Consider the following 104,861-nt stretch of genomic DNA (forward strand, 5'->3'; position numbering starts at 1 on the left):
AAGTATGTTATATCTGTATATATGTGTATAAGTATGTTATATCTGTATATGTGTGTAAGTATTTTATATCTGTACATTTGTGTAAGTATGTTATATCTGTATATGTATGTAAGTATGTTATATCTGTATATGTGTGTAAGTATGTGATATCTGTATATGTGTGTAAGTATGTTATATCTGTATATATGTGTATAAGTATGTTTTATCTGTACATTTGTGTCAGTATGTTATATCTGTATATGTATGTAAGTATGTTATATCTGTATATGTATGTAAGTATGTTATATCTGTATATGTGTTTAAGTATGTTATATCTGTATATGTGTGTAAATATGTTATATCTGTATATGTGTGTAAGTATGTTATATCTGTATATGTGTGTTAGTATGTTATATCTGTATATGTGTATCAGTTTGTTATATCTGTATATGTTTTTAAGTATGTTATATCTGTCTTCATGTGTAAGTATGTTATATCTGTATATGTGTGTAAGTATGTTATATCTGTATATGTGTATAAGTATATTATATTCGTATATTTTGTGTAACTATGTTATATCTGTATATGTGTGTAAGTAGTTATATCTGTATATTTGTGTAAGTATGTTATATCTGTATATGTGTATCGGTATGTTATAATTGTATATGTGTGTAAGTATGTTATATCTGTATATATGTTATATCTGTATATATGTATAAGTTTGTTATATCTGTATATGTGTGTCAGTATGTTATATCTGTATATGTGTATAAGTATGCTATATCTTTATATTTCTGTAAGTATGTTATGTCTGTATATGTGTGTAAGTATATTATATCTGTATATGTGTGTAAGTATGTTATATCTGTATATATGTTATATCCGTATATATGTATAAGTTTGTTATATCTGTTTATGTGTGTCAGTATGTTATATCTGTATATGTGTATAAGGATGCTATATCTGTATATGTGTGTAAGTATGTTTTAATGTATATTTGTGTAAGTATGTTATATCTGTGTATGTGAGTACGTATGTTATATCTGTATAAGTGTGTAAGTATGTTATATCTGTATATGTATGTAAATATGTTATATCTGTATATGAATGTAAATATGTTATATCTGTATAAGTATGTAAATATGTTATATCTGTATATGTGTATAAGTATGTTATATCTGTATATGTGTGTAAGTATGTTTTAATGTATATTTGTGTAAGTATGTTATATCTGTATATGTGTGTAAGTATGTTATAATTGTATATGTGTGTAAGTATGTTATATCTGTATATAAGTTATATCTTTATATTTCTGTAAGTATGTTATGTCTGTATATGTGTGTAAGTATATTATATCTTTATATGTGTATAAGTATGTTATATCTGTATATATGTATAAGTATGTTATATCTGTATATGTGTGTAAGTATGTTTTAATGTATATTTGTGTAAGTATGTTATATCTGTATATAAGTTATATCTGTATATGTGTGTAAGTATGTTTTAATGTATATTTGTGTAAGTATGTTATATCTGTATATGCATGTAAATATGTTATATCTGTATATGTATGTAAATATGTTATATCTGTGTAAGTATGTAAATATGTTATATCTTTATATGTGTGTAAGTATATGATCTATATATGTGTTTAAGTATATAATCTATATATGTGTTTAAGTATATAATCTATATATGTGTTTAAGTATATAATCTATGTATGTTTTTAAGTATATAATCTATATATGTGTGTAAGTGTACAATCTATATATGTGTTTAAGTATATAATCTATATATGTGTTTAAGTATATAATCTATATATGTGTGTAAGTATGTTCTATCTGTATATGTGTGTAAGTATGCTATATCTATATATGTGTTGAGGTATATAATCTATATATGTGTTTAAGTATATAATCTATATATGTGTGTAAGTATATAATCTATATATGTGTTTATGTATAGTATTCTGTATATGTGTGAACATCTTTTATCCTGTGTATTTTTATAAGTATGTTAGTATTATGTATATATGCAATGTGCTAATCTAATAGTGTTTGAAATTATTTTGTATGCATTAGTTAGTTTCTGTTTGTCTGAATTCTTAACTCTTTGGCCTTCGTTATGATTGCTTTTGTCACTTGATAATAGATTATGTTATTGAATTGTTTTCTTGTTCTGTATTGTGTTTAAAATTTATTGTTCTATTGTGCTCTATTTAATTGTACCGTGTTGTATAGTATTGATGCGTATCGTTGCTATGTTGTATTGTATTATTATGTATTGGGCTCTATTTAATTGTACCGTGTTGTATACTATTGATGCGTATCGCTGCTATGTTGTATTGTATTTTTATCTATTGTGCTATATTTAATTATAATGTATTGTTTTGTATTGTACCGTGTTGTATAGTATTGATGCGTATCGTTGTATTATATTGGGTTGCTTTGTTGTATTGTATTATTATGTATTGTGCTCTATTTCATTGTTCTGTATTGTACTGTATCATATGGTTTTGTACTGTCTTGTATTGTATTGATGCGTTTTATTGTACTGAATTGTAATTTATTGTATTCTATTGTGTTGTACTGTATTTTACTATATGTTATTGTATTATATTTAACTGTATTGTATTTAATGTTTTGCTAGGTAATATTGTTTCGTACTGTATTGTATTGTGTTGTGTTATATTGAATTGTTTTTGCAGTATATTGTTTTGTACGTATTGTGTTATATTGTATTGTTTTGTACGATATTGTGTTGAAGGATATTGTTTTGTACCGTACTGTGTGATATGATATTATTTTGTACGGTATTGTGTTTTATGATATTGTTTTGTACTGTATTCTGTTGTATGATATTGTTTTGTGCTGTATTCTGTTGTATTATAATGTTTTGTACGGTATTGTATTATTTTGTACGGTATTGTGTTTTATGATATAGTTTTGTACCGTATTGTGTTGTATTAGTTTGTTTTGTACGGTATTTTGTTGTATGATATTGTTTTGTACGGTATTGTGTTGTATGATATTAACTTGTACGGTATTGTGATGTATGATATTGTTTTGTATGGTATTGTGTTGTGTTGTATTGTTTTTTACGGTATTGTGTTGTATTGTTTTGTTTTGTACTGTACTGTGTTGTATTGTTTTGTTTTGTACGGTATTGGGTTGTATGATATTGTTTTGTACGGTATTGTGTTGTATGATGGGTTTTTTTCGGTAATGTGTTGTATGATATTGTTTCGTACGGTATTGTGTTGTATTGTATTGTTTTGTACGGTATTGTGTTGTATGATATTGTTTTGTACGGTATTGTGTTGTATTATGTTGTTTTTTTACGGAATTGTGTTGTATGATATTGTTTTGTACGGTATTATGTTGTATTATATTGTTTTGTACGGTATTGTATTGTATGATATTGTTTTGTACGGTATTGTGTGGTATGATATTGTTTTGTACGAAATTGTGCTGTATTGTATTCTTTTGTACGGTATTGTTTTTTATGATATTGTTTTGTACGCTATTGTGTTGTATGATATTAACTTGTACGGTATTGTATTGTATGATATTGTTTTGTATGGTATTGTGTTGTGTTGTATTGTTTTTTACGGTATTGTGTTGTATTGTTTTGTTTTGTACGGTATTGTGTTGTATGATATTGTTTTGTACGGTATTGTGTTGTATGATATTGTTTTGTACGGTATTGTGTTGTATTATGTTGTTTTTTTACGGAATTGTGTTGTATGATATTGTTTTGTACGGTATTATGTTGTATTATATTGTTTTGTACGGTATTGTATTGTATCATATTGTTTTGTACGGTATTGTATTGTATTATATTGTATTGTTCGGTATTGTGTTGAATGATTTTGTTTTGTACTGTATTGTGTTGTATTATGTTGTTTTTTTACGGAATTGTGTTGTATGATATTGTTTTCTACGGTTTTATGTTGTATGATATTGTTTTGTACGGTATTGTGTTGTATTATGTTGTTTTTTTACGGAATTGTGTTGTATGATATTGTTTTGTACGGTATTATGTTGTATTATATTGTTTTGTACGGTATTGTATTGTATCATATTGTTTTGTACGGTATTGTGTGGTATGATATTGTTTTGTACGGTATTGTGTAGTATGATATTGTTTTGTACGAAATTGTGCTGTATTGCATTCTTTTGTACGGTATTGTGTTGAATGATATTGTTTCGTACGGTATTGTGTGGTATTATATAGTTTTGTACGGTATTGTGTTGAATGATATTGTTTTGTACAGTATTGTGTTGTATTATATTGTTTTGTATGGTATTGTGTTGTATTATATAGTTTTGTACGGTATTGTATTGAATGATATTGTTTCGTACGGTATTGTGTTGTATTGTATTGTTTTGTACGGTATTGTGTTGTATGATATTGTTTTGTACGGTATTGTGTTGTATGATATTGTTTTGTACGGTATTGTGTTGTATGATATTGTTTTGTACGGTATTGTGTTGTATGATATTGTTTTGTACGGTATTGTGTTGTATGATATTGTTTTGTACGGTATTGTGTTGTATTATATTGTTTTGTACGGTATTGTGTTGTATGATATTGTTTTTTACGGTATTGTGTTGTATTATATTGTTTTGTACGGTATTGTGAAGTATGATATTAACTTGTACGGTATTGTGTTGTATTATTTTGTTTTGTACGGTATTGTGTTGTATTATTTTGTTTTGTACGGTATTGTGTTGTATGATATTGTTTTGTACGGTATTGTGTTGTATGATATTGTTTTGTACGGTATTGTGTTGTATGATATTGTTTTTTACGGTATTGTGTTGTATTATATTGTTTTTTACGGTATTGTGAAGTATGATATTAACTTGTACGGTATTGTGTTGTATTATTTTGTTTTGTACGGTATTGTGTTGTATTATTTTGTTTTGTACGGTATTGTGTTGTATGATATTGTTTTGTACGGTATTGTGTTGTATGATGGCTTTTTTTCGGTAATGCATTGTATGATATTGTTTTGTACGGTATTGTGTTGTATGATATTGTTTTGTACGGTATTGTGTTGTATTATGTTGTTTTTTTACGGAATTGTGTTGTATGATATTGTTTTGTACGGTATTATGTTGTATTATATTGTTTTGTACGGTATTGTATTGTATGATATTGTTTTGTACGGTATTGTGTGGTATGATATTGTTTTGTACGGTATTGTGTAGTATGATATTGTTTTGTACGAAATTGTGCTGTATTGCATTCTTTTGTACGGTATTGTTTTGTATGATATTGTTTTGTACGGTATTGTGTTGTATGATATTAACTTGTACGGTATTGTGTTGTATGGTATTGTGTTGTGTTGTATTGTTTTTTACGGTATTGTGTTGTATTGTTTTGTTTTGTACGGTATTGTGATGTATGATATTGTTTTGTACTGTATTGTGTTGTATTATATTGTTTTGTACGGTATTGTGATGTATGATATTGTTTCGTACGGTATTGTGTTGTATTGCATTGTTTTGTACGGTATTGTGTTATATGATATTGTTATGTACTGTATTGTGTTGTATTATATTGTTTTGTACGGTATTGTGATGTATGATATTGTTTCGTACGGTATTGTGTTGTATTGCATTGTTTTGTACGGTATTGTGTTATATGATATTGTTATGTACTGTATTGTGTTGTATTATATTGTTTTGTACGGTATTGTGATGTATGATATTGTTTTGTACTGTATTGTGTTGTATTATATTGTTTTGTACGGTATTGTGATGTATGATATTGTTTTGTACGGTATTGTGTTGTATTATATTGTTTTGTACGGTATTGTGATGTATGATATTGTTTTGTACTGTATTGTGTTGTATTATATTGTTTTGTACGGTATTGTGATGTATGATATTGTTTTGTACGGTATTGTGTTGTATTATATTGTTTTGTACGGTATTGTGTTGAATGATATTGTTTTGTACGGTATTTTGTTGTATTATATTGTTTTGTACGGTATTGTGTTGTATGATATTGTTTTGTACGGTATTGTGTTGTATGATATTGTTTTGTACGGTATTGTGTTGTATTATTTTGTTTTGTACGGTACTGTGTTTAATGTATTGTTTTGTTTGGTACTGTGTAGTATTATTTTTGTTTTGTACGGTATTGTGTTGTATTATTTTGTTTTGTAAAGTATTTTAATGTTTTGTACCGTATTGTGTTGTGTTATTTTGTTTTGTACCGTATTGTGTTGTATTATTTTGCTTTGTACGGTATTGTGTTTTATGATATTGTATTGTACGGTATTGTGATTTATGATATTGTTTTGTTTGGTACTGTGTTGTATTATTTTGTTTTGTACGGTATTGTGTTGTATGATTTTGTTTTGTACGGTATTGCATTGTTTTGTACAGTATTGTGTTGTATTATAATGTTTTGTACGGTATTGTGTTGTATTATTTTGCTTTGTACGGTATTGTGTTTTATGATATTGTATTGTACGGTATCGTGTTGTATGATATTGTTTTGTACAGTATTTTATTGTTTTGTACCGTATTGTGTTGTATTATTTTATTTTGTACGGTATTGTGTTGTATGATATTGCTTTGTACGGTATTTTGTTGTATGATATTGATTTGTACGGTATTGTGTTGTATTATGTTGTTTTTTTACGGTATTGTGTTGTATGATATTGTTTTGTACGGTATTTTGCTGTATGATATTGTTTTGTACGGTATTGTGTTGTATTATGTTGTTTTTTTACGGTATCGTGTTGTATGATATTGTTTTGCACGGTATTGTGTTGTATGATATTGTTTTGTACGGTATTGTGTTGTATTATATTGTTTTGTACGGTATTGTGTTGTATTATATTGTTTTGTACGGTATTTTATTGTATGATATTGTTTTGTATGGTATTGGGTTGTATTATAATGTTTTTTACGGTTTTGTGTTGTATTGTTTTATTTTGTACGGTATTGTGTTGTATGATATTGTTTTGTACGGTACTGTATTGTATTATATTGTTTTGTACGGTATTGTGTTGTATGATATTGTTTTGTACGGTATTGTGTTGTATTATGTTGTTTTTTTACGGAATTGTGTTGTATGATATTGTTTTGTACGGTATTATGTTGTATTATATTGTTTTGTACGGTATTGTATTGTATCATATTGTTTTGTACGGTATTGTATTGTATTATATTGTATTGTTCGGTATTGTGTTGAATGATTTTGTTTTGTACTGTATTGTGTTGTATTATGTTGTTTTTTTACGGAATTGTGTTGTATGATATTGTTTTGTACGGTATTGTGTTGTATGATGGCTTTTTTTCGGTAATGCATTGTATGATATTGTTTTGTACGGTATTGTGTTGTATGATATTGTTTTTTACGGTATTTTGTTGTATTATATTGTTTTGTACGGTATTGTGAAGTATGATATTAACTTGTACGGTATTGTGTTGTATTATTTTGTTCTGTACGGTATTGTGTTGTATTATTTTGTTTTGTACGGTATTGTGTTGTATGATATTGTTTTTTACGGTATTTTGTTGTATTATATTGTTTTGTACGGTATTGTGAAGTATGATATTAACTTGTACGGTATTGTGTTGTATTATTTTGTTCTGTACGGTATTGTGTTGTATTATTTTGTTTTGTACGGTATTGTGTTGTATGATATTGTTTTGTACGGTATTATGTTGTATTATATTGTTTTGTTCGGTATTGTATTGTATCATATTGTTTTTTACGGTATTGTGTGGTATGATATTGTTTTGTACGAAATTGTGCTGTATTGTATTCTTTTGTACGGTATTGTTTTTTATGATATTGTTTTGTACGGTATTGTGTTGTATGATATTGTTTTTTACGGTATTTTGTTGTATTATATTGTTTTGTACGGTATTGTGAAGTATGATATTAACTTGTACGGTATTGTGTTGTATTATTTTGTTCTGTACGGTATTGTGTTGTATTATTTTGTTTTGTACGGTATTGTGTTGTATTATTTTGTTTTGTACTGTATTGTGTTGTATTGTATTGTTTTGTACGGTATTGTGTTATATGATATTGTTTTGTACTGTATTGTGTTGTATGATATTGTTTTGTACGGTATTGTGTTGTATGATGGCTTTTTTTCGGTAATGCATTGTATGATATTGTTTTGTACGGTATTGTGTTGTATGATATTGTTTTGTACGGTATTGTGTTGTATTATTTTGTTTTGTACTGTATTGTGTTGTATTGTATTGTTTTGTACGGTATTGTGTTATATGATATTGTTTTGTACTGTATTGTGTTGTATTATATTGTTTTGTACGGTATTGTATTGTATGATATTGTTTTGTACAGTATTGTGTTGTATGATATTGTTTTGTACGGATATTGTTTTGTACGAAATTGTGCTGTATTGCATTGTTTTGTACGGTATTGTTTTGTATCATATTGTTTTGTACGGTATTGTGTTGTATGATATTAACTTGTACGGTATTTTGTTGTATGGTATTGTGTTGTGTTGTATTGTTTTTTACGGTATTGTGTTGTATTGTTTTGTTTTGTACGGTATTGTGATGTATCATATTGTTTTGTACGGTATTGTATTGTATTGTATTGTTTTTTAAGGTATTGTGTGGTATGATATTGTTTTGTACGGTATTGTGTAGTATGATATTGTTTTGTACGAAATTGTGCTGTATTGCATTCTTTTGTACGGTATTGTGTTGAATGATATTGTTTTGTACAGTATTGTGTTGTATTATAATGTTTTGTACGTATTGTTTTGTACAGTATTGTGTTGTATTATAATGTTTTGTACGTATTGTTTTGTACAGTATTGTGTTGTATTATATTGTTTTGTATGGTATTGTGTTGTATTATATAGTTTTGTACGGTATTGTATTGAATGATATTGTTTCGTACGGTATTTTGTTGTATTGTATTGTTTTGTACGGTATTGTGTTGTATGATATTAACTTGTACGGTATTGTGTTGTATTATTTTGTTTTGAACGGTATTGTGTTGTATTATTTTGTTTTGTACGGTATTGTGTTGGATTATTTTGTTTTGTACGGTATTGTGTTGTATTATTTTGTTTTGTACGGTATTGTGTTGTATGATTTTAACTTGTACGGTATTGTGTTGTATGGTATTGTGTTGTGTTTTATTGTTTTTTACGGTATTGTGTTGTATTGTTTTGTTTTGTACGGTATTGTTATGTATCATATTGTTTTGTACGGTATTGTATTGTATTGTATTGTTTTTTTAGGTATTGTGTGGTATGATATTGTTTTGTACGTGTTGTATGATATTGTTTTGTACGGTATTGTGTTGTATGATGGGTTTTTTTCGGTAATGTGTTGTATGATATTGTTTTGTACGGTATTGTGTTGTATGATATTGTTTTGTACGGTATTGTGTTGTATTATGTTGTTTTTTTACGGAATTGTGTTGTATGATATTGTTTTGTACGGTATTTTGTTGTATTATATTGTTTTGTACGGTATTGTGATGTATGTTATTGTTTCGTACGGTATTGTGTTGTATTGCATTGTTTTGTACGGTATTGTGTTATATGATATTGTTTTGTACTGTATTGTGTTGTATGATATTGTTTTGTACGGTATTCTGTTGTATGATGGCTTTTTTTCGGTAATGCATTGTATGATATTGTTTTGTACGGTATTGTGTTGTATGATGGGTTTTTTTCGGTAATGTGTTGTATGATATTGTTTTGTACGGTATTGTTTTGTATGATATTGTTTTGTACGGTATTGTGTTGTATGATGGGGTTTTTTCGGTAATGTGTTGTATGATATTGTTTTGTACGGTATTGTGTTGTATGATATTAACTTGTACGGTATTGTGTTGTATGGTATTGTGTTGTGTTGTATTGTTTTTTACGGTATTGTGTTGTATTGTTTTGTTTTGTACGGTATTGTGATGTATGATATTGTTTTGTACTGTATTGTGTTGTATTATATTGTTTTGTACGGTATTGTGTTGAATGATATTGTTTTGTACGGTATTTTGTTGTATTATATTGTTTTGTACGGTATTGTGTTGTATGATATTGTTTTGTACGGTATTGTGTTGTATGATATTGTTTTGTACGGTATTGTGTTGTATTATTTTGTTTTGTACGGTACTGTGTTTAATGTATTGTTTTGTTTGGTACTGTGTAGTATTATTTTTGTTTTGTACGGTATTGTGTTGTATTATTTTGTTTTGTAAAGTATTTTAATGTTTTGTACCGTATTGTGTTGTGTTATTTTGTTTTGTACCGTATTGTGTTGTATTATTTTGCTTTGTACGGTATTGTGTTTTATGATATTGTATTGTACGGTATTGTGATTTATGATATTGTTTTGTTTGGTACTGTGTTGTATTATTTTGTTTTGTACGGTATTGTGTTGTATGATTTTGTTTTGTACGGTATTGCATTGTTTTGTACAGTATTGTGTTGTATTATAATGTTTTGTACGGTATTGTGTTGTATTATTTTGCTTTGTACGGTATTGTGTTTTATGATATTGTATTGTACGGTATCGTGTTGTATGATATTGTTTTGTACAGTATTTTATTGTTTTGTACCGTATTGTGTTGTATTATTTTATTTTGTACGGTATTGTGTTGTATGATATTGCTTTGTACGGTATTTTGTTGTATGATATTGATTTGTACGGTATTGTGTTGTATTATGTTGTTTTTTTACGGTATTGTGTTGTATGATATTGTTTTGTACGGTATTTTGCTGTATGATATTGTTTTGTACGGTATTGTGTTGTATTATGTTGTTTTTTTACGGTATCGTGTTGTATGATATTGTTTTGCACGGTATTGTGTTGTATGATATTGTTTTGTACGGTATTGTGTTGTATTATATTGTTTTGTACGGTATTTTATTGTATGATATTGTTTTGTATGGTATTGGGTTGTATTATAATGTTTTTTACGGTTTTGTGTTGTATTGTTTTATTTTGTACGGTATTGTGTTGTATGATATTGTTTTGTACGGTACTGTGTTGTATTGTTTTCTTTTTTACGGTATTGTGTTGTATGATATTGTTTTGGACGGTGTTGTGTTGTATTGTTTTGTTTTTTACGGTATTGTGTTGTATTGTTTTGTTTTGTACAGTATTTTATTGTATGATATTGTTTTGTACGGTATTGTGTTGGATTATATTGTTTTGTACGGTATTGTGTTGTATTATATTGTTTTGTTCAGTATTTTATTGTATGCCATTGTTTTGTACGGTACTCTGTTGTATTATATTGTTTTGTACGGTATTGTGTTGTATGATATTGTTTTGTACGGTATTGTGTTGAATGATATTGTTTTGTACGGTACTGTTTTGTATTGTTTTGTTTTGTACGGTATTTTGTTGTATTATATTGTTTTGTACGGTATTTTGTTGTATTGTTTTGTTTTTTTACGGTATTGTGTTGTATGATATTGTTTTTACAGTATTGTGTTGTATGATATTGTTTTGTACGGTATTGTATTGTATGATATTGTTTTGTACAGTATTGTGTTGTATGATATTGTTTTGTACGGTATTGAATTGTATGATCTTGTTTTGTACAGTATTGTGTTTATGATATTGTTTTGAACGGTATTGAGTTGTATTATATTGTTTTGTATGGTATCGTGTTGTATTGTATTTTTTGTACGGTATTGTGTTGTATGATATTGTTTTGAACGGTATTGAGTTGTATTATATTGTTTTGTATGGTATCGTGTTGTATTGTATTTTTTGTACGGTATTGTGTTGTATGATATTGTTTTGAACGGTATTGAGTTGTATTATATTGTTTTGTATGGTATCGTGTTGTATTGTATTTTTTGTACGGTATTGTGTTGTATGATATTGTTTTGAACGGTATTGAGTTGTATTATATTGTTTTGTATGGTATCGTGTTGTATTGTATTTTTTGTACGGTATTGTGTTGTATGATATTGTTTTGAACGGTATTGAGTTGTATTATATTGTTTTGTATGGTATCGTGTTGTATTGTATTTTTTGTACGGTATTGTGTTGTATGATATTGTTTTGTACGGTATTGAGTTGTACTTTATTGTTTTTTACGGTATTGTGTTGTATTGTATTGTTTTGTACGGTATTGTGTTGTTTTATATTGATGTGTTTTGTTGTGGTATATTGTGCTGGTATTGTTTTGTAATGAGGCACTATATTTTATCATTGTAATTTATTGTTATATTGTTTTATCGTATTGTGTGGTATTATATTATTTTGTACCGTATTGTGTTGTATGGTATTGTATTGTCCGGTATTGTGTTGTATTATATTGTTTTGTATGGTATCGTGTTGTTTTATATTGATGCGTTTTGTTGTGGTATATTGTGCTGGTATCGTGTTGTAATGAGGCACTTTATTTTGTTATTGTAATTTATTGTTATATTGTTTTGTCGTATTGTGTGGTATTATATTATTTTGTAGTGTTGTTTAGTTTAGTGAAAGTATTTTGTGTTCTTGTCTTTGTATTGTAATATGTTATGTATTATTGTCTATCCGTATATATGTGTTCCATTCTAGACTATGCAGACAACTGTGTTTCCAAAATAACAACATGAATATGTAGCAGATATTGATGTAAATATTGTATTTTGTATTGATGTAAATGTTGTATGTTGTATTGATGTAAATGTTGTTTGTTGTATTGATGTAAATGCTGTATTTTGTATTGATGTAAATGTTGTATTTTGTATTGATGCAATGTTGTATTTTGTATTGATGTAAATATTGTATTTTGTATTGATGTAAATGTTGGATTTTGTATTGATGCAAATGTATTTTGTATTGATGTAAATGTTATATTGATGTAAATGTTGGATTTGTACTGATGTAAATATTGTATTTTGTATCGATGTAAATGTTGGATTTTGTATTGATGTAAATGTTATATTGATTGAAATGTTGTATTTGTATGGATGTAAATATTGTATTTTTTATTGATGTAAATGTATTTTGTATTGATGTAAATATTGTATGTTGTGTTGATGTAAATGTTGTGTGCTGTATTGATATAAATGTTGTATTTTGTATTGATATAAAATTGTATTTTGTGTTGATGTAAATGTTGATGAATGTATATTAATTGTATGAGAGTTTAATATTTTAGTGACGTTTCATTAACTATTATTATATGCACGTTTAGGGGTGTTTGCTGTTTCCCTGACCTACCTGACCCGTTTGTTTTATGTCACATAGGCAACCTTAGTTGACCACACTAAAAGTTCCTTTTAAATTCTCTCACAACGAGAATAAGGAATGCCTTAAAGAAAACTGTCAATATGTCCATCTTCCAAAGTCTTTAAATATTAAGACATTACGCGTACCGGAAGTCATCGAAAGTTGTCACAGTCGACCGGAGCGGAACTGTGATATCCCTGAGCATGCGCTCCGAATCCACATTGATATAGCCTAATTTTGAGTACAGGGGTTGACACACTTCATCAACTGTAGCCACTAAATCCATCGGTACGTCTTTTCTCCAAGCCTCTGCTTGCGCAGTGGAATTTGATTTCCGCGCACAGAGTTGTCCACAATTTTTTGGAACATCCTCTGACGTCATCGAATGTATTTCCGATTCTATTTTGGTTGTGTACGCCATATCTGTAAAGTTGTACACAATATTGGTATAAGATTTTGGGTCTTTGGCGATCTCTTCATAAAATATTCGCAAAGTCCTTCCCGGAAAAGATGTCTGAAAACGCTCAGCCGTGACAACGTCCTGGTACACGCGGTTACAAAACCGAGTGACGTATTGTCGGAAATGAGCCGCTGGGATGACGCCGAGCGCACGTTGTGACATAATGGTGGCCCGAGGGTCGCGTATGAGGTGTAAAATACGTAACTTTGGAATCGACGTCATCAAAGGTTCCAAGAGGTCCATTGGAATCCGGATTATTTTCAAGGCGGAGTGGCTCGAGTTAAGACAAGCCATCTTGGTTTCATTCACACAGGCGTGGCGTTCCGCTAGCGTTCTTGCTTTGCTCACACAAAAACGCATGCCCTTTGCTTTTTTACTAAACGTTAAGAATCCGTTCAGCCACATTTTAATTGGGATGATATCCATGTTACAAGTGGTAAGGCCCTCTATAGTAAGTTTAGCGATATCCAGGAAATTGTCATACTTCCTGCAAAAGCCAAGATGAACTTATTGAAATTTGAACATTTTGAACAAAATATACCCAGATGCTTCCTACAAAGAAACTGTATACCAGGAACGTTTTTTGCTGCAGTTTAATTATCGTCTTTTTCGCCGGCCATATAAGGGTCAAATTTATCATTACAGCGAACGTAAGTTAATAACATTCCAGGCATAGAAATTAAACGTGAAGGCGAAATAAGCACTAAGCGAAAATTGGTTTCAAGGGCGAAGGGCGAAAGCTTGACTGGGCGAAAAGTTCTCCGTATACAGTATCATTCAGAAAGTTTGTTAGCTTAGGGTAACATTGGTATAGATAAATGGGTTCCCTTAGATTTCGTGAACAGAGCCAAACTCCTTACATGTTACCTATATACAATAGGCTTGAATATAAAAGATTTTTTTGATTGTTTTTGTCACAAGATTAATCTAACTAAAATGAAATAACAAATTTTGAGTCAATTACAAAATTGAACAGATTTAGAACAATGCGGGTTTGGACGCTGGTTGCCAAATCAAATTGATTGATCTCTTTATCGATGATGTTAAACATATTATTGGTTCATTGGCGTTGACATGCGCATTAACTACTTCTAAACAATGTAGCAGTCCCGCAGTTAAAATGAAAGGGAGTTTTGTTTCCGTCAAAGGTCAACAGAACATGACCCTCAACCAGAAAATATCAAATCACGCTTGCGCGGAAGTAGGACTACTACGTCATACTCTGTTGATGGGCTATTATATTACCTTGATGTTCCGTTAAGGAAATAGAATGTTTCCTGGCTCCTAACAGCGAACTGGATTGCGTGTAAAGGCTCGAACAGGTAATATACATCCGGGTTAGCTTGGAGTACGTTACCAAGGAATGAGGACCCACTACGCATGTACGTCAACAGAACTACGGGTATTGGTTCTACAGAAAAGAAAAATTAACGTTTAAAGATGGTTTCCAATAGAAATGACGTACAAGTACTTATTGAAAATATAATATAATTAGATCCAATTTAATTAATATCTTACCTTGGTCCTTAATCGGGACGTCCTTTTTATGAGAGGTCTGTTGCGCGTGTTCAAAAGTTTTGATAGTGTCGATGTCCTTGATCCTCTGTAACCATGGGAGGCTCCCTAAAATAGAACATGGCTGTAAGACATGTGACAGTTTTTAAATATCTTGGTGCAGGGGAGATAACCGTCTTTTTGAATAATTCCTTTATTTAATTATGTCTGTTACAATTTTTCAGAATGATACAAACTAGCGGACATGATATTGCATATATCGTTTCGTCTAAAGCTGGACACCAAAATTGTCTACACTCTCGAGAAAAAGCTACTGCAGTGCATATCAATAGTTTTACTAGTTTATCAATATTTAATATCTGTATACAGGTAAAATCAGCAAACTTGTTTTGATATATTTTCGTCTTAAGCTGGACACCAAAATTGTTTACACCCCTACGATCAGGCAAAATCAGCATTTTTTTCTCGCAGAAGCGACCCCTGTTTTCAACTTGGGTGAGAGCCGCGGTGAGAAAACATAGAAGTATTCGACAGTTCGATATATTTCTATCGTCCCAAATAAAGGTAATTGAAATAAAAAAAATACCCACTGACCCCATGCGCTAACATCCGGGCAACAAGGAGTGATTAACATCACACATACCGATTTACCTCAATTTATTAAAATCTTTTAACGGTTGTCCTGGGGAAACTATTATCAATTATATAATATTTTCACAAATACGTGAATTACGTACGCTCTCGCTCCATGAGTTTGACAAGCAGAATGACCGAAATGAGAAGACCAATGAAATACTTGACAGGCCGCCGGAATGAGATTTTGACAATCATCCTGATTGAATGGTGGATATATCACTTCCGGGACAGGGAACAGAAGTCGTATTGATGCTAAGTGTATTACTATAGCTAACTTAAATATGTTCCTTTATTTTACGAAAGTTCAAAGGTCACCACTTGAACGCAATAACGTCACATCCGGTTGTTAAATCTTTTTGAGAGATTTTCCAATTTTAATGTTATCCAATTGTTCGAGAAGTGTGTACAATAAAATTGCACAGGCGTAAACTAACGCTGAAAAATTAATCCCGGGATTTTATGCAGAAAAAAAGACACAAAATCAAAAAACCTTGACAAAAGGCACACTTCCGGTATATTCAACCCCCTAATCAAACATTAGTTTTCCATCAAGGTAATCTCACTGTGAATACAAATCCAAATATCGAAGTAAAGCACAATCGTCTTTATCTGTAGATATTGTGTTTGCTCCACGTGATCCCGTGTTCCGTATTGGCAGACTTGTGTAAAATTTAAAACTCCTTGAAAAGGTAGTTGGTCTCAATTTCACATGAAAAAAAAAATTCTGTTCACTTATTTGTAAATTTGTGAATATTAAAATCCCAGGTGATCCCTTTGTTTAAACAACTATTTCCGTGATGGCTCTCCAATCGTTCATAGTGTCGTTGAGATCATATACGAACTTGCACAATTGAACGTTTTCTTTTCCGTTGAACGTGTCTGAAATGGTGTCCTTACATGAACCAAATTAAAGGTCTGAAAATGATTAGAATTTGGAAAAGAAATGTTGATTTTCAGATTTTTCGACCCACACGTTGTGAAAAATAAATCGGCACTATTTTAAAGTAAACAGCCCTGCCGTCTTACCGCGCGATGAGTACATTTTAAGTTTTATTTCACAAGGATCTCGTATCGGAACCTATTCATGGCAACCATCTGGTACAAATACAATACATTGATGGCGGGAAGAAGATTATACTAACAATTAATGGCATGGAGAGTATCGATCGATATTTTATTGTTAATTTACGGCCGCTGCGTTGCATTCTGTGAGACAGTGTTTATGTGTAACTCTGAAGATATTGAAGACGAAAACCATTTTTTGTTCATTTGTCCATTTTATCAAGTTTTAAGAGAAAGACGTATAAAATTGTACTACTGGAAAAAAGCATCTGTTTTCAAGCTGATTCAATTATTAAGCACAACGAACGTTAAAGAATTAACTATGTTAAGTAAATATATATATGATGCCACCCAGTTGAGGAATAGCATGATATAATGTTAAAATATATGTAACTACATGCATTTTTTGTCCATTCTCCACTGCGTTATTGCAGTGTCTGCCACTGGATGAGCTGTAAAGCTCAAAGTCAATAAATGAATTTGAATTTGAATGTGGATAAGCTTAGAGCGCGCCGCTGTCGACGCTGTCCGAGGATTATGAACGGAGGATTATTGTAATCATAATCTCTTTATTGATCGTTAACTTTATAGATACAACATTATTGTAGTTTGTAAATGCATTCTTAGGATACCTTTATCAATTATTAGCTAAAACACAGCACGTTTACAACACGCGCATATATCATATAAATATGTTGTATTTTCCGATGATAATAATTGCAAAAATTTGAAACATAGGGACAACTTTGATAGCAGGACAATGTATTTGATTCTCAGCTCGTTTTGATATCGGGCATTTGAAAAAAAAGCATTGATGTCCGTCCTTGATATTATAAGGCAACTGGCAAAAAATTGGCGGTAAATATTTCTGTTTTCTCCATTCTAGAAGCATTACAATAAATGCAGCTTTATCAAAGTTGTTATATACCTAGTTATGGATTTAATTCATGATCGATTCGTTTAAACGTGACGTGAGGTACATGTAAAATCTCTCGGAGAAGTTTGGCGACGAAGCGAAAATCTTCTCACATTCCTGTTTGAGACCGTCAAGTAACTGTACGATAACAATATAAACAAAATTATTTGTATCTGTAGTATTTTGATGAAAACGAAAAATTCAGCAATACATAATAAATCATTTTTGCTGTTTTTAAAAAAATGTCCTGCTCAAATTTTACGATTCGGGTTTGTCTTACACATGCGAGGCTCACTGTCTGAAGTAAGAGTTAGCATAATCGCTACAGTGGGACTTATTTCACACGTAAGTGTTAGCAGCTAAAACCGCTACAGTGAGACTTACTTCACACATAAGTGTAAGCAAAAACCGCTACGGAGAATACTTCACACGTAAGAGTTAGCTTAATCGCTACAGTGAGACTTATTTTAAACCTAAGGGATAGCTAAAACCGCTACAGAGAAGACTTACTTCACACGTAAGAGTTAGCAAAAACCGCTACGGAGAAGACTTACTTCACACGTAAGAGTTTCCTAAACTGCTACGGTGAGAATTATTTCAAACCTTAGAATTAGCAAAAACCGCTACAGAGAAGATTTACTTCACACGTAAGAGTTAGCTAAAACCGCTACAGTGAGACTTACTTCACACGTAAGAGTTAGCTAAATCGCTACAGTGAGCCTTACTTCAGACGTAAGAGTTAGCTAAATCGCTACAGAGAAGACTTACTTCACACGTAAGAGTTATCTAAATCGCTACAGTGAGACTTATATCAGACGTAAGAGTTAGCTAAATCGCTACAGAGAAGACTTACTTTACACGTAAGAGTTAGCTAAACCGCTACAGGGGGGACATGCTTCACACGTAAGAGTTAGCTAAAACTGCTAGAGGAGCCGATTATATCAGACATGAGAGTTGGCTTAAACTGCTAGAGGAGCCGATTACATCAGACATGAGAGTTAGCTACGGCTGCTACAAAGGAAAATTCAGAAATGGCTCATTCATTCTAACGATTTGTGGTCGAGGACAGATATTGAAGGCAATAAAACTGTCGCCATGCCGTATCCCTCGGATACAATTGAATCTCATTCGTATGTATCGGTGTTAACGCATGGTGACATATGCTGGTATGTGTCTTCACTGGGCTCTGAGCTTTGTTATCTTACAATATGTTACTAATACAATTTTTCAATAGATAAGTAAAAAAGAACGGAGCTGTGGATTTAAAATCTGAAGAAGTACGTACACACGTCCGACAAGTAAATAATGTTAATAGAGTTTTATTTTTCTCTAAATGAAAAATATGTCATACTACCGGTAGATAATTCTTTTCTCATAATCTAAATTTAAAACATTAAACACACATAATTTAATATTATTTCGTTGCGATTATTGTCTTAATAAAGGTTAGATTATCAAGTATTTCATTTTCTTGTATAAACTCATCATGGGTATCTTTAAGACATCGAGGAAAGCAATTTTTATGTAGGTTGATTTGTGTATTTTCAATGTTATGTAACAGAAAAGTATCATTTATGCTTGTCATCAAATCTATATTGGTTTATAGATAAGAAGTTTTTATCTACACAATGAAAACGAATATCATTTGTTTTTAAACACAAAGACCGGGTGATCAACATGAATTAAAACAATGATTGTAACACCTCGGTAGTTATCTGTGTTTTGATTGGTTCGCAATAACCAATAGGACGCAGTGTTGCATTTTCCAAAACAATAACAAATGGATGGAAATATTGTCCTACAACATTAACCAGACTTTGTAATGTCTTGTTGTTATAAAATTTATTAGAATTACGACTAATGGTGAAGTTGATTTAATGTGTCGAGGAAACAAATATCGAGGTTCCCTGTCCCAATCCACTGTGTTTTCCCCCTCTACACAGTAACTTCCCCTTAACTTTCTTAAGGATCCCTGTCCCACTACACTGTGTTTTCCCCTCTCTGCACAGTAACCTCCCCTTAACTTTCTTAAGGATCCCTGTCCCAATCCACTGTGTTTTTTCCCCTCTACACAGTAACCTCCCCTTAACTTTGTTAAGGATCCCTGTCCCACTACACTGTGTTTTCCCCCCTCTACACAGTAACCTCCCCTCAACTTCCTTAAGGATCCCTGTCCCACTAGACGGTGTTTTTTTCCTCTACACAGTAACCTCCACTTAACTTCCTTAAGGATCCCTGTCCCATTGCACTGTGGTTTTTCCTATATACAGTAACCTCCCCTTAACTTCCTTAAGGATCCCTGTCCCACTGCACTGTGGTTTTTCCTATATACAGTAACCTCCCCTTAACTTCCGTTTGGAAATTACTGTAAGACAGTTGGGCCAGGACACTTCTCGATCTGATGTTCGGGTAGCTCAATCGGTTAGAGCGATAGTATATCAATCTGCGGTCCTGGGTTCGAATTCCGGTCTAGTCAAGCTGATTTTTCTTTTACAATCAAAACACTGTTATTGATAATATTTTGTTATTTCGGCTTTATCATTGTTCTCATGAAACGTATATGTTTCATTTTAGAAATTATTTATCAAAACTATAGTCATGCCAAAGACACACTTTCCAACACTTCGTTACATTTTTGGTAGTGGTACGGGGACCCTTAAGCTTGACGATAATACTAGAGACGAAGATGTGTGGTTTTCCTTATCTCTTTTGTTTATTATCTGTTTTTAATTGATTTTTATTATGTTCACCCTTACTACAACAGAGGAGCCCGAAATGGACGAATTAAAAATTCCGTCTTTGCATATTGCAGAGTTATCTTCTCTTGAGAGCAGGTATTGATTGTTAAGTCATTTGTTTGTGAGAGTAACGTCATCAATGTTTGAGAAAACGACGTAATTTCCTCACACGAACCAATGACGTAACAATCAATACCTGGTCTCAAGAGAAGATAACTCTGCAATACGCAAAGACGGAATATGATGCAGTAAAAAAATGTTGCTATGATTTCTGCATCGATATTCTAAACTTTTAAATTTGTGTTTTCTTCTTTCTATTTCTAGTAATTATTTCAAAACACTTGAGCAGATATGAACTTTGCAGGCGACAATATCGACACATATTTCACTTTCGTCCACAGTGTTGTTCGTTCGTGTGAGATACGTATTTCAACACGAAATATATATATACATCGTCCTTCAGAATTAGACAGAGACGTTATTCATTAATACAATCTGACCAGCAGTAACGGTGAGAAGTCCTTGGCACTCGGGGCTATACATGGTTCGGCCGAGATGAACAGGTAAAACTTTAAGGTCGATAATTGATTTCTAGATTACTATCTAACGGTAAATGATGTCCATTTCACGGTATTGATTTTAAAAGTACTTACGCGAGGTAGCTGATTTCGCGATAGCTATCTAAACGTAAATATTGTCCATATCAAATTTCAAGATAGTTAAATGTCCGGAGGCAATTTCAGAAGAGTCACTTTCAAACACCAGCGGTCTTTAATATGTACAGTATTAGCAAATCATTCATTTCAATGCAATGCCGTGAACTTCACAGTTTGGGACTAATATGATAATATACACACAACAAAACAATCGAAAGTCAATATTGTAATATATAATAATTTAATCTTGCTTGTAACAAGCATTTTCATAGGCTTAAAAATATATGTTATCAGCCCATAACGTAAAAAAAATGACGTCGCCGTTTTTAACGTCGCTTTTAATTGGCTGATACAGCGGCGCAATAATCTCTAAAAGAAAAGAGTCCATCAATAAAAGTGGATTTCCACAGGGATTGTGTATAGTTGATTAAATTATAAGGATTAACTTGAATATATGTTTCATGTTATGGAGCTGTAACACACCAAAAAACGGAGTGTACTCTCATCATAAACCGCTTCGCGATTTATTTAGAGTACACTCCGGTTTTTTGTGTTATAGCTCCTAAAAATATATTCAAGTTAATCCTTAAATATCTTAGGAACAGGATGTTTACTCACTTTTTGTCTTCTTAGAGGTAGATGTTCACAGTCAATCCTGTTTGGTGCTTGAGGTCAAGGCTGAGTGTCAAGATGGAATATCAAGGCCAGTCGTTCAGGTCAAAGTTCAATATTGATTTTTTTCTAAATGATGCCGGCAGCTGTTGTAGATATGCTGTAAATGTTAGCTGAAGAAAGATTTTCGTGTTAGATTTATTTCATTTTCTCACTATCTTAATTCTTTTTAAATGTCATATATTGATAGAAATATACGAAATCAATAATAACTGTACATAAAAGTCACACTTATATATCGACACAGAATAAAAAAATCTGTAAAATTTCGCAAACTTACCCATATATATTAATTCATATTAATTGATATTTAATAAATAATGTGCACGTCAGAGCTTATTTTCGAATGACTTAATCATAAAATGACAAGTGCGATTATAAATATTGTACGTGTTGCAGTGCTTTATACAGTTTTTATCCACATGAACATGAAATAAAAAGCTAACAAAATTTCTGAAATATCTATTGATAGTGTTTTCTGACATTCCATCTATATATACACGGTGATAAAATAGTAAAATTGTATACCTGCTTTTATCGCCAGACAAGTACATGGACACCCCATTTTTTTCTTGGCTGGCGAAAACCAACACTCCTCGCCGGTACCAATGTGGGGTGTGAATAGCTGTTGGTGGTACGTCTGAATATCTATCTAACTTTATAAAGACACATCTTTATAATTATACCATCATCACCTTTTCTGCACACTGATTGGTCAGATACATTTGAATTGAATTTAAATATACCCCTGGCTGTTTTTAATTGATTTAATCATAACCTTTGAACCGAACTGTATCTGCCCTCTGGCGGTAGTTGATAACGGGATCGTACAAGTGAGTATACAGGGAATACGCGTATATACGCTTTTATGTTGTTGAAGTAATTGAGACGAGTTCTCTTGCAGATAAGAACAATATTGTATTTATATGGTGTACCGTTAATGGTCGGGAACCATCAGAAAGTGCCCGCATGTATCTACCTGTCTGAACTATACCAACACGACACCATTACACCATCATGTTACGGATCAAAGCAATGATTTTAATGCATATAAGAATAGCTTTAATGGACTCTCTAAGTATCTCCTCAACGATTCGTCGCCGTAGGAAACTCTTTGATAACAATGAATTGTTAATGAAATTTGACTCTTGCTTCGAATATATTTATATAAGACAGGTATACTATTATGCGAATTGTAAATAATATTTGTATTCCGAAAGTTGTTGATTGAATTTTGAATTTAATGAATATATGGAATGGAATATCTGAAAAAGGGTATAAATAAAGTATTTCCTTTTATCTATATTTTTTATCATCAAATACTAAATATGGAGTCAAACAAAACACTTTAAAATACATTTAACATTAATTAAGTTTGGACAGCTCACTGAAAAAAAACCTCGCCTTATTATATAAAGCACATGGATAACCAACTCGTGTTGCCTAACCTTTTGATGCGGTGAGATCAAACACGAATAAATTAATCTTTCATAAAACTTTACGGTTATTTTTAAAAGTACATAATGTAATTTAAATGTGAAGTTGATGATAAATTAGAGTTTGACAGAAGATTCAGATTCTTTATTAGCCGAAAGCCATTTGACTCATAGGCGCAACAGTAATGCAAATACATATAGCATACAAGTATACAAGTATGAAACACAGAAGAAGATTGTCGCTCTGAGTATAAGCCTGGGTCCCTACTCATGAAACCGTACGTTCTTATTCCGTCTTTGCGTATTGTAGAGTTATCTTCTCTTGGGAGCAGGTATTGATTGTTATGTCACTTGTTTGTGAGAGTAACGTCATCAATTTTTGAGAAAACGACGTAATTTTCTCACACAAACCAATGATGTAACAATCACCCCCTGCTCCCAAGAGAAGATAACTCTGCAATATGCAAAGACGGAATACTCAATCTCAGATTCTGTACTCAAGCCCTATATCTTGTTTTGGCGATAAATTAGGAACAAAACGCATTTTGTTACGAATTTGGAAAAAAGGGGGTTTAAACTGAATATTATTTTAAACGGCTACACAGGACTTTTTGACTTTTTAACATGACTTAAGTGCATTGAAAGAAAGTTCATCTAAATATAAAATTGAATACAGTAGATTTAAGATCTAAGTGATTATACACACATCATTGTGGCAATTGTCAATTGGTGTTTTATCATAGGAGTGGAAACTTATGTAAGTATTTGTCTATATCTGGTTAGGTATAGCATTTCATATATAGATAAATATTTTTGGATGAGACCAAATGTAATTAAGTTCTATGAATTAATGAATACTAATAATATAAAAACACTGAAGAAACTTTGTACTTTTATCAGAATAATTAATAACAATATTTGACCACCTTGATACAAACGTGCATTTATTATGAAACAGTACTGTGTACTACCGACTACGAACACTACAATTATTATATATTATATTGTAAATATGTTTCTCTTTACATTGTATTGTGAATTGAATATATCCAAAATATTTCGTTAATAATATTGAATGGAGTATTAGTTTAACACTAGAAATCACAAAACACACGGAACAGACGTTAAAAGTCTTCTTTTTTTATTAGAGTGTCATGTATCACAAATCAATAATATATATACAGATATTAAATTCACTTGCCCTCACGTATTCAAGATGAATTATTTACCATTATTAGCCTTCGGTTACAAGGTAACTGAGGGGATATGCAATTACAACAGCATATCTTATATAAGTAACTTCTGTTTGTTTTTGTTTTTCTATTGTATTATTATTTCATGGTGAATGGTTTTTTTCTCTGTTTTATGTTATGATAAGTACATTTTCATGTTCCTGTCTTGATAATAGAGCAGATCGCCCTGAAAATTTGACAAATTTCTTGGTTTAAACAATATTTATTTCACATATCATAATATATAATAAGTACGCAGGTTAATAGGAATATGAATAGGATCTAGCGACAGATCTTAAATCTTATATAAAGCCATTTCCCTTGAAATGTAAATACATTAGACAATACTACAACATGCATTTCACAAACACCCAAACATTGTTTAGATTAACAGTTTGTGAAAATACTGACCATTTTATGTGATGAATCAAAAATTAAAAAATAATACATAGGTAGGTATGATAGCAGAATGGAAACAGTAATGAAGAGAGCATGAAAAGATCTCTACTAGTTTCTATGTCTGCACTGTCGTTATTCCGTCTTTGCGTATTGCAGTGTTATCTTCTCCTGAGAGCAGGTATTGATTGGTACGTCATTTGTTTGTGAGAGTAACGTCATCAATTTTTGAGAAAACGACGTAATTTTCTCACACAGACCAATGACGTAACAATCAATACCTGCTCTCAAGAGAAGTTAACTCTGCAATACGCAAAGACGGAATATGTACTTTTAAATAGTAATATGCATCCAACCAAGATGTGTTTGTTCGGATCCAGTGCCAATATTGGATCATACTGTCGTTTTTAGTTATAAGACCTAGATGTGTTTTTTAATAAACAGTTACGGGACAAAAAAGCATTACCACATCGTTCAATCAATTGTAGACTTTTGACTAAAACCAATATATCTTTGTTTTAAATAAAATTATTCCAAACTTTAATAATAATAATAATAATAATAATAATATACAACATTTATATAGCGCCCTATTTAATTTATAAAATTACTCTAAGGCGCTTTACAACATATGGATAATAGTAATGGTTATAATTTTGAAAACAAACAACAAAGGCTTGCAATCACTTTCATACATTGTACATTTAACAAGCAATGTGGACATAATTGAACAAATAAAAGGATGCTATGAAAAGATAGGATATTTTCGGGAATAACCTTATTTACAATCAAAAGTTTAAGGATAAAATATCTGACGACGTCAAAAATTGTAAATATGTCAGGTGAATCATTGTTTTATCGGTACTTTTTCATATGATTCGGAATACTTTAAACATTAACTATTCATTATTTTGACTTCAGTACTACCTTTCACCACTGTAGGTCAAAATGGACTCATCCAGATCAATGCATGGTAGAGTCTACTAAAGTTATATAGGAGTGAAAGGGTAAAATGATAATAAATTGGCAAATTACATTCTATTTCTGTAGCACGTATCATAATTGATATAAAATTATGAAAAAGACATAATGTACATGCACAATTAAGGATATGCTGTTATGAGGTTTAAGTCACGTTCAAATCTCGTCTTTGATCTAGTGAAACAGGATTTTATTTGATTTAACAAATTATGGTCAATTTTAAAAGCAATTATGCATCTGAAGATCTTATCAAAAAGCTAGATACCCAATATTTGCAGAACCTTTTTAACCATATTTGTATGACCAATTCGACTCCCCACGCTCCGTCAAACTTTCCCCCTTTTCGACACTACATTAATTACTGATATCGTGTTGCAATTTTGATTGTAGCAAGATGATTGTCGTTGTACAAGTTTATAATGCTCAATAATGTAAAATATAATCTGTCATTAAGTGGGAAATTGTACAATATATTTGTACTCTATTACTCTTTTAGATCAACTGAATCCCTTGTTTTTATCCCGCAAAAGTTGAAAATATAAATGGGCATATGACGCGGTGAAATGTCTACTTTTTCCGCCTTTCTGAATTACACGTAAAACGGGCCTCCACAATACTGTACACAAACTTAATGCATAATGATTATAAGTACACTCTGTGATATTGTTGAAATGAGTTAATTTAATCTAGAAATATCTTGATCTGCTTATAGTTTAAATGTTATGTTGTATATAATTGCAATACATGTATTACGTAGTATTGTGATTGTGGTGTCTCATAGGTCAGCACTGGCCGGACAGTACTTGATATAAACTTTATTTCATTCCAAATTAGGTTCCATTACATCACATAACATACAAAGTACAGAGGAATGGGATCCGGAAACAAGTTGAAATAACTTATATAAATCCGTTTCCGAGAATTTATCTCATTAATTTAAGTACTTATACATAGTTCTTAAACATAGTAAAAAGTATTTTATGATACAGGCCTATATTGAAATGTGTGACACGTTAATAAAATATTCATTGTTATTATATATCAAAGTTGTATTTGATTCCCTAAAGTTCAGTATAAAGGCAATTCACAGTTTATCAGTCGGGCTGAACTACAATTTATTAAGGTCTATTTATGAATTATAATTCTTTAACAACAAAAAGGTGATTACTTTGCTTAGTAAATGCAAAATATAATATTTTTTAAAGGAAATATATCATTCAACACGAAAAGAATGCATGAATCTCTCGGCTGCTTTTGTCGTATAATTTATTAAAAGAATTAATGGGACAAATTCCAGCAAAATGACCTTTGGTACGTTTATAATAGTTTTTTTTCGGAAACGCTTAAGTCTTTCTAATTTCTTATTTGGTAATAAAGGGAAAAATTACCTTTTTTCTTGGTAAAAATTGTGATAGTCAATTTCACAAGGGGAACTCTTATAACGCAATATGGTAATCTCAAGATGATATTTTTTTGTGTCAAATTCATGTCATATACATATGTATATATGCTAAAATGCTAATTTATTTAGTGATTTGAGCCATTTTGTCAGCACAATTATTGCTGTAATTCTACCCCTAATCAACCCACATCCTCCAACCCAATCTTTAAAACGGGCCCTTAAAAATACCACCTTAACCATCAACAGTTGTATAATTTGTTATGGAATATTTTCAGTATCCAAATTTCATAGAATCAACATGCGGAGTATAAAAAAGGGCTTTGTAGAAGACTATTCTTGTTAATGTTTTTATTACGGAAATAATATATTAATGACCCTGGGATATTGTTATCACACGTGGATAGTCTGGAGATGCTAGGCCGCCAGCTACAATCCACAATACTGAAAGTTACCATCTTTGTTCCAAACTACCGTCATGCAAAACAAAACCTTTCTCCGGAGCCTTGTTTCAGTTTTCGGCAGTGGTACGGGGATCCTTTGAGTTATTTTAAACGTTAATTGTACTTTCGTGTTTAACATTGTAGGGTTAACGAGCGTACTAATACGTAAGCTTCCACGTTGGAGTATTTATAATTATAAAAAAAAAAATGACTTGTCTTGTTCCTAGAAGGACGGACTGTGTTTTCCCAGGAAGTGTGACGTGGCTGGCCTCCAAGTTGATTTGTGAAATATATTTCCCTTTTTAAGTCTGTCCACTGGCTCATAGGCGCCCGGCCCCTATCGAAACACCGGCGTAGTTGTCATTTCATCCTGTTGATCGACGTTCGGTACCTCCTGCTGATGGACCTTCGGTACCTCCTGCTGATGGACCGTCGGTACCTCCTGCTGATGGACCTTCGGTACCTCCTGCTGATGGACGTTCGGTATGGAATCCTCATGTAGTTTTTGGGGTAATAGCTTTTCGATTGTAGTTAATTTTGCTGTTTCATGGACGATTTGAGTGTAACGTTCCTGTTGAATCTTTTCAATTTGTCGACAGTAACTCCAGACGAACAGCGCTCCCGCAATAATTAACAACAGAACAATCATCCTCGAACGGCCGTGCGTCATTTTGCCTGAAAAAATCTAAAGGAATTTAAGCAATTAATTCACGAATCAGTCAATTTAAGAATTATTGTAAGATGTTGAAATTATGTTTTAATAAACAAATATCAAACTCAATAAGTTATTTTTTCAGTCTTTAACTTGCTGTATACTATCACCTGACAGTTAAACAGTTTACCCATTGAACGGTCAAACGTTTTGATTTTTCTGTCATTTTTTTACCGTTACGTGACCGCGTGATTCTTTTCATGTACATCAAAGGATCGAACTAGTCTTCTTGTCTCATCAACAAGGTGGCGCACAATGAGCCTTCATTTTTGCTATGACATATTCCAGGGATGTAGAAAGAGAAAGTGAGCGTAACCCCGGATATCGAGGATGATGGACATTTTGTGACTGTAGAACATTAATCACAGTCTTTAGAATTTATGAAATATAATCAATATAATGAGCAGAAAAACATACCATTGGCGACCTTACATTCCCAATAAATATGAATATTCTTTCGTAATAATAAGGAAGGGAAGATACTCACACAAAATGTCAAAGGTTGTCTTCTTTCTGTAAGCTAATATATTTGACGTAGTTTCTCTATACTTTGTATCGTAGCGAGAATGAAATGAAATGAATTGAGAGAATCAATTTCCTTTTGTCCACAGATGCCTTTGGGGCTTTGGAGTCTCGAGACGTGCCACGAGTCTGTAAAATGATATGAAATATAAGTGTAAGGTAATTATTATTACTAAGAATGTGTCCTGCATATGTTGAACAATACAAAATGTCCATTGAAATGTTTAAATTGCATACCAGGTATATAGCTATTGAATTCATCCTTATATTTAAAAAACGAGACTAACAATTTTATAATAATTTTTATTTTTATAAAAATGAAATTAATGAATCTCACTTACCGTGTACAGTTAAAATATATTTCACCATTGAGTGATTTTTTAAGATTTTATACTGATAACAACAAAGTTGTATAAATAATGTTCTATGCATGCAAAATGCTCCCTATTTCTTACTTGTGTTTCGTGTGCGCAATCAACAGCTGTAAAGACAAGAACACATGTTGTGTAAACCTGTTTCCTACCTTCGTTATATAACATGAACAATTGATTAAAACGGTGAACAGTACGAGAACAAAAATAACTGAAATGAATAATGTTGATTTAAAATTGAAGTCACTCACCTAGATAGTTGCCGAGAATACCCAAGCATCCGATTTCGCTGTTTGCCCCGTTAAGTTGTTGGAAATACACTACAGTGGGCAGTGGACACGCGTACATTACAATCCTACCTGATACACAAGTGTGTACGTGTCTCCCCCATGTGATTAGTTGTAGTACATTTACATGCACTATCTTATGGAAACAATACTTCCGCTACTGCATTCGTGGCAAATATTGGACAGTAATTAAAATTTAAAAAAACCCATCGAAATGTTAATTATACCTTGAACCATAGGAAATAGAACGGTAAACGACCGTAGAATATTATTTAATCCACGTGTCTTTTAATTATAATACTTTATTATAACCTAACAATTGATATAAGGTAATATTGTTGCAATGACATGGAATGTATAAATGGGAATATTTACCAGTAATTCCTGAAAAAAATTCACTTTCGCATGAATGTCCCGTTGTTTTGCCAGTACTTTAATCGTTACCTTTTTGTTTCTTCGCTCCAAAATACACACAGGTGATTGTACCTTATATATTTACTATTATTAATTTTTCATATTATTTCCGACAAGTGATTGGCCAGAAGTGAATCACGTGTCCACCGATAAAAAAAACCCCGATATTGACTTGGAGCTAACAATATAATTATGACGTGTCTCCAAACAAACGCATCGTTTAGCTTCCGTAGCATTTTACTGTGTTTTTGTTCCAGATTGCTAACATTACTCTTGTGAAAATAATAAAACAATTGTAGCCTTTGACTACTTACGCCGACTTGATTGGGAAAATCACACACGCGATCTCAAGTAAACTCTCCGAATACATATTTAAAAACTATACGTTGGTGTCCCTAATCCTATCATTACCTCTTTTGCTGTTATCCATCTTTAACATCTTATATATATATATACATATATGAATTTGTATTAGGTTATTACGTGACTCATTAATTTTGTATATATATTTTCTGTTACGGAAAGGACGTAAGTAAGTTGCAATAACTTTTGTCCAATCCATTTGTCTTTTGTTGCAATAAAATTGATTTAAACTAAACTTCGGTCGATACCTGGATTTATCGACCCGACTGCGTCCTCTGTTAATATGTCTTTTCTCGGGTTGATAAATCCAGGTATCGACCTCAGCCAAAGGCTACAATTGTTTTATTTTTTTCAAAACAGTAATGTTAGCAATCGAATTAATTGAATATTAGTTAAAGTATGCCAAAAATGAATTCTATTGCATTTTACAGATGTTTCGTCTAGGACTCATCGCGACCGGTGACGCTGGGGGCTAAAAGGAAATCCAAAAAATTATAAACTACTGTTTTAAAACAGAAAGGGGGGGGGGGGGGGGGAATAGCAATGTCCTTGCCAAACGCAAGACTTTCTTTCGTATACTTTTCGTATGTTTTATCTTGATTAATGATTAAAACATGTTTTAGCATCTGATGTAACAACTTAATAGTTAGTACGCTGTTATACCGCGACAAAGTCAATATCTCTTTCTCAGGTCCATTTAACAACATAATCACCCCAACAAAAAGTCGATATATTGTTTCTACTAGACGTGATATCTGGATTTTTACATGTATAAAGGGATACAAATGAATATCCAACCAATTTTAATGTAACAATAACGGCAAGTAGAAGATATTGATTTATCAGGTAAATATTTCTAGGTATGTTATTTTTAACCTAACAACTGTCAATTTATTTCGTTGGATTTTGTATTTGTTTCACCAATGAGCGCTATCTCATAAACGTTTGCACAATATACAGTGGCAAGTATTGAGCGATGGAACAATAACGCACGTGACAGTCGAAAACATTGATAATAACAAGGGAAAGCGATTCCGTAAAAGTTAAAATTTTCGCGAGTGGAAATATTCGCGTTGTGCCCCTTTAAACTGATCACGATGTGGACATTTTCTTCTTGGAACTAGTTTTAAAATCTATACCTTATTTATCTATAAACTTTATAATCTATGAATAAGTAGTCGCGTGTAGATATTTTCGCGCTGATTTTTTAACGCGAAAATTTCAACACCGTGAAATTTCCTCTTTGACAGTAATTAGATACTGTTGGAGAGGAAATTCTTATGTGCGGAAATGTTTACGCTGGGATGCAATGTAGACAGTTTTGTGTCGGCAATCTCTCTAAAACCCATACATTCTATAAATCTTCATATAATATCTCGGTACATATTCTTGTGAGGGTAGTTAAGTTCTGACTTGCTCAACGCGAAAAACGCGCACAGTTCCTCACCTGAGAATTTTCATTTTACAGTATGTTACAATCAAGAGCTATATCAACTGGGTGTTTTTGTTCTTTCTATTTAACTAATTAATGCTAATTCAATATATTTTTTCCAGGTTTTAGAAAACTTCAGGAACAAGCCAAAATAAAGTATTCGGAACTCGATCAAAAGTATATTGATCAAGAAATATTCAGCCCTATTAATTCGCTTTTACTTTTACAATTTTCAAACTTTTTGACCATACATCAACTAACTAATGCCTGATGTCTTATAAATGCGATTAATATTTGGGGGGAATTTCATAGAGAAAAGTTTATCGACCAGTATACCGAAAAGACGATAAGTAGACTTTTAATTCTCTATATTTCGGGGCGAGATTTATTAATTTGCTTTAATCGTTCGTCTGCTTTTGTGCTCAATCCGGACAGTCAGGACACATTCATCATGCGACGTTACTCTACAATAACCAAGTATTTTTTAAATGTTGCATTTGTTTTGTAGATGGTTAATTAAACAAATATTTTTGTTTTTACCATTCTCTTTTTTATTGGATTTTTCATACCATGGACAAATATATCTGTGTCTTTTGAAGATCCCTGTACCACTGTGAAAATCTGTCCATGTAAGTGTTGAAACTGTTTTTACGGCATGACTCTAGTTTTGATAGATGATTTCTGAAAATAAAGCCCTGCGGGACTTTTTATGGGAAATAATAAAGTTGAAATAAACAAAATATAACCAATAAGAGTGTTTTGAGATTAAAAATAATTCAGTGGGTCTAGACCAGGATTCGAACTAACACTTCAAGTTGTTTTACTGTCCCTTTAACCGATTAATCTACCTGGTCATCGGGAGTGTTGGTCTACTGTTACATCTAAACGGAAAGAGGTGTAGCAAATATTTTTTCGGAGTGTATGCTTTCACAGCTGGAAACGAATTCCCCTTAGCTCTAAACGCAATCTCCCGTGTTCTAGGAACTCCTTTATGTCTTGAGTATTAACAAGTAAAAGTTTTACTTGCTAATGATAAGACTAAAAGCCCCTTAATCGATTATATGAGAACAACACGGTATAATGTTCCGTCGGACTAAGATTTTTTTATATTTCTTTCCCTTTTTATGGTTGTTGCAGACGGTCATTATTACTCATAAAAAAAAAATCAATGAAATATATGATTAAAAAAAATGATGAAATTTTATTGTATGCTTGAGCATACAAGCATACATATATGCTACGCCACTGGGAAACAATATAGTGCATAGGGACAGGATTCATCCACAAAGGTTTGACAATTGTTTGTACAATTATGATTCTTGTGAATTTGGACATACATCAGATTTAGCCTCGGTATGGAGGGGCGGGCATTGATTAAAGAAAATTGAGATTTGTCGACGAACATGATGTTCTAATTCTTCAATTATTCAGCATGATTAAACATAATAAGATGAAACAATATAACTATTTTGTCATGACAAGAGCTTAAAGGCTATATTGTGGAGGGGCCGGTCAAGTGGTCAAGGCGTCTGACATTCTGCTACCACTAGCCCTTCACCATTGAGACCTACGTGGTGCAGTCGCCAGGTACTGACCGCAGGTCGATGGTTTTTCTCCAGGAACTCCGGCTTTCCTCCACCACCAAATCATGGCACGTCATTAAATGACCATAGCTGTTAACAGAACGTAAAACACAAACAAACTAAACTTAGACTATATGTGTTTAGATTCCGAAAAGAGACGAGGTTTAATTCTCAGGTATTGGTCCCCTGCCCGATCACGTTGGTTTTTCTCCTGGTACTCCAGTTGTCACCCACATCGAGACTTACTGCGCGTTACCAATCAGGGCCAATAACAGTGATTAATATAAGTTGGAAGATACCCGTTTCATTCCTGTAGTTAACTAAGGTTGAGGATGGTATGCTAACTTATAACTAGGGTTTTCAACGGTTAACCAGGTACTAAAATTCGTCCAGTTTGACAAGCATACTTATATCATATCTATTAAATGCATGTTTAATGAATTGGGTAGAAAACGAGAACTTTTCTAACGATTGCCATTACATCTCGTGTACAAGTTTTGTCCAATTCCCAATACCAACATCCTCGATATCCAGGGGTTACGCTCACTTTCGCTCTCTACACCCCTGGAATATGTCATAGCAAAATTGAAGGAGACAAGAAGACTAGTTCGATCACTTGATGTACATCAAACGAATCTCGCGGTCACGTAACGTTAATAATTGACAGGCTTTAAAGTTGGGCGTCTCTTCTTTGTAATCTTCAAAGGAAAGGTATCAGCTTAGCGATTGGTCAGTTTTTTTCAACCCGAGACTAATTAACCAAACAGCTATCTTCGTGCCTTCAGTTTTGCTATGACATATTCCAGGGGTGCACTGAACGAAAGTGAGCGTAACCCCTCATATTGAGGATGCAATGCCTAGTATCGAATACTTTTGAGCCAATATAAGGATGTTTAAAAATGCTCAATCAACTATTGACATTGCGGACGTTAAATTGTGCAAACAAAGGGTGCATTTTGTTGGTTTCAGACGCCATAGTTTTTTTTATTGTTTTGATAGGATTTTCAGAGCGGCTTAGCTAAAAAGGGCAAATAAAGCCAGGACATTTTATAAATATGACATTCATTAGCAGATGACAGTGAATATTGTCAACCCGAGAAAACCATTGTCACCCGAGGGTTGACAATATTCACTGTCACCTGCTAATGAATGTCATATCTATTTGGTTACACCAAAAGTCTTTGTAGCTCAGAAACGGCAGCAAACCTCGATCATGTTGATAGTCTGCTGTTTACAATCGCTATCGCACCGGCGCTTCATAAAATTGGCTGTTGCTGTAAAACGTTCTTGTGACCATCACGGTGGGGAAACGAAGCGGTGGACGCACATTTTTCGCGCATGTGATATTTTCACTGTCTCATGTCAATATCACCCGCGCCCCTTAAAACCAATGTATTTTCGGAGGGTGACAGAATTTTTTGTTTAATTTTCTCCCAACCAATCAAATAGCTAGAAATTCACTTGAGGTGTAACAATGTATATCATGTCATAACCAGAGATCCCAGAGGGATCTTGGCGTCCACCTTTGTACCATCTTCATTAGATCTTTGTCAGTTCGATCTTTTCTCTTCTTTCCTCTTATCTGTTTGATCGAGTCATGTTAACAGTAAACGCACATTGAGGTAACTTGTGATCTAAACGTAATACTGATGTGTTTGAAAGCCAACCTTCAAAGTGAGTTTGTCATTTCACATATTTACTAGTACAGTACTTAATGTGAAAGAAATAGAATCGATCATTGCAATATGAGAAAGATCTGTTAAGTTCTTCCTTTAGCCACTTTGCTTTTATGATTAGTCTCAAAATATAACATGCATAATGAGGGATCAAGGATAACCTACATATCAAATTTGAGAAAGATCCCTCAAGTTGTTTCTGAGAAATAGTACTAACAAACCTTAAATGTCAAAAATCGAAGATGGCTGTCGGTAGGGCATTTTGTTTAACTGATCAGTTTCAAAAGTAAACATGAACAATAAAGGACAGTGGGGAACCTACATATAGAATTTGAAAAAGAACCCTCCAGTACTTCCTTGGAAATAGCACTATCAAAGATTTGTTTATTCGATCAGTCTCAGAAGAAAATATGCATACCAACGGGAACCTACATAAAAAAAAAAGAAACATAACAAACCTTTACTGTCAAAATCCAAGATGTCTGCCTGTCTGTCAATCTGTTTATCTGATCAGTCGCAAAAGTTAATATACACAACTATAGACCAAGGGAAACCTTCATATAAAATTTGAGATAGATATCTCCAGTACTTCCTGAGAAATAGCGATAACAAACCTTCAATGTCAAAATTCAAGATGGCTGCCTGTCGGCCATGTTGTTTATCGAATCAGTCACAAAAGTAAACCTGCACAACTTAGGACCAAGGGAAACCTACATATAAAATTTGAGAAAGATCCCTCTGGTACTTCCAGAGATATAGCAATAATAAACGTTCACTTTCAAAATCCAAGATGACTGCCTGTCGGCCATGTTAATTATCCAATCAGTCTCAAAAGTTGCCCTGCACAGCTAAGGACCAAGGGGAACCTACATAAAAATTTTGAGAAAGATCCCTCTGGTTCTTCTTGAGAAATACCAATAACAAGAATTGTTTAAGGAAGGACCACGGACGGACCACAGACCACGGAGGCAGGGTGATTTGAATAGCCCAACATCAGATGATGGTGGGCTAAAAGTGATAACCGATATTTTTGTTAACATGGATTGACGTGAATGTACCATTTATAACAAGTTTTGAACCTTGGTCTGTTATGACTTCTGGTATAAAACATGAATACTATACGTTAGAGGATGACAGTCCCCAAGATCACACTTCAATACAGCTAGATTTATTTTTGCTCCACCTCCTTCCATTGAAATGCATTGAGAAGGCAAGTGTTGTTGTGAGACTATTCCGCCCTATTTGTATTGCAGAGTGATCTGCTCTTGCTTGTGAGCAGGTATTGATTGTTACGTCATTAGTTTGTGTAAGAAAATTACGTCGTTTCTCAAAGAATTATGACGTTACTCTCACAAACAAATGACGTAACAATCAATACCTGCTCACAAAAAGACAGAATAACAACGTTTGCTATTGTAACGTCATCAACCTCTATTGTGACGTCATCAATTTCATTGTTGTAAAGACCTAATTTGCTGTTCACAGCAAGCAAGCACATCTGTGGTCATATGATGGGATCTTTAAACTGTTTCCAAGTTATGACTAATGACCTTAGTCCCCTGGGATCGGCAAGGCACTTGGGAATCTTGGTATTAAGAGAGTATTTGTTTCTTCTCACCAGCATAGTACATGCAGTTAAAGAGCTTGAGTGAATCAATCCTCAAAGCATGGCTTTGGTAGTCTCTCTATGCCCAGCGATTGTATATATGGTTATTGATGGAGTCATGATGGTGTTGATATTATGATACAAGGAGCTAGTCCGAATGGGCTGGACCCTGGAGCCAAATACTGGTAGCAGGACTGTGTTCATCTCTTTATACCAAGTAAGCATATATGTGGTCTCCCGGCAGGGAAGCAACACCCCGTGTCCTGGGAAAGTAGGTAAAGTTATATATATATATCCATGTATAAGACAACTTCATAGCACTCCCTTCTAGATACCCGCTGTTTAAGTATCACAATTTTGGGCCTAAAGGAACATAAAAATAAGATATTTAAAGATTTAAGCCTAATTTAGTACATATCAAAATTTGACCCAAGTCTGCACTCAAAGTTGACCTTTGACCTTCACACAACATATATCATAAATACATGAATTATTCATAACATACTAAATATGTCAGATTTGCACTGCTGGTTTAAACAACATATCCATGTTTCGTGGCTTCTTCCAAAAGTTTTTAACATATTTGACCCCTATTACCTACGAAATAGGTCAAGGTCATTGATATGATGAAACTTCATTCCAACCCATTTTAGGTAACTAATGACTAAATATGGTCCTGGGCCTCGTGGGACTTAACCCTTTCACCCCTAGGTAACTTTAGTAGACTCTACCATACATTTAACTGGATGAGTCCATTATGGTTTACAGTGGTGAAAGGGTTAAGAAGAATATTCTTAAACTTTAAACTCACTATTTGATCCCTGCCAGCAGGATACGGGAAGTTTAATTCCTCTAGACCATGTGCATAATAACACAATATTTGGTTTGTAAATCACTCATATTTTAGAGAGATATTTATTTTCACAAAAACTCAAAAAGTTAAATTATGTCTTGATTGCAACTTTAAATATATATCACAAACATTTTATTAAGAAACAAATGAACACAGCGTATATAGTTGTTATTGTTTTTTGTCATGAAATCAAAACTTCACTAGTAAGTACACAGAACAACACAGTCTTGGAACTAACCCTTTCACCCCTATGTAACTTTAGTAAACTCTTCCATGTATTGATTTGGATGAGTCCATTATGGTCTACAGTGGTGAAAGGGTTAAATAATATTTCACTGTCAATAAACCTATAGGAGTGGTGTGCAGTGGAAAACATAATCACATCAATGTTTAATATGTAATGTTAATACCTTCTACAGAGACATCTCAGGGACAACATTGCGATGTTGTGAATTTGCGTTCAGGGCAAAAATTGGTGGCATTCTCCCGAGATTTTCACACAAATTTGCAAATTCACCTCGATGGCAAAAACGGTGGCATTCTCCCGAGATTTCCACACAAATTTGCAAATTCACCCAAAGGGCAAAAATGGTGGCATTTTCTAGAGAGTTTCACACAAATTTGCAAATTCCCCTCAAAATGGTGACGTTTCTTGAAGACTTTTCAATTCTAGTCACTCAGATAAGGGTTGTTTTTATTGATCCAGTGAACATAGAATGAAAAGGATTTTTGAAGACATTCCCATTGTGTCTGTTTTTTCTGAAATATGCTTCAGGTTTTATGTACAGGCTTGTCACACACAATATGAACTCATTTAAAAACAACTTTTTTTTTACACAGATATTGTTAATAAAAATGTATTAAATAAGGAAAATGTCTAACGTCGGGGACTTCTTCTCAGATCTCATCTATACCTCCACACACAGAAGAGTTCCGGCACAAAATGGGGCTCCAAATGGGTTTTTTCCAACACTGCAGTAATCATGAATGATATCAAATTGATGAGCAATGATATTAAAAAGCGTTAAAATTGGAGAAAACTACTACACAATAATAATATCAGCTGAACTCCTGGCTGTATTTAGATATCCCAACGTGTTTTTTAGGCTTCCCAGTAGGTGGCACCACCGGTTTGGAACGCGCTGGTGAAACGTTTGTACTACCCACAGTGGCACGACGGAAAATAGCATTGGAGAGGGCAACTACAGGAGCAAACACCTTCAGAGGAAACGCGCTGAAAAAGAAAAAAGGCATAGTTTTAAATATTAACCAAAATTGATCTGCTATTATAATTGTGAAAGACGAAATAACTGTTTGTGTGCACGTTAGGACCCCTTGGAATTATTCTGATTTGATTTTTTTTTACGCTATCAATGGTTTGAAATCTTTATATTCTATAAATCTTTATTCTATATGATAAATAAATAAGCCTTTGCATGAAAAACGCAAGTATTTTCCACAACACGAAATTTTGTCCACTTTCACGTAATATAAAATAACTCGGCTTAATATCTGATCTGCGCTAAGGGAACATATGCTGGTATTTTTTGAATGTCTATCTTTGAATAGGTTTTGGCAACTACACTTATTGCATTAGATTGCCATTGCAATGAATACTGTGTAAATATTGTTCGACATCACAAACATTGTACGTGTATAACGGGTTCTTTACGGAGGCTTATATTTTTCGCGATTTTCATCACAAATTAGGAAATCACGTTAACGAGGATGATAATTTCGCTATCTTCGTTAGAGAAGGAACTAAATTTTCCTGGTGTTTTGGCGAACAGATTATACACTCCGCATATCAAATGTCAAATAATCAAATGAATATGCATTATGACAGCATTGTTATTGTTAAGCAAATCATCACATCTATTTCATGATGACATATAACAGTTTTTAAGTTTATTTTCGCAGCTCATTTCAACGCCTGTCATATCATTCTGCAGATCGTTTTTTCGCAAACATAGTATTGACCCCCAAAATCGCAAAATACCCTCGGGTACCTTGCTATGTTGTTTAAATCAGTTCTGGTTTAGAAAAGTAACACCCATCCTCGATATCCAGGGGTTACGCTCTTTACGTTCTCTACACCCCTGGAATATGTCATAGCAAAATTGAAGGCTCAGTGTGCGCCACCTTGTCGAGACAAGAAGACTAGTTCATTCCTTTGATGTACATAAAAAGAATCTCACGGTCCATAACGGTAGAAATTGATTAACTTTGAAGTCGGGTGTTGCCCCTTTGTAATCTTTAAAGGACAGGTATCAGCCTAGCGATTGGTCAGGATTCCTTTTACCCGAGACCAATAAAACAGCTATCTTTGTGCCTTCAATTTTGCTATGCCATATTCAAAGGGTGCAGAGAGCGTATGTAAGCGTAACCCCTGGATATCGAGGATGAGTAACACTGTGGGATTACCTATCTCAGAGTAGTGACGAAAGCACCAACCAATGAAAACTTACACCCTGATTGTTTTTGAACCAAGTGCACTGAATAATTTGTAGACAAAATACTGTACATCTATATGTGATTAAGATATCTTCAAATCGACCCTTTTGTTTTTGGAACAAATTTACTGGGTATAAATTCCAGGCTACACCTTTAAAATTCAACAGTTGTAAAATCTGTGATGCCTCTTAGTGGTCTTTTGTTCCAACTCAGATGATTGGAATAAAACAAAAATACTCTTTCATGACTTGGAGTAGGATAGGGATAGTCCACATCCAGGATTTTAAAATTGGATGTAAAACCTCGTCAGGCTTAGGGATTAAACTCATTTGAAAACCTCTTTGGGTGGAATTTCCCTATTTTACACCAATGGGCATAAAACAGACGGACATTCCTACAAATTGTAGACTTAATAAAATATTACTCACCATGTCCTTGTGGGTTCACTAGCCTCATTAGCACTAATGATGAACACAGGAAAGAGAATGGAAAATATGCATCCACTGAAACACAGAATGGGAAATATACATCCACTGAAACATAGAATGGGAAATATACATCCACTGAAACATAGAATGGGAAATATACATTCACTGAAACAGAGAATGGGAAATATACATCCACTGAAAGACAGAATGGGAAATATACATCTACTGAAACACAGAATGGGAAATATACATCCACTGAAACACTGAATGGGAAATATACCTCAACTGAAACATAGAACGGGAAATATACATCCACACTGAAACATAGAAGGGGAAATATACATTCACTGAATCAGAGAATGGGAAATATACATCCAATGAAACACAGAATGGGAAATATACATCCACTGAAACACAGAATGGAAAATATACATCTACTGAAACACAGAATGGGAAATATACATCTACTGAAACACAGAATGGGAAATATACATCCACTGAAACATAGAATGGGAAATATACATCCACTGAAACACAGAATGGGAAATATACATCGACTGAAACATAGAATGGGAAATATACATCCACTGAAACATAGAATGGGAAATAAACATCCACAGAAACACAGAATGGGAAATATACATCCACTGAAACACAGAATGGGATATATACATCTACTGAAACATAGAATGGGAAATATACATCCACACTGAAACATAGAATGGGAAATATACATCCACTGAAACATAGAATGGGAAATATACATCTACTGAAACAAAGAATGGGAAATAAACATCCACTGAAACACAGAGGGGGAAATATACATTCACTGAAACACAGAATGGTAAATATACATTCACTGAAACACAGAATGGGAAATATACATCCACTGAAACAAAGAATGGGAAATATACATCCACTGAAACATAGAATGGGAAATATACATCCACTGAAACACAGAATGGGAAATATACATCCACTAAAAAACAGAATGGGAAATATACATCCACTCAAACACAGAATGGGAAATATACATCTACTGAAACATAGAATGGGAAATATACATCTACTGAAACACAGAATGGGAAATATACATCCACTGAAACATAGAATGGGAAATAAACATACACAGAAACACAGAATGGGAAATATACATCCACTGAAACTCAGAATGGGAAATATACATCTACTGAAACATAGAATGTGAAATATACATTCACTGAAACACAGAATGGAAAATATACATCCACTGAAACACAGAATGGGAAATATAAATCCACTGAAACACAGAATGGGAAATATACATCAATATACATCCACTGAAACACAGAATGGGAAATATAAATCCACTGAAACACAGAATGGGAAATATACATCAATATACATCCACTGAAACACAGAATGGGAAATATAAATCCACTGAAACACAGAATGGGAAATATACATCGACTGAAAGATAGAATGGGAAATATACATCCACTGAAACATAGAGTGGGAAATATACATCCACTGAAACACAGAATGGGATATATACATCTACTGAAACATAGAATGGGAAATATACATCCACTGAAACATAGAATGGGAAATATACATCTACTGAAACGTAGAATGGGAAATATACATCCACTGAAACACAGAATGGGATATATACATCTACTGAAACATAGAATGGGAAATATACATCCACTGAAACACAGAATGAGAAATATACATCCACTGAAACACAGAATGGAAAATATACATCCACTGAAACACAGAATGTACATCCACTGAAACACAGAATGGGAAATATACATCAATATACATCCACTGAAACACAGAATGGGAAATATACATCAATATACATCCACTGAAACACAGAATGGGAAATATAAATCCACTGAAACACAGAATGGGAAATATACATCAATATACATCCACTGAAACACAGAATGGGAAATATAAATCCACTGAAACACAGAATGGGAAATATACATCAATATACATCCACTGAAACACAGAATGGGAAATATAAATCCACTGAAACACAGAATGGGAAATATACATCGACTGAAAGATAGAATGGGAAATATACATCCACTGAAACATAGAATGGGAAATAAACATACACAGAAACACAGAATGGGAAATATACATCCACTGAAACATATAATGGGAAATATACATCCCCTGAAACACAGAATGGGAAATATACATCCACTGAAACAAAGAATGGGAAATATACATCAACTGAAACATAGAATGGGAAATATACATCCACTGAAGCACAGAATGGGAAATATACATCTACTGAAACATAGAATGGAAAATATACATCCACTGAAACACAGAATGGGAAATATAAATCCACTGAAACACAGAATGGGAAATATACATCGACTGAAACATAGAATGGGAAATATACATCCACTGAAACATAGAATGGGAAATAAACATACACAGAAACACAGAATGGGAAATATACATCCACTGAAACATAGAATGGGAAATAAACATACACAGAAACACAGAATGGGAAATATACATCCACTGAAACATAGAATGGGAAATAAACATACACAGAAACACAGAATGGGAAATATACATCCACTGAAACATAGAATGGGAAATAAACATACACAGAAACACAGAATGGGAAATATACATCCACTGAAAAATGGTAAATATACATTCACTGAAACACAGAATGGGAAATATACACCCTAAACTTTCATACAAGGGAGACAACTTGATAATTAAAACATACCTGATGACAACAGAGGGATGAAGGGAGGTCATGACAGCCATGGGCAGACCAAACCCTAAGAAATACGGCCAGTAGCTCTCAATGTGACTTAATCGCTTGTGAACCTCCCATATACATCTACTGAAACATCGAATGGGAAATATACATTCACTGAAACACAGAATGGGAAATATACACCATAAACTTTCATACAAGGGAGACAACTTGATAATTAAAACATACCTGATGACAACAGAGGGATGAAGGGAGGTCATGACAGCCATGGGCAGACCAAACCCTAAGAAATACGGCCAGTAGCTCTCAATGTGACTTAATCGCTTGTGAACCTCCCAACCTGGAAAGTTGAGAAACATTTTGATGAAACTGCAAAAACATTTATGGTGATAAATCTCCAAAGGGGAATATACCTGTAAATCTTAGAATGTTACGCATTAAAATTTTCCGGCTACTTTCCTTCAAGAGTTGCAGGTATTAGGAAAAAGTGATTCTACACCATTTTTCCAGAATTCGACTGATGAAGGGCAGAAGCAAAAATTACAGTTGTAACTAGTGTGTTTTTTGTAGTCTAGTAACATGCACTACTTTCTGTTGTAATAAATTCACTATTCTGGAATAATCTATATGAAGACAGGTGAGTTCTTAAGCAGATCATTTTTTAGGTGTGTTAAATTCCATGAAAACAACACTCCCACTGACTTCGAATTCCCTGTAAAACCTTCATGACAACGAAAATTCCACACAATTTTCAATGGTACGTCATGTTTTATTAAACAAGCTGCAACAAGTTTCATCAAACTTTAAAGTCCAGTAAACGAAATAGAAGCAATTCTGAGAATCTAGTACCACATATAAAATTATCAGGATCACCAATACCCCGAAAATTGACGTATTTTGTCATATAATCTAAAGTAAGCCTAAAATACCATAAACTTTTGCATTTTTGACAAGCCATAACGTTGGCAGGTAGAAAATTCAACCAAACAGCATCCAGAACCTTTATGAGTTATAAATTAATCAATTGTTTGAAATTAAAAAATAATAATACACAAACATGTTCTTAAATATATTTAACTCACAATTAATATTTGATTATTTATGAATAATAATTAATTAATTCATTAAATTTTTAATAAGAATGATATTTTTTTATTTTTTTTTTTAACATCATTTTTACCAATTTAAGACACTGAAAACTGTATTATGAAACAGAGAGAGTACAGAAAATTACTCCGGCTTATCATGACAGTTTTTCAGGGGTTCAGAGAGTTGAGTAGAGCCAAACCTCTGGATGTACCTACCCATATTCAGCCACTTGTACTCGAACGCGTACAGGGAGTACAGAAGGGCCATATGGATATGGCCGATAATTTGACCCACAGCAGGAATAGGCAGGAACATAAACAGCGTACCCTGTGTGTGGATAAAAACTCACATTTACAAGTGTCATCAACTTTTCAAATATATGCTTCAATGATGTTGAGCTTATTTCTGATCATCCTCGATAACCCAGGGTTACGTTCACTTTCGCTCTCTGCACCCCTGGAATATGGCATAGCAAAATTGAGGGCACAAAGAAAGCTGTTTGATTGGTCTCGGGTAAAAAAAACCCAGACCAATTGCTAAGCTGATACCTGTCCTTTGAAAGTTACAAAGGGGTGACACCTGACTTCAAAGTTAGTCAATTTTTTACTGTTATGTGACCTCGAGATTCTTTTGATGTACATCAAAGGATCGAACTAGTCTTCTTGTCTCCTTCAGTTTTGCTATGAAATATTCCAGGAGTGCAGAGAGCATAAGTGAGCGTAACCCTGGATTATCGAGGATGATTTCTGATATCTGATACTGTATCATTTGTCATAACCCAAAAAAATCACCACAAAAAATGTTGTTCGTAATCATTTTTAAAAGTAAGTAAGTAAAACTTTGTTATACTGCCGCTGTTTGTCCAAAGAAATGTTGGTATTATAAAAGGGTTTGGCGTTATATTAAGGGAAATTTATTAATAATTCTCAAGAAAATGAGAAAAGGGGACATCAAAATATGTTGGAGGTAAACAAGGTGGCAAATGAAACGAATAATACTAATTTGAGGTTCTTATTTATACCGCTTTATCACAACCTAGTTCGTAGGTCGTCTCAAAGCGGTTCACAAATTATTATCTGTGGTTATAGGGTCTTTGCAACCAGCCAATACCTTTCTCAACTCCCTGAGGAGCATACATTTCGGCACTAACAGCTAGCATTCTACAATTCTAGCACTGCCCAACCACGTACTCATTTACAGCTGAGTAGACTGGAACAAGCGGAATAAAGTATCTTGCTCAAAGATAAACACAGTGCCGTGCCGTGACTCGAACACGCAACCCTTAGGTCACGAGTCCGGCGTCCTACCACTAGACTACCATGCCTCCTGAAGGTCAATGCATCAAAGTTTTACTGTACATACTGTAGCGATGTTTTAATTTTAGCCATTTATATCTTATGCAAATTAATCAATGTGCTGATCTGTTAAAATTTGATAATATGCTTAAATTTGAGTCCACAAACATGATTATTTTTACAGTGTAGAATGATGGATCATTTCTAACAACCTTATATAGCTTTCTGGTGAGCCTTAACGAGCAATAAAGATTGCTGCATTTTAGGGAGGACAAACCAAACATTATGCATAAATCAAAACGACCCTGATAAAAATTGATACACACCAAATATGAAAAATCATATTTTTTTCTTTTTGGGGATTACCTAACCATCTTCGCAACATGTGCATTTTATGGAATATTACTTCTGAAAAGAATTTGTGAGCAAATGTTTTGCAATAGTGATAATAGTAATAATATAATATATACAGGGAACATTTTGCCCAGTAAAATATTTTCCTTTCACAGGTAAAATCAATTAAGAACGTGCCAGGTTTGGGTGGTGGTGGAATGTCGGAGTTCCCGGAGAAAAACCATGGTCAGTACCTGGCGACTGCCTCACGTAAGCCTGGAACTCGCCACCAAGTGGCAGAGGGCTAGCGGTAGCAGAATGTCAGGCACCGCATCCACTTGGCCACGTGCACCGCGGCCATATATATAAACAGGTTTAATTGAATACACAACTGCTATAAGCATCTTTAATGGCGGGCTCCAGGCACTTTTACAAACATGTGTAGTATAAACCGGAACCATGCAGAAAACGTTAGGGGGTGACTACATTCAGGATAATAATCCGGATATAGGCTAGTCTCTATACATAACAGTTATCGTGTTAATAGGACTTAAAACACAAACAAAAACCAAACCAAATCATGCTTTACCTGTATAAGAAATAAGGCCTGGAGAAGCATGCTGAAGCTAATGTCGGCTATAAGGCTGCTGATGTTGAACTGTTTGGGTTTCCCTCTGTACTGGAAATAGGCTGCATCAGCTATATCCTGGCAAACCAAACCACAGTAATGTCAATTACCTCTAAACAGAAAGTCCAATTATCTCTAAACAGTAATGTTAATTACCTCTAAACAGTAATGTCAATTAGCTCTAAACAGTAATGTCAATTACTTCTAAACAGTAATGTCAATTACCTCTAAACAGAAAGTCCAATTATCTCTAAACAGTAGTGTCAATTACCTCTAAACAGTAATGTTAATTACCTCTAAACAGTGATGTCAATTACCGCTAAACAGTAATGTTAATTACCTCTAAACAGTAATGTCAATTACCTCTTAACGGTAATGTTAATTACCTCTAAACAGTAATGTCAATTACCTCTAAACGGTAATGTGAATTACCTCTTAACAGTAATGTCAATTACCTCTAAACAGTAATGTCAATTACTTCTAAACAGTAATGTCAATTACCTCTAAAAAGTAATGTCAATTACCTCTAAACAGTAATGTCAATTACCTCTAAACAGAAAGTCCTACATGTAGGTTTAGCTATTATGGTGGATCTTATAAGGCCAGACAAACAAATATGTATGTTTCCTGTAACACATTTGTTGGAAAAATTTAGGGTCATTAGGACAGGTGTAGGTAACAAGTTTTATTTTTAAAACTATTTTTATGTGGTTTATTTAGGAGAGTGTTCTTGACTTTAATGGTGATTCTATGAAAATTGCCTTAAACAAATTTGGGTAGGCACAAAAAATTAGGGTGGGTAAGTTTACTGGAAACACCAAATGTATTTTGTTTGGCTAAGTGGCGAGCTTTTAAAGATTATATTCACAACATTTTAGCAAATTGCCCAGAACAGTTCTGTTGGTTACTTCACTGCCTAGTTTACCCTGGTAACGGTTGCTAGGGGTGGTTATGTTTTTCAAAAGTGTGACACTGCCACGTAAGAGCCTGTCGTATACGCCAGGCAGGTGATACAGTAGACAGCTCTGAATTGGCACAGGTCTATTTTTGCGTGTTTGTCAGGTAATTAATATTTTTGCTAGGGCTGCAATGATATATTGTGAGGCGACTACATATAGCAATATTTTGAAGACGGTACAATACACAATCTTTCTTATGAGGTTACCAGAATTTTGTCGTTTCTGAATTTAGTCTACTCTAATAGGATCCAACATGGGGAGTGAAAACTCCAGCTCGGCATGCACCTCATGACAGGTGTGAAACTCTCAAGTCATGCCCATTTTGGACCAAGTCTTTTTCCAGTTGTAATATTGCCATTAAAAATTTGAAACATATCTTTTTTATTTGCTTCTACTGTTACTTATATGTATAGTGATACATATCGTATCATGACCACAATATCATATCATGACCACAATATCGTATCATGACCACAGTATCGTATCATGACCACAGTATCGTATCATGTCCACAGTATCGTATCATGACCACAGTATCGTGATAGGCATTGTATCATGACCACAGTATCGTGATAGGCATTGTATCGTGACCACAGTATCATGATACGTATCGTATCGTGACCACAGTATTGTATCATGACCACAGTATCGTGTTACGTATCGTATCGTGACCACAGTATCATGATACGTATCGTGACCACAGTATCGTATCATGACCACAGTATCGTATTATGACCACAGTATCGTATCATGACCACAGTATCGTGAAAGGCATTGTATCCTGACCACAGTATCGTGATAGGCATTGTATCGTGACCACAGTATCGTATCATGACCACAGTATCGTGACCACAGTATCGTATCTTCACCACAGTATCGTATCGTGACCACAGTATCGTGATACGTATCGTATCGTGACCACAGTATCGTGATACGTATCGTATCGTGACCACAGTATTGTGATACGTATCGTATCGTGACCACAGTATCGTGATACGTATTGCATCCTCATGTTTTAAATGTATTGTTGCAGCCCTGATGTTTACAGTGTAGAATTACGAGGAGAAGAGGTCAGTTCATGATATTTTAACACAGTGAAATGTTTTTCCTATTTAGTTCTTCTTATTCATTCAGTAATCCTATCACAGTGGTATTCTTTTATACATTAAAAGACAGCTGCAGTATTTTAAAACGATGAAATATTTTAATGTGTTTTATCCATTTTAACAGCAAATTGAGAATATGATATGAACGCAATTTAAATTGTCTGTAACCATTTAATTCATAAGGATACTTGTCAACAAAGCAAAACATGTTGTATTTTATATTCACAGTTTGTCTTTAGTTTCATCTATATCTACCGGTATATACGTGGTACATCCAAGGCCATCCCTAAAAAAAAAGTTTTTTGCAGTTTTCCTAACACACCATTTTTTGTAGTGGGTAGGAAGGGAATTTTTGTTTACCTCTAGAAATGTTGAATTTCTTTAAGAAATCATTTATCAGAAGAAAAAAAAAAGAAAAAAAAAGGGTTGGAATTGTTGTCATTTTTTCAGTGAGACGGTCGGGAAGCGGCAAATTCTGTATGTGCATATGTATCGTTTATCTACCTGAAACCAAAGACTGTTGACGACCTTGCTGAGGACAAATATCGGAAGGATCCAAAGAGCACTAAATGTCCAGGAGAGAATAGGTCCAATCCATCCCCAGACAGTGTTCTCCGATCTACCTACAAAACACAGCAAATCATAAATACGGGACAAGTTAGGGTATACCTATCGTGTTCAAGATACAACACAGTGCCATAACATGATACGAACCTGCCACCCTTCGGTCCGAGCCCGGCGTCCTACCACTAGACTACCGTGCGAGTCCGAGAGAGCATTAAAAACAATGTAAATTTACAATATATAATATCCTGATATTTCTTTACAATATCTTAAAAGCAAATTAACTGGAAAGCATTTGCTTTAACCCCTAAGCAACTTAAGTAGACTCTACCATGCATTAATCTGGATGAGTCCATTATGGTCTTCAGTGGTGAAAGGGTTAACATATATTTATATAAGAAATTAAGGATCCATGTCCCACTGCAGGCAATGCAACATACTAGAGAATTCCATTGAAGATTTTCTATACAAGAGTAATCTCCCCTTTATTTCATTTTCAATACAAGAGCAACCTCCCCTTTATTTCATTTACAATACAAGAGTAACCTCCCCTTTATTTCATTAACAATACAAGAGTAACCTCCCCTTTAATTCATTTTCAATACAAGAGTAAATTCCCCTTAATTTCATTTATCAATACAAGGGTTATCTCCTCTTAATTTCATTTTTGAATGTAACTGTAGTTGTTGTCTTGGCCAGGGAACTATGGCTACTCATTTTATTAGATCAACTGAATTTGTGATTAAATGTCCAGCATTCAAATCCCGATCACAGGCTTCAGCTGCTGCATTTTATCTCTCAGCACTGTTGACTTTTTTGAAAATTGTTTCATCTTCATTATTTTTCATAAAATTTCTGCAAAAGACTTAAAAGTATGGGTTTCTTTCAGATCTATTTTTATAAAGCCATAATGCCATGTTGGCCAAGCAAATTTCATAATTACAGTTTTTGGCAATGGTATGGGGATCCTTAACCCTTTCACCACTGTAGACCATAATGGACTCATCCAGATAAAAGCATGGAAGAGTTTACTAAAGTTACATAGGGGTGGAAGGGTTAAATTAAATGTGGTGCCAATTTTACACACAATTGCTGCTAATAGTTTATAAATCTGTATAAAAACTACTAAAGCCTTAATTACCAAAGATTCCAGCTATGATCAGCTGAACAATGGGTAACAGTTTATTAACCCTTTCAACACTGTAGACCATAATGGACTTGCCCAGATCAATACATGAATGAGCCCACTAAAGTTATAAAGGAGTGGAAGAGTAAATCTTTATAGAACTACTAAAACCTTACCAAGGATTTCCAATTATTATCAAATGAACAATGAGTTATAGTTTATAAATCTTTTCATCACATAATTTACGGTGGTGTTATCCAGTGAATATTGTACACATGGCATATTTTTTGGCGCATTAACCAATGTAATATGACCTATCAGCCCTGTGATTGGTTGTAAGTTTCCATTGTGACGTCACGCCTAGGACAACTACATGACGTCACAGACTTATGCACCAGAGTCAAAATGGCGTCTTTTTACATTTCAAGGTTGTATGAAAATTGTCGCTTTACACAAATAAATGCCCCAAATCTTGATTATGTGATCAAAAGGATCTTACACTCGTTTTCATTTCATATGAAATTTATGAAACAAGACTAAGATTTTTTCAATTTAGCGAACCTCTGGCAAGCTCAAATGAAAAATTTGTGATGAGTTTCATAAATCTCATATGAAATGGAAACTCATGTAAGATCCTATATATAGAACTACTAAAACCTTACCAAAGATTCCAGCAATGAGTAACTGAACAATGGGTAGTAGCATGTGATTGAATAGGAAGATGCTCATCTGAAAAATAAAAACATCAAAACTACATTCATAAGAGGACATTTGATTGTTGATGATCTCAAATTCCTGTTCGGATATCTGTACGACACTGGAAGTCTTGTGATTGGTACAAAAGTTTCCACTTCATATATAAAATATTAACTTTATCTATTTTACAATGTAATTATGAAACAAGTTTTTACAACTTATACTTATCATATATACGTACCCTGGTATAAATAAAACAAAATAGGAAGACTATAATTGGCTAGCGCTTTCGCCTAACTTCGAGCTCTTCAGGAGTTTTCCATTTCCATTTACAAGTCTTCGTCCCGTATCACATGTATTATTTAAACAATAACTGTTTGTCTGGATGTAATTATTGTTGATATAGTTACAAGTGGCTTCTGCCAAATTCCATAAAACCCGCTATGGTAGATTTGCCAGAGGCCACTTGTAATTATATCAACAATAATTACATCCAGACAACCAGATATTTTTTATATTTACATATTTTTCTTTTTTAAGACACATTCCTACAAAAACCATTTGCCCTGCTTCAAAATACATTTCAGGCGGCCATTTTGTTTGTTTACATATTCCTACACCTGAAACAGGCAGTTGTAATTATAGTTGAGCAGTTGTAATTAGAGCCTATATAATTACACTTGCCCTCTAACACTGTTGTAATGGGACGGCGCGGGGGCAAATGTAAATATATAGCAATAAATAGTTTTAAATGTCCATGTGACGGTAAAAATATAAATAAAATAAAACATGAAGACTATAATTGGCTAGTGCTTTCGCCCATCTTGGGGCTCTTCGTGTTTTGTGTTATTTATATGTTTACAGTCACATGGACATTTAAAACTATTGATCGCTATATCCTAGGTAGCAGTGTACAGTAGAGGGTTGTGGCCATGGGTGATATTTTTGTTAAATGGCTAACCCCTGTATAATGATATGTAAAAAAATTATAAAAATAAAAACTGTACTAAAATTGGTATAAGCATGATGAAGTGGGCTATGTGAGCTTCACATTTGTACAAAAGAAAGAAGATTTCTTTGGTTCGAGAATAAAATTTTGGCCATAATCCGAAAGGGTCCGTACACATGAAAAGCTAGCTTTACAGGAGGTAAAATTTTGACAACAGCACACGACGCAAAATTATTTTAGTGCACTCGAAGTTAATATATGAACAAATCGAATTAGCGCATCGATTAATTGGCCACCCACAATACATGTACATGAATATGCAATATAGAGAACAATGTATATCCAAAATTCAGTTGGCACAATCATTATTAAGCAATATTTTGGATTTGAAATCTGCTAAAATAGTATGTTTACAGTATTTGTCTCTCGTATAGAATCACGTTTTTTAACACTAAATGTGGGAAATAATATAGAGAAAAGAGATACAATTCCGTATGAAAGCAAAAGGCTTTCAAAAAATGGAAGATGTCATGTATATGTTTTAAACTTTCAACGAATTCTGGAAGGAAAGTTTAAAAACAAAAATATTTTTCAACAAAACAAAAGATTTTGAGAAAAAAAATCAAAATTTTTTTCTGACCAGAGAGATGTATAAATAATCTTCATTTGGTAAATCGGTATCTTGATTATTTTATTTTGTGCCATAGTCATGTTACATCTCAGGAAATGAAGGAGTTGTTGTGGACTGTGGATTAAGAACTACATAAATATAAGAATCGGTGAAGTAAATGTAAGATTCTTTTCTAATTCCCATACGTGTGTGATAGATCAGTCCAGGGGCCAGGGGAGTAAGAAATTGTTATCGTACATCCCAATTTATGTACCGGTATATGATGTCAAAAAAATGGGGAAAAAATCTGATGACATGAAATTGATAATTACAATAATGCATAATATGTATCTAGGTCAGCCCACAGGATCTGGATAACTTTTCTGCATAAACAAATTTAAAGTTTGGCAAAATGGGGAACGCTACCCAGGTTAGTCACCCTAAAAGATATGTTCTTGTTAAAAAAAAATGGTAACCATTAATATAATTAAACATATTTTCGCAGATTTCTGAGCTTATTCTGCTAATTTCCCTAACGTGCAGTACATACCAAGAATATGCCACCGTTCCAAGCACAGCACATTATTATTCTCTGTATGATCTTCGGTTCTCTGAAATATTCAGTCATCCATGATTTTTTTATCAATATCCTACTCATTTGCTTTCCAACTAGAAATAAACATCATCTTAATTAATAATTTAAGATCATATTACCTAAAATAAATCAACATGCAATGAAATTCAAAAATTGATTTATCATATTTTTCCGATTAAAATAATATTTTTGATTAAAAAAGTCACTCATGATCCCCAACAACTTTGGACACAGTTAACATTTGTTAATTATGGAAGAAACTGGAATCTGATAAATGACAAAACTATTTACATCCTAGGTTCGGGTATACATTTTCCAAGCGTATTCCCAATACTTGAAACAAGGGTTAATTGGCAAGCATACAAATTTTGCATTAGGCAATTTAGAAAGAGCAATGTAATTGCGATGGTATTCCCGGGATCCTCTAGCTGAACTTTAGACGAACGTCCTACAAATTGAGCTACCGATAATCAACCCTGTCTAGTTCCGCTACACTAACAAATCCCGAGATCAATAAACCGAAAAACAAATTCAACATTTCACTTTTCTTTATTTTGGACCGAGCAGTTTTTTAAACTGTGCAGTTTAGACAAATATAACGTTTCACCTTTCTTTGATTTGAACCGTTTCTTTGTCTTTATTTCGCTCGGCTCTACGTCTTGCCAAGGTTGTCATCGGCTCTTGATCCTTCTTTACCTCCTCGCTCTCAGCTTTTCCTAGTTTTGGAATCTTCAGTGTTCCTAATATTCCATCTTGTAAACCATGTACAATTTCATAAAGGATGTCTTGAAAGTTATCAGCCATCTTTTTGTTTCACTGTCACCAAATTATTTTATATAAATTCAGTTATTTTTGCATCGTGTTATTTTTTTCACATTTTGAAATATTTTCTCTTATCAGATGAATGGTTTTTACATTCCTCAGAACACAATCATTTTTCTTCCATTGTTAAGCTGCATTTGCAAAGTTTGTGATGAGTCTGGTTTCTGTAAAGGAAACAAAATGTAAGAAATAGATTATAAATTTATATCATAAAATGTATAATTTTCTCTTTTTGTTTTCTAAAAATCCCTGATTATTTTCCATGTTTTTGTTGTCCCATTAAAACATTACTCACTCATGATCAACAGCCTTAATGCTTTGATATAATTTCTTTTTCCCAAAATTAATCGGTCTTTAGAACTGGCAATTAAAGTTCCAAATTAAAACAATTCTTGATAAAATTTCTATAAGCCTCTTAAATTTTTTCAAAAATTTCAAATTTTCCATGACCAAATTATGTAATAAAATTTGTGAGAAAAATGCCTAAATTGTTTGCAAATTTCTTGTCAAAATAAAGGACAACAATTTTTGTTTTTTTCTCCAAAGTAATGACGATTGCCCAGGGACACATTTCCCCTTGAAATCCAGTTCTTTTGCAATACAAACACACATTGTTTATGCCTTGGTTACATAGCTATATAGGCTTACAGGTTTTACTATGTCTGTATATTCACACATATTTCAGTAACAGGAGAAAGAGAAATGCAATGAACAGATCCAGATCCAAGCCAAGAATCTCTATACCAATGTTCTAACCATCCTCGATATGTTCACTTTTGCTCTCAAGGGGTTACGCTTACTTTCGCTCTCTAAACCCCTGGAATATGTCATAGAAAAATTGAAGGCTAAGTGTGCAGCACCTTGAAGATGAGACAAGAAGACTAGTTTGATCCTTTGATGTACATCAAAAGAATTTTGCGGTCATATAACAGTAAAAATTAACGGGCTTTGAAGTTGGGCGTCTCTCCTTTGTAATCTTCAAAGGACAGGTATCAGCCTAGCGATTGGTCAGTTTTGTTTACCTGTGACCAATCAAACAGCTATCTCCGTGCCTTCAATTTTGTCATGACATATTCCACTAAGTGCAGAGAGCGAAAGTGAGCGTAACCCCTAGATATTGAGGATGTGTTCTAACCGATTGAACTAACTAGTCACCGGCAATTGAATCAGTTCAGTTCCTCCTTCCTTTTACCCTGATGACACACATGACTCTATATTATACCACCTTCTGTGTGTTTACTTTGGTTGGGTACCAAATTTAACGGGAGAAAAGCAACAGCAGCACTGGGATTCGAACCCAGGACCCTCAAAACTCTTAGACGGACGCCCTAACCAACTGTATGAGCTACCTGGTCACCTGCAATTGACCCAATACAGTTATGCTGCATTTCTCATAATTAACTTATGTTTATTTCTAGTACAGGGTTAGACAATCTTCTTCACCGGAATCAATTTTTTTCCAATACATAGTACATGGCAACAAGAGTGATTATAAATTACATAGTATAAATTGTTTAGTTTAGTTTCTAATGTATATAACATGTTTAATTCTGGCAAAATCATGTGTCACAAATTTAAAATGTTACACCATATTTGTCATGACTTAATAACCAGGGTGACATTAGTAACATTTTAGTACATGTTTCTATGAAATCTACGACATAAATGTTGGTCGTAACATTAGTAAATCATTGCGAAAGTGAAAGTAGCAAGCATAACCTGATTGTCATATCCACATTACCAAATCACAGGGGATGACAGATCCGTATGTTGATCTATTTGATTATTCAAGAAATGTACACGTTTTGCTGATGTCATAAGTTTTGCGAGAGGAAGATATATTAATAAGTGTGCTGGCGTCATAAAATAGAAAATACTAAATATAATAGAAAATTGTATGACAGACATGAATGTATGTTTCTACAAAAGAACAGTGTCATTTTCAATGTAACTGGTTGTTGTGAATGTCTGTGATGTTCCAGTTTTTAAGCAACAATCTAATAAATCTGCCAAATTTGCGTACATAAAGAAAGAGACGCAATAAATATCCACTACACTTTGGACTTACGTCATTTTTCTCCATTGAAATTGGTTTTTCCTGCGCGCTTTTACTGCCCATATCGCTTATCTCTTTAAAAAAATAATGTATGTAAGATTGAGCATTTTAGAGAAAAACCAACTGAAATGTTTTCATTTGATTAGTTGCAAATTTTACGCGTTTCTGATGGAAAAGGAATTATAATGCAACAAAACACACAAAATATGTATTGTCAATGATTTAAACGATAACGGAAGTTCGGCGCTTTGCATGCTGGTTAAGGCCTCTTTCTCACATGTGCTCTCATCAAAATGGTTGGTAATTTCTAGACGAGTTATTTTAACAAAATTTAGTTAATTAAACTGATTTTCTGACGCATACATAGACAGATACAATAATCTCAATATATTTTGTTATAGTGTCGCATTAATGCGCCTGCTTTACAACCAAAACGAGTTTAATATGGTAATGCAAATGCGGAAAATATTCACACGTGTTGTATCCAGATCTCCGCACATGAACATAACTTCCTTAAGTCCACTTCACTTTTGAGTTAATTTGAACTGTCATTTGTTATTAATTGAACTCTATATCGTACGCCGTAATTTCACATCTGGTGGAACTTATAACCTTCCAATGGGATGAATTGGAATTCATGTATATACCTAGTCACTAGCCCTAGTTTCCTTAGGCCCTCCAGACTTGGACATTTTGACATATAATTATCTGGTGTGAGGCCAGAGCGCACTGCAATATAAACACGTGTAATTTTCCGACACCGTTTGGTATCTGAGATTTATGAGGTGCCGACAAAAAAAATCTACTACAGTCTGCACGAAAACTTCTAAAGCCACAGGCGCTTCGGGGCTGAAAGAATTCAGAATACAAGTGGCCCCAACTAATTTTCACTGGCCCAAATAAATGTACAAAATATTGAAAGAAAATAAAAAACAACTTAAATGGTTTGTAAATATTTTAAATTACATAGGGTTTTTATCATAATGTCGGTCCCTGCAAAATTACTGTTCCCGATGGAAAATGAACCGATGTCCTCTTGATCCCATCAAATTCGCAAAACATGATCTCTTTACTGTCATTGTATTTTAACCATGGCTGCTCTGTTTTCCATGTCGTTAAAACTTTTCTTACCCTCTTGGCTTCATAAAGCTTCTGCACATTGATTCCATTCAAAGATGCTCTCCCGACACTTCGAAACCGAAAGCGGAGGTAGTGCGACATCTAGCGGTTAAAGCAAAAATTTTACTGTTAGACTTGTTCGTCTTGGTACGCAACATTTTAACAGGATTAGGAAATCAAAATTAAACAACTTCTCAATAACCAAACAGCCCTGGATGATAATATTTGGCCAGGAGCATGCTGGGATAAAGGGCTACCAAGTTTGTTCAAACAAATGACCTTTACCCATTTTCAAGGTCACAGGGGTCAAAAATGTTGAAAACCTTTTAACAACTTCTTCTCAATAACTATAAGGCCTAGGGTGATGATATTTGGCCAGTATCATGCTTGGATGAAGGGCTACCAAGTTTGTTCAAATGATTGACCTTCACCTATTTTCAAGGCCACAGGGGTCAAACATTAAAAACCTTTAAACAACTTCTCTTCAATAACTAATAGGCCAGAGAATATTCAAAAGGTCCAGGGTAATGATATTTGGCCAGACGCATGCTGGTACGGAATGCTATAAACTCTGTTCAACTTAATGTCCTTGTTTAACTTTCAAGGTCATGGGTGTCGTATGTTTAAATCATTTAATAGATTCTAATGAATCGAACAGATATTTTACCTCTAGCTGTATATATTAGTCCACTTTTAAGATTACAAAGTGTGAGATTAATACCAGGTGAGCAATTCAAGCCCATCGGGCCTCTCGTTCATAAATGTAATTTATATTTCCAATTTTTTTACATCATTATTTTCCAAAAAGAATGCTTATATTTAATGTCTTTTGTTATCTCCCTAATGACAAAATCTTCTTTTAAAAGCAACTGTTTTCATTTTCCTTAAAAAAGAAAATCACATGATATTTCAGATAGGTCTTTAGAGCTACATAGCTCAATCGGCAGAGTGTACTACTACTGGGCCTGTTAGAAGCATTGGGTATATGTTAAGTGTCATTCCATGGATTCCTGTATAGAGCTAAACACAATTAAAAAAAATAATCCTGAATCTGTATTCTTATGATTTGAAATATCTTCCAGAAACGTGTTTCATGTGTATTGAAGGATGTTTTGTTTCCATTTCATTTCATCTTTACAGAGGCCCATATCTAAAATATATTTGTTTCCTTTCAATCTGACTGAATCTGTTGTGAACACCGACTAGTTATTAATGCATACGCCATCAAGTTCTTCAAGCTACTATAGCAAAGTCATTTGCTAAGCATACCATCCAAATATCCAGGATTGAGAAACCCCCATATCCCATAATTCGGTAATATGCAGGAAATTTAAGTCGACAGATTATCCGAGTCTGAATTTCAATTTCCATCAGACATGTTTTTACTTAAAGATGAAAGGCATTTGAATATAAAATCTACCATGCAGTAAAATTGTTTTGTGCAGGGAGCCAAGAAGCCGGACCCTAAAGCAGGTGCCAAGGGCAAAGCCCCAGTCAAGAAGAAGGAAGGGGGAGGTGGCGGCAAGGCCAAGAAGAAGGTTTGTTTGATAAATTGTGTGAAATGAGGACAATACTGTAGGGAAGTAACTAACATAGATGCATAGCAGAAATCTCTGTTACATGGAAACAAAAAGAAATTGTTGCAGAAAAGTGTGGAAACGATGTTCAGAAGCCTCACCTTAAAATCTTGGTTGTATTTTTGCCTAAAAGCATAACCTGATTTTATTCTACAATGATAATTACCTGCGTAATGAATGGCATTTAAAGCTTTCAGAGAGTTATATTGTTTTTTTGTCACGAGCAGGAATGTTTTATAGTTTGTTAAAATCAACTGATCAATATTATTACAATCTACAAGTAAAGTCTAGCGAAATTGTACATGCCTGATCTGTTCTTTTTACACTTGAGAGTGAACTCATTCACCCCTGACGACACATTTGAACTCTTTCAATTCAAAGGTTGGCATAGTTCATTATGAATTTTAGGGGTGAATGAGTTCAAAAAGATGCTATTCCATTGGTGTAGACTTTTCTTAAACCGTGTATTGTTTGTTCTACATTATAGAAGTGGTCCAAGGGAAAAGTCAGGGACAAGTTGAACAATCTGATTCTGTTTGACAAGGCAACATACGACAAATTCAAGACCGAGGTGCCCAACTACAAACTTATCACTCCTTCAGTAGTGTCTGAGAGGATGAAGATCCGTGGCTCCCTGGCCAAGGCTGCCCTTCGTGAGCTTCACAAGGATGGTAGGTGTTACGCCAGACACTGCTGTTTGTTGGAAACCAGTTGAATTGTATTCCTCAGTAACCATATGACAAAGGCTGTCTCAATCAAAAATCAAACAAATCCCCTGGATTCCATATAACTTCTATCTGTCATAGGTTACTGTTTTAATGTAAATTCTTGTTAAATACTGTGAAGGTTACACTCCCCACCAACCCCCATCTCCAAACAAAACGTGGTAGTCATAGATGTTTTACTGGTTGTTTCCTTTGTCCTTCATATACCTGAACTTGTCAATCAGAAACAAATTAATTTTGTTTGTGTACAACTTGTAAAAAAATACCAATAGCCTTTCGTTGTCCTTAATGTGCCTAAGTTTTAATGATTTTGTAGAGATTTTGTTTGCCTGTTAAGGACAAAGCAATTATTGTTTCTGCTTTCCCAGTTAGTACAAGGTTTTTAGAACTTCTTTGGCCAATTCTAGCTGAGAAATGCGAGTGTGAAACATTGCCAAGCTATGTATAGGAAAATATACAGCAAAATGAGAAGTTGAGCACACCTACCTACCCATGTAATTGGAAAATCCGGCAATATTGTTTGTCGAGAATTACATTAAGTGTAGAACAGTATTTAGATACTTTCATCAAAAAGCATTGTGAACAGATTTTCCCACATATTTCAAATTTTACTGCAAGAAATGTACTGTATGATTAAATATATTTCACTCGCCGATCTTACTTGTCATGGTGATTGTGATTATATGAAAGTACACTAATTTAAGATTATTTGCCTTCATTTTTGATACAAAAATTATTTTACTGCATTAATATTGAACAAGTTGTAAATACTCAAATAGAAAAGTAAAAAGTAAAAACAGTTGTTGTAAATGTCCTGATTTATGATGAAAGTGATATCATTTATATGGTCCTCTTGATTCCATTAAAAGTGGAATATTTACCAACAAATTTTAAAAGTTTTGCTTGCTTTATTACATAAAGAACAATGTCGTTTAGAATCTTATACCAAGAACTTTCTGTTGTAAAAAAATCTTACATTTAGAATTTTGATTCATTTTAGATGGTCTAAAACCCAGAAATGGAACTATGAATTGACTATAGAAGAGTTAAAATATCTCTCATATTTGCAAAACTTTTAAAGATTATTTTTGTGTGTTTATTTTTTTAAACAAAAAATGGAAGTACTGTATGATTAAATAGTTTCACTCGCCGATCTTACACTTCATGGTGATCGTGATTATATGACAGTACTTTAGCATCTAATTATCTCCCTTTAATCATTGGCAACTGAGGCTGGGCTTGATAATGCCTGTATAGCTTTGGTCTATTATCTGCTCCAGTCCCTGTGTACATTCTGATATAATTTGATTACACTAGTCATCTTAGCATGGGAATATCATCCTTTTTTTGACCGTTTAATGTTTTTAAAAATTCAATATTAGTTGCCTAGATTGTCCTTTCAAAGGGGTAATACAATTCTCTAAAGTTCAATGTGAGTTCAAATATAATCACTTAGTAGCAGGGATTTCAGTAGGTCTTTCATCATATGGGTTTGACTCCCCAAAGTGAGCATTTACTCTCTGGTTTATAAGGAAATGTCTATTTTGGCGCAAGTTTTGACCCTAAAGATTTCTGGGGAAATGTGATTTTGACTTCTGTGTTTTCTAAATGTCAAGTGTCATTTCTTTGTTTGTAGTTTTAAAGTCATATTATGTATATTTCTTGGGCATAATAACCTTCCCAATCTGATCTTTGGAATTACTTGGTACTGTATGATTAAATAATTTCACTCGCCGATCTTACACATCATGGTGATTGTGACTATATGACAGTACTTCTAACACCCCCCGATTATCTCCCTTTAATCACGATGGCATGCAGCTTAGACTGATATTTCCTGTATTACTATTATAATTTTGGTTTACTTTCTCATCAAATTCTTAAGTTTTTTCAACACTTTGAGAGGTCAAATTTTAATCGCACGAAGAGTCGATCACTAGAATATATATGTTGTTGACAATAATATTTTGAGAGGTCAAATTGTCGGTAAACAGATAACGGATACTGCCTGATCATGTGGGCTTTCTGGGGGTACTCTGATTTCTTCCCATATAAATATCCACTGCATCATTACATCTGTTCCAAAAAAAGTGGGGAAAAAATGCGTAGAATGAATGAAAAATATATTTCCTACCTATCAAGATATTCCCCAAACATCCTATTAATACCTAAAGTGTCAAGTGTTAAGATGACTTGGTACTGTATGATTAAATAATTTCACTCGCCGATCTTACACTTCATGGTGATCGTGATTATATGACAGAACCACACTGATTATCTGCCCTTGGTTTTTGGGTGTATAAACCTTGATAAAAGACTTCACATATATGGTTTTAGAATTCATTCCCAGCAGTTTCTTATCTTTTTGCAATCATTCTTGTTTTTAAAAAAAGTGGTTAAGACCTGGGAAAGAAGGAATTTCCCTGAAGCACAAGCACAGTAGGCTTTCTGCATACCATATTATATATTTTTTAAATAGTCTGAATTTGCACCCTGATTATATGCTATTTTTGAAAATTTGTTTCTGCAGTAAATAATTTTAGAGTCCAATATAACTTGGTGGTACTGTATGATTAAATAAATTCACTCGCCGATCTTACACTTCATGGTGATCGTGATTATATGACGGTACTTTTTATTTTACAAGACTTACACTTTTGTAATAAGTATTTATAAACTGTAGTATGCATTTCTTTAATTGTTGAAACCACAACTTTTGTTTGCTTACAGAAATATCTTTTCATCCCAAAATTCAATGGTTTATTGATATAGTTCAGTTTAAACCATTATTTTTTATGGAGTAAAGGTTATAAATTCCAGATATAATGCGATTAATTAATGCCAGGCATGTATATACGTATGATCTGTAAGGTAACTAGGATCCTGATTTATTCATGAAACATTCAAGATGGTTAAATTAGTACTGTGTGATTAAATAGTTTCACTCGCCGATCTTACACTTCATGGTGACCGTGATTATATGATGGTACTGCCTAAACACCAGATTATATCTATAATGATTTGCCTTTGTTTTGAGGATGTATTTTATAATTGTAATCTTTGAAGATTTTTTATTTATTTCCATCAAACATTATTAATAACTCATTCACCCCTAAAGATATATTTGAGCTCTTCCAATTGAAAGGATGGAATAGTTCATTATGAAATTACAGGGGTGAACACTCGGTTAAAGAAATGAGGATTTTTTTTCGTGACAGCATTGAGATCTAATTTGAGAATAATGTTATTAGGTTGAACCTTTTACATGACCAAGGCAATTACTGTGTGATTAAATAGTTTCACTCGCCGATCTTACACTTCATGGTGACCGTGATTATATGACAGTATTGCCTAAACTCCCGATTATCTGCCCTTGTTTCGAGGATGTTTAAACCAGTAAGATTTTTTATTTGTTTCCATCAAACATTATTGACAGATTAAAAAAAAATATTGGGGTTTTGTATCTTAAGAAATTAATTTCAATAACATTGAGTTCTAAGTTGAGAATAATGAAATGTAGGTTAAGTTGAACTTTTAAATACCAAGGCAATTACTGTGTGATTAAATAGTTTCACTCGCCGATCTTACACTTCATGGTGACCGTGATTATATGACGGTATTGCCTTAACAATAAACACCTGATTATTTTTAAAATTTTAATCTCGAAAGATTCACGATTTTATTTATAATTTCCATCAGGCATTATTGAAGAAGTTGAAGGAGGATAAAAGTTTGGTTTCTGTCTGAAGAAATTTATTTGATGCATCTGAGTCGAGTATTATGAAATGTTATTCAGTTGAACCTTTAAAATGACAAGGCAATTACTGTGTGATTAAATAGTTTCACTCGCCGATCTTACACTTCATGGTGATCGTGATTATATGACAGTTTTGCCTAAACACCAGATTATCTCCCCTTGCGATGTACATAGATCTCTAATTTGTATACCGAAAATCAAATGCTGCACTTCAGATATGAAGATAAATATTAAATCCTTTCTTAGGGTTGCATAATTTCAACTGCCTGACACCTGGACAGGATTTGTCACTAGCAGCTGCCCAAATCCTTCAGACTATTCAGCAAGGACAAGTGAATCGCCTTACAGGTCCTTTAATTTGGACTTGTGAAAAAAATATGCCAAGTACTGCATATACTTCTGAAAACTGCGTAAAATACAAATATCTAGTATAGTTATTTGCAGGATTTTCCTAAAACATCACCATATCTAATATCTTTGTGACAGTAGTTATTTTTGTCCCCAACAGTTGGTTATTTTTGAAGTTTTGTGATGGAGATTTTTCCTTTAGGAAATCTTTGACTTGTAACTTTGAATTGGGACTAGCGAATAATCTAATCAATTGTCCTTTGAAAGTTTTCAGTACATAACATGTACTTACTACGAAAATATATTTTAGATTAGTAGTAGTGTCCAAATTTGTCGGAGGAAATTGAATGCCTCTGATTTCGTTTAATGGATCCAATTTGAAGTCGAAAATATTAAAATTTACTTCAGCATATGCACCGAGATGTACTGTATGATTAAATGTCAATAACCTTACACATCGTGATGACTATCGTGTACAGAATATGACAGTACAAAATGAAAACCTGTATATGAAAGTCATTTGAATACAAACAGAAGGTAGTTTGACAACAGATCTTGATCTAAAACTCTCTGAATGCATTCAAAGATATACATGCTCATTGAATTTCATCTACTCATTCACCCATAAGATACATTTGAACTCTTCCAATTCAAAGGTTGGAATTTTGCATTATGACATTTCAGGGGTGAATAAGTTAATTTATACTGAATATTTCTTTTGCCTTGGGCTGCTTATGGTTTGACCCCAGCCCTAGACCTGGTCAATATTTGCATATGTTGTAAAAATGTATCGCATTTTGTCTTTGCAGGGATGATCCGACTGATCTCGAAGCATCACTCCCAGCTCATCTACACGAGGAATACGACCGACGAGTGAAGCCTGTACAAAATAATAAATAAACGGTGGCAGCACTACTCATACTCTTCTTGTTTTTGTTTTCGAGGGGAAGGTGAAGGAGACCTGCTTTATAAACCCTCTACAAGTGTGAAAATATTCCGTGAAAGATAACTAACTGCACAAATTAATTCATAGACATTTCTAAGTAGAGTTACACATGTACATGTATTAAAGAAAAAAATTTGAAAACATAAAACATGTTCAACGTATTAACAGCTTTTAATGCAAATGTCATTTAAAGATTAGAGGAACTCCAAAAGATCTTCATCAATGAAAACATATATTTAGAAATAATTTTGTTAACTTGACTTGCTTATTATAGTGCTGGGAATCTCAAATATTCCAGATCGATAATCAGAAATCCATAACCAATCAATTTTCAGTTTCAATGACCTATTCTTGCAACATAAGAGGTCGGCCGAGTTATCTGATGTAATTGTGCCGACTGATGAAAATATACTCGTTTACGAAATCTAGGCGGAAGGAAGGGTTCAGTTATATCTCTGTTTTGACTCGAAACTTGATGACCTCACAGTTTAGGTATTAATTACCCCCATTTGAATGCTCCAATCACTATAACATAGCATATTAATTATAATTTATCACGAAAAACACTCTGCTGGCCTCATTTTACTAGCTTTCAAATATGGCGGTTTCGGTTGATACAAAATGCAGATGTATGTATTAAACGAAACAAATACAAGTGACACAACGAAAAGCAATTCCGCTTTTGTACCACAAACAATTCCGTTTTTATATTAACCACCAAATTTATAATGTCGATGCAGATGTTGCTTCTGCTTCAAGTTAGAAGAGGTTTACAATACAATTGAACATAATCGATCTTTCATCAGCAAAATCGATTATTGGATCGGACTCGATTTAATCAATGTTTCCGATTATCAGTACACCACTATAGCTTAATACAGCCATTTTATACCTGCAGGAAATGGTTTGTAACTGTTGGAAACAATATATATTTCGGATTGACGAGCTAGGTTATCTGGCGGTGTTGGAATTTTGGGGAAGGTTTTTTATATCGGTACTGAAAATACCAATTTGTTGAGGGACATGTTTAGGACTGAAAATAGCTTGCATTTACACAACTCAACAAATTAAGTAACGAAGAACATGCCAATCTGGAATCGTTTCCAACACCAAGTTAGCTGATCAAGTTATACTTGGTCACATAGATGTTTTATTTGTAGGCTAGTAAGATATCCTGTTTTCAAAGTGTACAAACCGTCTTGAAAGATAGTTCTTAAATGGCAGCAAGCTAAAGCTGTAGTTAAAATGGGGTTTCTTGGCCGCATATATACACAACATGCCGACATCTTCATTTGTATATCAAAGGGATTGAATGATAACAGCAGAACCGGTTGATGGCTGAATTAGAGGTTGCAGGCTAGTCCAGACATCTTATTTTCTTATTGGATGCACCTCAATGGAGATGATGTTAGCAAAGGTAAAGACTAATGGATACAAGCTAGGAAGTTTACAGCAAAGGTAAAGACTAATGGATACAAGCTAGGAAGTTTACAGCAAAGGTAAAGACTCATGGAGGCAAGCTAGGAAGTTTACAGCAAAGGTAAAGACTAATGGATACAAGCTAGGAAGTTTACAGCAAAGGTAAAGACTAATGGATGCAACCTAGGAAGCTTACAGCAAAGGTAAAGACTAATGGATGCAAGCTAGGCAGTTTACAGCAAAGGTAAAGACTAATGGATACAAGATAGGAAGTTTACAGCAAAGGTAAAGACTAATGGATACAAGATAGGAAGTTTACAGCAAAGGTAAAGACTAATGGATGCAGGCTAGGAAGTTTACAGCAAAGGTAAAGACTAATTGATACAAGCTAGGAAGTTTACAGCAAAGGTAAAGACTAATGGATGCAGGCTAGGAAGTTTACAGCAAAGGTAAAGACTAATGGATTCAACCTAGGAAGTTTACAGCAAAGGTAAAGACTAATGGATGCAACCTAGGAAGTTTACAGCAAAGGTATAGACTAATGGATGCAAGCTAGGACGTTTACAGCAAAGGTAAAGACTAATGGATGCAACCTAGGAAGCTTACAGCAAAGGTAAAGACTAATGGATACAAGCTAGGTAGTTTACAGCAAAGGTAAAGACTAATGGATACAAGCTAGGTAGTTTACAGCAAAGGTAAAGACTAATGGATACAAGATAGGAAGTTTACAGCAAAGGTAAAGACAAATTGATACAAGCTAGGAAGTTTACAGCAAAGGTAAAGACTCATGGAGGCAAGCTAGGAAGTTTACAGCAAAGGCAAAGACTAATGGATACAAGCTAGGAAGTTTACAGCAAAGGTAAAGACAAATTGATACAAGCTAGGAAGTTTACAGCAAAGGTAAAGACTAATGGATACAAGCTAAGAAGTTTACAGCAAAGCAACATCAAAATAATTGTGTTGTGCTGTCGATCCTTGCTGCACTCATGATCACTTGAACTTTACTAAATTTTACTTTAGTCTTTCCTTCTGGTGGTACAGTATTGAAAATCACTTAAGTGTGACTAATCCTTCGGGTGTGCTGGCATGCTTAAGCTGAAATTCTTCAAAACTGCGATTACATCAAAATGCTGAAATGTGTCGGACCAACAGTCTGAACACTACATGTTCTTAAAACCAAATGAAGTATTTCTTGATGGTTTGTAAATTTGCTACTAATGCAACGATGAGAGAAATGCTGCTTTCTCCCTGTTCTGTATATGAAGAATGTAAGGTATTATATCAAACATGCACTTTTGAGATGTCTAAAAAAAGATTTCGGTAACTACTACCAGAAAGAGTAAATATAGGGGACTGTTACCAAAAGGCCAGTCACCCTTCATCTCTTGTCTGTATTGCCTGTTATTGGAGAAACACATTTGTATATCTGTGACATATAAAATGGGTCAAGGTCAAATTTACAACAAACTCGATACATGTAGCAAACAACCTTTACTAAATGCCAAATATCATTTTACACTTTTATTTTTCTTAGAAAAGTTAGTCGATTGAAATTTTTTTGGGCAAACTTATTGAAACATTTGTCCAGCAAGTCATGTGTAGAGCTGTCACACATTTGACCCCTGTAACCTTGAAAGTCGGTCAAGGTCATTTATTTTAACAAACCTAATGGGCCTTTATCCCAGCATGTTATAGGTCGATAATCGGGACCCGGATGGGCATTTCCACACATCCAAAGGAAGGACCAAAGTGAGCTAAGACTTCAGAACCACTAATCCCAACCATATAAATGCTTGGCATGAACAGACGAACCGATATGTTCTGGGAAATAGCACTTGCAAACTTTTAACTCTCGAATTAGAGATGGCTACCCGTCGACCATCTTGGTTTTGTGATCAGTCCCAAAATATGATATGCATAACTAGGGGCGATGGGGAACCTATGTTAAATTTGAGAAATATCCCTCCAAATATTTTATGAGAAATGGCACTAACAAACTTTCATTCTCAAATTCAAGATGGCTGGCTGACAAAGTCTCAAGTGACCTATTGCGATCGCCTTTTGTCTGGCGTGCATCCGTAAACAATTTACATTTTCGACTTCTTCTCCAAAACCCCTGAACCAATCTCAATGAAATTTTGCAGAAACCTTCCATGGCCAACGGTCAACTAAAATTGTGAATTATATGGTCCCCAGCCCCCAGGGGCCTGAGGGGCAGGGCCAAAAAGGGTAAAATTGACTAAAATTTCAAAAATCTTTTTCTCAAGACCCAGATATGGTAGAATCAAATACTCTTCATAGATGGAAGGGTCTAAAGGTGCTTTACCAAAATTGTGAATTTCATGACCCTGGGGTCTCGCGTTTCCACTTGGGGAAGGAGCAAAATTTGTTATGGTTTATAATGGCAAATGATACTTTGAATATTACATGTTGATAACTTGATTGGAATTATAACCCTAAGTTGACAGTTTGATACTTTATAAATTTTGAGCCATCCCTACCCCCAAGGGCTGTAGGGTGGGGCCCAATGGAGTCTGTGTGCTAAAATAAAATTTCTTCATTTTCCTTATTTAGAATCAGAGGTGCTAGTTTCAAATACTTTTCAGTCTTAAATCTGCATGCTAGATATTGAATAAGGTGGTTTTATTGTTTTTTGTCACTTTGAATAATATTTCTGTTCATGTTAAAAACAAAAATCAACTCTGTATAAATATATCAGGTGACCGTTAAGGCCCATGGGTCTCTTGTTTTAATCGTCCTTTGAGAAGCTTTTTGTATATTTAAAACAACGCAACAACTGTTCAGCATGTTAAGTTTTTATTACATAGAGATACTCTTACAGAACCTGTTCCACTATTTCTCCAAGCGCAATCCCCATAGGGGGACCCAGAAATGAAAATGGTTCAAATCATTCTTAAATAACTTCTAATTAACAAAAAGGGATAAAAATTACACTCTCTCACTCTCAAATTCACTCAATAATGTAAATGTTTGAACACACCAGCATTTAGACTTGTCATTCACCAACATCTGACATTTCACACCTGAAAGTGTGTACATTACTCCAGCAACCAGATTGTACAAGTCACCACAGTAACACTTCTTTATACCTTCCATACACTGTCATCCCCTCTTTATAATGCCAAGGTTCAGATGAAGAAATGGCCAAGAAGCCAGTAAAACAAACCTGTCAAATGACCAGATTTAACTTCCATAAATTGAACTTCGAAGATTTGATTTTCCCAATGTGTTGGACTTACGACAAATATTTCAAGAAATGCAAGTATTTTTTACTAACCCTTATTCGTATGTAATCATTTTGAATCAAAGGATATACATTATTTCAATTTTAGTTAAAATGTTATCTGATGACATCTGATTCACCCCTGAAATTTCTTTATCAACTATTCCAACCTTTGAATTGGATGAGTTCAAATGTGTCTTCAGGGGTGAACGAATTAAGCTAATATAAGGATACGGCAGAGATGTAAACTTGAACCTTCCTCCAGAACTTGGGTAAAACTTGAACACCAGGTATATGTGATATTTTCCATGTGAACATTCATATCCTCGGTTTCAAAAGACAGCTTAATATGAACAAAACAATATTTATTTGACTGTTAGCAAAAAACGTATAAAAAAATTGACTTGTGCTGCATGCATTACCAACAACCAGCTTGAATTCCAGTTACCCGGTATATGATGCAGAAGATAAACACAGAGTATCTCCCTTAATTGTCCAAATCAAAAGTATATAGGAACACATTTGTATTTCACTTGTTCCAGTTACCCGGTATATGACGCAGAAGATAAACACAGAGTATCTCCCTTAATTGTCCAAATCAAAAGTATATAGGAACACATTTGTATTTCACTTGTTCCAGTTACCAGGTAGTTACCTTTTTTGTTCTTCGTCTTTTTATATTTGTGACATTTTGATTAACTTTTATGTTCGACTGTGGCGATGAAAAGCTTTTAAAATTATTTCCAATGAATTCTACTTGAACATTATGCAATCCAAATATTCAATAAAAGGTTCTTCATGAACATTCTGTCAGGTATTTATTAACCCTTTCACTCCTATGTAACTTTAGTAGACTCTACCATCCATTGATCTGGAAAAGTCCATTACGGTCTACAGTGGTGAAAGTTGTGTTAAAAATAAAGATACCAAAAGCTAACACAGTCTTTAAATGTGCAAGTTTTGTAAATCCACCATAAGCCAGCTGTGGGTATACCCCATCGCCCGCCAAGGTCGGGAGTGTTCACTGTAGGTTATACCATCTGATCAAGCACAAGTTGCTATATATATATATAGTCACACACCGACACATTTAGGACTCTTTCGCCACCAGAACTCCTCCAGATTTTACCTCCTGGTCTGGTTTCTCAATCTCTTTGGACTCCTCTCCTTTTATCTTCAGATTGTGTTGTTCTCTGTATTTGTTGATTTCCGTACCTTTTGACTCTAGCTTTTCTGTCAATGTTTCAACAATTTTACCCATCTGGAAAAGGAAACACATGACTTATTTCTGATACGATGTTACATTATTACATTATTTCATATAAACTCATAAACAGTAAACTTTAACTATGGATAAGTGAACATGAGTAGAGTTGGACGATTTGACGTCAAATTGTACCGGTGCAGTGATTTGTCTATGGTGTGGAATATATATATATATACACATATACGTCTTTTTTGCGATACAAGTTCCCTGAATAAAGGTCATGTGCATCGACAGTCACATGGTATATTAAGGGGGCATGCAAACTTCTGTTGTAAAAGTAAATCAGTAGCAAACACACTTCGTCAGAGTAAAACATTGGTAAATTTGGACAAAAATGGGTAAAATTTCAAATTCTTCACGAACATAATATCTGCTGTTTAGTACCCTGTTAGTGTTAGACATGCAGTTTGGAACTGCATTTCAGGGTCTTTTGCATCTTGTTTTGTGAAACTCTCCCATCTTGGGTGTATATCGGAGTACACATGCCCCCACTATCAAGTGACATGTGTGTCTAAAACCTGTTTGAATCCTGGGAGGAAAAGAGGAGACGACCAATTGTGTGTGAGCTGGGTGACACTCATTGTAACCTAAATAAACTGTGATAACTTTACTTATCCATGTTTGGTAATTATATATAATAAGCTCACTAATAGCTATTTCAGTTCAGGAGAATTGTCAACAAACATTTTATCTTGTCCTGTACTACTGCGGTCCCCTACTGTGAAGGGAGACTACTGTATAACATGAAATGTTCGTGGTGTATAAATAGTTTATCTTGTCCTGTACTACGGCGGTCCCCTACTGTGAAGGTAACGTAGATACTGTATAACATGAAATGTTCGTGGTGTATAAATATTTGTGGTTTTCGTGTTTGCTGTTGAACCATGAAAATAAATACAACAAATTTGAACGACATACGTGTCAGCTGTTTGTTAATATAGAACATCCACCAAAGTTTGTTCGACAAAATGATTTAAATGGCTTCAAACTAATAAGGAAAATACCCACGAAAATTTCATGTTATACAGTGTGTGTAAACGTTGGCCCCTCATGGACTGAATTTATAAGGTATATAGTACATACATACTAGTCAAGATTTTGACGTAATCACAAATTGCACTGCACACTGATGTATAATAAACGACAAATCTCACGAAAAAACACAACATTTTCCTATTGATATCAAACAGTATTGACCTGTTCTCTGTTGCTGATGAGGGCAGGTAGAACGTCTTTGACAGTCCTCTCTACCAAGACACCGCCGACCATCCGGAAACACTTCCTGTCGTCCTCAACTTCCTTCAGTGTCTCAATGACCAACCTAAATCAACAAAATAAGGATAGGGTAAACTAGTTGTAATTAAGAATCTATAACAAAACAAGAGTTTTTATCAGTTAAATTTGTCATTTCACACATGTATATTTACATATATCTCCATTCTTCAGCATACTTAAGTCTGACTGCATACAGGTAAGTGTATATGTACGCAGTGAAAAACTGCTCAGTGGATTGATGACTTTTGATGTTGGTTTTATATATGGCTGCGTATACTACCAGCAAGATAATTAAACCCTTTCACCCCTATGTAACTTTAGTAGACTCTTCCATGCATTGATCTGGGCGAGTTGATTATGGTCTACAGTGGTGAAAGGGTTAACAGTCCAATAACTGCCATTGCTTAATAATGAGTGGTTCAACAACATCTAGAAACACGGAACATATTTGTAATTCATTTTTTTTTAATTATACAACCAAGAGTTAATGTAAAACTTCTTATTCTATATGGATGCACATTGAAACTTCTGTGACAGTAAAGTAAACACTGGCAGCTTTGTTCTGGAATATTCGACCATGTCGCTACCAGAGCAGTGTGATGTGCATGCATAATGACTGATATAGATGAAACAAGAATTCCACAGGAGTTGATGTGTCCCTGCGCAACAGATTTTCTATTTATAGAAACGGTGACCTTGACCTTTGACCTTCTGATCTGAGAAGCAATCCCAAGCAAGCACTGTTGGTAAGGAAGCACTGTATGAAGTCTGAGCTTGATCAACCTATAGCAAAAGAAACTCAAGTTATCGCACGGAAACAGATTTTCTATTTATAGTAACAGTGACCTTGACCTTTAGCCTTCGGACCTGAAAAGCAATCCCAAGCAAGCACTATTGGTAAGAAAGCACTGTATGAAGTCTGAGCTTGATCGACCTAAAGAAACTGAAGTTATCGCACGGAAACAGATTTTCTATTTACAGTTACGGTGACCCTGACCTTTGGACCTGAACAGCAATCCCAAGCAAGCACTTTTAGGAAGGAAGCACTGTATGAAGTTCGCGTTAAATAAACCCAATGGAACTCAAACGACGGCGCTTAAAAAGTAATAGCTATACCCTCTTAATTACTAATTAGGATGTTGAAATGTCAGTCCAAATGCTATAAAATATTAGGGGTGTAACGAATCACCAATGCATCAATGTGTTGGATCGCAAGGGCCGCGATATCATATCGACTGTTTTGTGACTGCGATACTTTTCATTTTGTACTCTCCCTTGTTGGAACTCAGGAATACTTGGGATGTGTAAATTGAGGCATGATCGAAACTGAAATGCGTGACTATTTCTAGCTTGCGTTTTTCTTTATAAAACAATGTCAATCCAGATGCAGATTTTAAACTGGTTATATCATTAGTGGACGCATGAACGAAGGACATATATATTTTATTCTTGATATAAATATTGTTATTTATTCTCTGAAACTGTGCATTTTTTAACTCTGCTTATAGTTTGGTCCAAATGAGTTCGTTTATCGTGCAATATTTCTGCGCCACCTGAAATGCAAAGTTATAAAAGTAACAAAAAGACCATGTACCGAAACGTCTGTATTGTTCTGCTAGCATAACCGTATACAAACCACATGAAACTACCCCAAGTCAAGTATATTTTATTTGAAGTCAGTACATGGCTACTTAAGTATTTCATCACACTCACTTTATCTGCCCAAGGACTGTTAAATCATTCATCCCTGAAGACACATTTGAACTCTTCCAATTCAAAGGTTGGAATACTTCATTATGAAATTTCAGGGGTGAATGAGTTAATGTATTTATATAAATATTACATGTTAGTACTGTCTAGGGAGCTGGGCCTGAATGTCTGTCGTCTCCCTAGGTCCTGAGTATAGTACAGTTTCTCTACACCTGCTTACAGCAACTCTTGTGCAGGGTCATGCTCTATAAAACCCAGCCTTAGGCCCCACAACTCCGGATAGACGGCTCCTTCTCTTCCCCGTCTCCCTTTTCTATTCCTTCACTCCATACTTTATCCCTTCTACGTCTTTTCTTCGTCTGCTGGACAACCAAACTACTTGGTAGTGAAGCGGACTTAAAACCAATCCATCAATCAACCCACAACTCAAATCCCCCCCAGTCACTCTCATCCATGCTCTCATGTACTTTGGGATTCTGGGCTTAAACATAATGTAAAAGTTCAGTAAATTTGTAAGCTTAAAAGAGTTATATTTGACGGCTGTCTGCTTACCGGAAGTTGATATACTGTTCGAAACTCTATAGCAACAGCGGAAATGTTTCAAGAAATTGTGCGCGACTATTTCATGTGCAAAGCCGGTACACCTGTGTGCTTTCGGGAGTCAGAATAAAAGTCTTGACAGGACTGGTTCGGCTCACTTCTTTTTTACTTTAGTAGTAGCTGTAGGTATAGGGTCTCTAAACCGCAATAGGATAATGTTAGCGTAGATAGATTACCAGTCACAGTACTAGCAGTAGTTTCTCTGTAGTCGTGTAGTATTTTTGTAGGAGTTTTAGAGTCGTGTTTTGAACCATGTCGTCGTCTATTTAATAGGCATATGGCCGTGTAGCCGTCAGTATATCATTTCGACATCTATTCAATAGGCATATGGCCATGTAGCCGTCTGTATATATAGTCAGTTAGGCCTAGGCCTTGTACCACTTGTAAATAAAGCCATGTTATTGAGGTGTATGTGTGCTCGAGTGTGTGACAGCGTGGTCTAAACTCATGTCCTGGTGCGTAGATATTTGCATGTCCTTAATAAACTACCTGAATTTTATATTTCGGTGACTGTGTTTATTTGCCAAACTTCAATCCTATCAGACTGTAATACCCTGACGGACCCAATATCACCGAACCTAGGTGTTGGAACGATCCTTTTACACATGGTAACAAGCCTAATCAGGCTACCTGTACGTTGAAGCTCTAATATTACCAATCAGAGGTATAGAATGTCTTGCTCAATGACAAAATTCAGAATAACAGAAGCAGAACTCGAACCTTCCACCTTGTGTAAGTGGGCCGTACTAATCAGCTGTCAGTTCAGTGTATCATGGAAACACGTGTTTACCGACAACGTTACGAGATTCAAGTAGAATATTGGATTTTGTTACACCAATCATTCCATAAATGTTATCATATCTTACTCGTGTTCCTTCATATCCATCTCTAGTTCTGATGTTTTTGTCGCAAAAGCCCTCTGTTGCTGCCTAAGTTCCTGAAAACCGGCTACAATTTGTTCAGCACTCTGCTTGCCTTTCGCCGCCATCTTGAATAACTAGGGTTAAATTTTCAGATCAGAAATTTCTAGTTAAACATTGTAAAATAATTAAAAAATAAAACTTAAACCACGTTTAAACTTTTATTTGTTGTTATTTTCATTTATTATTAAAATATTTCGTCGACAAAAAAATATTTTTTAGAGCTTTAATTGTTTCTTAACTTGAAATTATTTTCGTTAAAAATATGTGTAGTTTGTAAAATGTATCAACCACTTTGAAATGAGGCACTGTTTACATGATGGCGCTCACACTTGAACATTGTTGACGTCGGTAGAATGATTTGACATCACTTGAAAAGCATTCATGACACAAAATGGTTTCCGAGATTCCAAAGTACCAGCGGTTTAGGTGACTATCATCGGAAGAAGGGTATCTTTTTATTTTATACAGCTGACAGTGGCAAGCAGAATACGGACGATGAAAGTTTGAAAACATGCTCAAACTTGAGTTTAATCGCAGACTCATACTAAACTAACTAACTTAGTCCATAATAAGGAGAGGCCCCTTCCCCTTCTGCGCAGTCATTTCACTGACTTCATACTCTTTTGGAAGTTAACAGTGACAAGAGTCTGAAAAAGAATTCTGTCAACTTTATGGGAAAAAAATATTATTACAAATATAGAGAACATACAAAATTGAGTTTTTCTTTTTTTTCCAATAATGTCATCATTTTTAATTGAATACAGTGGACGTTTTGCTAAATTTTAAATTGCGCCATTCCCTATGGAAAATATTAAGGTTTGTTAAACAAAGAATTTCGAAGTCTTTAAGTTTAAAAAGATAGAACAAAAAGTACATATTTATTTGTAACAGTCAAGAGAATAGAGTGCTTCCACCAGGGATCAAACCCTCGATCTCCAGGTTCCTAGTCGGAGGCTCTACCACTGATCAGCTAAAGGGAAATTCTCCTAGCTGGAAGCTAGCAGGCAACCGTAATCATATGTGCAATTGAAATCTGCCACACTACTAGCCCCCTCCCCCTTTTTAAAATGTGTTCGCCCTCGAACACCACAATCAAGGTTCTAACTCCCTGTCACCACACTGCCATAGACACTATTTGTAACAGGAAAGAGAAAAGTGTTTCCACCAGGGATCAAACCCCGATCTCCAGGTTCCTAGTCGGACGCTCTAACCAATGAGCTATTATAGAAAAATACCCTCTAGCTCGAAACTAGACGGCATACATACAATTGAAATCTGCCACATGTTATTTTTTTCGAAATATAATAAAGCTTCAACAGGGACTGATTCCAGAATTTGTTCAAACATATTTTTTTTCTTCTAGAGATCCATTTGCTGAAGACCCGGTACCAAAAGCATTTTATCACCCAACTCTACAAAGAGACCTGTCACAGGCACAGAAACAGGTAGTATAATTTGGATGGTTAAAGACAAAGTGTGTTCATAAAAGCAAAGCAACCCCCTCACCCATCCACAAAAATTATCACTGAGAAATGAACAGTTTTCTATGGTAGCATGCAGCATTTCATTTCCATTTGAAAACTCGCTTGCTCATTTTTAGTCCCCTACTGGCGAAACTGGGTGGACTGTAGTTTTTTTTGTCTGTCTACATCAGTTGTCCTTTCGTTACCTTTGGTTAATGTTTTGGTTAAAGATTTGTAATGGCTTACCATTCACTTAATAATGATGCATTGAGGTTCTATAGGGGTCTAGCATTAATGCTGTGGATTGAAAATGGAAAATATGGATTTTTTTGATTTTTTTTTCAATTTTTGACATGTTTTCCACCTAACTATCATGGCCAGGGAACATGTATTGATTCATCAATACCCACAGAATGCTTGTTTAAAATTAATCTGCATTATCTGAAATATTTAATAAATTTACAACACATCATCATGTTTTATTGTTTGGCTTTAGCATGGTTTCTGGTGTGTTACAATTTTGGCATTTGAAGATTTTCATTTCTTAATATTTTCACTGGAAGAGGATACTATCCATATTTTCTTCAGTTAAAATCAGTAAATAGGTTATCATCTTTAATTGGAATTCTGTGATAAAATTACCTTTTACCCAATTCACACTTGACATGGTATACACGTATAGAGCGCTCTTGTTTCAGACTGCGCTGAGTCCAGTTCGTGGAACAAGCAAGGGAGATAACGAAAGGACAAAGTTGACGGTTCCTGACAAGCAGTTCCTTAAAGGGGCCAATACACTTTCTAGTGAGACCCCCCCGAAACTAGGTCAGGAAGCTTCACCGAATTTTGACGAGTCGTGGCCGAGCACTGAACACCAGTCTACTGTAAGGTAGGGCAAACGTACATGTGACTGCAGGGGTGAACGATTCCACTAACCTTAGGACTTGTAGATTTAATGTATAAAGGGAAAATTCTCAGTACGTTTATGTACCTGCCGTATTAATTGGGCTGCATTCATTTATCGTGATGCACACAGTTGAACCGGTTCAACAAGAGTTGTTCATTTATGAAATAAGTTCTGAACTAGCAATCTGTTGCTGCTTTTTGGCTAGCCTAGCTAGCTTGCATGGCCTTCAGAAATATTTACAGGTCTGCCAAGATTTATACCCGAAGATGTTACATTTAACAACAGTCAAATTAATTGGAAATGTGACTCACCATCCATGATGTTCAGGATTCATTTAAAAATCCCTAAAAAAAATCAATGAGTACATTATATTTTGGAACCTTTGAAAATGTTTAACATTTAATTTGAAAAGATATACTGAAAAACAGATGAGATGTCAAAAAATAAGTGGAAGGAGTTGAGGGGGTTCTTCAGGAGTGGGCTTAACCCTGATGAAATATGGTACTGTATACTACATGAGTGACTTTTTTCCAATATTTACTATAAAATATAGGTAAGGCCCATTGCTGGTATAATTTTCTAATTTTACCTGTTGGCCAGGACCAATACTATGGATATAGCACACCCCACATCTCCCAATACAGTTAAGACCAGTGGTCTAGTAAGGCAAAATAAAGCAAATACGTTTCTTAAGGGTAACATCACTCACCCAAATTTTCATTGCAGAGCCTTGATATTTTATGCCAATTCTTAGACAATATTCAATTATAGCCTTTGGCTGAGTTTGATAAATCCAGGTATCGACCGAAGTTAAAGGCTACAATTGTTTTATTATTTACAAAAAAACAGTAATGTAAGCAATCAGCAAAAAAACAACAAAAAATTCGGAAGCGGGACGATGCGTTTGTTTGGAGACACGTCATAATTCCATTTTTAGAAACATCCGGTCCTTCAACAAATAAAATGTGCTCCAAGTCAATATCGATTTTATCGGTGGACAGGTGATGCACTCCTGGCCAATCACTTGTTGGGAATTATATGAAAAAATAATAAACACTGTTAAATTCAGGATTCATGCTCCAAGACACTATTTTGTCATTTTTTTTTTTATTGTGAAATAGATAGATACCTCAATTAAATAACTTACCTGCTTACATGTTTTATCTCATTATAAGTTAAATTAAACCCATGGCAGAAAAATAATTCTGTTTGTCCTAATCACCAGGTTTTCACTGTCCTAGGTTTAACTAATTACTGTTTGTCCTTTTCCCCTCCGAGATATTATATTTTGGCTTTACCTGTTTTAAACATCAGGGCAAAATGTTCACCTACATGTACCTTGTCGCGGTGATCGATTATAATCGATATCTAATCGGAAAGGCAACCGATTCCTGACAATCAATTATGAGATGTCAACACGATGATTGTTTTTGCAAAACCGGAAGTGCGAGTTCTACTTTCATTTTCACTAAGAGAGAGCAGGAGTTCTATGTCATTTTACTCTTAACTATAACTTCTTACCAATCATGCTATTTAAACAGAATTAATTGCAAAAAATATAAATGAGAACTGTTCTTCATATAAAGATTGTTACGTTGAAATGGTATGATAAAACATAAAGATAGGAAACTATGCAGCAAAGTTAAAATAATAAAAGGAAAAGCCGTGCCATTGTTAAAAAAAAGTAATATTTTTTTAAGGATTATGTAACGGTAGCTAGGCTAACCGTTTAATAATCAAAAATCTGTCGGTTGACACTAACCGATTATATCCGATCATCGATGTTGAAATCTCAACCGATTCCCAACATTTCTTTCAATCCTACTTCTGATAACATGTTGAACTGACGATCTTATGTTTCCTTTGTCAGCATGTTTGGCATTGATGAGCGTAGTCCACCGACGACAGATTTGTCCCAGAAATACTCTTCCTATGTCGATCGATTTGCTGATCTCAAGCAGACCTTACAGTTTTCTGAAAACGATGGTACCTTACTCAGTGGCAAACACGCTGCAAGGGGAAAACAGCCCACGACTGAAGACGGTGGTCCGCCAACAACATCGGTGCTTGGCCGGTAAAATTCTTTTTACAGCTACACAATCTGATTCTTACATGTTGACAATGTTAAGTAGTTAATTCAGGTCTACACTCTTATATTGTTTATCATGTCCTGAATGTGGCATTTTTTTACCTAAATTTTACAACAGCCTGTTCCTTTATGAATTTGGAAAATATAGCATAATTTTCATTGAAATTGGGAATACATGTATGTTCCTCATTTTTTTGGTCATTTAGCTAGGAGAAACAGCCTAAGTTCGTCTGTAAAACTGAGCAAAAAAAATCAGTTACACCATTATTACACAAACCCTGTATTGATATCAAAGATTTATGGATTTGCCTTCATTTTGACGGCATTCACAGTAGTATGACGCAGTTGGCAATGGACATATGCTATGGTGTGCCGAGCCATTTTTCATTGCTTATATGCTAATTCATATGCAGCCAAGAGTTTACTTAGCTGAAGAAGGGAGACATGTAAATACAACAATATCTTTTTTGTGCAGGTACATTGACAGATTTAGACGAGGTGACGCAATGAGTCGGGAAGAACGCCAGAAAATGTCTGACCCCAGGGACTTTTGGTGGCTGGATCAGGGGGGCAGGGAGAAAGGGTCGCCGTCGGATAGCTCCACTCCTCGAGAGGATAGTAGCCACGTGCTAAAGGCGAAAACACACCGGCTGACTGAGGAGTCACTAGCCAGTCTGTCACAATCCCACCAAAGCCGATATTCGGTTAGTAGAACGATCTCACCGATTCTGATATTTGGTTAGTAGAACATTCTCACCGATTCTGATATTTGGTTAGTAGAATAATCTCACCGATTCTGATATTTGATTAGTTGGGCATTTATACAGGGATTTTTCGTTGATTTGGAGGGGGACCTAAGCTTTTGTCTCATTGGGAAGAAAATTCTCAGGAGAAATTGCAAATTTTGGGATTTAGGAAAATGTATAAAATAGTTTCAATTGGGAATGGGGTCCATTATCGGCCCCAAAAAGTTCCCAGAAAAACGCCACTGGTATGTCTTTATATCCATTCCAAGGTAAAACCAGATTCTTAATTGTGAAAAATCAAAACTTAAAGCATAACTTTTGTTAAATGGCTTCAGTTCTTGATGAATGAAAATAACAGAACTTGTGGTGTAGAATTAAATGTCAATTATATTTCTGTACCATAAAAATGATACACAAAAAAAATGTGTTTCCTGCTTCTGCTTGAAAAAAATTAGGGTTGGTAGGACAATATGAAGCAGATTTCTGACTTTAACAGTACTTATCACCAAATGCCAATACAAAATTAGGGTAGGTACTAAAATCTAGGGTCAGTAGAGAAACTGGAAACACATTTTTCCTTTTTTGGTTGGGGGGGGGGGGGGGGGGGGGAGTTAAACCTAATATTAAACAGGAAAACAGTTCAATCAAATAAGAAATGTCGTAAGAAAGTGTTATTATTACTTCGTTTATATCCATTTCCAGTCGCAGACAATCTCAAATTTTGATACGTAAAGAATTAAACTTAAGCTAATATTTGTTCCATGTCTTCAATTCTTGGCTGCTGATAAGACTTGGGTTATTGTTGTCCAGAAGGTTGATTATTATCTTCGACCATCAAAACAGGAACTGTTTAAGGATCCCTGTCCCACTACACTGTCGTTTTTCTCATACACAGTTATCTCCCTTTTACTTCCATTTGGATATAGCTAGCACATTTGGGCTAGTTCCCTTCCATTGACCAGGTAACTCAATCGCTGAATACACTCTTGTCGAATGTATTTTGTATACTTCATCATTAATTAAAAAAAATCCATAAAAATCCCACAACGTTTTCTTTTAAAAATGATTTATCAGTGTTATAATAATGCAGGAAAAAACGATTTCATTGTAGTTTTCGACAATGGTACGAGTTTAGTTTGGTTCTGGTTTAGTACTGTTTAACGTCCTATCAACAACTGTGGTCATTTAAGGACGGCCTCCCCTGTATGCATGTGTGTTTTGGCAGGCTGCAATATGATCGTGTTTGTCTCCTTGTGATAGCGCGGAACTGATGCCGACTTTATAGTGCTACCTCACTGAAACATACTGCCGAAGACATCCAGCAGGACATGTTCACCCCACCCGGTCACATTATACTGACAACGGGAGAACCAGTCGCCCCACTCCTAAATTGCTGAGCGTTAAGCCGGAGTAGAAACTAGTAGAGACTGTGGTATGTCTCGGCCTGGTGACCGAACCCAAAGCCTTCCTCACAGGGGCGAACGCTCAACTAAAGGCCAAACGTGAGGCATTGTCAAGGGAGACATTAGGAAGAAGAAAGATGTTTAGAAAGTAGAGAAAAGATAAGATCCCAAATTTTGTCGCCTCTTACAATCATGCAAAAGGGGCAGCAGGTACAATTCTTACGCCCTACCTACAGGGACCCAATGGTACGGGGATCCTTAGAAGATAAAACTTATTTTAATAGGGAAAGCAGTTCAGTCTAAATAATAGATATGGCTCAAAGTCTGAGGTTAGGGTCACTTTTTCACTGTTTACAATCTATTTTTGTACATATATCACTTTCAGGGTTTACGTAAGCCACAGCTTGTTCCAGCGTCTCCCTCCGAGGAGCGCACGAGGAAACTCCAGGAAAAAGCCGACAGGTTTCTAGAGAAAAGGTTGGTAGGATATGTTTCTGGAAATTATGAAGGTAGTCAAATAGTTATGTGGGTTTTTTTTTCTTTTTTGTTTTCACTTTCTTTGACAGAAAAACGAAAAACAGTACTTAATTGTAGATGTTGACAGTGTATTCAGGAAAGGTTGTTTTCCTGTAAAATTTATGTTAAATATTTCTTCTATTTTCATAAAATGGCAAAGTTCTACATGTTGCAGGACTTTTTAGTGTTTAAGCTCTCTGCTTTATAATTAAGAGGTCGGAGGGGGGGGGGATGAAGGTCTAGAGGAGAAGCTTTTGTGGAATATAAATCATTATTTATATTTGTCTTTTGTATAACTGTTTGCTATATTAACCCATCACCCCTAAAGTCACATTTGAACCTTACCAAATCAAGGGTTGGGCAAGTCCAGTTTCAATATGTAGGGGTGAATGAGTTTTTGCGGGCTTGGGCAAGTCCAGTTTCAATATGTAGGGGTGAATCAGTTTTTGCGGACTTGGGCAAGTCCAGGTTCAATATGTAGGGGTGAATGAGTTTTTGCGGACTTGGGCAAGACCAGTTTCAATATGTAGGGGTGAATGAGTATTTGTGGACTTGGGCAAGTCCAGTTTCAATATGTAGGGGGGAATGAGTATTTGTGGACTTGGGTAAGTCCAGTTTCAATATGTAGGGGTGAATCAGTTTTTGCGGACTTGGGCAAGTCCAGGTTCAATATGTAGGGGTGAATGAGTTTTTGCGGACTTGGGCAAGTCCAGGTTCAATATGTAGGGGTGAATGAGTTTTTGCGGACTTGGGCAAGTCCAGGTTCAATATGTAGGGGTGAATGAGTTTTTGCGGACTTGGGCAAGTCCAGGTTCAATATGTAGGGGTGAATGAGTTTTTGTGGACTTGGGCAAGTCCAGTTTTAATATATAGGGGTGAATGAGTTTTGCGGACTTGGGCAAGTCCAGTTTCGATATGTAGGGGTGAATGAGTATTTGTGGTCTTGGGTAAGTCCAGTTTCAATATGTAGGGGTGAATGAGTTTTTGCGGGCTTGGGCAAGTCCAGTTTCAATATGTAGGGGTGAATGAGTATTTGTGGTCTTGGGTAAGTCCAGTTTTGATATGTAGGGGTGAATGAGTTTTTGTGGACTTGGGCAAGTCCAGTTTCAATATGTAGGGGTGAATGAGTATTTGTGGACTTGGGCAAGTCCAGTTTTAATATATAGGGGTGAATGAGTTTTGCGGACTTGGGCAAGTCCAGTTTTAATATGTAGGGGTGAATGAGTTCAATTGGTTAACATCTCAAAGTAAAAAAACATGCTTAACAATAAAAGAGTTCTCTACCGTAATAATCCCCCACTCATTAGTGAGCAGGATATATAGTGATTGCTTTGTCAGTGCATCACTGCATGTGTCTGTCTGTGCTAAAATGTTGTGTATAAGAACTCTCGGGAACCCCTGAATGTATTTTGTACATAATTTACAGCATATTGTTTAGGATGTATTGTTAGTTTCTACACCTGATAAGGCTGTGTTGGTCATCAAGGTTGAAGGGTCAAAGGTCACAGGAAATGATTTCATTTAACCACTTCTAAAGTAAAAGGATTGTGTATCAGATATCTCATGGACCTCAGAACAAAATTAATTTATATTATGGTGTAGTACATGTATTGTCATATTGTCAAGTTCTGAACCTGATAAGGCTTTGTTTGTCATTCATCAAGGTTGAAGGGTCAAAGGTCATGAACAATGATCACAATGAACAATGATCACACTTCTCCACCTTTAAAGTAAACAACTTGTGTTCAAGCAATCCATGAACCCTAGAATAAAATAAATTCATATCATGGTGTAGTACATGTATTGTCGATTTCTACACGTGATAAAACTTTGTTTGTCATTCGTCAAGGTTGAAGGTTAAGGGTCACACAGGAAATGATTGCATTTAACCACTTCTAAAGCAAAAAGCTTGTGTACCATGTATAGCTCATGAACCCCAGAACATGATTTTATTTAGTTGATAAATTTACATATTTGTATTATAATATTGTGTATTATATATATCTCACAAACCCCTCGACACATTATGTTATTTTATGACATACATGTAGTATGGTTACATTGGGTAATACATCTGATTACATTTTAGTGGTCATTTTGTTAAAGTGTTAAGTGTTGTGATCGTCTCACGGGCGAAATGTCCATCAGTGGTGTACAAGATTTCTCTTACCCTGGACAGGTGTATCTGCACTTTTACTGATGTGAGATTTCCTTTTCTCTTACCCTGGACAGGTGTATCCGCACTTTTACCGGTGTGAGATTTCCTTTTCTCTTACTCTGGACAGGTGTATCCGCACTTTTGCCGGTGTGAGATTTCCTTTTATCTTATCCTGGACAGGTGTATCTGCACTTTTACTGATGTGAGATTTCCTTTTCTCTTCCCCTGGACAGGTGTATCTGCTCTTTTACCGATGTGAGATTTCCTTTTCTCTTCCCCTGGACAGGTGTATCCATACTTTTGCCGGTGTGAGATTTCCTTTTATCTTATCCTGGACAGGTGTATCTGCACTTTTACTGATGTGAGTTTTCCTTTTCTCTTACCCTGGACAGGCGTATCCATACTTTTACCGGTGTGAGATTTCCTTTTCTCTTCCCCTGGACAGGTGTATCCATACTTTTACCGGGGTGAGATTTCCTTTTCTCTTATCCTGGACAGGTGAATCCGCACTTTTACCGATGTGAGATTTCCTTTTCTCTTACCCTTGACAGGTGTATCTGCACTTTTACCCGTGTGAGATTTCCTTTTCTCTTACCCCGGACAGGTGTATCTGCACTTCTACCGGTGCGAGATTTCCTTTTCTCTTACCCTGGACAGGCGTATCCATACTTTTACCGGTGTGAGATTTCCTTTTCTCTTATCCAGGACAGGTGTATCTGCACTTTTACTGATGTGAGTTTTCCTTTTCTCTTACCCTGGACAGGTGTATCCATACTTTTACCGGGGTGAGATTTCCTTTTCTCTTATCCAGGACAGGTGTATCTGCACTTTTACTGATGTGAGTTTTCCTTTTCTCTTACCCTGGACAGTTGTATCCGCACTTTTACCGGTGTGAGATTTCCTTTTCTGTTACCCTGGACAGGTGTATCTGCTCTTTTACCGATGTGAGATTTCCTTTTCTCTTACCCTGGACAGGTGTATCCATACTTTTACCGGTGTGAGATTTCCTTTTCTCTTACCCTGGACAGGTGTATCTGCACTTTTACCGATGTGAGATTTTCTTGTCTCACCCTAGGGTTGAGACGGGGGGATTCCCCTATTCATAACAATAGTATGACGTCACTTCAACAAAACAATGACGTCATGTCAACTATCCATCAGCGTCACGTCAACCCTGAATTTAGCATGTAACGTTATCATTACATTGTGTATATGATACACATTTGGAGAACAGGGTGAGAGAAATAGAATCAATCACCCTCTTGTGGGTGAGATAGGGGAATCTCAACCCTCGGGAAAAGATTCTTAATTTGCCAAACACTCTGCAAAGTCTCGTGTTTGGCAACATACGAATCCTCCCCCTTGGGTTGAGATTCCCCTATCTTACCCCCAAGGGAGTGAGAGATTCTATTAATCTCAATACCCCCAGAACACATTTAGTTTATATTAACACCATTGTATGGTAATATCAAGTTTTTCATCAGAAACCTTAAGACACATTTGATGCGTATATCGTACATTGTTTGTGTATAAATTGAAACTTTGATACACACAAATTTTGCTTGGAAATAGGTGTATTTCTATGTTTATTTTGTCTTCCCAGTGTGAGTAGTCTAGCCACCACCGATCAGGACTTTGAGGTTAGTACCGAGGGACTCGGAAGTTCTGTAGGGGAGACAACCCAAATCAGCTTGGAAGAGCAGCCATATCGCCCTAAATTTGTAAAGGATTTAAGTAAGTTTTTTGAACACAACAATAGATATACAACATTTGATATAGCGCCCTATCTAGCTAACATAAGCTACACTAAAGCGCTTTACAGTACATAGATATACAATTAATACAATTAGCATATATACATTAATCAATACAATTTTGAGGAATTCACAGGAGCTGCCTTATCAGGCGCTAACTACTAGTCCTATGCCACCTGGTTAGTATCTCCCTATGTGTGTATGGCTGCATGTGTGCTGGAGATGTAATACAATTACAGTTGATGAACAGGTGTGAATGGTTTGTCTGTGTGTAATTATTTATTTACAGAAATAATTGTCTTAACTCATTCACCCCTGAAAACACATTTTGACTCTTCTACTTCAAAGGTTGGAATAGTTCATTATGAAATTTCAGGGGTGAATGTGTTAATTACAAACATTGAGCTATATTCTGTTAGGCATGACCAGGTCTAGCAAAAATACACCGGTTCCTGTGTTCACTATTTAACATTACACACAATATATTAAGGTTATCACTTTGTAAAATGCCTTTTCGACAAGCACTCCAGTTTCCTTCAGATATAGAGGATCTGTCATAATTTTCCCTTCATATTACATTGATGATAACAAGTTTTTGATTTTTCATGTTTAGAGGCTCGAGTATCATAAATCTAATATGAAGGGAAATGAATGACAGATTTTTTTTATCATATAATACAAAGTAAACTGTATAATTTTGATCTGAAACGAATATTTTGCACTTGGCCGCCTCTGAAAAGATGAAAATTGCGTCCGCTTCACAATGACGAAGGAAAATGAATGACAGATTCTTTTTATCATATAATACAAAGTAAACTGTATAATTTTGATCTGAAATGAATATTTTGCACTTGGCCGCCTCTGAAAAGATGAAAATTGCGTACGCTTCACAATGACGAAGGAAAATGAATGACAGATTCTTTTTATCATATAATACAAAGTAAACTGTATAATTTTGATCTGAAACGAATATTTTGCACTTGGCCGCATCTGCTTCACAATGACGTAACGTCACATTGATTGTTCCTATTTGATTGTGACGTCATTTCCGGAGTGATATTACACATGTTATATAAACATAATTTATGTGATGGCTTTATGACACAGCATGACATGGCATTCATTTGATAAACCAAAACATGAAGTTGTGGTTTAGGTGGAGAGATATTGTGAAAGTGAAAAATGATTGCAGTGTAGAAATGCTTGCATTTTTCACATTGAGTAATTTATTGAGGAAACAATTCACAAGCAAATATTTATTTATAGATTTTATTGATTATAGATATGAAGGTTATAAGATTTCAGAACCATTTCCAATGCGAAAATGTGAACACTGCAGCCAGTTGAAAAAGTCACAATGCAAATGTATCCACACAAAAAAAAATCCACTTAACAGTACTTTATGAGTAATTTATTGGTGGCAGTTTCTAATGTTTGTTAGAATATAGTTGAGTGACAGTGAAATATATTGTGAGGAAAAGGGAATGGGTTCAAATAGCAGGACAACTGTGTAATAGCGAAATATACTGTGGGTAACAAGGAAATCAGGATAACTGTGTGATAGCGAAATATACTGTGGGTTACAAGGAAATCAGGATAACTGTGTGATAGCGAAATATACTGTGGGTAACAAGGAAATCAGGATAACTGTGTGATAGCCAAGTATATTGCATCCTCGATATCCAGCGGTTACGCTCACATATGCTATCTGCACCCCTGGAATATGTCATAGCAAAATTGAAGGCTTGGTGTGCACCACCTTGTTGATGAGACAAGAAGACTAGTTTGATCCTTTGATGTACATCAAAAGAATCTCGCAGTCCCGTAAGGTAAAAAATAACTGACTTTGAAGTCGGGTGTCGCCCCTTTGTAATCTTCAAAGGAAATGTATCAGCCTAGCGATTGGTCAGTTTTTGTTTTTTACTTGGGACCAATCAAACAGCTATCTTTGTGCCTTCAATTTTGCTATGACATATTCCAGGGTAGCAGAGAGCGTAGTGAGCGTAACCCCGGGAGTATCCAGGATGAGTCTATTGTGGGTAACAAGGAACGGGTCCATAAAAGGATAACTGTGTTGATAGAGAAATATGTTGTGTGTAAAAATTATTGGAACAATTACAAAATCTGTACAATGTTACAATTCTAGGCAAAGAAAATGTTCCACGGTTTAACCTTGGAGTACCGATTTCCATGGTCACCAAGCCAACATGTCGGGAGGAAGACATCTTGTATCAGTGGCGAATTAAACGTAAAATGGAGCAAGCAAGGGAGAGAACTACCAACGTAAAAGATGTACCAACTCCGAGTCCTTTTGTGCCAAAATTACAGCCAATGGTAGGTATAAACACTATGTTGACCTTGGGGATGCAATAACAAGGATTTCTATAAAACCAGGTTCACCAGGAAACAATATAAGACCACAAAGTCTGTGTTAATTTCACTGACAGGTAGCTCCGGAGCGTAGAAAGGCGATAAATAAAACTGCCGTGGTCTGCTGTACAGATATACTAGAGCTGGCAATACTGTACTTGGAATTTTTTTCGCCCAGTGAAACTCTCGCCCTTCACCTGTAAAACCCATATTCGCCCAGTTTTAATTACGCCATGAAATTAATATGTTTATTATGTTGTTTACTCATATTCGCTGTAATGATTAATTTGCCCTCATTACGGAGGTTAAAAAATGCGAAAGTTAAATTGCAGCAAAAATTTCCTGGTTTAGAGTATGAAGGATGCTTGTTTTAAAACGCCTCGCCACAAAGTCGGGCATTAAGTACATCCGACCAGTTGTTTTTTGGTGATAGGTCATGCAGTTGTGGACCAAATACTGCATCTAAGGTCATTGAACTTCTCACGTGTGTACAGCATTTTTGTGACCTTCACCTTTAACTTTGACCTCGCTGTGACCTTGGTCAATTTTTGGCATTTAAGTCAAATACTGCAGCTAAGGCCAAGTAACTTCACATATATATGTTTGTGTTGATAAGTGTAGCATTTTTCACAGCATTATTGTGACCTCAAACTTCACCTTTGACCTCTGAGACATCGACCTTGGTTAAGTTTTGCATTAAATCCAGCAATGGACTTCCAGTATTGCAGCTAGCTAGGGACATTCAACTTCACATACTCATGCTCCTCTCTGAGTACAGCATATTGTTTGACCTTTTGTAAACTTGACCTTTGACCTTGATATCTGTGATAATGCTATAGTTCATAAGTGAGGGAGCGAGAAATGTTTGTGGGTACCTTCTTTCGTGGTTTGGAGGTTTCAAATTATTTCGTGGGTACAAACTTTCATGGTTAGTTCATGTGTACATTCTTTCGTGGTTTGGAGCTTTCAAATTATTTCGTGGGTACAAACTTTCGTGGTTAGTCCGTACAACGAAGTGTATTAATTTTTGTGGTTAGCACATACAACTAAATGTACACAAAATCTGTGGGGGGGAAAGTGAGCAATACCACCATACACAGTACATGATCATAATTATACACGTACAATGTATGTATATACTTTTGTGTACACATTTTTGATTGAAGTGAAGTTCGTATAATTTTCACGTTTTCGTTGTGTATCTATCGAGTTGTATTTATATTCGTAGTTCCATAGCAACCACGAACACAACGAAAGTTTATACACGACAAACATTTTATGTTATACAGTATTGAAAATGTACACAACTTTTTAGATACATTTTATTAGCAGACAGAATTCGGATAAATTTCACTGTACATTGTATTTGTGTTAACAGGGTGATGTTGAAAAAAAGTTGGAAGAGTTTAAGCAGAGGTTGTCCGAGGGGAAACTTGGAGTACCTGTAACCCCTCAGATGTCCAATGGACTAGTCAGCTTTACCCCAGCTCCACACATGTCTCGACCAGCGGATGGAAAGGTGAGGGAAACATATACTGTATACAGGGAAATTTTTGCCCAGTCAAATTTTTGCCCAGTCAAATTTTTTGCCCTGTCAAATTTTTCGCCCTTCAACGGTAAAATCAATTATTAAAAATATTTAATTTTTCCTTCACAGTTAATAACTATGTTTATTATGTTGTTTACAATTGTTCGCTGTTATGATAAATTTGCCCTCATCATATATGAAGGGGGTGAAAAAGGCGAAAGTTAAAATACATTGAAAATTTCCTGGTATGCAGTTCAGACTTTGCCTATGGACAATGCATTGCTATATATATAGCGACTGAACAAACATTATTTTGAGATTTCTTCAGCTTGATCCAGCTAATAATTGTTTTAGTTTTATTGTAAATTGATTGTATTCATGTTGGTAAAGACAGGTAGACTGACACACTGCCTCATCTAACGTAGGGAATTCTGTTTAATAGTTGATGTTATGGGTTATTCTTGATGCAAATTTGTAAAAAGCCGTCATTTTGACTCCAGTGCGTAAGTCTGTGACGTCATGTACTTGTCCTAGGCGTGATGTCACAATTGAAACAATTAAAACATACAACAAATCACAGGGCCGATAGGTCATATTACATGGGTTAATACACAAAAACATATGACATGGGTATATTTGCTGGATTATTACACAGTACATTATGTGTAAAAGTATTTATTACCGGGGGTATATTCACTGGATAACACAGTACATTATGTGATAAATGTATTTATTACCGGCAAGTGGAAGATGAATCAGATCACACGGGACTTAATTAAGCTTCAGGTCATGCCATTATCAAATTCATATTTTTCTTTACGAGATACATACTATTGGCATGTGATTGATTTAAGGGTGTTTAATTTAAGTAGACTGAAGAGCTCCTTTCAGACTGTCTTATATTAGCTGTGAAAATTAAGACATTAATTCATATAGACAGGGATCGAATGCGAATTGGTCAGTTTTATATGCAAATGAAGCAGACAACAATGGGTAACTTCATCAAGTCCAACTCCATAGATATATGAACTATTTGTTGTTGTTGTTGTTGTTGTTGTTGTTAAAGGCAGGTTTATTTGCATACTAAAGATTCAATGCACCCGGTATGTGAGTTTCATGTTGATTCTACCTCTTTCAGGAAGACACAGGTACATCTAGAGGCTCCCAAGGGAAAACGGACCAAGGTGCTGTCAAAGATGACCCCTACGTGTCAGGGAGGTATCCCTCCATCGCAAGCCCCACCCTCAAAAGGAAGGGCAAAAGAGACGAAGATGTGGAGCCTCATCTTCACCTGATGTGTGACTTACTACCCTGTCCCCACCAATCAGAGTTCTCCAAACAATACGGAAAAGTGCCAGTAAATGTTGACTCCTCGGAAAATGTGAACGAGTCGGAAAGTGAAACTTATAAATATCTGGAGGCCGAACGACCAGACATTGAAAAGTCTATTTGTGATCAGGAGCATGACCCAAGTGATGATGATTCAGGTCACACAGACTCGGGGGTCAGAGGTCAGGTCACAGAGGTGAAACGGAGGATAAACTATGATCAGGAAGATGATTATGGAGGTTTCGAAAATGTTCAAAAGAAGGGTTCCAAAAATAATGTCAGAACACCCAGAGAAGAAATCGGTTCAAAAAGTGACAGTGATTCAGTACCAGGTTTTGTCAAAGTGTCACAACAACAGAATAAACGCACACCTAGACAGGAAAACGAGGAGGAGTTATCGTCGAGTAGAGACAATGTACAACATCACCAAAGGAAGGAGAGAAGAGGAGAAAGAAAGGTGGATAGAGAGATGGAGGAGGAATCACAGCGGGAAGGAAGGAAGGAGAGAAAAGGAGAAAGAAAGGGGTATAGAGAGATGGAGGAGGAATCACAGCAGGAAGGAAGGAAGGATAGAAGAGGAGAAAGAAAGGGGTATAGAGAGATGGAAGAGGAATCACAGCGGGAAGGAAGAAAGGAGAGAAAGGAGGCAGTGAGGGTTCCTGTGCCCCGACAGTCACAGAGCCCCGGGCCCCGGGCAGGAGTGAAAAAAGTCCCACATGTACAGTCAGCAATAGGACAGGTAAGTTGATCTAATCCCATATATCATAAAGTATAAACTCCCTATTAAAGTCACTCTTGTCGACAGGTAAGTTGATCTAATCCCATATATCATAAATTATAAACTCCCTATTAAAGTCACTCTTGTCGACCCTGATAAAAATGCACAGGGGGGCTTTTTGTAGGAGAAATTTGAAGTACAGGGGAACAGAAAGGTGTCCCATATATTTACCTTAGCTTAGGGGGGAATCAAATCCCAGATGTCTTGGTGAAAAGCAAGTTTGCTAGCCACTGTATGACTGACTATTCCATCTTTGCGTATTGCAGAGTTATCTCCTCTTGTGAGCAGGTATTGATTGTTACGTCATTGGTTTGTGTGAGCAAATTACGTCGTTTTCTCAAAAATTGATGACATTACACTCACAAACAAATGACATAACAATCAGTACCTGCTCACAAGCGAAGATAACTCTGCAATACGAAGAACGGAATACCCATCATATAGATATTGGGATCTTACCAAATGTTCTCTAGTTTTAGTGTGGTTTTTTTTACGAAGGTTAAAATAAAGGAAACAAAAATGCATTACATATATTTTTCGTTTCTTTGCTTAACATGGAACACCCAAAAAAAAGTATGCATTGTATGTGTATAAATAAAGCAATGGGTTAAAGTACTAAAATACTGTATATCGTGAAACCTTGGCCCAGTCAAAAAGTCGCCCTTCACCGGTAGAAACCATGTTCGGAAATTTCGCCATTTGCATGCAATAACTATATATGGTATATGCTGTCAACTTATATTCGCTCTCATAATGAATTCGTCCTCTTTATGGAGGGCAAAAAAGGCGAAAAATTTAACTGCAGCTAATTTCACGGTGTACACAGTACATTTGTAAATTTAGCAAGTTTCATATGAAAATTTTGAATGGGATTTGTCAGTTTTGTGTGAATAATATATGCCAACTCAAACAATAATTTACTCTTTGCTTGACAAAATTAAAGGAACTTTTTTCTCCAGCAAAAAAAAAAATGGAAAATGTGTAATGGTGTTGTGAAGTTATTTCAATTCATACTCAATTATTTGAGTCAACTTTTCACTTCTATATTTTGTGATACTGAAGAGGTTCTTTCAATTGTGTTTATATTGTACGTCTATAGGTGATCAAGGATCGACTTTTTGATCTGTCAACTAGCTCTGTCATATCAAGTGTCGACAGCCTGCCCACATTTGTGTCGCCGTCAGCATCACTGGACCATACCTTGTCCGAATCTCTGTCCCAGCCACCGCAGGGCCGGATTTCACAGTCCCGGGAGTCTGTCCCACACCACACTGAGCCTCGGCCACGCCGACGTGTCAGCCAAGAAGAAGGTATAACAGATTATTATACTCCCGATTTTTTCTGTCTGAATCGTTCTGGTTTAGACCTTGGGTTTAATTTATGTTTTTATAAGTTCTGGGCCAAACCCATGTGTCGGCCAAAAAGAAGGTATAACATTGATTATTATACTCCGATTGTTTCTGTCTGTATCGGACTGGTTTAGACATTGGGTTTAGTTCATATGGAAAAGTTCAGGGGAATCTAAAGTTGTAAGAATGTCGATACATTATGGGCTTTCGGACATGTATTGAGGATCCTTGTCCAACTACTGGCAAAACATGATAAAAGTCTGGTGTAGTTTTTGTACCTACAGTGACCTCCCCTTAATTTAGCTATGGTGTGGCATTTACGCATGCACAAAGAAAAACATCTACGCCAAGAAAGATAGCCCCAATTTTATGAGGCCGAAAATTACCCATAATGCCCCAAGTCCTTTGATCCACCTATGAAAATGTACTTGACCACAAGTCAGAAAAATTTGTTACAACCATGGACTGGTAATAATGTGTATATATTATATAGAAAAATAATAAATTATAATAATAAATTATACTCAATAAATTCTAAGTACATATTTTATCTGTTCTCTGCAGAAGAAGAGTCCGATGGTGAATTCCCAGATGACCAGTTGCTGACCATGTTACGACGCCAAAGGGCACAATATGAGGAACAACTTCGGTAGGTATACCATGGATCTATGGGCCAAATCCCCTCTCCAATTTCAGCTTTATTTCCCCCTATTTCAGTTAAAATAAATTCCCACACATAACTTAAATACTACCACATGAATATCTGTCTTGGTTCCATTTTGTTTTTATTTTCCGTCGGTTCCACGACTGAGTAATTTATTTTATTTTCCCTGTGTTCATATTAATTGTAACTACTGATATTTTACAAAAATGTTTACAGCTAGCTATAGCCCTGTGTACAGTTTACAATATCATAACAGTCACACAAACGCTTTATTCTAATGCATATCCGGAGGTCCATTCGAAGCATCTACAATGAACAGCGAGAATCAAAAATTAAAAGATGTAATCTGTGCCTCCGTCTCGTACTCTCCCCCTGGCTCAGGCCTGCAGCCTTCGCTGGATAGGTCATGCACATGCAGCGCATACTTTCCCCTATCTTAAAAAAGGGTACAAACTTTCTATTCCTGCATTAATCCCTGTATACACTGTATTATGTGTAGGCAATGACTTCACAGCATCAGATGTGTTAGATGTACACAGGTGCTACAGTATGTAGTTTAAATCTTATTGTAAACCCCACATCCTAAGTTAGGTCCATGTCAGATTTGTATAAAAATCAAAACTGATCAATCCATTGAACTTTTAAAGTTTGAAAGCAAATATTTTTTTATGAAAATTTGTAAAAAGAAATATAACTATACTATCAGAAAGTGGCAATCATATACATGTGGCTGAAATGTTCAGAGATATATATAGGATCTTAAATGAGTTTTCATTTCATATGAGATTTTATGAAACGAGTCTTGGGAGTTAATATTTTTGCGAGCCTTGGCGAGCAAAAATTAAAACTTCGAGACAAGTTTAATAAAAGCTCATATGAAATGAAAACAAATTTAAGATACTTTTTATCACATAACTCAGAAAATTTACATTTTGACAGGTTTTAAAGCCAAAATGTAGAGGGCTTAATCAAACGGAGACAACCATTTTGTTGCGCCATTCATTTACGACGTCATGTCATTGTCCATATTATGAGGTCACAATCGAGTTCTGACTGGCACAGCCAATGAAAAACGCTCCAGGGTATATTACACTAGTGACATATGTAAAAAAAATATTACACGGGCGAGTTCATTGGATAACAGGCCATGTTTACCTTCAGATGACACATCATAGACCGATCGGCTATGAAAACTGAGTTTGTGAATGGCTACTTGTCTTGTTTTAGGATGATCGATGAAAAGCTAGCAACCACAACAAGAAATGGAAATGAAGACTCGGGGAGATGACAGGACCTAACAGGAACAACTATTAGTGCTACCATGTGATATAGAATTGTGATATCTGCCATATAGGAACATTGATATGACCAGCAGAGATACTACGCCAAGGTTGTCTGTGTTGGCAGTATAAAAAAAATGTCATCTGTCATCAAGACACTGACACCGGTGTTGGCAATTGTGTTTAAACTGGATTTCATTTAGACCCTGCACAATAATGTAAAATTCTGCAGTGTAATTAGACTTTTGTCATTGTCTGTCATCCAAAGTTTTATGAGCAGGAAAGAAGATTTCCTTCCCAATGGTGGTTGGTTAGACGGACCTTAAGGTTTTACAGTGCTTTGTTAAAACACTTGTATCTACATGTATTTATATATTTAAATGATGATAAAATTAAAAATATGATTAATTATGTGATGTCAGTGTTGTTATTTACCTAGTTATTTATGTTAATGGACCAATAAACCCCAAAGCAGGGATGAAATCATTCGAGTTGACTGAAGAGATGAGCAGTTTACACAAGCTGGGACGAGTTGACGAGTCAGCAAGTCGGGACGAGTTGACCGAAAATCAGCGAATTTATTAGACAATACAAATTTACTGGTGTAGGGATGAGTTGAATAGTCGGGAGGAGTTGACTGATGAAGGGACGAGTTGACCAAAATGAGGCAGGGTAACTAGTTCGGAGGATTTGACTGAATTTGGGACGAGTTGACTGAAGAAACGACGAGTTGACTGACGTAGGGTCAAAGTGAGTTGAATTCAAAACAAAAACATACAACTTCGAATTATGAAATGTTCCATGATTTTCTCTTAAAAAAGTAATACTCCTGATAACGTGATCAGACGCTGTGAACTGCCACAAATAAAAAAAAACTGGGGTAAAATCGTTAAAGATCCTTTTCTCACTACAGACAAAACTCAGTAGAATTCCACCGTAGTTTTCTTAAAGACTGGTGATGTTTCTTTCCCTGTCAATGCTTCACAACTCCCAACAATCTAGGTGGAGTATAAAATGGTCTAGGCTGGATGTTGCGGTATCTGTGCTGTAGCATTCAAGTGAGATGACAATATAAATGATACCATTGGAAGCACGGTCCCATATAGGACAGCGAGGGCTACACTAAGCCGGGACGTCGATCCGTGGACCGCAGGGAACCGTCCGACCTCCGAACACCGACTTCGTCAGTGAAGGAAGACGAAAAACCCGTAACCAACCAACCAACCAACCAAAGCACGGTCCCACTAACAAACAGAACACAACACATCTCCAGCACACACGCAGGCATACACACATAGGGAGATATTAGCCAGGTGGCATAGGACTAGTAGTTAGCGCCTTATACGACAGATCCATCCTCGATATCCAGGCCGGGTAAACGCTCACTTTCGCTCTCTGCATCCCTGGAATATGGCATGGCATGACTGGTCTCGGGTAACAAAAACTGACCAATCGCTAGGCTGATACTTGTCCTTTGAAGACTACAAAGGAGAGACGCCCAACTTCAAAGCCTGTCAATTTTTACCGTTACATGACCGCGAGATTCTTTTGATGTACATCAAAGGATCGAACTAGTCTTCTTGTCTCATCAACAAGGTGGCGCACACCGAGCCTTCAATTTTGCTATGACATATTCCAGGGGTGCAGAGAGCGTAAGATAGCGTAACCCTTGATATCGAGGATGCGACAGATCCTGCGAATTCCTCAAAAATTGTATTGATTTGTAGTATATATACGTCTCTGATTAATTAGTTTAAACATATGTATTGCCAAAATTAGACAAGGGATTACAACTTAATTATCAACGCCTTCTCCCAATATACATTTTAAATAACTTTACAATAATGACAATTAACATATACAATTGTTGTTACAAGTTGAACTCAAAATCTCTTGCTTGAATTAATAAAAATAGTAAAAAACATTCTCACAAGGATGACCACAATTACAAGATACACTCTCAACAAGGTTAACTCTAAAAGGGTCATAATTAAGGGAACTGCACTGGTGTCGGAGCTTAGCATGCAAAATATTAAGTTTACGATTTCCGATTTTAAAGTAAACAGGTGGGCTTGACTGAATACTTGATGTTAAACAGGATTTGAACGAATTAATAGAGGGTAGGGATCGAACCGAATTTTCTGAGTTATTCCAATAGTGAAGAGTAGAAGGTAGAACAGATAGTTAGTAAGAGATAATCTGAAAGGAGGAATCCTATAGTTATTATTGTTACGTAAAGCCAAACGATTATTTTCTCCAGATAAAGGCGGCAAAAAATGATTGAAGTAATCAGGAGTTATTATATTAAGCATCTTATACAATAGTTGAAGTTTCCTCCATTTTCAGCGATGAGATAAAGGTTCAAGACTAGTTTCGTAATATAAAGTATTAATAGGGGTATATGAAGGAAGTCCTAATATAATGCGAACAGCTTCACGTTGGACTTTTTCTAACTTTTCCGATTCAAAATAGTGCAACCGTCCCACAACTCACAAGCAAATTCTAAAACAGGTAAAATACAAGTCTTGTAAATTATTAAAAGAGCATCCCTGCTTAATAAGTGTTGCAGTTTCCGTAAGACATTATTTTTTTCATAACAGAAGTGTAAATTCCATTTACATGATCCCCCCACTTTGCATTCAAATTAAAAGTTACCCCTAAATGTTTATGACAATCTGTAAAATTTAAGACTTTCCCATCAAATTCTAAATCTAAGTTTTCTTCGATATCGATTCAATTCGAAATAAACAATACATCTGTTTTTTCAGGATTAAAATTAACCAACCAGGTTTTTGACCAAGTATTTAAGATCTCTAGGTCACTATTTAAAGTTTCTTGAATTTCTAAACAAGATGAAGATGACTTAAGTAATGATGTATCGTCTGCAAAAAGACGAGACGTTGGTTCAAAAATATCTTCTATATCATTGATAAATATAAGAAATCAAATTAATGTATATATATATATATATATATATATATATGGGCCAAAGAAGTAATTCCAACAGTGTGGACAAGTTTAGGTTGTCAAATTTTCGGAGCGATCCGCTCCTTTTTCAAGACACACACACATATATATATATTTAGATCAATCCGCCTGAAGAAGCCCTAGAAGGCAGAAAGGCCTAGCGGACGATCTGAAAAATTTGTTTTTATTCTATATATATATATATGCTAATTGTATTGATTGTATATCTATCTATATGTACCGTAAAAGGCCTTTAGAGTGAGTGGCTCATTCTAACTAGATAGGGCGCTATATCAAATTTTGTATATTACTACAAATAATTACAAAGGCCAACTACTTACTGAACATAACGATAATTTTCTGAACTTTAAAGATGAATACAACTTGGGTTGATATTTAGCAGACCCAGTCTGAGCAATAATTTCATCAAAAATTCAATGAACATAACGATAATGTTCTGAACTTTAAAGATGAAATACAACTTGGGGTGATATTTAGCAGACCCAGTCTGAGCAATAATTTCATCAAAAATTCAATTATTTACCCATATTTTAATTCACCAATATTCTGGCTGTGCGCACAGTTGATTGGGTGTTTATTGAGGGTATCTGTTCTCTATGCCCTTTTCCTATTGTCTCTCTTCTTGGATATATAATTATTGGGATTTGGTATAATATGATGATCTTGGCCACAGGGCCCAGATGTTCAAAGGGCAATTAGCTTAATCAGTGATTAGCACAAATTTCAATGTATGTGTACCTTTGAAACACACCTATTGACTGAGTTAAAACTTTCCAGATATCAAATATTTAGTAGAGTAAATTTACGTGTAAAATTATGACCTTTTACCTTGTATTTTGATGAAATTATTAAAGGTTGAAAAATGTCGTTAAACAGTGATTATAAGCTATATTTGGACCTAAACTAATGTGTTCCAGAGTAATTTTACATGTTTTAGTGTTTTAGATCGGCTTTCGGTAAAAATGACACCCCCAATGATCATATATATATAGGAGAAGGGAGGAAAGCTCTCGATGTCGAAATGTCGACCCCACCTAAATTCTTGCATCAAAACAACATTTCTAGTTGAACTACGGGAAAATGCTTAGTACAGTTGGAAAGATGGATAATGTTTCTTTTAAAAAAAAATATATGCACGTAAAATGTATTCTCCGTCCGCGGACAAGAACTCCGTTTCCTCCAAAAAGACGCCATTTCAGAGTTTCAAAGTATTCGTGAAACCGTTCTCATGCTCAAACTCAGATCCTGTGTTCAAGCCAAATCACTTGGTTCTGCAATTACATTACTAAAACATTCTCTTTTGACGCTGATTTCTAAGAATTCCGCAGAGTTTTCAAGCCAAACACCGTTTTAGACGCTTACAACCACGGACTTAGATAGCAATCTAATACCGTGTTACACTGACATTTTGATTGCGGCTTGAAATGTTTCTCGTTTACGGAAAGTGCCGATGGTTCCCGATTGTCCCATGCCAGTACAGGACGTCCCGTTAGAGGGCAGTGTACCGCCGCTCCCTCCATGGCTTGCTATATTTATCGGTCAGATCTAAGCCTGTTTACAAAGGAACAACGTTTACATACTGTGTCAGTCGTTTACCGTAAAGTAGCTGTGACAAAGCTTGGCATACGATATGATGAAATTCCTTCGGATTCGTAAGGATTGTGATTGACATGCGCGAACTGGACAGAATATATTTCCCTGTCAGTCAGGAACCCGGCAGACTTGTACGGAACAACACAGTGTCATACAGTGCCACCTCAACCCGTAATCAGAAAATATATAGATTTAGGGTCCGGGTACAGACACGAGTTTAGGGTACTTCTTTCCTTCAATATAAAGATGAAGTAAATGGCTTTTAAAGTTTTCAGTGCCGTTATCAGAATGTGATTTCGCTTACATAAATTTGAATGGAAACTATGTATCTTTTAACTGAAATTGGCAAGATTTTTTATTTGTTAGACGACAATTGTAAATTCATTCTTACCTGACCCTAAGCCATTGTTAAATATGCTTTCTTGACCTAAAACATTTCGTCGGACGTCCTTTTCCCCCTACAATACATTAGCGGACGTCATTTTACCCTAAAGATACTTTACCGGAGTTCATTTTACCCTAAGATACTTTACCGGTCGTCATTTTGCCCCTACAATACTTTAGCGGACGTCATTTTACCCTAAGATACTTTACCGGTCGTCATTTTACCCTAAGATACTTTACCGGAGTTCATATTACCCTAAGATAAATTAGCGGACGTCATTTTACCCTAAATACTTTACCGGATGTCATTTTACCCTAAGATATTTTACCGAACGTCATTTTACCATAAGATACTTCATCGGACGTCATTTTACCCTAACATACTTTACCGGACGTCATTTTACCCTTAGAAAGGCCTCATTTAGCGGACGTCATTTTACCCTTAGAAACTTAAGCGGACACCATTTTACCCTAAGATATTTTACCGGTCGCAACTATACCCTAAGATAAATTAGCGGTCGTCATTTATCCTAAGATACATTAGCGGGTGTCATTTTACCCTAAGATACACTAGCGTACGTCATTTTAACCTAAAATACTTTAGCGGACGTCATTGTATCCTTAAATACACTAATTTTCGACGGATGTTGCCATACTATAAAAAAAAATCGGACAGACGTCGATTTACACCAGATATTAAGACGGATGCTTCCTCCCAACAATCACAGAAATGTCTCCTGGGTAATCTGTTCTCGATTCTCCTGTCACTCAACGAGTATGAAAGATATCCACACTGTCGGACAGGGAAAGGTAACATTAGAAAAAAGCAGATGAAAGACAGAGAAAAGATGCGGCCCCAGTGTACGTGTTATTATAGAATTATTTTAAAATGTCCAAACTCTATACACAGGCTACAAACAAAAGTTATCTCTTATGTTTAAAGTTAAAAATGCAATTGGATTTTCTACAGTAATATCCTAATTTCAAATGCCCTCTCGGAAATCGCTCTAAAATTGCGTTAAAAGATCCATATTTTGCGCTTAGCATTTAAAATCATATTTTGGTAAGAAGTGAAATATTAAAACAAAAATTAAAATTTTGAACTTGAGTCAAAATTTCATTCACGATCCTAGTTCTGGTATAACAAAAGGCAGTACTGAGGTATCGGCGGTATTTATAACAAGGGTAGGCATACGGCATAGCTAAACAATAATACGTCCGCAATACACGGTTGAAACGGAAATAAAGCTCCCTGCTCCAAAATTTGAATGCCTTTCATGATTTTAATTTAGAACTACTTTTGTTTGAAAATAGTCAACTTTCGGTAGAAAACAACATAAGTATATTCAGACATGTGCATCGTTACATCAAATCCAGCAATAGGTTTTGATAGTTAGAATTACTTTTCTATTTTTATTTATGTGTAAGTTGTTATATGTGTTTATGAAATTGTATTTCTTAATTTTGCCTGATTTATTTGTTACAATGTTTCTGTTCATTTTGAAATTACTCTACCAGGATGCATGTCATGAAATCTGTATAATTTATAATTTATTCAAATGCGGATCGATTTCTCAGTTTACACGTTTACTTTTCTAGGTAACACCCCTCCCCTCCACCACCCCACCCCTTCCCACCCCGCATTTCCTTCCCCAGCCTATCTTTTTCCCTTTCCCTTTCCCTTTCCCTAAAAACATATATACTATTTTTACAATATATATTGAAGAGAGGACTCTATTAAGTTGTAATAACTTGTTGTCCAATCCATTTGTATATTTGTACAATAAAATATGTTTAAACTAAGGGAAATAAATGTCAAAGATTACCTACTGATGCTACTAGATTTCTTGGCTCTTATTTTCGTTGAAAATAATTATTTTATTTTATGAACTGCAAAGTTTACATATTAGCAATATAAGAGTTTTACTTGATACACAGACTATGTACGTATTAAACGTGTCAAGATCACATATTTCCAAAATTGATGAATGATATTGACTATATTCAAATATTATAGTATCTTAAATGTAGTTCAAGAAATTTCTATGTATCAAGATACTAAAATGTTTGCATAAAAACACATACACATTTGTGTCTTATTACTCAGGAAAGTTGATTTATTTCTGGTGTTGAAATGGGAAAGGACATTTCACTTCATTTGTTAGCCAGAAGACAATGATCTACCGTTTCTCGTGAGTTTTTACATAAATTGTCTCCCTTCGCCCCTGCTTATGTCATTAGAAATGGCCGTAACTATCATAGAATTTGACTAGAATTCCCAAATTACGATATTTGTAGCTTCATATGATTTTCATTTCAAAGTGATTTTTTTAAAGATTCGGTCGATAACTAACGTTACTAGAACTGAAACAGACAGACGGATAGCGTTAGCGTCATAATATACTAAAAGGTAACATGTTTCGCTTTTGGCGGGATCGTTTAATAATAAATGTTTGTGAAAGTTTTGATTTTTTTTGCCCGCTATTCTTGTTTTCCACGGCTGACAATGCCTGAAATAATTTCAAAACAAAAAATATAATGATGACAATATTTAGGCTACTTTTCAAATGTTACTGCGATTCTACTCCATTTTGGCGGATATTTTCCCTAGCGATTTTGCCATAACATTGGATTTACTATAAGAAATACCATATTATTCCCTTGTTGAAATTGGCGTGGTTAACTTTGAATTCGCAGTCGACTTTCCACAGAGGTCTTTTTCCGGGTAATGAACACCCTGGAGGTTTTCTAATGTACTAAAACCCGCTCAATGTCTATTATAGGAAATGCATATTCGGGCTTCCGTAGTTAGAGATCTGGTAACAGTGTATTTATTGTCCGTAAATTGTTGGTAATTGTTCTGTCCAGACCAATCGTACAGCCGCTAATTGCCGAGCTGCCGGACTCTGTCGCTGTCCAAACCAATCCGGCCACCCCTGACGTGACCGCAGATGAAGGTGATATGTCCGCCATCTTGAGATCGTATCGCTATGGTTTCAATTTCATCTGCAGATTATCTCCCCTGAAAGCGGACCACCGGGCCTTCGCTTGTTGAACTTTATATCATGGTTGAAATTTGAATCTGGTTCTTGACGTGGCTGATATGTGCCATTTTGTTGTTTCGTCTTTTCGCCCAGAAAGAACGACAATTAACAAAATTTTCGAAACAAAACTGATCGATGGTAGTATATCGGAGAGGTACTTGGTTTCGTACACAGGAGCCTGAAGTTCTGTCAAAAATTGATTATAACAGTAATACCAAAAAAATACCTATCATATGCTTAAAAAGATCCATTTTTAAGCATATTATATTTTTTTTGTACTACTGTTATCATTAATATTTGCCAGAACGTCAGGCTCCTGTGTTTTCGTATAAGCTTATTTTCCCCAATCTACATGGATAAATGGTGTTTTATTTTAGGTTAAACAGTCGGTACACACACGGAATTAAATTATCTAAGTCCGTGTTACACAGTACCATACAGTACCATACAGTACAATACAGTACCATACAGTACACTACAGTACAATACGATACCATACAGTACCATACAGTACAATACAGTACCATACAGTACCATACAATACAATACAGTACCATACAGTATAATACAGTACCATAAACTACAATACAGTACCATACACTACAATACAGTACCATACACTACAATACAGTACCATACAGTACCATACAGTACAATACAGTACAGTACAGTACAGTACAGTACAGTACCATACAGTACAATACAGTAGTTGTCCATACAATACAGTACCATACAGTACCATACAGTACAATACAGTACCATACACTACAATACAGTACCATACACTACAATACACTACAATACAGTACAATACAGTACAATACAGTACAATACAGTACAATACAGTACCATACACTACAATACAGTACCATACAGTACAATACAGTACCATACACTACAATACAGTACCATACAGTACAATACCATACAATACATACAACACAATACAATACAGTACATTACCAGTACAATAAATCACAATACAATACAGTACATTACATTATAATACGATGCAATGCAATACAACAAAACACAATACAATACCATACCACACCAACGCTCTTCAAACAGTACGGATAGTGTAGCCAATTAAAGTTAATTGGGTTCTTTTGTGTTATTTACATTAGTATTTCTATCATTTTAAACATCTTTCTTTTTATACAGTATGTTTCAAAAATTTAACACGCAAATCAGCATAACATAGAAATTTAAACATAAAATGAAACTCATCTTCAACATCATTTGAATTACATACAGTACATACTCTAAGACTACGTTCAACATTTTGATATCTACCTTTTTCTATATTTAACTTATGAGCAGATAATCTTATTTTCGTGATTTCCGTAGATTTCTCAAAATAATAAACCACACTCACACAACTATTTTTTTAAAGTGTATACTAATAAAGAAAAAAGATTCCCGAAACAAAAGAAATGTAGAAATCACTGATAATTACTACATCAGAGTCCTCGCCCTTGGCAATACTATAGCGTCATTCTGGATGAAGTTATAATTCAGAGAAAAACAGTTTCATTTTATTTCTGAAACAAACCTTTATTTGTTTTTCTTAATTTCGTGTATACTTGGACGGTGTGTTATATCTACCTTCCCCC

General features: G+C 34.9%; 5 protein-coding genes and 1 long non-coding RNA gene across 7 annotated transcripts; 2 read left to right on the forward strand and 4 right to left on the reverse strand.

Moving 5' to 3' along the window:
* Nucleotides 1-13,019: 13,019 nt before the first annotated feature.
* On the reverse strand, nt 13,020-22,439 carry LOC110461280 (carbohydrate sulfotransferase 5-like). Its single transcript, XM_021514696.1, has 5 exons — nt 22,365-22,439; nt 21,783-21,949; nt 15,160-15,264; nt 14,887-15,052; nt 13,020-14,128 (listed from the first exon to the last, which is right to left on the reverse strand). Exons 4-5 carry the CDS (start codon nt 15,021-15,023, stop codon nt 13,318-13,320), a joined length of 948 nt encoding a protein of 315 aa, XP_021370371.1. The 5' UTR covers nt 15,024-15,052; nt 15,160-15,264; nt 21,783-21,949; nt 22,365-22,439; the 3' UTR covers nt 13,020-13,317.
* Nucleotides 22,440-25,582: 3,143 nt separating this feature from the next.
* On the reverse strand, nt 25,583-29,646 carry LOC110461277. 2 transcript variants are annotated; one of them, XR_002464118.1, is made up of 4 exons: nt 29,580-29,646; nt 29,413-29,438; nt 28,923-29,086; nt 25,583-28,408 (listed from the first exon to the last, which is right to left on the reverse strand). It is a non-coding gene; the product is annotated as an uncharacterized LOC110461277 (long non-coding RNA). The 2 variants fall into 2 exon arrangements; XR_002464119.1 differs by lacking the exon at nt 29,413-29,438 and having other exon boundaries at nt 29,580-29,639.
* An 8,721-nt stretch (nt 29,647-38,367) lies between these two features.
* On the reverse strand, nt 38,368-56,070 carry LOC110461275 (etoposide-induced protein 2.4 homolog). The gene is made up of 10 exons (XM_021514692.1): nt 56,008-56,070; nt 53,725-54,103; nt 53,073-53,133; nt 50,930-50,996; nt 49,082-49,200; nt 46,474-46,590; nt 44,472-44,583; nt 43,396-43,507; nt 40,425-40,499; nt 38,368-38,776 (listed from the first exon to the last, which is right to left on the reverse strand). Exons 2-10 carry the CDS (start codon nt 53,919-53,921, stop codon nt 38,602-38,604), a joined length of 1,035 nt encoding a protein of 344 aa, XP_021370367.1. The 5' UTR covers nt 53,922-54,103; nt 56,008-56,070; the 3' UTR covers nt 38,368-38,601.
* A 135-nt stretch (nt 56,071-56,205) lies between these two features.
* Nucleotides 56,206-64,438, forward strand: LOC110461281 (40S ribosomal protein S25-like). Its single transcript, XM_021514698.1, has 4 exons — nt 56,206-56,291; nt 58,560-58,652; nt 59,179-59,362; nt 64,331-64,438. Exons 1-4 carry the CDS (start codon nt 56,289-56,291, stop codon nt 64,396-64,398), a joined length of 348 nt encoding a protein of 115 aa, XP_021370373.1. The 5' UTR covers nt 56,206-56,288; the 3' UTR covers nt 64,399-64,438.
* A 4,246-nt stretch (nt 64,439-68,684) lies between these two features.
* LOC110461274 (prefoldin subunit 2-like) lies at nt 68,685-74,981 on the reverse strand. Its single transcript, XM_021514691.1, has 3 exons — nt 74,849-74,981; nt 71,595-71,718; nt 68,685-70,391 (listed from the first exon to the last, which is right to left on the reverse strand). The coding sequence occupies exons 1-3, from the start codon at nt 74,968-74,970 to the stop codon at nt 70,221-70,223; spliced, it is 417 nt and encodes a 138-aa protein (XP_021370366.1). The 5' UTR covers nt 74,971-74,981; the 3' UTR covers nt 68,685-70,220.
* Nucleotides 74,982-75,201: 220 nt separating this feature from the next.
* LOC110461276 lies at nt 75,202-95,633 on the forward strand. The gene is made up of 14 exons (XM_021514693.1): nt 75,202-75,331; nt 76,269-76,350; nt 77,067-77,254; nt 79,143-79,346; nt 79,837-80,065; nt 81,896-81,987; nt 85,788-85,918; nt 88,085-88,272; nt 89,687-89,827; nt 90,975-91,667; nt 91,800-91,904; nt 93,043-93,253; nt 93,857-93,941; nt 95,184-95,633. The coding sequence occupies exons 1-14, from the start codon at nt 75,297-75,299 to the stop codon at nt 95,242-95,244; spliced, it is 2,445 nt and encodes an 814-aa protein (XP_021370368.1). The 5' UTR covers nt 75,202-75,296; the 3' UTR covers nt 95,245-95,633.
* The last annotated feature ends 9,228 nt before the right edge of the window (nt 95,634-104,861 follow it).

The sequence above is a fragment of the Mizuhopecten yessoensis genome, unplaced genomic scaffold (assembly GCF_002113885.1).
Source record: "Mizuhopecten yessoensis strain PY_sf001 unplaced genomic scaffold, ASM211388v2 scaffold10595, whole genome shotgun sequence".
NCBI lineage: Eukaryota > Metazoa > Mollusca > Bivalvia > Pectinida > Pectinidae > Mizuhopecten > Mizuhopecten yessoensis.

What these genes read in the sequence shown, in the direction of transcription:
- LOC110461280 (XM_021514696.1), bottom strand. Translation starts at nt 15,023, where the DNA reads ATGCGTAGTGGGTCCTCATTCCTTGGTAACGTACTCCAAGCTAACCCG. An exon ending in TTCCTTAACGGAACATCAAG is followed by an intron (nt 14,129 to 14,886) that starts GTAATATAATAG and finishes TGGCTTTTGCAG; the next exon opens with GAAGTATGACAATTTCCTGG.
- LOC110461275 (XM_021514692.1), bottom strand. Translation starts at nt 53,921, where the DNA reads ATGGCTGATAACTTTCAAGACATCCTTTATGAAATTGTACATGGTTTA. An exon ending in ACGGTTCAAATCAAAGAAAG is followed by an intron (nt 53,134 to 53,724) that starts GTGAAACGTTAT and finishes TGAATATTTCAG; the next exon opens with AGAACCGAAGATCATACAGA. An exon ending in AGTGAACCCACAAGGACATG is followed by an intron (nt 38,777 to 40,424) that starts GTGAGTAATATT and finishes TTTCTTTTTCAG; the next exon opens with CGCGTTTCCTCTGAAGGTGT.
- LOC110461281 (XM_021514698.1), top strand. An exon ending in GCGGCAAGGCCAAGAAGAAG is followed by an intron (nt 58,653 to 59,178) that starts GTTTGTTTGATA and finishes TCTACATTATAG; the next exon opens with AAGTGGTCCAAGGGAAAAGT. An exon ending in TCGTGAGCTTCACAAGGATG is followed by an intron (nt 59,363 to 64,330) that starts GTAGGTGTTACG and finishes TTGTCTTTGCAG; the next exon opens with GGATGATCCGACTGATCTCG.
- LOC110461274 (XM_021514691.1), bottom strand. Translation starts at nt 74,970, where the DNA reads ATGGCGGCGAAAGGCAAGCAGAGTGCTGAACAAATTGTAGCCGGTTTT. An exon ending in ATGGATATGAAGGAACACGA is followed by an intron (nt 71,719 to 74,848) that starts GTAAGATATGAT and finishes TTGTTGATTTAG; the next exon opens with GTTGGTCATTGAGACACTGA. An exon ending in TCATCAGCAACAGAGAACAG is followed by an intron (nt 70,392 to 71,594) that starts GTCAATACTGTT and finishes TTCCTTTTCCAG; the next exon opens with ATGGGTAAAATTGTTGAAAC.
- LOC110461276 (XM_021514693.1), top strand. Translation starts at nt 75,297, where the DNA reads ATGGTTTCCGAGATTCCAAAGTACCAGCGGTTTAG. An exon ending in GACAGGTTTCTAGAGAAAAG is followed by an intron (nt 81,988 to 85,787) that starts GTTGGTAGGATA and finishes TTGTCTTCCCAG; the next exon opens with TGTGAGTAGTCTAGCCACCA. An exon ending in CACAGCGGGAAGGAAGGAAG is followed by an intron (nt 91,668 to 91,799) that starts GAGAGAAAAGGA and finishes GAAGGAAGAAAG; the next exon opens with GAGAGAAAGGAGGCAGTGAG.